This window comes from Perna viridis, chromosome 4 (genome assembly GCF_037379345.1).
Source record: "Perna viridis isolate PV_CMFRI_1.1 ecotype Kerala chromosome 4, ASM3737934v1, whole genome shotgun sequence".
NCBI lineage: Eukaryota > Metazoa > Mollusca > Bivalvia > Mytilida > Mytilidae > Perna > Perna viridis.
The window spans coordinates 9,047,363-9,167,021 of NC_142448.1; the positions used below are offsets into that span (position 1 = coordinate 9,047,363).

The 119,659-nt window shown below is 32.2% G+C and overlaps 4 protein-coding genes and 1 long non-coding RNA gene across 8 annotated transcripts; 3 read left to right on the plus strand and 2 right to left on the minus strand.

Moving 5' to 3' along the window:
* Nucleotides 1-728: 728 nt before the first annotated feature.
* On the plus strand, nucleotides 729-7,031 carry LOC148618748 (uncharacterized). 3 transcript variants are annotated; one of them, XM_088577931.1, is made up of 9 exons: nucleotides 729-874; nucleotides 2,039-2,292; nucleotides 2,528-2,734; nucleotides 2,892-2,995; nucleotides 3,209-3,344; nucleotides 3,663-3,755; nucleotides 4,059-4,205; nucleotides 4,506-4,597; nucleotides 6,314-7,031. In XM_088577931.1, the coding sequence occupies exons 2-9, from the start codon at nucleotides 2,052-2,054 to the stop codon at nucleotides 6,344-6,346; spliced, it is 1,053 nt and encodes a 350-aa protein (XP_088434057.1). In that variant the 5' UTR covers nucleotides 729-874; nucleotides 2,039-2,051; the 3' UTR covers nucleotides 6,347-7,031. The 3 variants fall into 3 exon arrangements, with proteins under 3 accessions (XP_088434057.1, XP_088434059.1, XP_088434056.1); XM_088577933.1 differs by having other exon boundaries at nucleotides 850-1,037; XM_088577930.1 differs by lacking the exon at nucleotides 729-874 and adding an exon at nucleotides 1,666-1,779.
* A 1,924-nt stretch (nucleotides 7,032-8,955) lies between these two features.
* LOC148618749 (uncharacterized) lies at nucleotides 8,956-17,250 on the plus strand. Its single transcript, XM_088577934.1, has 6 exons — nucleotides 8,956-9,447; nucleotides 11,896-12,060; nucleotides 13,706-14,022; nucleotides 15,129-15,213; nucleotides 15,885-15,971; nucleotides 16,998-17,250. Exons 1-6 carry the CDS (start codon nucleotides 9,228-9,230, stop codon nucleotides 17,063-17,065), a joined length of 942 nt encoding a protein of 313 aa, XP_088434060.1. The 5' UTR covers nucleotides 8,956-9,227; the 3' UTR covers nucleotides 17,066-17,250.
* Nucleotides 17,251-18,272: 1,022 nt separating this feature from the next.
* LOC148618750 (nucleolar RNA helicase 2-like) lies at nucleotides 18,273-64,039 on the minus strand. The gene is made up of 15 exons (XM_088577929.1): nucleotides 63,905-64,039; nucleotides 57,368-57,514; nucleotides 50,927-51,140; nucleotides 49,968-50,051; nucleotides 48,280-48,299; nucleotides 47,615-47,689; nucleotides 46,312-46,429; nucleotides 45,564-45,749; nucleotides 44,836-44,981; nucleotides 41,384-41,590; nucleotides 40,481-40,705; nucleotides 38,750-38,823; nucleotides 36,245-36,404; nucleotides 23,683-23,817; nucleotides 18,273-18,668 (listed from the first exon to the last, which is right to left on the minus strand). The coding sequence occupies exons 2-15, from the start codon at nucleotides 57,437-57,439 to the stop codon at nucleotides 18,324-18,326; spliced, it is 2,061 nt and encodes a 686-aa protein (XP_088434055.1). The 5' UTR covers nucleotides 57,440-57,514; nucleotides 63,905-64,039; the 3' UTR covers nucleotides 18,273-18,323.
* Nucleotides 54,438-57,125, minus strand: LOC148618751 (uncharacterized). 2 transcript variants are annotated; one of them, XR_015921436.1, is made up of 3 exons: nucleotides 56,362-57,125; nucleotides 55,202-55,240; nucleotides 54,438-54,990 (listed from the first exon to the last, which is right to left on the minus strand). It is a non-coding gene; the product is annotated as an uncharacterized LOC148618751 (long non-coding RNA). The 2 variants fall into 2 exon arrangements; XR_015921435.1 differs by lacking the exon at nucleotides 55,202-55,240.
* An 850-nt stretch (nucleotides 64,040-64,889) lies between the features above and the next one.
* On the plus strand, nucleotides 64,890-94,568 carry LOC148618752 (prosaposin-like). The gene is made up of 21 exons (XM_088577935.1): nucleotides 64,890-64,938; nucleotides 76,315-76,466; nucleotides 76,893-76,964; nucleotides 77,569-77,634; nucleotides 79,316-79,375; nucleotides 80,009-80,086; nucleotides 80,427-80,537; nucleotides 81,369-81,431; nucleotides 81,814-81,873; nucleotides 82,608-82,718; nucleotides 83,401-83,487; nucleotides 84,026-84,088; nucleotides 84,911-84,970; nucleotides 85,452-85,685; nucleotides 86,493-86,667; nucleotides 87,614-87,696; nucleotides 89,242-89,530; nucleotides 90,523-90,680; nucleotides 91,309-91,389; nucleotides 92,214-92,453; nucleotides 93,161-94,568. Exons 1-21 carry the CDS (start codon nucleotides 64,902-64,904, stop codon nucleotides 93,200-93,202), a joined length of 2,322 nt encoding a protein of 773 aa, XP_088434061.1. The 5' UTR covers nucleotides 64,890-64,901; the 3' UTR covers nucleotides 93,203-94,568.
* The last annotated feature ends 25,091 nt before the right edge of the window (nucleotides 94,569-119,659 follow it).

Consider the following 119,659-nt stretch of genomic DNA (forward strand, 5'->3'; position numbering starts at 1 on the left):
TCAACTTTCCTTTCAACAATCCTTCAGCACCAACGTATGGAGTTTTCATATAACACCAGAGCTTGTCGTAACTGTACGCAGACCTTTTGTACCGTGCTAGACTTCTTATATGTATACAATTAGGCGCATGGGGCAGTGTTATGTTGCTACTAGGTTGAAGTCATGACTACAGAAGTTTTATGGTCGTCATCATGAACTCGTTGATAGTAACGGTCACCGGAAGTGAAGTGTCTATAAATAGCATGGGAAATCCCAGTGTTTTCACAAGATAGAGGTATATTTAGAAATCATTATGGAGATTAGGCTTCACATCACAAGAAGCAAAATGCACTTATAAAATGTACAGAAATGTTTTTTCTTTCAGAAACTGTTTAAATTTTTTAAATGAGATGAGAACTTTTTTCACAGCACTATGAGGAACATGGGTAATTTCTGCGTAGGACTATTTTTGCCTACGTTCCAAATGCTCATTGGTTGAATTGGTGGTCTGTAACCTATAAGCAAAGAAAGTTATTAAATTAATGAAACAGTGCCACAAATCTACTTACGCATATCATTTACTGACAAAAAAAAAATACATAAACTAACGATTATGGGATTACATTGGCTAAAATGTATATGAGGAATTCTTGTCAGGAATATTAGGATTTTATTTTTCTATTTATAAACCGAGTAAATCCTAATTTAAGCATACAACGTACATTCAGAAATCCGTAATATCTATTTAAAGATAACCTAGTGGAAAAACCAAGCTATTTATATCATAGTAAATTTCTCAGAATAATATGTTGACAGATATTGGTCACATGATTTTAGTTTATAATAAGAGGAACGGCGACAATTATCGGCATTATTCAAATCTTTGGCACTGAAGGTAAGTCGAATTTATCTTGTTTACTAGAAAATTAAGATTGCATGTTTTACCAACCGACATCGAACTGTAAACATTCAGAACACGTATTAGTAGCTGTTGCATACACGTAACTCGAGAGAAATTCGGAAAACACCGTTCACTTTTGGTTTCAGTTTCAAAATTGGTAAATATGTTTATGTTGACTCCAAGTTCCACGATCTCGATGAGTATTTTAGGTGATATTTGCACATGTGTAGTCAAAATTGCATGTATTATATTTTACGATTCAGATGCCAATTACCGTACGTTATTGTAAACAATGTAACTGGTTGTTTAAATTTTCAGAAAATGGATTTGGTTCTAGTCTAATCTATACATGCACATTGAAAGTTTTACAGTACTAATTCTATAAACTAAGCACTTTTGATAATTTACTAGAGATTGAAGCGATTAATATATGTCGACAGCTTTGCGTTCATTAAAAAATGTCCTTTTTTCCGTTTCGTTGCATTCCAATCGGAACGGTTGTATATTAGTACATTTAAAATATTCGATTGAATGCACTTGATTGATGCTGCTTGCATATATGCATTCTCTTCAACACATTTAACACACTGGACAGATCCCTGGAAGAGGGCACGTACGTTTGTAGGTCTCGTGTGCAGCCAATTTCTCGCTACATAAATAGCATTACAACGAACTTTAAACCGCGTCTCCCAACGACAATGATGTTATCTATACCCGGGATATTTATTGACTAAGCATTTTCTATAGCATAACAAATGGAGTTGGCAACACGCCAGATATTTATGGATTTTGATAGTTGTATTATCAAGGACAGTTAAAGTAAACTTCCTTGTTTGTGGGTAAAGTGTATTGAACAGCCCGTAAGCCAGCTGCTAAAAAAAGACTGCTTCTATACTCATGTATGCAATTTGCAGATTATTTTCAGCGGCTAATTTAAAGCGTTCCTTTGTTGTAAGCTGACTCAAATTCACAGAAAATGTATTCGGTGCAAGAGCGGCAGATGCATGCGTGCACAACATATGGACTTTGACTGATATATTTCGCCGAAAAGATAAATATTTACATCACGTTATATGCATGCAATGTTTATTTACTAACTATTAAAATATAGTGCATTTTGTTTTACTAAAGAAAAGCAATTTTATTTTTGTTCTTCAGTTTTTATCCAACAATGAAGAAAACAAAAGGAAGTCAGCGACATTCACCTTCAGGGAGAAAGCCTATCCGTCCACTCGAGAGACAAAAGATGAGGCCCTGGCTTTACAATCTTCTTATAAATGATGGTGTTCCCAGTATGAAGTGGGAGTCGAAAAGAGATGGAACTTTTAAAATAGCCTGGAGACATGCTGCCAGGCAAGGCTGGAACCCAACAGACGATGCTGACCTGTTCGAACGATGGGCAAAACACACAGGTAAGTTGTAAAGAACAGTTTGGAATTTTTTTTCGATGAATTGTTTGCCACTGTGCCAATTTTTTCGATGAATTGTTTGCCACTGTGCCAATTTTTTCTTTACTAGTAGTGGTATGTTTAAGTGAAAAAAGTGTACACTAAGTTTTTGATTTGTCAAACTTTTCAAATTGAGTATCAATTATCTTTTCATTTATAATATCGAAATGCAATCTCAATTTTTAAAATTTTATTTTAGGAAAATTTATGGACGGAGATGACCCAGATCCCAAGAGGTGGAAGGCTAACTTCCGATGTGCATTGAACAGTCTCCCGGATGTCGAAGAACTTAAAGACAGAAGTGTCCGAAAGGGCAACAATGCCTTTAAAATTTACAGATTCCTGAGTGAGGAAGAAAAAAGAATGAAATTAAAAAATCGAAAGACTAGCCAGAATCATGCTAGAGGTATTTTTTAAGTGATTTTTTTCTATTAATTTGTTTTGTAATTATTTTGTTTATGTTGTTTTTGTTAATGATTTTATTTTTGATTTTGAATATTTAGATATAAATAAACAATAACTCATACCCCTATATTTATCATAGCTTTTTTGTTTTGTTTCAGGTGAATACACACCTAAACGAATATCCAAACGTCTACAGGACAAACCCACTCGTCGCTTTGCCGACAGTGAGTCCGATGATGATGATCATATGTCTGATGAAGAGGTATTTAACCTTACTTAGAGCCTAGTTTTGTCTTGTTGGTCCCTGGGATTAAATTCTATATTAAACAAAGGCTGTGAAGCCTAACCAACATAAACTTTTATTAAATACCATTTTATTGCAATATTTAAAATCCTGTATTTATAACATGAGATTGTAGACTTTTAATGTACAAACTAGCCATATGACCTAGTAATGAATTTTAAACACTTTCAGTGTCCTCCAGTCCGACGAGACTCAGACGAGTTATCCACGTCAGGGTCGGAAACCGAGTGGCTCTCTGAAAGGGGCAGTCGGCTTTCTACAGATAGCAGTGAGCTTCCAGTGTTTGCGAAAATCTGCCCTGAAGCCGGTATGCAATCAGATACAATATAAACGTTAAAATTGCTGCTTTGATGTTTTTTTTTTCTTCTGATTATTCCTGAGTGAAAACTCGTGAATGTTTAAACCTGTTCGTATTTATGGCTTGTTTGCTTTGTAAATCAATACAATTATGTAATGAGATCGAACTCGTCTTGCAAAGGAAATTTTCTTTTTAAATAAAACGCTATGCAGTTTAACCCAATTTCTGAAGCTTGCTTATTATTTTAAATTTTCAATTAAACTTGAAAGCTAATAGGTGTATTTAGTTTTTAATGTTTTTTTCTGACTTTTTTTTCTAATTTTTCAGATGTAAAAATTTTCAAGTATGAAAGAGATTCATTCCAGCGAAATTGTGACAGCCTGAAACAAGCTTATTCCCAAGATAACTTATTACATTCAGGTAGGCATGACTATTTGTTCTATTTTTCCTGGGGTAGTGACTTGAGGTATGCAAATGTTCTATAAATTGGATTTTCACCCTGTACAACTGTAGTTAGTCAAGGATAAGGCACCATTAATTCATATTTAGCTTGCTAGGTAAGTTAACCATTAAAATTCTTAGATGGGACACTATTTGAACACTTACTCAGCTTGTGCTACAATTTGTCAATTGTGACTTAAATATTATGAAAAAAGTTATAATTTGAATTTCAAAAATCTTTATATTGCATTTAAAATTTTTAAAATGCGTTACTGTTGATAGATGATGACCAGTGTAGTACAGAAACAGACATGACGGAAGCAGAACTAGTGGAGCTCATACTCAGCGTGGAAGCCCCTGATAATGTCCATGAGATTAAAGATGAACCTATTGATATTTGGAGCTCTGTTGCTGCGGATGTTACAATTGGTAGGTTTTATCCTAGATATATCTGTTAGTTGCGAGTTTGTAACTCATGTTTCTGTTCTTATAATCAACTGATATCTAGGGACTGTGATAGCTTTAGAGGGTTAAAAATAAAGGATATTTGGAATTTGGTTAAGTTAAAAACTCTAAAAGACTTCTTGTTCAAGCTTCTTTGACATTATTCCGTTTCCCGGTAAATATATTTGATATTTGTAGGATGTAAATGGAATTTCATAAAAGCTGTGGACGAATATTTTTGGAAATACATACAAGCCAAATCAATTTGAAATTATGTAATTTCAGGTGAAGAAATGGATAGAGATATAACACATGGTTGTGCAATACTGACAGAGACACAGAATGTCATAACCGAACAGTTATACAGTTCTGATCTGGTAAGTCATCAGGCTTTCAATGGTCATCCACATTTTTTCATAGACTCGGTGTTTAAAATGTTTGACTATCTGTGCTATGGAGTAGTTCTGAACAGCCTATCAAACACCGTAGATCCACCATTGTGCAATGGGTGGTTCATGAGAGTTGTGTTCTCTGATTTATATATATAAACATGAAACCCTGAATTATTGACAGTGTTAACAAGTACTATCTTTAAAATTAAAGATAGCCGACACAGTAAAATTTGTTCCTTTTACTGATAATTTTCTACATTTCATTCAGGAAATACACATGGCACCCAATTTTAATTTTCGATGCAGTTTTTTTTCGAATGCCACTAAGTTATCAGTATTCGGCCAATCGGGAAAGAAGAATTGGTATCAGGTGACTTTCGTTTCCATGGAAGCGCGTCTTTAAGGTTAACGTGTAAAAAGCGAAACTATACCAACTGCGTCGGAAAAATGTAAAATTAAAATCTGCAAATTTTTGTGAATATGTTATCCTTTGAATCGTTAACAAAAAAACTACTTACTCGTTAAGATGATGTGAATTGAGTTCATGTGGTTCATTTTCAATAGAATTGAGAGAAAACAGGAAATGATCATTATAATCTCTCGCCACTTGAAATGTTGATGGTTAAATGCGACAGTCGCTTAATATACACTTCCTCGGGTAGGGAGGGCTTGGGTAGAACAAAATGTTTCTCACGGAAATATATATTGAGCATGCTTCGATCATGGTCATGTCGTCAGCTACCCTACAATTAGCACTTAAGGGTGTATATATATATATATATATATATATATATATATATACATACACACATGCAATTTGAATGTGAAAACTTGCGATTAAAGTGTCCTTGATAATTTACATACACATATTATTATTATGACTTTTCCTAACGCTATGGTATATTTAATTTAGAAACACGTCTGCCCCATTGGTGGACAGCGAATACACAAAGGTGTCGAATTTCACTGTGTTGAGGTTTTTTTTTACACATATACGACTGCAATTTTCAAGACCGCAAAAAACTCAGTCGTATTTTGTTACGGCGTCGGTAGTTTTTTTTTTTTTGTTTTCGTACGACAACTTTAGTCGTGGTGAACCGAATGTCATGAAATTTTGACATATTGTTACTTGAAGCTAGAAGAAGCTTGCTGTATAAAATGGGATCACTAGCCCATATCGTTGTGCAATAAAAAAAAAATGACCATAAGGATTTAAATAAGAGATCATTTAAAATTGATGTAAAAGGTTTATTTTTCATTCAATATGGACAGTGGCAAGGAAAGAACTTCACTTGAATTGAATTGCAAAATATTGTGCAGTATTATATCCAAACCTGCTGTTGTGTCCATAATGACTGAATTTATAAAATTTTGGTTATAAGTTTTGTTGAACTACACATCAAGTACATGACAGGATATATGTGAAGTACTTATAAGTATTCACGGTGTGTTCTAAATCAGGGAATGTAGTGTAGATGAAAATAGAAAAGGAAATTTACCGGTGCTAAAAGCAATACCATTTACACAAGACTTGAAGTTCAAGTTCGGTGACACCTTTAATAGTGACATGTTTACAGGACTCGTACCACTAAACACATGCAATTCCTTTTTATTGTCTGTAACTATTGTAAATATTGAAGTACAGTCTCTCATCGAAATGTTTTTTTTTTTATGTAATGACATTTCTCTATAATATTTCAGTGCTACACAAGTTTGGACCCTTCTTTGGTGTGATTGGAAGAACATGTGTAAATATTGACAATCAAATGCTGTGATATGCACCAGTGCTGGAGAGAATTTTAGACTTCGTGCTAGATGCATTAATGTTTACAGTTAAAAGTGACATTTCGTGTTGGCATGTGACTATATAAATGACATTATCTTTTTGACTGTTGGTTGTATAAATTTAGTGTAAATGGTGATTATTAAGTTGATTAACTATATTCCATTTTGGACAATATTGTTATTCATTCACCATTGATACATACTGTGCAATGTGTTAACTCATTTATATCATCTAGTCATACTATATATATATATAGACTTTCCAAGGACCTTACCCGTACATGCAACCACCAAAATGGTCTTGCAACACGCACGTGTCTGGTCTATACTAGAATTGTATTTTAGAATACGACACGTGACAAATTAGAAGTAAGTTTTTACTTGCCTTTAATTGGTGAGTAACTAATAGCCCATGAATGCCGTTTCTGAGAGAATGCTATTGGTTCATTGTAGTAACATGTGTCATATAGACTTGTAGATTTCTCTGTCAATTAGGGACATTTCATTTAATTGAGAAATATTAAAAATACAATGCTTACTATTGTTGGTGATTCATTGAAACGAGCGCGTTGTCATTTTGTTGATCTGTAAGACGAAGTACAATATTCGATATCAGAATAAAACGTAAAAACAATATCATTGTCTTTTGTATCTTGTCAAAAGTAAATAGACTTGTAATTGTGGCTGATAAATGTCTTCCTTGTCTATAAACCTTCCTACATGAAAGTGAAAAAATACCTTTCAAAGACTGTTTTAACTTTCTATATGTTCTACACATGCAACATGTGCAATCATCTGGATATCAACTGTGAAACTACAAATGCATGTACACATGTGTGCAATTTACGACCATGATATGAAAGTTTTACCTAATATTATCGACGCGTGCCTGTTTTTGAAGTTCCTAGTTGTAATGTTAAAATACATTAAGTTTCCACGTAGTTAAATCGGCATTCACTGTACCTATATTTCCCTCCAAAACAAGTACATTATTTGAGATGAATAGCATAATCTGATTGGTTAAAATAATTTTGTTATGTCTCAAAGGATAAAAAAATATTGACACGCCCCATTTCAGTTGAATTCAGAGCTACTTTTCTCATGTTCAAAGATAAAAATATATTTTGAAATTAATTTATAAGAATTGGCTATGATGAAAATTTTGTCTATTGAAAAATAACAAATTTTCCATGTGCATATTTGGTCAATTGCACTTCGCGCAATAAACAATATGCACATGGAAAATTTGTTATTTTTCAATAGACAAATTTTTTATTATTGCCAATTCTTAATAAAAAAAAACACCTCATACATTGCTTTTCACCATGTTCCCATCATGTTTATGAGTGGATACGCATAATAGCTGGAAACATGGGAGCTAGACAAGTATAAATGGTCTCAGTATCGTATTAATTTTCCCATAGACTTCTATAGTGAAGTGCATATTTTTAGGATTTTTTAAAAAATATGTAAATTGATTCAATAAAACTTTCACTTATGTAGCATTTCTAAGGACATGTGAAAAAATAATTTCCCGCAAAGAAAATAGGGTGAGTCCACGAAGATTGGACAGAAAAGTAGTCTTGAACTATAAATAGCCATTTTCCCTACTTTCACTTTCGTTTTGCACTCACCAAACCAACCTTTTCAGTGGAACATTTTTATGATATTATGTTAGATTTTCTTTTAAAAAAGTTCTTCATCTTACAGTGTGATGTTTGCTCTATTTTTTAAGTCATTGTTCATGTCTTTTGACAAAACATTAGTTTGTAGAGAGGCAAAAAGAAAATGCACTATATTTTTATGGCATCCATGTTTTGACGTACACCCGCTCAGGGATATGCAATACGATACTGGTACCAAATGGAAGACACACGAAAGTTGCTATAGTAACGTAAAATAACATTTTGAATAGCAGTAAATAGGGATATTCGCAGGATTGCAAGCATTTATTCGCAACTGCAAAGCGTATATTTGGAAGTGCCCTCTCCCGTCGCGCTCACATGTTCCATGCATCATGTGGCGCAATGCATTTGGGCATTGTACAGATTTTAGTTGGTCTGTCCGTTTGTGTTAATCAATAGTCAGATTTGTATCACAACGTTTTGTTTATGTAAATTACTTAATGAAGAAAAGCAGTAAATAGATAATAAATATGTATTATTTATCTGTCAGAAGTAAGTAAATTTCAAGGCGAGTCAAACTATTTGAAGTGAAAAGCATTGGGGAAGAGCTAGGATTAAAATATTTTGGGGTTAAATTTGAGGAAAATGAAGAAATTTCATGCAACTGTTTACATGTTTATATATCACTCCTATCGCCTTTGTAAGACTCTCGAAAAACTTAACATTCTGAAAACACGACAGGGAACAGGACTTACTTGATAATAGAAATGTATACGTGTGCAGTTTACTGTGTAAAAACATTGATTGTAGCACATTCAACGCACACTGAGGACGCACATAACTTTCGTGACCAAATCAGTTATCGAAATATAAATCAATCGATGTACATGAAAGCTTTCAAATAAATAAATTAAAGTGTATATAATACTACATATAACAAGAATGAATAGAATGTTTGACGATGATAAGCGTAACATATATATCGATTGTTATGTAACCCACACAGTTTTCAGAAAATCGTACACCAGTTACAAGAAATGACCACTCGCTCAATTGAGGTTAGCTTCTGTTTTGAAAAAGTCCTAGAAATTTTCATAAAATGATCGTCCATACAGACAGCTTGTTGATTGAAAATCCTTCCTGCATATAATATTGTCCGCCTGATACCAATTATCATTGTAACATATTGCTGCAGAGTTGTACACATGTGTGGAGGAACTGTTAACATGAGACCAGTGAGGCCCATAGAAAGACAGAGGATGAGGCCCTGGCTGGAGAACCTGTTGAACTCCAAGTCAGTGGAAGGTCTAAGATGGACTAACAAGGAAGAAAAAATCTTTGAGATACCCTGGAGACATGGGTCGAGACACGGATACAGTCCTCAAAAGGATGCAGACTTGTTCGCCAGGTGGGCCATCCATACAGGTATGTGAACTTATATTTTTGTTTGGACTGGAGAACGACTAATTCAATATGGAATTCCGAATTGGGTGCGACCCCCCTTCTCTACATGCAAAACGTCTTCCAGTTGATCAAAGTTGAAAAAAGGCGGGACATATATTTTTTAAGACATAAAGCGGGATAAAATATTTAATCTTAGCCTCTCATAAAACCCAGTCGTTGACACCTTATGGCATTCTTCTATGTCAGCTTCTGATGGGAAGGGAAGATTCACAGTGACATAGAAGATTGTTATAAGGGATCAACCATCGGGTTTTATGAGAGGCTAAGATTAAATATTTTATACCGCTTTATATCTTAAAAAAATATACAAATACAAATATTTTTTTCGTTCAAACACATTTACAATAAATGGTTATGACACAATGCACAGATCTAAACATACAAAAAATGTATATGTCCTGCCTTTTTTCTTCAACTTTGAATATTTTTATCCTGTCTCGATCAAACAGCGTCATAGTCCCTCCCGATCCCCCTTAGCAAAGCAAATGTGGTTCCCTAAGCTACAATCAAACCTAGTAGATCAGCCTTAGGGTGTTAGAAAATGACGTATATTATTATTATTATTGTTTTGTTGAAATATGACAATAATCAAGACTTTCTGTTCTTTTTTTTCGAAATTTCTTTGCAGTGTTAAGTTTGTGTGAACAGTTATTATTACGTCTTTATTCAGAGGAGAAGGAATAAATACAACAATGTTGTTATATTACGAAAATGATTAAGATAATAATTTTTTTCCGTTTAATATATGAATTAAGTTATTATTTTAATATTCATTTAAAAATGAGTATAGATTAAATTTACTATTAATTCTCAACTAAGCCTGGTACAGTTTTCTGTAACAACACTATTGAAGGACAAGATGGTAGCATTTCTCCATTTATTGTCTTTTTCTCTCCCTTTTTATCACTTATCAACTGGTTTAATGTTTACCATTAGCACTATTTAAAACTGCATTAAATTTATCTTCAATATACCCACCCTTGTTTTAATTTTCAAAACTAGGACAACAAATGATGAATTAACTATCATCCTTACTCAAAACTGACTTCCTTTTATTCAAAAGTAAACAATAACAATAAATGCATGATGATTCAAAAACACACGAGGTTAATTGTATTGTTTTAATTTGGTTAAAACCCTGGCATAGTCGTGGATATATTTGTTTTTTTAATTGTCGAGAATTAATCGTAGATACATTTGTTTTTTTTTTATTGTTGGGAATTAATTTTTGATATTTTTAACCTTACCCCATAAAAAGGCAAGAGGGGTTTAGATGAAAGTTTCAATAATTAAAAAAAATACTGGACTTAACAACAAAGCAAAGAAATTTGTTTGATAATTTCATGAGTCTTTGTATTTGTGAAATGAATCTCATAGTTTACAAGACCAAAATGGCTGATTTAGTTAATTTCCAGGAAAAATATTTCCAAGAAAAATAATTTACAAATTGACAACAGAGATTTAAATATATAAATAGTTTTTTAGACAATGAAGTCTAAACCTAGATTTTTGACAGGTTAGATGTGTAACAAAAGTGTGATGAAAAGACACACTTACAAAGAGAGCTAAATTATTCAAAGAAAACTAATTTTGAATGAGGCAGTCCATTTTGTCGTCCAGGGTCTATTTACGGTTTCTGTGGCAATATTGAACAAATCAGCATATATAACCTTCCTCTAGGTACAGCCATTATGTTGTCTGTCAGGTCCTGACACACCTCCCACTACAGCCATTATCTTGTCCGTTTGGCTTATAACTCCCCTCTTTCCATCTCCATTATTTTGTCTGTCAGCTCATATCACCCCTTTTTCAACCTCCAAATTATGTTGTCCGTCAGCTCTTGACACCTCTCCTTCAACCTCCATTATGTTGTCTGTCAGCTTATAACACCACAATTATACCTTACTATGGTTTCCACCAGCTTATAACCTCACTGTATCCACATTATGTTGTACGTCAGCTTATGTCACCCCTCCCTCTACATCCATTATGTTGTCCGTCAGCTATTGACACCCTTCCATCAACTTCCATTATGTTGTGCTAACATGTAGATCTAATTGTGGTGTGTCTATTCACCAATGACCTCCTATCCTTTTTAGTTTTACTTTCTTTTGTATGTTTGCAGAAATTTCCAAATTGATTTATTTAACAACAGCAAAAACGAAAACAAAAATAAACGGGTGGTTTAATTTGTGCACTCCTACTTACAATGTTATTAAGTGTTAATCATCACATAGAAAATTAAAGATGAACACCACTAATTTATTGTATGTGTAAAAAGGAAAAGCGTGTTACATGTGTTTAATCATAAAACAGAAATTTGACATACATGTACAATTTCCCGAAAACGATAAGGGGGTCGTTGTTTATGTTTTCAGTAATCAGCAGGATTTTTTTTGTAACATTTAGGTCGATTTGACAAATTTAGTCCTGATCATAAGAAGTGGAAGGCCAATTTCCGTTGTGCTCTAAATAGTTTAGAAGATGTTAAGGAAATTATTCCAGAGAGGTCGCGAAGAGAGACGAAAACTGTTAGAACATATCAGTTTATTGAACCTGACAAATCTAAACGTGGTGAGTCTAACTTTACTGTACTTATACTAACTTCTGTACTATCTGCAAAGTGGGGGTATATAGTGATAGAGTGTCCGTCCTTCTATCCGTTACACTGGGGCACCGCTTATCTGTTACATGTACTCATCTTACACCATTGAGTGAATGGAATTTAATGAATCTTTCACAGAATCTTTTCTGGACATTCTCATTATGCACCTCCCATTATACATTTTTGGAGGGTTTCGGATATCAAAACATGGACTTTGTCAATATGAATATAAGTAAATGGACCAACCCATTATCCTTATCCTTAACTCATCACAGACTGCTGAATTGTATGGCAAGCCAAAGTGGACAAAAATGAGTGTTTTCTGATATTAAAAATGTTTTTTTTTTTTTTAATATTACAAATTTGATTTTTAATATAACAAAACTCTTTTTCAATATAAGAAAATCATTTGTAATATTAAAAAAATGTGACTGATTTTGTAATATATTGCAAAGTGATTTTTTTAATATTAGAAATTCATTTTCTAATATAACAAATTCATTTTCTTATATTACAAATTCAATTTGTAATAATACAAAATGAATTTATAATATTAAAAAATATTTTCTTATAATAAAAAATGATTTTGTAATATTAAAAAAGTATGTCTTCTAATAATACAAAATAAGTGTTTTATAATATTAAAAAAAACTTCTGATACTACAAATTCATTTTCTAATAATTACAAATTTGATTTCTAATATCACAAAACCCTTTTTTAATATTAAAAATGAAATTGAATTTCTAAAATTAAAAAAAAATTATTAGAAATTGATTTTCTAACATTAAAAAATGGATTTATTAATATTAGAAAAGAATTTTGTAATATTAAAAAATGTGACTGATTTTGCAAAATTGCATATTGATTTTTTAATAATATAAATTCATTTTCTTAAATTACAAATTCATTCTGTTATATTACAAATTCAATTTGTAATGTTACAAAATGTGTGATATTTTACAATGTAACTAAATCAGGAATTTGTAATATTAGAAAATGAATTTCTAATTTAAAAAAAAAATTAACACTAATAAATATTTTCTAATATAAAAAAAATTATTTTGCAATATTAAAACTGTATTTTCTAATATTACAAAATATTGATTTGTGTCCACTAAGGCTTGTCATAGAACTGAATTTAACTTAACTTTCACAGAATATTTATTATTGAATATATGGGAGCTTCATATTATAGATTTAGTGTTTTTTTAGGTCACATCAGCAAAGATAGACTTTTCCCCCTATGTGCATTACCTGTCTCTTGCTACACAAATGAGTTTAATTTAAAGAAACTTTTACAGAATCTGTTGATTACCAATGTGCACCCTCCTTTTTAGATTTTGATCGAAATCAATTGGTGCATGTTATCGAATGTGAGAGTATGGATATTGTCTTCAGCTTTCTAGTTAAATCTTGAATATCAGCAAAGATCTTTGGGTTACCATTTAAACAGAGGAGAAAGGAACACAAACGCACACGTGTATAAGAAAATGTTTATAAACTTAAGAATTCCAGTTAATGTATATGCAGTTAACATGTCATTCAAAATTTCTCTGGCGTTTTTTTTTGTATTTCTCCATGGTATTAAGAGAGTATTATTTTTTTCTACTCAGAAAATCGTCGACCGTACAGAAGAAAGCGACTACCCGACTTCGATAACGAATCACAAGAGCCCGTTGACAATACCGTTACTTCATCGTCACCGAGTTGCAGTGAAGAAAGCGATGAAATTTCAGATGATTCAAAATATAATGCATGTAAAAGGAAGAAAATAAAAAAAGAAACAGACAATGAATCAAGTTTTGAAGATTTTGGAATATACACTACTAGATCAAAAGTAAAAAGCACGAATAGTAGATTAGCGGACGACAATTCCCATTACGATAATAACTCGTCATCTCCTCTTCCAGATTCCACTTCAGAATACGAGGTAAAGAATTTCTTCAAAGGGGGCTAAAATATTTGACCTCAACAATGAAATATTGTCATTCCTATTCATAAAAGTATTTTATCAGAAACTCGAATATCAAAGCTCGATAAATTTTGCCTTCCTAGTAATAAGTTGAAATACACTGTAAGCGAAAAAGTAAACAGCCTACTGCATACTAGTTGGAATTCTTTATTGATATGTCGGGTAGGGGACAGGAAAAAAGGGGTAGCAGAGTCAGGTGAAATTTGGAGTAAGTGCATGCACACAATTCTTAGCTTGCAGTCACTTTTTTAGTGATGAATATATTCTTATGCGGCGCCGAATTAGTCAATATTACCGTTGTTTAAGGTCTTTTATTATTTATGGGTGGTTCCAGCATTTCAGCACCTCCAAAAATAATTCAAATAATTCAGGAGGTCCTTAAATGGAATTATGGAGCTCCTCAAACATTTACAGAGGTTCTGAATCGAATTGTAGAGCTCCTAAAAATTTATGGAGGTCCAGAAATATTTGAGGAGTTGCTGAAATCGAATTGTGGAGTCCATAAACAAATAAGGACCTCTTCAAATAATAATAATAATTTTGACTGATTCAGAGTCATCAACAGATCATTATTAATTTATTATACACATGATACAATTAAAAGGTCTTCTATGACCTAATATAAGAATAGACAAGTATTTTTATAGAAGATTCCTATAAAACTCCTTGCGATAGAGAATTAATTTAGAACTGGCGTTACCATGATCTTTTAATGACTTGAGAGTGAAAGAGGACCATTTGTTAGTGACTGATACTACATAATCATCTTAACATTTGGGTTTCAGGTAGTGATTTTATGTAGCTGTCTTCCACGAGATTTTGTTGCCATTCCAAACTTAATTTACATGTGAGAAACATATTCTCCTGCAGTCAGTATTTTTCCACTTTCGATTGTAAAATTTAGATAAAAAAATGTTCGAATGTTTGAAATCCACAATTAAAAATAATGTATACAAGAAGTCTGCCTACTTGCAGAAAATAGTGAGACTGTTACATTCAAAAACGTATTGAACTTGCCAAACGATTGGTTTTATATGCAACTTCATCCTAATAATTTTATTCAGCTTCAAGTCAAAAGAGAAGTGTGTGATAAAGAAGACATTGCTCAAATAGAAATTCCATTCCAACCGACCCTTGGTGAAAACTTTGGTAAGATATTTTAAAGAACTCATAGATTGATAACTTTCATTGCTAAACTCTTCAAGAATCTTATGTTAAAGAAATCTGAGGTCCTTTTATATAAGAATTCTCAATCATGTAGAGCACTGTATAGGGGCAAATGTGGTGTGGAGGGGTTCAAAGCTATTATTTGTTCATGTTTGCCCAAAGTTTTCAAACATACCAACATTTTTTTTTTACAAACGCCAAGATCCGCCATTGCTGTATGTGTCACACATGTACTTGTTTCCTTAAAATAATATCCATGCAGTAAATATAATATAACCACATCCATGTGTATCTAGTAATACTACATAGAGTAAGGTAAAGCCCTACCATACATGTGTTGATGGATACTGGTATTGACTGTCATTAATAAATTAAGTGACTCCTCAGTATTAAGGGATGGACTGGGGTACTTCATCCCTGCTTCCAAAACCTCTTTTATTAACCCCTGGTTAATGTTCCCAACCATTATCCCCGCTTCCCATATTTTTCATCCCTTAACCACATTAACTCCTGTATCTCCATCCCCTAATATATCTAGGAGTGAATTTTCTGTTTGGGATACAACCAAGTAATGAGGGAGAAACATTTAGATTTAGGAGTGAAGAAATACTTAGTCTACTATTGGCTTGCAACATCTGTTTTTCTTTCTGTAGAGATAGAAATAGACAGGGGAGTGTTACAACATCACATGTCCGGATTTATCATGATACAGACCACCACTAGATGTATACCTGAATCAGGTACTCTATAGAATACCAATCAGCCTTGGAATTAATGTAGCTGGCCATAAATTCATTGGTTATCAATTTTTGGAAAAAAAATACAAGCAAAAATAAAATTTTCATATATCCTGGATCTGTGTAATAAAAATTAACAAAATAATAAAAAAAAAAGCTCAATGATCATGATTACTCATGTAAGATCATTGTGAAACCTATTCCAATCCAACTCTCAAGTTTAGTTTGTTGTAGCAACACATGAAAGAGTGATTTAAAGTCTTTCATTTAACAAATAACTCTTCATACTAAGACCCATTTATTCAGATGTCCTAATTGCTTTCTACCTTTGTACTCATGACGGTTTTATACTGTGCATGAGGATCTGGTACAAAAAATTGCAGCTTTTGTTCCTGTATCTTTACAATAGACCTAGCAAACCTCTTGGTGATTAATCAATGCTTATCAAATGCAATTAAAAATGATACTTTTTTACATCTTTGACTGCCCTTCAGAATTTCACATTGTTTCAAAAGAACTGAAGATATATAGGTTTTTTCTTTAATGAAACAATCTTCAAAAATCCTGTAAATGACAGAAGACTAATTAGTATGTTATCCTACAACATGCGTAATTAGCCATTTCTAACAAACAGGAAAGTTATTGAAATCATACAAAATACATTGTTCATCCAGGTAAAAATCAGATAATATAAAGGCAGGTGCTTCTGGTTAATGATTTTGTGTGACATAATAGTCACATCAAAACTTGGTAAAAGTAATAATTTATTCATATGTTTCACCTATATGCAATTAGTACTAATGGTTAAATGTATCTTGGAATTGTATTAACTGCAAAACAATATGTATTGTCAATGCCATTAAATTTAATATATTTGTGTTGAATTATAATGTATATTCATTTTGTACAGTGTACTTCTCTTGGAGCTTATCAATGAGAGCTTACTATTGTTTGTTTATTACACAATGTCGTCTTTTTATATTTTCCTTATCACCTAGTTTAATGCTTCTTCTATATTGTTTGTTTTAGATATAGCACTGATCGAAGGATTAAACCTTAGTTGTTCATCTACAGTTGTTCATAATACAGTACAGTAGTTCGACTCTTGTACAGGATATGACCACATGGACCTGTTAATAGTGATGTACCTTTTTGTACCGGTGTTACTGACCAAGTTGCCATAATCATAATGTATCTCAGTTAATACTGACTTTGTTTATATTGTTATTTTTCTGCACTTAACAGAAGAGTCTATTGTTGATTCATAAAAGTATTTAAAACATTTTGACTTCTGTTTCATGAATTGGAAACATTTATATCAGATAGATAAAGAAAGTCCTTCCAGAACTCAGGACTGACTATCCCAGAAACATTTCTTATAGAACTACACATGTATAATCATCTAAAATAATTTCACAAATAATAACTACCCCCCCAAAAGAAAAAAAATTAAAATAACCAAAAAGCCCAGAACAAATAGTGTGCTGGACTCTTACATAATAGGAGTACACCCTCAACCTGAAATGTTGGAACCACCCACAGGGTCTTCAGTTCATGGGCTAGATCCAAAAAAATTGCCAAAGTGTACTAAAATGCTGTTTTAATATTTTTTTTCATTTAACTATCCATGGCCAACACTAAAAAATGCAATAAAAAAATCGTTAAGAAATGCATTTCATTACAATTTTTGGTGACTCTATTTTATGGATATAACTCATGAACTCAAGCCCCTGTGGATCCACCCTGCATTGTTAGTTTCTTTTTTCAAATGCTGCATATTCACAACATAATCAATTGTTATTTAAAGGTTGGGCTATTTAAAGTATGGTTACCAATGTATTAACTGAAATTCACAACACAAAATGAAGTGATATAAGTTTAAACAGCCATTTTCTTTTATATCATATATATATATATATATACATGTAAATAGGAATCAGATTAACTTCATGCACAACCCACCTGAAATCATTTGTGTTACTAAGGGAAAAAATGTAATATTTTTATTGACAAATGTGAAAAGGTTTAAAAATCACAACACATATCTTTAAATGTTTGTTTTTGTCGTGTTCAAAACATTATCTATGTTCCACTACTCAGTTTTTCTGAGTTATAAGTCTTCAATCTTTGTGATTGTAGTGTCAATAATTAAGGCTCACAGTATGAAACTAGTTGCTGATACCCACTCACCAGAAACCATAATGGAAACCTGTACAAATAATTTAAGACATTCAGATAGAAACACAAAATAGAAGGTGCAAAATGGCATCATGTAATAAAGAATATGTGAAAGTTTAATCAAAATCCATTGTACAATAATTTATTGCAACAGAGATGTAAACAGACAAGATAGCATTAATCAAACTTAATTTTCTTATTGCTAGTTTCTCCACCAGATATATCAAGTCGTCTTTTTTGTCCTGAGAATCCTTCACCTTGACCAAAACCTCCTCTGCCTCTATTAGAGCCATTTTGTCTGCCTCGAAATGAATTATTTCCTCTCCCTCTACTTGAAAAACCCCCTCTTCCTCTGTTTGAGTAACCTCCCCTGAATCCACCAAAATTACCTCCTCCATTTGAGTTCTCTGAATCCAAAAGTTCTGGCAGCTTAGTAGCTTTAACAAGACAGTCAAACCTTGTGTCAATCCATTTATTAGTTACATCATTATCATGTTCTGAGGGCAGGTCAAATACACTCGACTGAAATACCAATCAATAATTTTTAATATAAAATGCATAATAAAACAATTACAACTTCAGTTTTTATACATAGGACAATGCTGTTTGTGACATTTCAATTCCAGATCTCTGCAATTGTTCCACAATGTTCTACACCCTATCAAAAATTTGGAAGATAGTTTTTGGGGTTGTGTCTCTGACCACTTAAGAATTATGAGACAATATTTTCTGATTTTATTACATTAAACCAAGTATAAGTGTATGAAATTCCATACTTTGGATTGAAGGGTTAAAGTACTAACCATTTACAATAAAAAGCATGATACAACTGCAGTGGTCTAACCCTGAACAGTTCAGGCAAGTGTGGACATAGTATTAGCATTTGACACTTTAGCATAGGGACTTCGTTACGGACTCAACTACTGGTTCAGGCACAAAATTTGAAAGTCAATTAAAAATTTTCAAAATCAGACCAAAAATTAACAAGAGGCTCCCAGGAGCCTCAATCGCTCACCTTGTTAAATTTTTGCCTTTCAAAGGCACAAACTAACAAGGAGTTGTCAGACAATTTTTACTCCATTTGATTCTTTGGAGACTTTTGTAAGCCTTATAATAAGAATCATTTCAGCAAATGAAAGATATTGACTAAACCTAACAGATTTGGAGATATATGCAAAAATCTGCTGTTCTATTTTTAGGAATGGTGGCCATGTTTTTTTAACAGATCAAAAATCCAAATATTCATTTTGTTAAGGATACCCTATGAAACAAAAATACCAACTTTCATTGAATTCCGAAGAGTAGTTTCTGAGGAGAAGATTATCTAAAGTAATAACATCAAAAACAGCAAAAAATGTCCAAAAAAGGGCAATAACTCCAACATTGGTCAACAGATTTTCACCAAAATTTAACAACAGTTAATTCTCATCAAGCAGAATACTTTTATCCCATCAGAACTTGGTTAATCCCAACTGTTTTTGAGATATATGCAAAAATCTGCTGTCTGACCCTATGTTCTATTTTTAGTAACGACAACCATATTTTTTTACAGATCAAAATTCCAAATGGTCATTTTGTGCAGGATACTCTAAGGAACAACCATCTTAAGTTTCATACAAATCCATTCAGTAGTGTCAGAGAAGATATTTGAAGAAATTGTTAACGATGATGGTGATAGACGGCAAGTGATGGCAAAAGGGTCAGGTGAGCTAAAAAGTTGATTTTTTAGGGTGTGGCCCCTTTGATCCCTTACAACTTGAAAACTGTAAGAGATATCTGTAATCTGATTTGAAAGGTGCAAGCAGGGATTTTCAAAAAGAAATCCAATATATATATTTTTTTTCTAAATCTGAACTGGTCCATGCTCCCAGTTTTTAGTGCAGTCCGAGTTACTCATTTACTTTTGTTACTTTGTATGTGTGGTTTTGGTTACTTTATGTTCTTTGTTGTGTATGTCTGTTTTCCATGTCTGGTCTTTGTCCCTGGATTACATTTTTTTGATTACCTCTATAACCGTAATTCCCTTGATTACTCTCTGACAAAATATTGTCTGAACAACAGGAAAGTACATGTTTCTGGCCCTTCATTTCTGAAAAATTCACATCTTTACTCCCAAAAATCAATCCAAATCTGACCATTGTGGTATAAAATGTTTTAAAAAAATATCATAGACATTCCTATGCTTTTACTGAAGTTTTATGAAATGCCTGAATGAGACCCCTTTCTGGCCCATAATTCTTAAATGGTTTAACCGTCAAAATCAATACAAACATTCCTTCCTATGTTTAAAACCTTGTTATTAAATTTTATAAAGATCATCCAACTAACAATCATGATATCAAAGAAAACCAAGTATCTACGGACAACGACGACAACACCATACCAATATACAACCATAAATTGCAATTTTTTTGCAGTCATATAAAAATTGAGGACAAAACACAAAATCTAGAGTTAGATTCCTTCATGGTGTTCTTTGATATGCTAAATCTTACTATGTATGTATTTGTGTATTGAAATTTTCATTTTGGGTCCTGTTTTCAAATAGGTGAACACAAAAATTTATCTTTGCTAGATATCAACTAAAACAATTCAAGGTTTTTTTTTTTTTATTATTATCCATGTGCAGTGCACCGTCTTTATACTGTCTCTCCTTTATGGCAGTCACTGACTATTCATCACACTTTTTCAAGGTCCATTTTAAAAAAAATTGCTTTAGTTTCTATGGTATATATATATATTTCCTCGATCTATCTTGACAATTTGGCCTGGTCCCAAAGGTGGCAATATATCGAGGGTACACTGTATTTAGATTTGGAATATTGGACAGGAAGAAGATTTAATGGTGGTTTGTCTGTAAGTCGTAACCTCCAAGAATATCGTGTGATCTCAATACAATGACAACATTCTTTCAAACCTTAACAATCATCTGCTTGTATTATGGATATGTGTTATCTAATTGGGACATATAGTGCATATCTAAATAAAAATTAAATACTTTTTTCACCAGGCTTTAAAAGTGCATTTTTTCCTAATAATTGGACAAAATTTCCTAAAATTCTATAGCATCTAAACATGCATGCATACATATACAAACTCATATTTTTTTATCCTGCAACTTGGCTTTTAACTAATTGCAGATACAGGATGCGAAATTAATCATTGGCGCATAATATTTTCTCCTGTTTACCTTTCACCTAAAGCAGACAATTGGTAACCCAGTTCTACAGTGCTTGCCAATATGTTAATAATCAACAGATGGCATAAATCGTTACACTTTTTTCTACGAAAGCAAAAAAATTTGTGGTAGTATAATGTTATGGTGCAGCCGTCATCCTTGTCTGGGGACATTTCATTTCTGTGTTATAACTTTAGTTGCGACTTACCAATTGTTATGACATTGTAACATTCTTTTATTAACCACTAAAGGAAGGTCTCTATTTAATTTGTACTGTGTTGCCCTACATTTTAGAAAAAGGGGCCAAAAAGGGTAAAAATAAGTGTTGTATTAAAACCCATGTAGAATGATTTTCATTTTTATCAATTTTTAATTTTTTTATTGTGTTCCTTATTTAATTCTGTTGTACACATGTATCAGCAGATTCTATGCAATCTGGACTGTTTTCAAATTATAGAGGGTCAAAGTTGGGCAATGCCCCCCCACCCCATCGACATATTTTTTTAATTTTTGGTCACAATTTCAAATATATTTTTTAATTGGCCCTATCTGCATTTCTCAATCAGATGTCAGATACATCTTATGGTTTTTGAGTAATACAGAGTTAAAGGGGCAACACTAAAAAAAATCGACTTTTAATATTTTTGGTCTGATAATTATTGAATTTGAAATTTTGTGCAATATAGTATCAAAACCATTTGTTGTGTCCATAAGACATAGTTAGTTCTTATGCTTAAGTGTGTCAAAAACTAATATTGTGTCCACACTCGCCCTAGGTGAAGCTTTTTATTCATTTTTTTGGGATGTATACCTCAAACAAATCACTATATACCATACAGTTACTGGATAGAAACAACACATAAAAATTCTTTGTGAAAATATCAGTTTTGTTTGTACTCCCAGCTACTCAGAAAATCCTTACAATATGATACATTTGACCTCTTCTGGCAATGTAATTTGACCAAAATCAGTTCTGGAGAACTAAAAAATTCTAATAATGAATATGGTTACCAAAGTAACACTTTTTAACTCACTTCAGACATAGGACCATATGAATTATGTGATTAACACTAAACAAAAAGAAATTCATTTTCGATTATCAATATAATATTTGAAGACCATTACTATATTCAATATCACTATTGAACTGGAGCACCCCCCCCCCAAAAAAAAAAAATGATTGCCAAAATTCACCAAAACAGGAAATGCACAATTTTTTTTATCTGAATATCAGTACTAAGCAGATAATCCAATATAATACTAGCAGTTGTAATAGGTATTTAAACCTTTAAACATTTAATAAAATTTTAGATCTCTTTACTTGTGTGAAAAAAAAAACAACAACCTTGAAAACGCTGATATCTTTCTAAGGAAGCAAAAATCTATAAAAAAAAAAAAACATATATACCATATTTCCACTCTTTTTTACAGTTAATTTACTTTAGGTGCACTCAATTTGCAACACTGGACCCATCTATGCACAGACAGATTGATAGCATGGTTTCTGTTGAACCAAAAATTTTAAAGTCTTATTATTTCAAGAGGAAACAGGATCTTTTGGCAAAAAAAAAAAAAAAAAAATTTCCAATGCATATATTTTTTTTAATTATTTACATAATTGCCATTTAAATGCTCCCTTGAACAGCTTGCTTCATGTAGGTTACAGGTCTTGTTTTAAAATATTAACTTTTTGAAAATTAATGTTTAAAAAAGATAATAAAAAAAATATCAATGTCATGCCTGAAGACTTTTGTAGTCCTAAAAATAAGTATCATTTCAGCTATTTAAAGAATTTGGCTAAACATAACAGTTTTGGAGATATATGCGAAAAACTACTGTCTGACCCCTATGTTCTATTTTTAGTAAGAGAGGCCATGTTTTTCAACGGATACAAAACAACCACTTCAATTCTATGCAGGATACCCCAAGGAACACTTATACTGAGTTTTGTTTCAGTTGGTAAAATAGTGTCAGAGGAGAAGATTTTTGAAAGAAATAACATTAAAAATAGCAAAAAACTTTAAAAAGGGCAATAACTCCAACATGGCTTAGTAGATTAAAATGAAAATTTGACCTTCAGCCAGGTGAGCTAAAAAGGGCTGCTTGAAAACTGTTGATTCTGTATCTATAAATTACTTCCAACTTGAGGTAATATACAAATTAAGTCCAAGAATATATTTATATTTCATGATATTATTTATTCTCAATACATTGTATTATTATTCTGTTTCCATTAATTGTGAAAATGTACAATATTAAACAAATGTTAAGAGAAAATTAAAAAAAGTGAAGGCCAGTTTCAGTCAATGACCCTTAAAGAAAACTGGGTAAACTATAATAAATAAATACAAATCTTACCATTTTATCTTTACAAAATCTCATTCTCATTATTTTCTCTTTAATATCTTCGGGTAATTGTTTTTCTATTGATCTCCACACATAACCTAAAGATCTCATTTCCACATTGGTTGAAAACAAATAAGTAGTAAAACCCTGAAAACAAAAAAAAGGACAGTAAATGTGTTGTTTATGACTATAAATGTGTGTATGATCACTATACAACAACATACAAGTGATCGTTTTTATTGTGAAATGTTGCAGTACATGAAAATCTTCCAGTGGCTGACTACTAAGTAATTTTAAAGTTTTCAATTTATGGAAATTATACCAAACATGATAAAGCAAGCTATGTTGCTGTCCAATTAAGTTCTTTGGTAAATGGGAATTGTACTAAAGAAATATGTACCAACATACCAAATATCTAAAGATCCCCTCCAACAGAAGATAAAAATTGTACTACAGAAATATGTACCAACATACCAAATATCTAAAGATCCCCTCCAACAGAAGATAAAAATTGTACTACAGAAATATGTACCAACATACCAAATATCTAAAGATCCCCTCCAACAGAAGATAAAAATTGTACTACAGAAATATGTACCAACATACCAAATATCTAAAGATCCCCTCCAACAGAAGATAAAAATTGTACTACAGAAATATGTACCAACATACCAAATATCTAAAGATCCCCTCCAACAGAAGATGAGAATTGTACCACAGAAATATGTAACAGGCAGACTGACAAGTTAAATGCAATATATATTTCCCACTTTAACCCTTTATTTGCTTCATAGCTCAAGCCCCAGTATTGCTTGAAAGTAACATTTGTCTTCAACTAAAAACATTTGCATCCTTTCACTAAAGTCGAAGTCAAAATAATTTGCTGTCGGCATCCTAAATGAATAAAAAAATCTAAATCCTGCTAATCTGTGCAATATTATGTTTCAATGTAAACAAAAACTAGAACAACTATTAGCATTGCTCACTTACCTGATACCCCACTTGATAGCATGCACATCTGGACCTCCAAAAAAGAGATGGGTATTACTGTGTCCCAATAATAATAAATGACTCAGTCTATGTTTTGCTAGAGGATTAGTTAAAATCTTAAATTCTAAAATGGGAAGTCCACAATAGGAATATGCAATAAATTCACTCAATTCCATTCAGTGGTGTAGGAGAAGTAACGAAAAAGCGATGGGTATCCCTCTTTGTAAAGAAAGGAAGGAAGTACACCCCTATAATACCCCCAAACTATAATACCACTAAAAACCTGCAGTGGGACCAAAACCAACATGAGTACATAATAAATTGTTCTGAATGAAAAGCATTTAAATCAAGTACAATGCACCTGTGTGTTTTAGGTGTGAAAAGGTTAATTGGCTCAAGAGAAAACTGCTGATCCATGAGGTTAGCAGTACTCCATTATCTTTAAACACACATCACACCCTTTGTAGGTCTATTTTTATCAGTAAGAGGATTACATTTCATTTCAGGACATTCAAGATTTAGTCATTGCTAAACCTTAAAATACACTACACACAGAAAACAAAAGTATAGACTAAACAATGTGACCAGCTTGTAGACTAATTAGATTGAGAAATGATCAGACTGTGTTTTAAATTAATAACAATCAGACATTTTATCAAAAGTATAATTAAATAAGAAATTTTTATTTTGAACTTCAGCTTAACAAATGTGTGAAAATTATATACAATTGAAATGATAGATTGCAGGAACAATTATGGTTGTATGTACTGTCTGATGGGCCTGTAAAAATTCTACAATTACCTAGCTTATAAACATGTACAATAGTTATCACCATAACAGATACTGAATCATCTCCCAATTCTAAGAAAGATTGTCCTAGTCAACACAACAATGACAATACATGTTTTTCTGAAATGTTCAACAGAAAGTTTTAAGCTTGTTTACACCACATTTAAAAAATGTTTATACATTACTACTCTCCAGAAAGACTGTTGACACATGGGCCTAGGAAGTATGTGTTTTTTTTTAACTTATATATATAGTTATATAATGTAAAATAAGGTTTCTTTTAAGTTTAAAATGATAGTCTAGACTACAAAATCTGCCATTGAAAAAATTTAAACCAAGAATCAATACTACTAACAATGCAACAGCCCATTGAGCACACAGCAATGATTGTTGATTTTCTGAAAACCTTGTTTATGATCTGCATATCTTCCTGACCTAATTAGTTTAATGTATATATTTATAAATTTACCTGTAGAAAGATACCTATATCCTTAGGTTCATAAAAATAACATTTTCTGAATATAGGTCTTTACAATATGTGTACCAGTAAAGAGTTTTATTACATCATAAACTTTAAGAGGAATAAATCAAGTGCTTAAAGTACTACATGTAATACATGTATATAATTTTTATTTAGTTATATCAAAGAATTGATTTTATATATGTATTGATATTTTTTTGTTTTGTTCAGATTTTACCTTATATGTTGTTTTTATTGATTTAGGCCAATTACAACTGAATATATAGTGACCCCTAATCTGTAACCCAAATGCCCCTGAATCCTGTAATTCTGTGTCTCACAATTTGCATTCACAGTTCAGGAAATACCAGACATATTTTAATATTTGGAGGAGTCAATCCTAGGTTTGGAATTGACATATTTATACCCCGCAAACTAAGTTTGGAGGGGATACATAGGTTTCACCCTGTCTGTCAATCTGAACTATTTTCTTAACAGCTTGCAGCATTGTAGCATTGTAATAACACTTTGTGGGGTGTAATATTACCATATGGAGATGTGCATACTGTCAAGAATTTATGTTTGGACAAAAATGAGGGCTGCTGAACTTTTTAGGAGTTTTCAGCAAACTTAACTTGGTCTCATAAATGCATTGTCTGCAGCTCCTTCTCAACATCTTGCAGGATTGTAATGAAACTTGATTGGATATTACAATACCATATTGGGATGTGGATATTGTCAGGAATTTAAGTTTGGGCAAAAATTGTAGAATTGATGGCTGTTTGAGCAAAACTTGGTCTGGTGTGTTGTCCACATTTTCTCAACAACTTGTAAACTGTAAAATGAAACTCAATGGAGTGTTCTATTACCATATTTAAATGTGCATATTATCAGGAATTAATGTATAGACAAAAATTGTAGAAATGACAGCAGTTGAACTTATTTGCTTTTCAGCAAAATTAGGGTCTCATGTGTTATCCGTAACTCCTCCTCAACAACTTGCAGGATTGTTATGAAACTTAATGGGGTGTTAAATTACCTAATGGTATGTGCATACCATTAGGAATTTATGCTTTAAATAAATTGGCAGTCATATTACATCATTGGTCATTGTTTTGTAAAACAAAAGAAATATTGATTACAGTTTTGAGTTGGGTGTTTTAGAAATGGCATCAAATTGTGTGTCAAAAGTGCTTAGTTCATTCCCCATAAATATTTTGTCCAATATGAAATTCATGTCCAAATTGGTCCTCAAATGTACAAGGTTGAGGGGGGTACTTGCCCCGTAAGAGGCAATGTCTAGTTTAAAATTCTATTAATTTGTTTTTTATGAATGCAAAGGGTAAAATTCATCCTTGAAAAATGGTATCTTAAACTAACTGTCTGCTTGGGTAAGCCAGTGTATCAATTGTGGAATATCTACTCTGTAATCTGTAATGTTATCCGATGAAATTTAATAATTCAAAAAATGTTGCCTAAGGAATAATTTTTTTCAAAATTTATTGCCATGGTTTTGCCTTTAAAAAGATAAAAAAATTATGTGCACAACTTCATAATATATCCTAAAAACATACAATGTTTCATGATATTTGATACAGTAATTTCAAAGGAGTAGCATACACAAAAGTGTGATTAACAGACAAAACCAAAAAAAAAAAAAAAATGATTCCTTACCAGAGTGAGGGTAAGGCCAAATAAAATTATACCTCTGTTTCCTGTTATCTGACCGACTTAATCACCCCACAGCTTGTTAAACCATGTGCATTTGGGGTCCAATGTGGACACAAAATTCATTTTGGATACAATTTTTATTGCAGACAAACTAAGCACTTCCGAGATCAAGTTTTCAACAGCCTTCATTTCCACAAGTTTTGTCCAAACATTAACTCTTATCAGTATGAACATCTCCATGTGGTAACATCCCACTGCAAGCTGCCAAGAAAATAGTTTGGACAAACAGATGGACAGAGAGAGTGAAACCTATTTACCTTCCAAACTTTGTTTGGTGGGGTATAAATATACAACCCCATTGACAACAACTTTTAATCTGTCTAAATATATCTACCACCTGACCCTGCATATCTAAAAATGTGACATTTAAGTATACACAGAGCAGACATCAATCAGGGATGGGTAATAAGATACTTATTTTAGTTATTTACAAATAATTGTGTTTGTCTATTGACTATAAATGATTTTTCTGTATCATTAAGGCTCCTATTAATTTTAAAATTGACAAAGAATAGCCAAAAAGTATTGTTTTCCTATGAATCAACAATTTTTAAAAGATGTTTGAAGAGGTATTCACATTCTACCATGTAATTAGTTTTACCACCTTCAACTTTGCTATACATTTTTAAGCAATAACATCTTTACAGAGTGTTATAAACTAATTTTGTCTATCGTATGTCAATAAAAACAGTAATCTTCTGAACCTTTAAGTCAGCTAATTTATCTGGATTATGTCTTTTTCAAACATTAACATATCTAACATTTTTAATATTCATCTGAATTTATAACCTCTAAATATGGTGAGACCCAACTCCCCCTCCCCAGTGGGAGCTTCAAATGTATGTCACAGTATGCAAATGACCATAAAGGAAAATCCGTCCATCAATGAAAATGATACTTGCAGAATCAGTTTATTATTCAATAATTTGACAATAACGTTGAGCCTAATATAAAACTCATTAACCGAATGACACATGGTAAGTGTACACTTTCAAACAATTTTACCTATATGTCAGTACAAAGATTCAATCACACTACTGGCCAGTGTGTATATTTCAATAATTTGGCCTTGATGCCAAGACAAAGATAGATTTTACCTAGTAACCATCGAATGATTTCAAAAAATATTCCAAGAAATATAGTTCAATACAAAGATTTATTTATTTCCCCATAATACAGATGATTGTACAAAAATGTTATAAGCTTCTGTAACCATCTAGGATTATTTTGACAGCCAGTAGGTGTGTTAGAGGCTGTCTAAATACCTTGGAGCTTATACAGTGAAACTTCTCCAAATTGGCCACCACTGGGACAAGAAAAAATGGCCGGTTTATGGGAGTGGCCGGTTTTGTGAAAAATAGCAATGCATTCTAAGAGCTGTTTCCATTAATGTGTTCTATAACCCTACACCTTGTCTGTTGGTCGAGACATGTTTAATGCCAATTCAAAACCTTTGGCCTTTTATTACATTTCAAAGCTTGCATCATCTGTAAATGATTTGATTTTACAAACGGTACTGCCGACAAAATAATATTCATGGTTTTGAAAGAATTTGTATTAAAGATCAAAGGGCTATTGATGGTAATTAATTATTTGTATTGTTTTCCTAAATTACCCATCAAAAAAGTCTAATAATATCATCCCTATTTTATTTTGGCTTGGGTACAGGTCACATTAATTGACAGTTAAAAAATTGTAAAGATCATACTATTAAATGACCCCAGTTGCCTGACATGTGTACACACCAATTAACAGCCAAAATGTAATGTCTTGATTACTACCTGTTGTTTATACTACTATCCCCTTCAATTATCATCTGTCCACTGGTGAAACCAGTCAGTGAATGAATTTATGGTCAGTGAATGAATTATAAATTACGTAATATTACCTAATCATTTTAGTTTTGTTGACACATTTATTACAGGTGAACAATAACCAGGCGGCTGGAATTGAGAGGTTGTTTTTATTTAAAAGATGTAGCTAAAACTGTGAAAAAATGGCCGATGTACGGTTTTAGGGGGTGGCCGGTCTATTGAAGACAAAACACACAGGTTTTAAGGTATATCAGCGGGGACTTTTGAAAACTGCCAGTTTGAAGAGAAGACCGGTTTTCTGAGGATCCGGTTTGGAGAAATTTCACAGTGACTTATATTGTCCAGGACAATGATATCAATGCAGATGGTTACAACAGCATGATACCATTAAAAGACTATACATTTTTGTGTTCGTATAAAAATGGGATTTGGAACTGGAAATATAACCAAAAGGACAGAATGCTTTTTTTTTAATACATCAAACCACCTTTCAATATATTGGACCCAGTTGATCCTGAAAGGAAATGAATAAATTTAAACAAAAACTGGACATCTTTACAAATTTACTCAGTAAAAATTAATATCCAAGAGTTAGTTTATTTATGAAATCAAACAACATGATTTGGATAAACTTCAAAATAAATGACAATAAATTCTGAAAAGTTCTCACTTTGATTAGGTTAACTACACAGCAACAAATCATGGTGCTGGTTTGACTGATTATAATAAAATGATTATACCCATGATCTTACACTGCAGTATCAACACAAAAACACCATTCCATCTTAAAAACAATATTCTTAGATATGATCAGTATTCTATTTATGTTATTTCACAATTCTAAAAATATCACTTCCAATTTTACTGATATTGCAATGTCCATTAATAGCAGAAACACATGCCACAAAAAATGTTTATATCAGCCACTTAAAATAGCAACATAATACCCTGAACTTATTTTTAGCTGGACTATATATAACAAATACTATATTAAGAGTTGCCAATAAAATCAATATAAATGATTCAAGTGCTTTACATGTGAAACATCATTAATTTTCAGTTTTTGTGATACCATCATGTATAAAACAAAATTTTGAATAATTGAACAAATTGTCTTTTGCATTGCACATAATTTAATACCAGCATGTTGTTTAGTATAAATACACTGGCCTATTGGTAGGCTATTTATAGTCAGGTTGTAAATATTACAGGAAACTGAGTCAAGATGATTTGTATAAATCAAGGTCAGAGCCCTGGTTAAGTGAAACATCTAAACATGATGGGTTTTTGGGCTAGGAATACACACACAAGAAAATTGTTAAAAAATAACTTTCATCAGGATATAATGCTCATAGTAATTTCTTATAATAATAGACATTTACATAAACAAAATGGTTAAATGTCCTTAGTATAAAGACTTGTCTGAAAACCAATCAGTATACAGACACAGGACAACAATAATGATGGTACTAGTACACAACCACAAATTTTATTGATGTATATAACTAATAAGGTTTACAATTTACAATGAAGAAAAAAAAATCTGTTCAGCATAGTCATGATTAAGATTGTATAGTTAGGAAAACTAATTAGATTTTAATATATGCTTACTGAAGCTAAAACTTTACTACTTCAAGGGGGAATCAATTAAACCCCTTCCATCTGAAGAAAATTCTCAATGTGTCCATTAGATTTAAAAAACTATTCAAATGGGAGTTTAGTCCAAAACAAAATATTTTTAGTTAAAATAAAACCACCATAACAATGTACTGTGTTAATACTGAACAGTATATAGAGCCAGGTATAGCTTTCTGTGAGAGTGAGGTGGTAGGATAAAGGATTGATAAGAAAATTAGACTTAGCTCAATTAGGACATCATAAAAAAATCCTAGAAATTTCAAAATAAGGGGTGGGCAGGCAATTTAAGAAAAAAAATAACCAATATCAGTGAAAAATGGTTATTGATGTATAAAATTAACCAGGTTTACAACTTACATTGGAGAAAATGATTTCACTTCAGCAAAGTCTTGATTCAGAATACCTAGTTAGCAAAACTGGTTAGATTTTTAATTTTATTGGGAAAAAATAAAATAAATTTTTTGGGGTGGTGAAAAAATTGGGTTGCAAGGGGATGAGAATCTAGGATATTTTTTATTTTGGTCTTATGAGATCTGACACTGGCAATGTTATTTGATTCCCATTGCCTCTGAAATTTTGATGAAGTAAAATACTTTTAAAAGTCCCCTTTCTTCTAGCCATTGTAACTGAAAACTAGATTTTGCAGGCTTGGTTGTGCTAAGAATACCCCACTTAACCTTGAAAGGGGAGACATGATACAAGTCATCATGCAAAAAGCATTATACAAAATGTCTAAGCTAGCATAGAAATCTATTATGAAAATTCCTATTAAGCATTACATATAAGAGGAAACAGGAATTAAATGAGCAAGGATTCTGGACAGGGGAGACTGGGTACCAATCAGCATGCAAAAAACAACATACTCCTTTTCTACTACAACATGCAGATGATATCCTTTTCTGTTGCTCAGTGGTATGAAAGATATTATTTAATTCAGGAATGTGTGGGTGATAGAGTCACATTGTTAAAATAGAACTGATTTAAAATAGGAAGATAATTAGATTTGCCACAAGCTGGCTTTATACATGTAGGTATTGTGTTTCCAAGTGAAAATAAAATTGTTTCAGTTTTAACCAATAGAAAATAAACCTTTTGCTCATCATAAAATTTCCTGTTGGTAAGTAGTTAAGTTTCAATATATGATCAGATTTTAAAACATACTGTTATCAACAAAAATACTTCAGGTACGTTTTTGCCTACATCACAATAAAACACACATGACTATCAGTCCAAATGAAATTTAATCAATTATTTAAACATAGATATCAGTCTTCCCTATCTTGTGTACATTTATAAATTTGAGATACTTGTCTCATGTAATATAAGTTCACTTTGTTATTGTGGAATTATGTGAACTCTACTGTCTATGTTACAATATTTACCAAAGCAGAGAAGGGAAGTAACTGTGACTAATTAAATTAACTAGTGGCCTTCCTAGAAATACACTGTTGCACATGTTAGCAACAAGTAAACAATTATATCAGACATTATTTGGAATTATACTATAAAATAAACAGTTCATTTAGCTTCTAGTGAATTACACATGTACTTCCAACTCTGAATCTACAAGAAGAATCACATATTGTGTATATGGAGGGGATCTAAGATCAGGGGTCCTAATAAAACAGTATTGGACCTTAAAAGTTTGCAAAAAATAGGTCCAGGAGTTTTAAAAAATAGTTATTACTTATAATTGAAGACTTTTGTTTTGTCAAATGAGGACCTGTTCATAAAAACTGATAAATATCCTATGTCTTTCATTAAGACCAAATAAAAAAAATATGTGTGGTTCCAGTCGCATGAACAACCCTAGTTTTTACTGCTGACCCTCAGTGATTTTCCTACTGTTTTTGGGAAGGGACCCGAAGCCCATGCAATTGGGAAAAAAAAGCGTGTAAAATGTATAATTTGGGAAATGATAAATAAATGAGAAACACTACAGTTGTCTCAGTATTGAAGAGTGCAGATCTCCTTTGGAAGACAATTTGGATACAACAGAGACTGAAGAAAAGTTTGTACATGTACTACATCTCTCATCTAAAATTCATCTTAATAAATAAATGCATATTGTTTTCCTGTTCCATTAGTTTCAAACATTAATAAAACATTTGTCATTTGAATCATTGATAGTATATTAAAATTTAAGTTTTCTTTCATGTTGATCTTTCTAAACAAAATTTAGCACTATCAACTGAGTTCATTTTTTTTTTTTAACAGAACTTGGAATTATGAGACATTGCCGCACCAGCAATTGAATTGCCCAGTCAGAAATATTCTATTGACATATTGTATGGGTCATTTTTCGGCTTGTCTGTTTAACTGTCTTTAGTTCTCTTCAAGCACAACGATGACATAGAATCAAATAGATTGCAACGCAATCATAATGGCATTGATAGTATAAGGAAAACTAACGACACACCATGAAAGATGATCCAAAAGTAAATAAACAAAGTATGATACGGAAGAAAAAAAAAAAAAAAACACCATCGCGATCTCAAGGCGACCGAACATCCATTGACAATTGGGAATTTTACAACCAACAATTGGATTTTTAGAACCTTTTTCTCATTGGGAATGGGGCCGAAATTTGCACCTAAAATAAGGGTTGGAAAACACTGACCCTAGACTTTTTTTCTGCCAAATTGAAATAAAAAAAATAAAATAAAATAAAAAACCAACTAACTCTACCCACTTCATGTTATCCAGATTTTTTCATTACTTTATGTATTTATAATAGGTAACAACAATGGCTGCACATTTGCTGGCTGCAGCTACGATACAACTGAAATCTGTAAATTTACAGCCTATTGATGTTTTATTAATATTATCATTTCACACTTAGGCTTTCATCTCTCTCAGGATTTAGTGACAATTCTAAAGGGGTTTTTAATGAAAAAAAAAAAAAAAAAAAAATTTCTGACCTATTCAAAAAGGTGATCAGAACCACACATATTTTTTTTTATTTGGCCTAACGGAGGCTAATGTAAATCCCTGACTATAATTAGTCTATTGAAACAAAAGATTGTATTCAAAGCTCATCATTCAAACGGAAAACGTGAATACAAACAGACTACTTGACCTAGCACATAAATAGTTTGGTTAACTAGAGGTGGTAGGGCTTAAGTAAACACCTGTTTATCAGGTTCTGCTTGGTATGACTGCAGATGTCTGGTTTGATATTTTTTTAGCAACTGAGTGCAGCATATGAAACAAAACATCATATTCTGCCTACATCTTCCTATATCTGTCTGAAAATAGAATTTAGATGAAATTTCCCTATCAACTTACTACTGACATCTCCTGGCCAGGCCATTTGTGCTTTGATACCAGTTGTAAGCAGAATGATATACACAAGGGGAAGATTGTTACCATGTTAATCTCTGAATCATGTTATTACTTAATATCTAACAAAGGAGAGATTTTAATACAGAATTATTGTGTCCACATACCGTGAGAATTAGAAATTCATCATTTATCTGCTGCTTAGATTAGTCCACCACCCAAGCCCAAACGACAATTAGCAAGAGGTAGTTAAAGCATTATTGGCAGTTGCTCACTGATCTATTAAGATACAGTCAAACCTCATTAAGTCAAAGTAGAAGGGACCATGCAAAAATGTTAGGAGTTATCCGAGGTTCAAGTAATCCAAGGTCGAGGATAAACCGGAAATACAAGTAGTTTGGTCCATGATTGTTTCTGTATTTACATCATTTGGTTGTGCTTGTACATGTACATGTACTTCACTTTGCAATTACTTCGTAATGTCATGCGTTTCATATTGGAAGATATTTTTTTGTATGTTGTATATCATGTTTGAAATACTGAACGGCATGGAGTGTTTTAGTGAAATTTCCTATTTCATTTTTTCTATATCAAAAACGCCATAGTTCATAACATGCTGTTTTGTTTGATTCACAATCAGGAGTATCGTCAAACCATGTGCTCTACAATATTACGATAACATTTAAAATTCACTTACGAAATGAATGTAGACATTGAAATACCCTTACTATCATCTGTTTGATGTTTCATGAAATAGTCAGATACCATTACAATTCAGCTGTATTTTTCTTTTTTAAATTTCAAAATATCAAAATATCCGATATCACTGTAAGTGTAAATTCCGACGTGTTATTAATAAAATTTGTTTCTTTTCACAACCATGCAGTTTTAAATTAATTAAATAAATAAGCCATAAAGAGCGTCAACAAATAAATTTCAAAAGCCAAGCTAATTGTTATTAAAACACACTTCAATCATGGTTTGTAATAAAGCAATCAGTTTTCCGACTAATTAGTTGACTTCAAGACATCAGGGTTAATTAACCTCAAAGTCCTATTGAGGGGACTGATTGATTACCTCGAGTTATCCAAGGTTTCGATTCATCCGAGTTCAAGTCATCCAAGGTAAAATTGTATTGGAGTAAGGGGAGTTTTGCTATGACTTAGTAATTAGTTTGAGTTATCCGAGATTTCGACTAATCTGTGTTCAACACATGGAGGTTCGACTGTAATTGAATTCCCTTGCTTCATCATCATAACTCTGGAGACCTGAGAACTGATTGGTATTGTTCTATGCTAGTTAAGTTCTGCTGACTAGTTTGGCAAAATATTTTTGTCAAATCTTGTTTTTGTCATAAAAAATCAATCACAAAGAAACAGAAATAAATCATAACTCAAGTATGTTATCACATACCAAGTACCAATCATTCAGATATTTTGGGAAGATCTAGAACTGTTCTTTGCAAACTTGTACATTACCATCACACTGAAATTTCAACTCATATCTCAGAAATAGTCAAGAAAGGTAATATAGTTTAATAAGTTTCTGAAGTCTCAGATCCTAATTCTACTCAAAATCAGTGAAGTGGAAAGAGGAACTATAACACAACTACATAACAAAATATACTCCAATTTTGGAAAATGGAACAGAAAAAGGATGGAATGATAGACTAAGGAAAATATGAACACACCCCAGAATAATGTCTGAAGGGGAAAATATTTAATGGATGCCCTTTTAAATAAGACACCAAAAATGACCCAAAAACCGTCTATAAATAGCAACTGACGAAATTAAATACCTGGAGAAAAACCAGAAAAAAACTAGATCTTTTTAAATGACAAATGTGACCTAGAGAAATCTTTCAACTGACCTCTTTAGATGACAATAATGATCTGGAGACAATCTTGGTACTTCCAGAAATTACTGCCAAAGCAGCAGCAACTGCATCAACAGCTCCTCGTTCATTGACTAATGCCTGTGCAGATTCTCGGAAATGTTCTAACGTACCTGTACCTACAGCTTCTATAGACCTGAAAAAATACATTACAAAGTTTAAAAAACTGTTACCATAGAGACATGTCTCGCATGTCAATCATGATGACTGTTATTCACTATTTGATATTGTCCATCAAACAGATATGGAATTGAGCAATTAAATTAAAAACAATTTTTTCACTGGCTAAATTTAGTAAGTATTGAAAATTAACACTCCCCAAATCTAGGTTTCTTTGGTTATTTATAAACTGAACCTAAAATACAAGGAGAAATAATTTTCTACTAGCAAAATTGATTTTTAATATCAAAAGATGTACACATAAAAGTGAATTGTATCTTTTACGTGTGCTTAAAAGTGTGGTAGTTCAATTTACTAAATACAAACTTTGAGGTCCATCCATAGCAAATTTGACTAGACAACAATGATCAGTGTTGGCGAGAATGAGAATTGGAACATTTCAATTGGAGATAGAGAAGGGACGATATAGTGGCATCCCATCAGACAGATGATTCGGTTAACTTTGCAAAAGTTGCTTAATCGAAGATGAAAATAATTTCTTAGTTTGTTTTCCCCTATATTTGATAGAAAGGAACACTTTTTTAAACATGATACAATCAAATTAAGACAATTATTTCTCATTTCTGACCGATGAAGAAAAACTAACATTCCTGCTCAGTATGGACAGTAAACTTATTTCTAAATATACATATAATTGACATTTCAAAAATAAGGGAGACAATTATTTCTGTTAAACATGAAACATTGGATATATTTTTAATTAATGACATTGATTTGTACAACTTCAATAGATAACTGAACAGTACTTGGCAAGCCTCTGAAGGCTAGCCAATGATTTTGTATATTACTTAAATTTGTATGGTATGTTATATCGGGTCACACTGTAAAATAAATTATATATATATAAGTTAATTTTGTTTTAATTTACTTTTCAAGACTGGCACTATGCCATCACTATTTTTGAAACCAAAATAAGGAAACAGCTGTGTATATGCACGATCCACCCATAAACCCTTTTCATCATTTAAAATCTCAATCCATAAAGACAAAACTTCTATAGGTATATTGCTTTTAAATTTAATCATAGTGTTTTTTTAGTTATTATACAAAGTTGTCAACCAACCTTATTTCATATCTGAATCCTAAAAAAATACTTAATAGGGCAAACTTTAATCAAAGATCAAACCATTAACAGTTCAAGCAAGTATTGGAACACCATACAAGCTTGATACAGCTCTGATTTTAGATTGTTGTGATTATTTTTTTTTTAAACGATGAGAATTTGATCATAATGTAAGTTGTCTTTCCTACTGGCCAATTCAACAGCATGTTACAATCCCCTCGATCAATCCTGGTCTCCCCTTTGTGGTATGGCACATTGAGGAATAATATCATAGAGATCTATATACTTTTACTTGTTATTATCTAGAAACCTAACGGTGGTGATGCCAGTCATACTATTGTATTTTGTTTGCAGTCATATAAAAAGAATATGCAAACTTTATAACTTGATATAGTCTTAATATCTTTATTTCAAGTTTTTGAAATGTCCAGTTAACAGAAAATTAGTGTGAAACTAATTTGCAAGTTTCAGAAGTACATCTCTGAGATCATGTTGAAGCTGTATACAAAATTTGAAATCATTTCCAAGCACCAGTTCCCAAGTTCTGTTTGACAAAAATTTAAGGGTAAGACGTTCATACCACAGTATAACTTGATAACTGGTTACATACACTAAAAAGTCAGATCTTATTATCAAGAATGAAGAAAAAAACAGTACATCCAATGGGACATTAAATCATACCCAATCATGTTGTGTTCAATATCCATGGACACATGTTAAAATACTAATCATCACATGGGAACAAAAAAAGACTCAAATTAAAACCTTATCTTGACTCCATGATACACAAGAGAACTTTACCATTGTTTAGCATTCCAAAAAAAGATACTCAAACTACATGTAATTGTATAATTTTAAAAGGGGTAGGGTCATTATGGTCTACTTCAGGCCCAATAGTATTAAAAAAATTACAGGAATGTTAATCAAAAGTTTTTAGGAAAAGTTTATATGAATGGAACAAAGCTTTGTAGTTGGATTGTCTTAATAAGCTTCCCTACAACATAACCATTTAAGAAAAAACTGCTACCATTTATATTTCAACTAAGAGAAATAACCCAAAAATAATACCATTTTAAGTTTTCTCTATTTAGTCCAGAATCTAAACAATTTTTTTCCTGAATTTTATATGCTTGTCTTTGGTCCCTAATTCCTGAAAAGCGGGGGCAACTAACTCCAATATAGGTCAAAGTCTTCTACTTATTAGAGATGCAGTATCACTATACTTTGCTATTGTTTACCTTGCTGCATCTGTGACTGAAGCTTTTATGATATCATCTGTTGTTGGTCCTCCTATCTTCTTAAACTTTAAGTTCTGTCAATTAAACATGGCAAACAGTATTATGTAACTACCAGGAATTACATGGCAAACAGTGTTATATAACTACCAGGAATTACATGGCAAACAGTGTTATATTACTACCAGGAATTACATGGCAAACAGTGTTATATAATACCAGGAATTACATGGCAAACAGTGTTATATAACTACCAGGAATTACATGGCAAACAGTATTATATAACTACCAGGAATTACATGGCAAACAGTGTTATATAACTACCAGGAATTACATGGCAAACAGTATTATATAACTACCAGGAATTACATGGCAAACAGTGTTATATTACTACCAGGAATTACATGGCAAACAGTGTTATATAACTACCAGGAATTACATGGCAAACAGTGTTATATAATACCAGGAATTACATGGCAAACAGTGTTATATAACTACCAGGAATTACATGGCAAACAGTGTTATATAATACCAGGAATTACATGGCAAACAGTGTTATATAACTACCAGGAATTACATGGCAAACAGTATTATATAACTACCAGGAATTACATGGCAAACAGTATTATATAACTACCAGGAATTACATGGCAAACAGTGTTATATAACTACCAGAAATTACATGGCAAACAGTGTTATATAACTACCAGGAATTACATGGCAAACAGTATTATGTAACTACCAGGAATTACATGGCAAACAGTGTTATATAATACCAGGAATTACATGGCAAACAGTATTATATAACTACCAGGAATTACATGGCAAACAGTGTTATATAATACCAGGAATTACATGGCAAACAGTATTATATAACTACCAGGAATTACATGGCAAACAGTGTTATGTAACTACCAGGAATTACATGGCAAACAGTGTTATGTAACTACCAGGAATTACATGGCAAACAGTATTATATAACTACCAGGAATTACATGGCAAACAGTGTTATATAACTACCAGGAATTACATGGCAAACAGTATTATATTACTACCAGGAATTACATGGCAAACAGTGTTATATAACTACCAGGAATGACATGGCAAACAGTGTTATATAACTACCAGGAATGACATGGCAAACAGTGTTATATAATACCAGGAATGACATGGCAAACAGTATTATATAACTACCAGGAATTACATGGCAAACAGTGTTATATAACTACCAGGAATTACATGGCAAACAGTGTTATATAACTACCAGGAATTACATGGCAAACAGTATTATGTAACTACCAGGAATTACATGGCAAACAGTGTTATATAATACCAGGAATTACATGGCAAACAGTGTTATGTAACTACCAGGAATTACATGGCAAACAGTATTATGTAACTACCAGGAATTACATGGCAAGCAGTGTTATATAACTACCAGGAATTACATGGCAAACAGTGTTATATAATACCAGGAATTACATGGCAAACAGTGTTATATAACTACCAGGAATTACATGGAAAACAGTGTTATATAACTACCAGGAATTATATGGCAAACAGTATTATACATTTACCAGGAATTATTCAATGTCAAATAACTGTGTAAAAATACAATTTTTTTTTTCATTATCAAATGTGTAATAAAAATATTTAAAAAAGTTTAGATGTTTTTTGTTGTTGCTTTGACAAAAATTTTTTTTGATGTACAAAGCACAAAGGGAGACAACTTACAGCCCTTCTTTCCACTAACTGCAAATCATATTCTTCTTGAGGTTTGTAAAAACATATACATGTCCCTGATCGACCAGCACGTCCTGTACGTCCAGACCTATGGATGTAGGAATCCACATCTTTTGGTGGATTGCATTGTATCACTAAATCTATCTCTGGTATGTCTAAACCCCGAGCAGCTACATCAGTGGAAATCAGCACTTTGCATCTCCCATCTCTGAAACTCTGAAAATTGAGAGCAATCACAATCTTTAGTAAGTGTATTGAACAGCTGTGTAATTCTGATTTCCTACACAGGTAAAGTATAAGATGAAACAGAGATGGGTATAGTATAGATTGTGGTTACTGCATGGTTGGTCAATATAAAATTATACTATTACAATGTCAAGATATAACCTGCTAGTTGTGCAGACTACTAGAAACAGTGATAAGATTTTAAAAAATGAAATATTTGCTAGAAATCATTTACAGCAATTCATGCTGTCTAACTTAAAAATTTACAGATATGAAAATTTTTAAATGAAATTTCAGCTGGATATGTGAAGATGAAGCCCTGTTGTTACCATTTAACGAGGTTTTAATCAACAGAGTTTAAAATATTCTAGTTAAGACCACTGTCAATAAACGCTTGTTCTCAAAACATATCAGGAAAATATAATCTTCAAATGAACAATTTAATAGTCATTTTCAATCACTTTTTGATACTTGTTTTCAATAGTATAAGAAGTTTGTAGAAAGTGGACTTATTTATATTATATACCTGTTATTTTTGCAGTATTCACATCTCAATGTTAACCTAAATTGTTAAATGAACTACAAAATATCAAATATTTTGTGAATTTTACAAATTATCATGCATTGTCATTTTTTCTAATTTGGAACTGTCCCCCTTATATTTTTTACCTGTAATACTCTTTCCCTCTTAGCCTGAGGTATATCCCCATGTAACACCTGGGAGTCTTGTTTAATGGCAGGACTAACAGCTAACTCATCAGCATCCCTCTTGGTCTCACAGAATATCATAGCACGGCCATAGTTACCACTGTATACCTTGACAACATCCCCTAGTGTAGCTGCTCTGTCAAAGTAACTACATTTGATAGCAAGATGCTGAAATGTTCAAAGGACAGTTTTTAAAATTTCACTATGTGAATGAAGATGTGATACAAGATAAATTACCAATCCATTGGATTGTAAACAAGAAGCTTTTTAAGAGCCTGTATCGCTCACCTGGCAAACCATGCCCTATTAATTAAGTAAAGATAGCATGCTTTGTTACCATGTTTGATAAACAATTGCTTAAAAAGAGTATATATTGACAAATGCTGTAAGTTCAAAAGAGTACCTAAGGCATTGTAAAATATTGGTAATGCCTTCTAAGTGTTTTAGAACCTCTGGGAAAAAATCAAGCAAGGGTCCCCCAATGCCCATTTTTCCACCAGGACTGAGGGTACATTTGCCCAATATACATTTGCTAAAAAAAATTTTATGTAATGAATTTAATCATGGCTATACAGCATCTTCATCATCACCATTCAACTCAAGAGATCATTATATAAACCAAATATATTGTTGAAATCAAAGCTAATATGAAATTAGCAGAAATGGCCGCCCATCAAAATTCCAACTTTATTCTGTGTGTTACTTTTTTGGCATTTCAAAGTCCCTGGTACTTGCCAGTGTAACCTACGATAACTGCGGAGTGGAAGTAGAAAGATGGACAGATTCGTGTTCAATTTCCGAAACAGAGGTTGGTAGCTCCTTCATCCCTGTACTAATCTCGTGTTGTTTGACGTAGGAAATACAAGGACCTCTATTTCGGAGATTGATTCACATTGTCATTGTCTGTCCAGCTATATACCAACAAACAACAAAATCAAACTGTTGATTCAAAACAGACTTAATAGTTTTCCCACAGTTTTGTGCAGGATACTCTAAAAAAACTACTATGCAAACTTTCATTGAATTTTGTCACATGGTTTCAGAGAAGAAGATTTTCAAAGTTTTACACATGAAAAACCCCCAAAAAATATGTTTCAGAGCCATAACTGCTACATAGAGCAATGAATCATTTTGGAAATTTTGGCATCGGTTCATCTTCTAATGGTTAACAAAATAACCCTTAATCAGAATTTTGCTTACTTCAACAATTTTTTAATTATTTGCAAAAAACTTTATTTTGACCCATATGTTCTATTCTTAGTAACTATGACCATGTCTTCTCACGGATCAAAAATCAAAACACTTATTCTGTGCAGGATACCCTAACAAAAATCATACTTACTTCCATTGAATTCAGTATAGTAGTTTCTGAGGAGAAGATTACCGAAAGTAATAACATCAAAACAGCAAAAAACATCAAAAAAGGCAGTAACTCCAACATAGGTAAACAGATTTTCACCACAGTTAGACCACAGATAGATCTAATTGTGCTTAACATTTTTCTCCCATCAAAATTTAATTAACCTTAATGGTTTTAGAGATATATGCAAAAACTGCTGTCTAACCCCTACGTTCTATTTTTAGTAACAGCTGGGTCACAATTAAAAATATGTTTGTTTGCACTAATGCGACCAACCTGAAAAAAATGGGGCCGTCTCAAAAGTTTTTTTGGGTAAAAATCGAAAAGTTTTTTTTCCAGATTTTTTATGTCTCCCGTCCAACTTTATTCTGTGCGTTACTTTTTTGGCATTTCAAAGTCCTTGGTACTTGCCAGTGTAACCTACGATAACTGCGGAGTGGAAGTAGAAAGATGGACAGATTCGTGTTCAATTTCCGAAACAGAGGTTGGTAGCTCCTTCGCCCCTGTACTAATCTCGTGTTTGTTTGACGTAGGAAATACAAGGACCTCTATTTCGGAGATTGATTCACATTGTCATTGTCTGTCCAGCTATATACCAAAAAACAACAAAATCAAACCGTTGATTCAAAACAGACTTAATAGTTTTCCCACCAGTGCAACATGGAGTTATGTTTTTGATGATATAACAGTCTGACGAGATCAGACTTAAGAAAACTGACACTAGAGACCGTGTTCTCGAAACCATGTCAAGTAAGCTCAACAATATGTCTACTGTGTTTTAGGCCGACTTCGTCTTTGAGGAAGAAATCGGTGTGGTAAAAAACTTTGATAAGACTCTTAAATACGCTTTATTCACTATAATATAAGATGGAAATTTTCATAATTTTTTTCTTTGTAACAGTTTGTTTCTAGTCAAATCAAATAAAACAGTTCAAAGTTCTTGATTTTATTAACAAAATGCAAAGTCTAGTAATCATTTGCTGTAGTCAAAGAAAAGAATACTTTTTCTTTTCTAAAACATCATTTTCCATGACACTTTTTTATCTTTTTGTATCAACAAACATCTTCATTCTCAAAGAAATATTGAAAGCATCTGCTGACATCTTTTTAACTCTCCTTGTGCTTCACATACAAACAAATGTGAGGCATCATACTGTAGGATGAAAAAATTTAGGAACGGATATGGGGAAAATTTAACAAGTATGAAAGCAAATCTTACTACATGTAGATCTTCAAAATTATGAAGGAATATAAGTAAGCTCCAATTGGCTCTGATTTTATATGAGTGCCTGGTCAATTATTCAAAAAAAAAAAAAAAAAATGAAAAAAAAAGCCTATCCACCTTCCCATTGATGAAAATCAGAGTGGGGTTAGTGCAACTGAAATAATTTTAAGTGTGGCCCTACCATGTTTTTTTCTCAAATAAAAAAATCTGAGTGGTTGTTTTGTGCAGGATACCCTAAGGAACAATCATGCATAGTTTCATCCAAATCCATTCAGTAGTTTCAGGGGCGAAGATATTTGAAAAACTGTTAATGATAACAGACGTCAATGACAGATGCAAGTGATGGCAATAGCTAAAAAATCAATTCTTTAATTATCATGCGACAAATGTACTTATGCATACAGAAAGTCATTAGAACTTATCGTCCCTATCTGTTACATTAAAAACCTATATACACCCCCTCCCAAAACTTCGTTTTTTTTTGGCATTGTTACAGAAGAGCCTAATTTACCTCCCCTTCCTGAATGCATTAAATTATAACTTTTTATACTTTAACAGCACCACTACATTATTTTTAATTATATTGTGTCTTTTCCCTTATTTCTATTCACTATGCTTGATATTCTGCTAGTTGTGACCAATGAATATAATATTAAAAAAAGAAAATAAGGGAGAAAACACAAAGGGTAAGAAAGCCGACTTAACCAGAAAAAGATAAGTAGTACCTGATCTAAAGGAATAACTGACGACCAGTAAATCAGCTGGCTTTGTACAATCAGGTCAATTTAAACTTTTTATACCCATTTTAGAGTTTTTGTCAAAATCTACCTGAACAGTTTTGCTGGTCCTATTTTCCTGAGTTCCAACCAAAGATATTTTCTCTACATTATCACCAAAGTACTTCTTGCCAGTTGCATTTACCCATGGTGGTAAGGTTGCAGAGAAAAGTAATGTCTGAGGCATCTTCTTACGATCTAAAAAAATATATAGAAAAAAGTATGCAACATATATGCTTTAGTGCTCCACAAACAGAATGAACGCAGTGCAATAATTATGCTTTAGTGTGCCACAAACATAATGAATGCAGTGCAATAAGTATTTAGTGCTCCATAAACAGGATGAATGCAGTGCAATAAGTATGCTTTATAGTTACACAACAGGATGATTGCATTGCAATAAGTGTGCTTTATTGCTAAAATAACAGAATAAATGCACTGCAATGAGAAACAAACAGAATGAATGCAGAACAATGAGTATGCTTTATTGCACCATAAAATATCTAGCGAAGACGATTATTGTTCTTCTGGCATATAGTCAATTCTTAAATACCAGATTGTATTTTACAATGAAAAAAGGGATATAAATACTGTAAATTTATTACAAAAATTTATGTGGTGGATAGAAAAGCATGGAAAATATTCACTGTGATACAAATTTTTAACACTATATAAGGCTAATCATTTGAAACTGGGAAACTGAGAGCAATGAAAATTTTCATTTGACAGAATCTGTGAGAATTAGTACTTTAACAGTACCACTGTCATGACTTAACCAACCTTCTAGATAAGCATGTTGTAGAATGTTGTCAACAATTTCAGCAAAACCCATATCTAACATTTGGTCCACTTCATCCAGAACAACATGTTTTACTTTAGACAGGTCTAAATTTCCCTTCTCTATGTGGTCATAAATTCTACCTGGTGTTCCAACCAAGACGTCTAAACCAGCCCGTAAGGCTTGCTCTGTTAATAAAGAACTGTATATAACTGACATGATATCTTCAAGCAAAAAATTTAAAACAAAACCTAGCTGATAATTTTATGTTTTTATTCTTTTTTTTTTTGCTTGTTTTATTCTCCTGATTTTCTGCTTTTTTTTATTAGTAATTTTCTTCGTCACTTCAAAAACCTCTGATAAGCAACAAAAGTTATTAGTAATAGCAGTTTTACTATAATACAGGTCTTAAAATCATCTTTTGAAATTTAAAAAAAATTTCAGACTTGGTGAGATTTGGAAGAAAAAATTACTTGCATACTGAACAAATCTTTTTTTAGCATTTGGACTATGGCAAAGAATTTTATTAAAGTCCGGCCTCAGTAACCAGCAATTTACTAGAATTATAAACCTTAGAATAATAAAAATGAATCAAACCATCAATAAATTTTAGCTGTCAGCATGAAAATGATATTTAATGAATTAAACATGATACATGTATTAGATTTTTTTCTGAGCAATATACCCTGTCTCCAAAGAATGCATCTATCCATTTCTGTAATTTATATTAGGGATAATTTCTGACCTTACCTTGTGGTAGATATGAAGTCCCACCATATATACAGAAAGCTGATAGATTGGTACTTATGGCTAAAAAATCATCACAAACTTGCTTGGCCAACTCTCTGGTGGGTGCCATCACCAGTACCTACACATAAAGTAAAAATCACTAACTTGCTCAGTCTACTCTCAAGTAGGCACAATCACAATCCCTACACATAAAGCGAAAACAGGGAATGTGTTAAAGAGACAACTGACATACATAACAGTAGAAAACTTGCTTGGCCAACTCTCTAGTGGGTGCCATCACAAGTACATGTTGTACCTACGCATAAAGTAAAAGAAAAAAATGTGAAAACAGAGACAACTGCTCTACATAAGAGTGAAAAAAAGCCATTAGCACTCATCCAGCATTTTATTAATGGGGAGAAAACAGATCAACCTTATAAAGAGTAATCAGAAGGTGTTCAATATGTAGTCCTCACACTTTCTGTAACAGTAAATCATATTTAATGTTTAACAATACATCAAGTTGAAGAAACAAAAAAAGTCCTCTGTTGAGATTATATCATGTTTGATGTGAGAATAACAGTGATGTTGGGCAGAAGTGGAAAAGTAAAAATCATAAAAACCTAAAAATATCCTCTTTCAGGATGAATGGTACTGTCCGAGTAAATCAAGAACTTTATTCAATAGGTAGTAGGGATCTTATTGCATGACAGAAAATTACCAAACCCACAAAGAGATACCCATTCTAAAAAAGTTTTAATTTTCGCATTTTTTGTGGTGAACAGAAAAACGAGAAAAAATAGTACCAATGAAACAGATACATAACACTATATAATGCAGTGTTCTTGGATTCCCCTTTCCCGTCACCTGAGGCAAGTGAAATTTGGGTCAGAGAAAGTTATTTTTGAACTACTACTTTCCCTTGGAAAGTTGAAATTAAAGAATTTTTTTATATGATATTTTAAGCTTGGAAAGCAGATTTTGATAAATGAAAAGCTGATTTTCATGTCAAGCTTTCCCTTGGAAAAAAAACGATACCCTCAAATATGCCCACTTGACAGAATCCACAAAAATTAGCATCTGCGAAGATCAATATGTTTACAGTACATAAATTTGACAAAACTCTGTGCTGCAAAAACCAAATATAAACAGACCTTTTAATAACTTAAACTATACTTTTTACTAATTGTTAGCTCTACTACTTGTCAAACAAAAATTCAAACATTTTACCCTAAAGTATAAGATGGTATTAGTTTTCGCAATTATACCATACATGTGTACATTGGCATTGAACAAGTGGGTGAAAAAATTACTACAGACTCACCGTAGGAGCTCTTCCTTTCTTATGGACCTTTTCACTTTTCTGTAGTAGCTCAACAAGTGGCAATGCAAAAGACAGCTACAATGAAATGCGAAGAAATTGACTTCATTATTGAATCAATACAGATACTGAGCAAAAATAGAAATCTGTCTATATTATCAAATATTATGATTAAATAAGTTGAATCCTTTTCTTTTGGTCATTGGTTGATCTGATTACCAAAATAAAATTATTAATGTTGATTTGATCTTTCTATTTCAAGGACAACAAAACAAAATATTAACATTGAACAAAGATACAAGTATCAAAATTTATAAAAATTGTGGTAAACTGAATGTTTCCATACAGATTTACGTAAATTATAATGTGAAAAATATGGCGTCAGGCCCTACCTATAAGGGGTGGAGCTATTTGTACTAAAGCAATGACTTTGTTGATGAAGCATCACTATTTTGTTTTGGGTAATGTCTTGATGGAGATATGCAGACTTATCTAACACTCACTCTGTATCCCATTCAAAGTTCGTTAAATCACTTCCAAATTACATACACAAAGAAAAAATTAAGCTATTCATGTTTCCCACCCCCTACATACATGCAATACATGTTCATGCTTTGTTTCTATAAATTAATTTATGTTGAAACAATATCTATGAAAACATGACTTACTGTCTTTCCTGTACCAGTTCCTGAAAAATAGAAACAGGCTCAAATTATATCAATTCAAAATTACAAATCTTTATAAGCAATTCAATCTTGCAATTACCGGTTTCAAAAATAATTTCATCAGTCAGCTATTCTTCCAAAATTGATTGTCAAATGGCAGTTTATTTTAAGTCCATAAATATGTCTGTTTACGGTTATATTTCAAATAAAAAAAAAAGATCATTTTCACTTTACTTCCTTTTTATCTGCACAAATTTCACCTTTACTTCAACCAAATCATGTCCTGAAGTGAAATTTTAGTTCATTTTTTAATTGTTGGATAATTGCCAAAAATTGTTAACAGATATTGTGCAAAATTATGAAAAGAATATCAGAATGACAAAAAACAACTACATAAAATTGTAGTTATCATAAATAAAAAATAAAGGATCTGTCAGACGAAAACCCTGCCAGTCCTGGAGAAATTTCTTGTCATTGCTTTCTGTCTGTAACCATCATAATTCTTTAATACTTCTAATTTTTATCAAATGTCAATTAAAATTTCTTTACTGGACTTCAGAAGTACACTCCCTGACTTTACATCTTGAGATAGTCCCCACTTATTCCATGGGATGTATTTGGATCATTTCTGAACACGCTTGCTACTGCTATTCAAATAGTGTAAAAAAAAATTCCTTTTTTCAGTCGTGATTTATTCTTGAAATTTGCAATTCTACTGCAAGGAAAATTTAGACCATTTACAACTAAGTTTTTTAATTTCTATGATTAATGTTAAATACAGACAAACCATGATCATAACAACAAATAGGTAACAATTGTTGACAACCCTATTATTGAATTCTTTGTGTTCATTTTTCATGCAAATCGGAGTGCCCAAATTTTTTTGAATGAATCTTTAATGCATGTCCACCTCTGGGTTGTATTAAAAAAAAACAAGAGGCTCTCAGGAGCCCGAATCACTCACCTGATTGAATTTTGCCTTCCAAGGGAAATAAATTTAACAAGAAGTTGTCCAACTATTTTGACTCAAGACCTTGGTAAAACTTATCATAATAATCATTACAGCGACAAATGAAAACATTTATCCCAGAAGACTTTTGTAGTCCTAATAATAAAGATTATTTCAGATATTGAAAGAATTTGGCTAAACCTAACAGCTTTGGAGATACATGTGAAAAACTACTGTCTGACCCCAATGTTCTATTTTTAGTAACAGAGCCATATTTTTCGACAGATCAAAAATCCCCACATAAGTTCTATGCAGGATACCCCTAGGAACATTAAAATGGATTAAAACGAAAATTTAACGCCAGATAGATCTCATCATGCTGAACACTTATACTTCAAGTCAGAATTTAGCTAAACCTAACAGTTTTGGAGATATATATGTGAAAAACTACTGTGTGACTCCTATGTTCTGTTTTTAGTAACAGAGCCATGTTTTTCGACAGATCAAAAATCCCCACATAAGTTCTATGCAGGATACCCTAAGGAACATTCATGCTAAGTTTGGTTTCTATTGGTAAGTAGTATCAGAACAGAAAAGTTTTGAAAAATTGTTAATGATGATGGACACCAAGTGATCGCAATAGCTCACATGGCCTATGGCCAGGTGAGCTAAAAATGGCAAAACCGAGTTAATGTTTGCCTTATTACCACATGTCATTAACGATCCTGGTATTGAGACTTACTAGCTTGAGCAACAAGATTGGTTCCATCATATACACTATGATATGTCTTTGCCTGAATAGGAAACAGGTAGGTCACACCTTTTTCTAAAGCAATAATAAGAAAAATATCATATTCAGTTCATTTGTAAAATACTAATTAATCAACAATAAATTGCAACTTTGATCTCCTTCTCACTCTATAGTTTTTTTAACTAGTTCTGGGGGTTTTATACTTCCAATCTACCCCAGAGATCTTGAGAAAAAGGACACTACAGACACTAATAAGTCACTCCTATCTTGTCCTTCGGGACACTTTGAGATTGACGAAAAGGGAAAACTCATTACTAAATTATACCACAAATGTGATGACTTCTCATTCTGTATTGTCAATTTTCCTTTCATCTGTGGCAACTTCCCTTAAGCACATGTGTGTGTTGTTTTCATAATAGAACTCATAGATTTTGCTAGAGCTCAGAGCTTGCAAAAACTATGCATACTTTTTGTACAATGCTAAACTTCAATTTTGCTTCAAGAAATCTGAAATGAACAATAGGTATCATGATACTATCACAACCCCTCTAGATATCATGATACATATTGTACCTTAAATTTTTATCATGATATTCAGCTCTACAACTTGGCAGGTGTTTCTTAAAAGCAGAGGATGTTTACCCTACCAGTGAACCTGGTCTTTGCTTGCTCCCAGTTTTTAGTGAAGCCCAGCTTACTTATTTACTTTAGTTTCTTTGTACCTTTTATTTTGGTTATTTCATGTTCTTTGTTGTGTGTATCTATTTTTCCAGTCTAGTCTTTATCCTTCAAACATATTCTTTTGATTTATGTTCAATTTGATTACTCATAAAAGAATAATATATAATGAAAAAGGTCACTAATCATACATGTCATATATATATACAACTTAAGAGTTGCATTCAATTTCCATTAGTGTAGGCAATGTATGAGTCAGTACATCAACTTACCTGCAAGCTTTTTAACAGTCTGATCAGAAATGTTGAAATTCTTAAAGGCTCCACTTTTTTCTTCTTCTGACAGTTCATGTCCATTTTCTTGATTTTTTTCAACATTCTCTCCTGCCTCTTCTATATCTTTGCATTTTTCATTGCTATCTATATCCTCATCATTAGGCTCTTCGTTTTTCACCTTTTTCTCCTTCTGGTCTTTAGTTTTATCTTTCTGTCAAACATGAAAATTGAATCTAATCATACACTTATTAGGACTACATAGTATATATATGACTTGGTTCTCCCACAATTTAAAAATTATATGTACTGAAATTGGTATGGTAAAAGCATATAGCCAGCCTTAATCAACTGCCTTAGGAAGTCAACTCTTTACATTGCAGCTCAGTCGGACTCCCTTGACACAAAAATGACAAGTCCTATCATAAATTCAGAGGGTCCCAAGAAAAGTGAAGGGTCTTATGCTTCATATGCATATGTTTTTGTTTTGTTTGTAATGCATGTATATTAGAACTGTTTATTTGTCACATGGGTTATTGGTACATGTCTAAGTTTTCTGAAGAACAAAGAGCAGTTATAATAAATATATTAAATACTATAATTAAATAAAAAGCAAAATACAATGTACATATTTACATATTGTTTTAGCTTGTTAATTGTTTAGGTTCATGGTATTGTTAAAATATCTAAATATTCAGGGATCTGCATGAAATAAAATGAACATGTGGCTCACTCTGGTTGGACAAATTTTCATCGTGGCACGTGTCCTTTTATACAGAAAATAAATTGTCAAAGAAAGTATAAGGTTGAATGAGACATATTTAATAGCACAAGCTACAACATAGAAGTTAATAATCAACAATGGTAAGTCTTTCTGTCTGTACTGTCTAACTCAATTATACCAAAATAAAGTTTTCTCTTCCTTAAGCTTGACCACAGGTCCACAGCTCTAGAAAAATTAAAATCACTGGTAGGTGTGGTCATTTTGTTGATACCATTAAAAAGTTCTTTATAATTTAACCACAAGAACTTGGACAGTCAAACGTTTTCGTCCAAATCTGTGTCATTAAAAAATATTTTAAGGCTTTTGGGGGTCGATACATCACCCTTTCAAAAAAGTTAAGTGAAATGGATTGCTTTTCTGTGTCAGATATATGCCGAGATCGTAAAGATATTGTTGTATAAATTTAAGATCGTCTTCCCCTCTCCGATATTTCTCAAATTTAATTCAACTCTTGATACTTTATATATTTTATTTTTGATTTAATTTCTGTCCGTTACTAATTGAGCAAAGACAGCCATTCTATATTTACAGACAGTCAAAACTTACTCCCCGTAGATCTGAAACGGGAAAAGGGAACGATTTTACGCGACATTATTCGATTGTCATCCGACCTTTGAATTGACAAAATGTCCGAGAATTTTGAGAGGCATGTGTGCAGTGTTAAGTGAGATACAAAACTAATCTAGTTCTCTGGTCAATATCATAAGCGACCCTAGGATCGTTAAAAATATAGCCTATGGGCCTAATTAGTGAAACCAGAACTTGGGGGCAATTAGTTAAACGGCTCCCCAGTCACTTCCTAAGATTGAATCAAAGGAGCTTTACACTTTATCATGAAGCTCTAAAATACAGGTTCACTACCATAATTTTCTTTCATAGAGTGTAGTGACTACTAAATCAAGTAAAGTTTTCCCCAGTGTCTATTTAACTACCTTGGTTTATCATAAGGAGAGATGTCTATTTGATATTGATAGGGGTTTTGAAAGATTTCAATGAATCAAAATATTAATATTCATCATTTGAAAAGTTAAAAAATTTAATAATTCACATACATTGAATATGTATGTACAGGAAATTAGTTTGGATTACAGTAATTTGAAACATCATTTTCTCCCATCTACACAATACTAATATTTAATCAGGTCTGACTCTGAGTAAAACCATTTATTCCGAGTCTCATTCAAGCCATATATCCCACACCCAACTCATTGAGGATTAAAAATTTAAACTCAAAATCCAATGGTCGTCCGCAATATTATTAGGGAGGTCAGTCAAAATATGAAGTATATAGAAAATGTACAAGTTTATATTAGTTTGAAAGAGCCCAAGAAATGTAACTTACTGGTGCAAAAATTTTTAAAATCCGTCAAGGGGTTCAAAAGTTATTACAATTTAAAGTTCAAAATTTTGGTCATTTTTCTTGCGAAGGCAAAAATGTCACATTTTGGGCACTTCTGTGGCCCACATAAGTCAAACAGGTAAAGAAATTCATACATTGTGTCTTAATCATTTAAATAAAGCCATTTCATACTTTGATTTAAGCCATTCAGGAAACTTGTATCTTAGATACAAAGAAAATTACACTTTTTTAAAATTGGCAAAAAAACACTTTGGACTTAGTTTTTTTTTGCTATGTGTCAACAGCATCGTGAATTAAAGTGCCATTTTTGGATATTCATATTTGGAAATTGGAAGGTAGTAGAAATCTGATACTTTGCTGTTCTTTCAAGAGTAATCCATTAAACAGAAATAAACAAACAAATATTATGTCAAAACCTCCGATTTGTTTTTCATTGGAATCAGAAACACTGCGGCAGACCGCCTTTTTTTTAAATGCGTTTTTTCAACAAAAAAATACATTTTTGCTTACTAAGAATTCAAAAAAAATATTTAATTTTTTCTGTCACTTGTTTTGTGTGGCAATAAAGTTGCTTGACTTGAAAAATCATGTTTTTCAGCTCAAAAAAATTTTTTGAGGTCGAAAATTTACATTTTAGGGTAAATTTTAGAGCTATTTTCAGTGGAAAAAATGGCGAAAGGTCAGACAAAAAAAGACATTTTGAATTTAAAAGCAGTTTTTAGCACATGACAGTTATTGTTATTGTGATTAAATATGTAAAAACACATTTTTATCAAGAAATAATTGAATTATATTTAAAAACCAACAAGCAAATGTTGAAAAATGGGGGTAAATCGAACATTTTTGAAAATTTCAGATTTAAAAAAAAAACCGCATATTTATGCTTATATTGATCAAAATATCAACCTACCATATACTTATGTGGTACCATTTTAAAGCTTAGAATCTAAGCTATCACATGAAGATACTTTCATCTTATTTTGCTATAAAATGTTTAATGTGGATGAAAATTTGTTAGGCCTATACCTTAAATGAAGCCAGACGATAATCAAAATAAACATACATTTTTGCCGCAAAAAGTGGCAAAATAATATTATATCAAGGTCTGGTCAATTCTAAGATTCCTAATGTAGTCTTGTAATGTTTTCTTGTTTAAATAGGGTCTTTTAACATAATAATAATCTCATTATTATGTTAAAATTGAATAAAATTTCAAAAACAAATGCTGTTTTCCCAAGAAATTGAGAAAATTTGTATGAATACATTGACTTGAACCAATGCGCATCCTTTCACTATGGAACTTTGAAGCCCTAGCTGTTTCCTCATGTGTACTATTATGTACATTAAATGATAATAAACAAAATATCATCATTTGATTAAGTTTAATGAACTTTTCGAAGTTTCCATTTCAGGCCAGAAGGGTTTCTTCACCAGGATCTACTATGTCTGCCAAATCTACAAAAGAGATTATGTACATAAGGACATTACACCTATTAACATCATTTACCTTATCAATTTACTTACAGTTAGTTTACTTTCTATTAAATCATAATCTGGTTTGCTAACAATCTGAAAAAATGTAAAACTTTATTTGATGTTGGTTGCTCACAAAGCGGTTGACAAAAGATGTGGCGAGGAGTTAAAAACACCAAACTTCCTTTTCCAGAATAATTACCTTCATTTCAAAACAAGAAGATTGTTTTATAAGGTTATATTAATGATATGTTAAATAACTTAATATGAATAATTTCGCTGCGTGATCCGTCTGGTTCTTCTATCAAGTGTTGAACTCTCTTACCAATCAGGTTATCGGGTTCAGGTGTGTCTGGAACTACCCTACTTACTGTACCCCACATGGTCCTACCTCAGACTCGACCCATATTCGTCTCATAGCATAGCCCACTACGCTGCTCAGGCCATCTGAAATAAACAAGTAGTGGTATTCAATGAATATGTACTGTGAGGCAGTTTTAAAGCAGAGTCTAAACACAAAACTAATCGACAGTTCTTGTAAGTAATATATGATTCAAATGTAAATGCTTATTTGTTACCATAATTAAAAGACTCAAAAGTTTTATTATTAAAATAAATAAAGCTACTAAACTAAATCAAAGTATAAAAACTAACTTACCATGAATTCGAAATATCTCCAGAACTCAACAAAATGAAACTAAAATGATGAAAAACAAACAGAAAATAAAACTAAATCATAATAAAATTTACATCACAGTTTACTTTTTATATGACAAAATAAAATAAATATTTAGGCAGCCTGTTTACTAATACTTTCTTCTGAAATAAATCAATAATTAGAAGAAAAAACATAGTACAAGTATGTTTCATATACATACAACAAAAGATTGGTATTATGAGTCAATCAATGTGATCCTAAAAAGGCCAAAAAAATATTAAACCATAATTAATTAAAATTTAATGATAAATAATGTATATTACTAGGATTTTAAACCTTTTCCAAGCAATTGTACATGTATATGAATATTAAATAAGTAGAGCATCTACAATCCTCTAAAAAATGAATATGTAAGTTAGCTGTTAAAAATTGTACAATATGAATATATAAAGTAAACTTAAGAAGATGCAGGTCATATGTAAAATATGCAATTGCCACATATATAAATCTCATCAAATAAGTTCTATTTATCAAGTAAAGTACAAGCAGGACTACATGATAATTGTTCTAATAAAAGTCATAATTAATATATATGAACTGATAAAATGAAAACCAGAAAAAAAAGTTGTGTATCATTTGAAGAAGCAATTTAAGGTTGATTTTTTTTTCTACATATGATAATTTTGAATAAATAAAACAGTTAAAATAAATATAAAGAAGGTTTATGCTTAAACATGTGAGTTTCATATAAATTGGGCACTACATATAAATTAAAATTGAATTATCAAGGAAATTAAATGCAATATGTGCAGATTCTCCCAACCAATAGAAAAAAAGCAAGGTAAAATACAGAGACTTCCGATAATATAGGAAAGTCGATAAAGTCCGAAAGATTTTGAATGGATTGCAATCACACGTTGGGAGAATTTACCTCATTACATATTCATCCTTTAATAAAAATGTTATGGAAACATATTCCAACTAATGCTAAATGAGAGTGATCTTTTTTAAATCAGCTAATGCAGAATCAAACGAAAATCAGACCTTCCAAGAAGGTGAATATAGTTTTTAAGCTTGCAGATGATAAAAGGTCATTCTAGAATTTGACCTTACGGAAACAGGGCGATTAGGCTTATATTAGACATAATTTAGGTACTTACCGTAAGTGATTGGCCTCCATGGCCTAGGTCCATCGTTGTCTGCACCACCAGTCAAAAATCCGTCCAGAAAACAGTCGGTAAAAGGCATTTATCCCCGAGTGTTCGAAAATCTTAACAGAAGCTATGGCGGATCAGTAACATCCGGTTAGCAAGAACGATAACCGGTCCCGCTTTAATTTTTGTGAAAACCACGCCCTGACCACCCTAATATCCAATCGATTCCGCAAGCTATTATTGTTTTTCTTCTGAAACCAGGGTTACGGATGGACGCAGAAAGGATTAAATTTTCGGAATCCGACTGTCAGTGCATTCCGGGTACGCAAAAACTATTTTTTTTCAACATGTTTTTCCTTAAAATTACGTAAAAAATATGTTTTGTAACAAAAAAATTAGCCTGACAACCGGATTATCAAAATTGAAGATATTTCCAAAAATTTAAGCCATAAATGAAGAAAATCGGTCCAGTAATAGCTTGCGGAATGAATTTTGAAATAGGTATGATCTTTGACACATAGTTTTTCAGGCGGCCATTTTTCTCAAAGTATCGTCACTTCAAACGTTTGTACCAAATGACCATCAACTCCAATAACAATGAAAATTGTATATTTAGAAAGAGAAATGTCTCATCTTCAATTACATATATTTTTTTTTGTCATGCAATGGATTTTTAACCATTTTCTAACGTGTTAAAGTTGACTCAAAATTGAGAATTTTGCTCTCGCAAGAATATCGATAAACGCACAACCGACCTCCCTAATATTATTGGGATAGCTTTTTTTCTGTGACAGGTGCATGAGGACGTGTTTTATTACAGAATAGATTGGGAGCGTGTGTACAAATATGTTTCAAAACGGGACAACTTTAACATGGTGGTTCGACAAGAATTAAAGGGTAAAAAACAGTTAAAACAAAAATATAGTTATATATTTTAATTAAAAATTGACTGCGGTCTGCAAACAGAACTTGACTGATCGAAGAGATATAAAACATAAAAACAAATACCAACCTTGTTTTTCTTTTCTTTTTTATTTTTAACTTTCATGTCCTTAGATGTTTTTGTCTCGACAACTAACTTCATGCCTTCGGGATTTCCACCTGTCAATCAGTGAATAACGGTACACGTGCTTCTACCGGAAGTAATTAATACACATACCTAAAATGAAACTGTTCAATTTCGTATCAGTGCCATAAAGCAATAAATAAATATAAAAAAATATAAAAAAAATACAAACCTTAAAAAAAGAAAAATAAAGGACATACAATACACGTAATTTTTATTTACACTAATTAAGTATCATTTACATTGAATAATAGTAATAATAATATATTAATTCAAGTATAAAAATCCTTGCTTACATTCCACAGACATATACCTGTAATTAAATTTACTTTTCTGATCATGAATTAACATACTTATAAAGCACCGTCCCTGATGTATCCTGTAGAAGGGTGGCTGTTCTACTTCAGACACACGGATATTTTATTTATATTGTCCATTCTTTGGCGGATCCAGAGGAGGGATGGAGAGGTTTAGCACCATTCCTTTTTATTGTTATTTGTCATTTTCATCTGTGAAACTAACAAAAATGGTAAATAACGTCCTAACACCCCTTTTTTCTGAGAACCCCGCTGGTACCCCTCCTTTTGTCTGCATGTTTCCGACCTTATCATAGATCAGTCATATCAGAGACATATATATAGAGAATGGTCTGAAAAATTCCCAACGATGTTAGAACTGTCAAATTTGCGATGCAAATTTTTGGTCGTTCCCTCCGCGGGACTCGAACTCGTACTGCTGTGACATCTATGGCAACACCGCCTGCACAAGTCAAGCGCCCTATATATATATATATATATATATATATATATATATATACTAATGTGCTTATGTCATATGCCCATGCAAAAATTAATGGCATTTCGGAAAAAAAGGCATTGACATATAGACGCAGTTCGTACTACATAGGGCCACACAAAGCGGGTAATAAGGTGGTGAATATACTTCCATGTTGATTTTTTATTTGTGTTTCAATAGCTTTATCAACAGTTTTTTTTTACATAAATCATGCCTGTATATCTGTAAGCGAGACCTTTTCATCTTATCAGTAGATATATGTATATATATATTTAAATATAAATTAAATGTCTGTACCCACGCCATATCCTCTATCCATGTCAATAGGAATATCTGTAAACGCTGAACAATTTTTATGCAAAGAAAAGGGGTATAAATGCGGGACGTAAGTTCCTTTTTTTTTAAATTTGGATTCCCATACCTTATTAGACGTTGTTTTTAATATCGAGTTATTTGCCTTTAATATAAGTCGGAAAGTTTTAGTATTATACATCTATGCACTATATGCACCTTTATCAACATTTTTTCCCTATTTATGCTTTATATGCACCTTTATCATCATTTTATCTAATACATGAAAGATTAATCATGCAAGGGAACCAAGATTCTAGCGGAAATGAAAGAATGTAATCCAGGGACAAAGACCAGACATGGAAAACAGACATACACAACAAAGAACATAAAGTAACTAAAATCATACATACAAAATAACAAAAGCAAATGAGCAACTCGGACTCCATTAAAAACTGGGAGCATGGACCAGGTGCACCGGTAGGGTGAGCGTCCTCTATTTTTCTAGAAACACTCGGCAAGTTGCTCGTAAAAATTCAAGTCCGGGGTAGACGGAATAAGAAAGATAAACTATGACATGTTAGACAAATCAGTTTTCATGATGCAGATGTTCCAGAAGCCTAAATGTGAGTAGTCTGGCGCGATACAAAAAGTCTGCATAGTTTCGGCAAACTCCATATACAGGTGCTGAAGGGATGCTGCCACAGATGAAAGGAAAGTTGACAATACAGATGAAAAGTCATCGCGTTTGTCGTATAATTTGGTCAATAGTTTTCCTTTACAATCGATCCTAAGTATAGGTCATGCTATGACGCCGACTTCGAATTCACAGTGTCTGTAGTATCCTTTAACTCAAATTCTTTGGAGTAGATAACGATGTACACAATCCCCGAAGCTAGGATAATACGTAATCTATATAGCGGAAACTGAGGTAAAATGATCTAGCAATTCGATGTTCCTTCTTTCGGATCAGATCAGCCATAAATTCAGCATCATAAGAGTGAAGAAATAAGTCAGCAGTAGAGGATCATAATTTGTTCCCATTGGAATGCCGACTGTTGAAAAACGCGTCCATCACACTGGAAAAAATATATTGTCGATAAAAAAAACACAGTATTTTGAAAATATCTTCTTCGGTATATTTAGGAGATGATTTGGAATTGATTTTTTACAAAGTATGAGGAATCTCTACCAAGAACTACATATTTGTATCTAGGTGTACCGTATTTTTAGAGTAACAACGGTATATGTTTTTGAGTCGGGATTTTAACTGAGTATGGGGAAAAGAAGTATAAGGAGTTGCAAAATTATATGCTATTGTATTCTGATAATAATCTTGAATTGAGGGCTTCCAGAAGATTTTTCGAATTCTTCAGGTTCCACATTGAATTAATACCATTACGGAAACAAGTGTCGTGGTACATTGCATGAATGGTGACCCTCTTTGACAGCTGTGAGTATAGAAGTTCGATGTTTTGAAATGGTGTGGTGGTGTATTTTGCAGATCTAACTATATAGTGTTGTTTGTATGGATTCGTGTGGAGTTTATGGATCCAGTATATAGACGGTATTATCATCTTTGGTAGAGAGACGAAAAGAGACTAGCATAGAACTATGGCTTTGCACTATCTCTTCTTTGGAGAGTGTGGTACCAGAATAGGTCTTGTTGCTGCTACCATTTTCAACGTCTATCCCTGATAATTAATTAATATTGGATGTAATGGCTGCATTGCATTTGGGTGCATTTAAAAAAAACTTACTACCTTTCAAATGGGCGCAAAGGTTTTGAATCCCCGCCTTTCAATTGGGCACATTTACAGGTAACTATAATTACAGGTAAGATCAACAAATATGGTAAACCAGTTTCATTCAGCGCATCCTGCTCGGTATATTTTTGTGGATGTATTGCTGAAGCTGCAAACTATGAACTGCATCAAGATGAGAGGACTAGATGTTGCCGCGACCGTTCGTCGAGAAAAAAGCGAGAAAATTGAGTACTGTATGGAACAGTATCGACTCTACTTTGTAGGAATGACCCGTCTTGAAATCATTAAGTGTATGGACTACGGGTATTCCGCTCGAACAGATATAATTTGTCAGTTCAACCATCCTATGATGTCATGTTTTAGCAGGACTCTTTTGGAATAATTGTGTTTTAAGCAAGTCACTTTTATCTTCTCGTGCTTTTGACGTTTAGTTAACAATACCGTTTTAACGCTTAGTGTTTATGTTTTATCATGTCAATTTAAACATCTTGTGATATGCTGTTTTTATCATGTAAATAAATAGATTAATATTAAAACTATTATTCACTTACACGAGCTCTTGAAAATCCTATTTAAAAATGAGCCCATATGAAATGTACCTGTTGAAATATCATGCGCCCAGTTGAAAGATTCTATGCGCTCATTTGAAATGTCAATGCGCTCAAATGCAATACACCGGATGTAATACGTTTTGTAGACAAAAACGATGCTGTATGTAAGTACGTCTATACCAAAGCAATTCTGCAAGGGCGTATGTAAGTTAGTTGAGTTTTTAAATACAAATGATTATTCCAAGAACGGCTGACTAGTTCCGATTGATATACAAAATTGTACTTGGATTAATTGCCTTTTTTCAAGCTTACAGTAGCTGAAAAGTGTGCTAAGTTCAACATATTAAAATTCATATAAAAGAATTCGTCAAATTCATCTATATTAAGGAGGTGCACGTCTTCAATCGTGCAAACTTTGAATTCAAATTTGTACAATATCATATAATATGTTACAGATACCATAAAGTAAGTACCTTTGATAACATAAAGTGATAAGGAATGTCTTTGTTCCAATATAATAGGATCAAGACCTATGATTTTCCAACACTTTATACCATAATATCCCCCATGCTCAGTTGAAATACACTGTTGTTACTCTAAAAGATGGAACACTTAAATACAACGCGTAGCACATATTACAAACTCATACTTTGTGAGAAAAAAAAGATTCCATTTAGTGGTCAAAAGTTTTTATTGACAACATACTAGTACATTTTGTATTTGTTCAGTGTGCACATTTTTTTCAATGTACGGTAGGCATTCCCGATTGGGAATAAATTGTGTTCAGCTACCTATTCCTTCATGCTTATGTGGCTGATTATAGAGCTGACCTTATCAAATAGATTAAGGAACATCATTAAGTCAGAAATCTGCTACACAGCATTAAACACGTATATTCGTGGATATTTTATATATAGAATTTACCCACAAAGAATTTGCGATAAAGAGAACGACAGACACTATGTAGTCATGTATATAGAGATCGATGGAAAACTCTTGACTTAACTATCTATCATTTAGCTAGACCCTTTAATCTCAGTTTCCGTTATATCGATGACGTATCATCTTTAAAATATTTTGACCTACACTTAGAAATCGATGGTAAAGGAAAACTATTGACCAAACTTCACGACAAACGCGATGACTTTTCATTCAGAATTGTCAACCTTCCTTTCATCTGTGGCTACATCACTTCAGCACCTGCGTATGGAGTGTTCATATCACAACTCATACGTTATGCCAGAGCTTGCCGAAACTACGTAGACTTTTTGTATCGCGTCAGACTACTCACATTTAGGCTTCTGGCGCAGGGTTATGTTGCAACAAAACTGAAGTCATCACTACAGAAGTTTTATGATCGTCATCATGAACTCGTGGATCGTTACGGTGTATCCATCTGCATCATGAAAACTGCAACATTTTTTTACAAGGAGGGGGGCGCCTGGATCCACCACTGTATTCGTATTCCTTATACAAAAACATCGTTAAAGACAGATCACACTATTGTTTATGTGCATTGTATGGCGCAAACTATTATGTAGCATTCCAGCTAAGAATCATGCAAAATGTGATCCATGCTTGGAAAGCCTGCATATTTTTATTTTTGATATTTTGTTTAAAATGCTTTAGTAAACAGAAATTAGCACTTGATTTTTCGTATAATCCGTGCTCAGAAGATATAAAAATTGTATAGAATGCACTGTAGAATTCAAAATTAAGGGAGATAACTCTGTAAATGACACTCAAATACAATAGAATCTATTGGATTTTTAATGCTGATTATCTCTTAAGAGCAGGCAGATTTGAATGAATAATTACACATTTCATAATATAGACCCATAAAACAACTTAATTACAAAAATAAAAATATGTAGCCTTTTTTGGGGTGTATCACATTTTTCAGATTTTGCATGATTCTTACAAAGATAGCTACTTATATCGTCGTCAATTTGTGACGTCGCTTTTTGCGAGAAATTCGCGATATATCTCTCTTTGACCGTAGAATCACTATGACGTCAAGATTGAAGGGCCGCTTTGGAAAATCTTCCGTAAATGCCAGGCGTCCGTCCGTATGTCCGTCTGTCCTACACAAACTCACGACTACAATTTCACAACGGATTCCGAGGAAACTTATACCAAATGTTACTAACACTTAGACATTGAAAGAAAATGATAATCAGCATTGTCCGATAGTTTTTGAGGGAGTTATGCCAATTTGATTATCAAACATTTTAGCGAGGATCGGATGGGAGATATTGAACAATGTTCTTTTCTTGGAGAATGTGAGCTAGTTTTCCTAATCCCAACAAGATATTTAAATGATGAATATTAAAGATAGTCCTGTATTATTGCAAATAAAACATAATTTGCTAGTACATTTACTGAGGTAGAAAAAGTTTCATGCGGAGTAGCTAATCCAGGCGTGGAAAAGAGGGGCAGATCCGGCCAATGCTACTCCCTTAAAATTTGAGGATATTTTTTGTATGCAATCATGATTGACTGTCGTCCATATGCAAAAAAAATCTATGCAGTATTAGAGTAGGAACACTGGAAAAATAATACAGCCTTACAATCAGGATGTATGTTTATGACAAGGATGGCCGGCTTGATTCTAGGATCAATTTTTCTGTCCTACACTTTTTTTTAGAAAACTTTTTTTCTTCTGCATAGAGCGCCGAAATATTTTTTAATGTAAAAGAAAAATATTAGGACAATAATAGATCATGCCTTTTTATAACTTGAAAATCCTGAATTTTATTTCACAAAGTACGCCACAAGAAGACACAAACTTGTATAAGTACATATGGGAGGTGGACTCTCTTAGTTGTAAAAATACTTCACCGACGGCTGTTGTGCGATATTTTCTTCCTAATGGTTAATAAAAATATTACTGTTAACTGTTGAAATACACTCCACGTACATTTGTAAATGTTGAACTTAAGATCCCGATAAGTCATTCGCTGTTGAAGTATTATAAATAAACATTGTGGTACGTGTAACTTAAATATGAATACGAATTCTAACATGTTCACGCGAAGAGACACGGTCATGCAACCAGAACAGTTTTACGTATACAACACCTTTTGCCCAATTTTCTTTTCTCTGCAGCCGTAATTCTTTTCGTATTCCGCTTATTTCATCACAGCCAAGTTTTGTATACCGTTTTAATAGTCTACATAATGCTCAAACTCTGGAGCTGCTTTGGAGTTTGCATAATGCTATTTCTTCAAAAGACGTTCCGTCGCTGATTATGACGTAACGTCATCCAACATAACATTTGGAGTAGGAAGCGTCCAATAACCAAACAAAAATTCTGCAGAAATGGTACACAAATGTGATTAACTTTCTTATTTGATCGGTGACCCCCACTTTTTAAAGAGTTTTTAACATCAGCTAATGGGTACCTTTTCATACCGCAAGTTTGAAAAAGTCTTAACGTCAGAAATATTTCAGATTACTGTGAATATGGTTCAAAGGTTAGTTTTTTCTTTTGGCGGGAAACAATAAAAGGTTCTTTTTAAGCGGATAAAACTCAGTGTATTTTGTTTTTAATGTTTTATGAATGAAATACAGACAATTTCCTATCTACTAGTGTATGGCATGTGTCATTCGTAAAAATATTGGCAAGATCAGAGACGTCTGAATTGAATTCGGAAAATGACAAAATCTCCAGATTTTACGAATATTTTAACTGCTATATCATTGTTAAAAGCACGGTGATCTATATTTTTGAAGCTTATTTCAATGCCTTTATACTTGAGACCATTCCATTAAAATTATAGTGAGATTTGACTTTAAAATGAGGGGAACGAACGTCTGTGTGGAGCTGAACAAGAACTTGGGGCAAGAACTGAAAAGGTGGACATAAAAAAGGCAAATCTTAAAAAAAAAATGCTATTTAAGTTAAATAAAATTTACGTTCATCTTTGAATAATATAAATAAACTAACACAGTACAACTCTTGTTTATAAGGGAAGTAATTCAGACTACTTCCGGGTTAAAAATCATCTGACCAACTATCACATGATAAACAATACAAAAAGTAGAAGTTTGACAGTATTTGCTGTCAGTTCCAAGATGAGGTTTATAGCAGTAACGTTCTTTATCTCTTTAGGTAAGTGAAGAATGCCGTTACTGTTTAAAAATCTATTTTGAACTAATTCTGCGTGGATTGAGTGAAATATTCTTTTTATGATACTACATGCACGTCTATAGCTTTCAGTTTTGTTGTTTACCAATTCAAGCATATTAGTATTTGTATATGAAGGAAGGAAACATGTTTTTAGCTTTGAATTAGAAAGTATAGAAAATGTAGGAGGAAATTGTTTGTAACTGTGAACATTTATATTCATAATACAAATAGCTTTGGAATGCTTGCCTAACAACAAAATTTAAAAAAAAAATGCAGTGGCAAAATGGGCCTAATATTAAATTGAAATATCGATTAATGATGATATGCTGTTATCACAAATTATAATACATATATAGGCTACTTACTGACATTATATATAAGCTATGTTGAGTACATTTCAATTTCTTTTAATGATTTTAAAAGAAGTATAACATTTCAAGCAGAAATCAGACCATCCTATTTAAATCAAACTTGTGATGAAGATGCAGATAATCTATGTACAATGTTAACTGATAACATTTTTAACTGCATTCCTATTATTACATAAAGGTATCTTGATCGTTTTTAATCATTTTGAATTCTTTTTGTACTTTTAATTTTTACGTAAAATTTGATCCATTTTTAATTTTAACATATTTAACATTTATATTTTTATATAAAGAAATCTGTGTCAATTTTTAAATTTTAGAATATCTATTTTACTTTAATTTATGTGTAAAATTAAAAAAAAAAAATTATACAAAATTTTAACATATTTAACCATTTTTTTTTTACTGAAAATCTGCAAATTTCTAATGATTAGAACTCTTATTGTACATGTACTTTAATTTATGTTTTAATTTTTTACTTTACAATGTACTTTTCATTCAAAATTTTATGCCTTTTTGTAAAATTTCATTCTACATCATATCACCAATTTTATAATCTGTGTTATGTTTATTAAGTTTTGTATGTATACTTTTGTTAAATATTGATGGCAAAATAGCCAAATGACATTATATAAGCTATTTTGCCGGATCCAGCAAAATTGCTAAATGACATGAAATAAGCTATTTTACCGGATCCGTCAAAGCAGTCTCGGAGGCTATTTTGCCGGATCAGGCAAAATACATGTAGCCACGGCCTTAAAAAAAATCAAATTAATTTGTAAAAAGTCATCTGTATGGTTCTCTTTGGCAGCCCAGGTTATTTTGTATTACCTGGTTTGGTACTGTAACACCATTTTTTTTATGATATGTTGATTGGTCCCCGGCCTGTGATTCATAGCAAGCACTGTGAAGCAGTTGAGCTCTACGTTATTATGTATACTATCTTATTAAGACTTAATTTTCTTTAAGGTTCCCCAATATATTAACGGAAAAAGTCATGTCCCGGAAGTAACAAAAAGTGACTGTTCTTACATAGAAAATTCATGATTTCCTTAAATCAAACAATTAAAATATATATGTTAAGATTATGTTTCAGTAAAAATAACTTCATCTTTTCTGATAGTTTTTGAGTCTTTCCTCTTTTTTCACTTATTAAAATACATGAATATTGGATGTATTTTTAAAATGTTGGGGTAAATGTGTATGTATGTACATGTATCTTCACTGTTTCGCTGTTGCTGTTGTCAAGAACCTAACCCGCCTCGGAAAAAATATAACTGTTTGTTCATTTGTATTATCCAAATCAAAGCATAGCTTTTCTAAGATAGGAAAAGCAATTGTTTTCTTTTTTGGTATTTACAGCTGTCAGTTGTGTTTGAATTTTGTTTACATCACATGATATGTGTAAAATATTCCCACCATGTGTGGAGAACTCAAATATTTCGAGTATCTGTACAAATTAATCTGACCCGCTAAAACTGGAAAAGGATGCTGCTAGAGATGCACATAAGGGGAGAAAATTGTAAAATAGGGCTAAGTGCTACAAAGTCATCAACCATTTTGAAAGCGAGGGGAAAAAGGGGACTGGAATTTAAAAAAAAAAATGTTCAGATTTATGGAAAATACATTTTTTTTTACTCATTTATTAAAAAAACCCACTTCCCTCATTATTTAATAAGGCAGATTTTCAAATAAGAATATTGATTTCACTTGCTGCTGAAATATAAGATATTGCATTTGCGAAACAAAAATGCTCATCTGACCGCGGCCCCACCCTTGTGTGCCAAAGGATTTTTAATGTCCTTTTCTATTCTCATGGTCTCACAGATGGTATAAGTATGGTGAAGCTCTCATTGCTTGCTGATATAAGCAATGCCTACTCCATATTAACTAAATATACAACATGTAACATTAATTATGACTTGAAAATCTTCAATCCATTAATAATGAATCTAATTTCTATTTTTTAACAGTTTACTGTTAATTTTAAATATTTTTCCTTAATAAATGAACATGTAATCTCCAAATTATATTTTTTCACTTAATTCATGAATTATGTATTTGTTTTAAAAAAAAAAAAAAATTTTAAGAAATTTGAATAGTATCAAAACACATGTACATTTGTAAGTTAACGAAAATAGCTAATAATCTTGATAACCTCAAGTGATTGGAAAAATAGGAAGTTAGGAAATCATTTGGCATGAAACTGCACTTGAACAAAGCATATTTGCATTTAGAGGTTTCAGAACAATTATATTTTTTTACTAAACCTTCTCAAATAAGATCATCATAAGAAGTGCATGCTCAGAGTTGACATTAATGATGGTCCTAATGAAACAAATAAAACATTTGGACTACTATTCATATAACTACATGTAGTAAACTTAAATTTGCAGTTGCTCGAAGCAGGATAAACTGATATCATTCCTGCAACTCAATTTTTCTACAGTGGCATTTGACATATATGAGAACATTTCTAGGGAACTATGATTAAAACAAGTCAAAGTGCTAAAGCATTGAGTCAGAAAGAGTCTTCAGTTTCTATAAAAAAAATTGTCATTATTTTACTGTAACATTCATGTATACTACTTGTGTTTCGTTTGTAAATTTGTTTTACATATAAGTGTTATTTGTTTTTTGTCAGTTGTCTTTTTAAGCATTGAGTTTCCTCCCTTTGACACTTTGGTATTCCCACTTTTTTCTTTAACTTTAAAAACAAAATTAAGTATATTTCACAGAGGATTAAGATTATATTATTATCATGCTGCATTTATACTGATGTTTAATTGGTGTTAAAATTTTGTCAAAAACATATTGAAAACGTACATACAAATATACTTTGCAATGTAGGTTGTGTTCACATGTCAACAAATTATGGATGCGTTTTGAAAAGTTTTTGTGTGAATTGTTTTACTTTGTCCTTGGGACATGATATTACGATTTTGTAATGAATGCATTGCTTGAATAGAAAGTATTCTTATTATTTTACATGTATTAAAAAAACACTATTATCTTTAAACTCATGTGGTCATAATACCTTTTCCATATGTTTGGAAAACATTCCAGAACTCTGTCATAGTGTGAATACAGGCGTTTTCTGAAACATTTTAAACTAAAAAAAAAAAAAAAAAACTCATTACATGTGAATGCAGCATCATAGTCACTGGTAAATGTTTTATGAAGTTCAGAGCACAAACATTTGCACACTAAAAGTACATTTTTTTGTGTACTGGTTAATTAATGCTATGTACAATGATATTTTGAACCCTAATGTTGATACATTTGAATGTTAGTAAGGAAAGGTGTGCAATTCCGGTTAAGATTATAAAGAAGGGATATGATAAAGATTTTATTCCTGAGGAGATTCACAATTATTTATGTACATTATAGACCAATCAAGATTTCATGTATTTTTGCCAAATGTTTTTGGATGGCTCCAACTTCCTGGAAAAAAATCTCTTTCATAGAAAAACTGCAGAAATAATGAAGAAAACAAAAGAATACATGGAAGTAATAACACTAAATGATCATTCTGGACTCCACATATGATTGAAAAGAATGTGGAAATTGTTTGTTTTCCTTTAAAACTAAATAAAATTTTGATTTTGAAATGGAAAATATTTAATATTGCTACTGGAAGAATGCCAGAACACAGAGCTTTTGGTACAGATACTTAACCAAATGAATGTGATTACCACTACAAAAAAATGTACAGTGTACATATAAGTGTACTTAAAACTTAGCTTGAATTTAGAAGCAGTTTAGGTGTTAAGAATTGCTAGTTTTGTTGATTATGGAAAGAACAAAAAATGATACATGTACATTGACATTTTGATATTAAAGATCAAACAATTTTACATTTTCATATACCAATAGACATTTAGTGGTTGTTAATTATGAGTGCATATTTTCAGGAATAAATTAACTATAAGGAAGTTTATTTATTTTTCAAATTTTTTTCCCTTTTTCATTGAAACATGCAGTCTGCTTCATACAAGTACATTATACAATCAGAAGGAAGTAATTAATGTGATCAGTTACAAATGTACAATAATTGTTGTGACTAAATAAAGATGTACATGTATTCAGTGTTTTGACATACATGTTTTGTTATGGTTTTATATTTAAAACAGGATAAGTATAAATGTCTGATATTTAATGAAAATCCATATGACCAACCATCCCATTTTTCTTTTATGATGTAGAAATTGTGCTGACATAAAGTCATATGTACTTAGTATGGTATAATAAAAGAGATTATACTGTACTTGTACTTTGCTTTGCTATGATATTTAGCTCTGAAATACAATGTATAAAGGCACATGTTTAAAATTAGTATCATAATAAACTACAGTTACAGTATCTCATTTGAAATATTCATGATAGAACATTGACTTTGGGTAAAATAGTTCTGTATTAGGAATATTTATTGATGTAATTGAAGCCTGCCATATTGTACCTTCAAGGGGAGGGACACCAATATAGTAAAAACTGGTAAAATGCAGAGACCTTAAAAATTATTGCTTAGTTATTACAATATATGTACATTAAGGCTATGTCACTTACAAGTACGGTAAAATAATTTTTACAGTTTTAGCCTTTTTGTGCAGTATTATTTAAAATCATGGTTCAATGTACTCGTCAAACATGATTCACTGTCTAGAGTGTCACTTAAGTACAAGTCTGTCTAAAGTTCAGACTAAATAGATGCATGTCAAAAACCCACCAATTTGACAATTGTACTTAAGGAAGTCTTCTCAATTAGAAAGGACCACTATTTGATATCTGCATCACAGGAGATGGTGGGAATTTTTTCATTGAGCTACATGTATTTGCTCTTGAAATGTTCATTTGCAATGCATTTCAAGAAAACAGGAACCAATTTTACCAAAATGAAATAAAAAAAATCTTGTCATTTATTCTGATGATACAAATAGTCAAAGTGATGGGTTATTTCATAACATTTTTTAACCACTGCCTGATTCTTATAAAGACTTTAAGTGCAATGTATTATGTGGTTGCCTGAACTGATCAGTTGAAGTCACGACAGTCATTGACCAGAGTAAAAATCATCAGATCCAGTTGTATCGTCTCGATTTAGCAACTGTTTTTTGTTCTTTTTATTTTGTGTTCAGATTTACAAATATTCCACCATTAGAATTAGGAATAGATTTGTTCTTTTAACATTTGGACCAGTGTTCTTCAAATAAATGTACCATGTAGATAGCACAGAAAATGTTTGGTTTTGTTACTGTTATAGCACAGTACTCATTCTATACAAAAATAAATTTCAGATAGCACAAGGCTAAAAATTATAGTGCTGCTATGCACAGTGAAACTAACTGACATTTTTGCCCTTAAATAAAATTTTTCTAGACATATTATATTTGATCCATTTATAATGAATGTACTGGGCATCAACCATTACATTTAACACAAAGAAAGTTTTGTGTTGACATGTGCATGTGACTTTCATCATATGACTTGGTCTATTATTAAAGTCACAAGACCTGGAGAGAACTGTGATTTTTTGCTGTTTACTATTAAGTCTTTTATCATTTTCAATGTCATCCAGAAAATGCATTCATTGCATAATCTAGGAGTATATTTGATATCTTGCACATGACTTTGGAGGGTAGTGTTAACTAGTGCACTAGGACAAAGTAATTTACTTCATGCTCATCCACTGAAATAGAATATAAAGGGTAGTAGGGAGGGTTTCCTTTTCTCATCTTTTGTATTTTTTGTGTCTTACAACAACGTTGATTTCCTTTAAACAGTTTCTGTAAATCCTATAATTGTTTATCCTCTGCCCTTTGTGTTTTTGTGCTGTCTTATTTTTTCTGAGTTTCTTAGATCAATATACTTTTGTGCAGTTTTGATTGAACAACCCTTACTCATTTATTATATGTAGGACTTAATGAATATTTTATCCAAATTATGATTTGATCAGAAAACTTCTTTTATCTTTTGAAACCAGGCCTACTGCCAGAGAATTTGACAAATACTTAAGTTTTAGAAAATCCCTTTCTTTCAAGATAACTCCAATTTCTATTGTTTCATATTTCATGACATTGCAGTTAGACTTATTCCCAGACTTTGATATTTTTAAAGTTTTGTGGCACCAGGATCTGGACTTCACAAATACAAATAAAAAAATTTCTCATATTTTCTGGTGAAGATGCATACATATATTTGAATAATAACTCCAAGTGGCCTTGAACAATTTTTATATGCATGTATGTGCATGTAAGAAGTACAGGGACCTTGTGAATATCATGGGGTGATTTTTAAATGTTTTAATTGGAGTCTGTAGAACCATGGTGTCATATCAAAGAAAAAGTGATGACTAAGATATTACATTATGTTCAAGTGACTTTTCAAAGAATTGATTTCATTTTTATAATCACCAGACCTTATAAAATATTAGTTTTAGCTTTGTAATATACATTTACTAGTGATATAAGACAAAATTGCTATGAGTACATAACATTCACAAGGTCATGTAAGAAATTGCTTGCATTGCATTATCATAAAAATTTGGATTGATTTCTAAGATATGGTTATGTTTGCACAAATTGTTTACCTTAGAGTATGTAATGGTAGTTTATTTCAAGTCTTTTACCAGGGAACAAATTGACTTTAATTTTTAAAAGTTTTTTATTTGACCTTGAGTGTCCTCGTATTGCTATTAAAAAGTACCACAGGGAAACAATGAATTTCAAATACAAATATTAAATATTACAGAATTTAGATAAATTTGAATATGTACATGTATTTGAAAAAAAATCTGCCAAAATTATTTTTGTCCTGTAGTTGAATTGTGAAAAAAATCTAATTGTGTTAGTTTGCCTGTAAAATATCTTTGGAGCAGAGGCAGTGGTATAAATATTTCACAAATAAATATAAAAATTAAATATTAATTAAAGAATGTATTTAATCCATTAAGATGTAATCAACACTGAACAAGATATTGGTACATGTAGATAAATCCAGCAAGTATTAATTTGACTCCAGTGCACTGACCAGTGCATGTGTATAGTCCCAAGTCTGGATAACAGATGAGGGTCTATGTTCATATGTTTCAATATTTCTAAGTTTCAAGATATATTACATTAAATAAGTTTGATATATTTACAAAATATATTATCATAATAATAATATTAAAATAATTGCAAATTTACCTGTATTTTGGCATAAAAGGTTACTTATTTTTTTGGTGTAATTCAGCTACAAAATATTGAAAAATAAACTGGTCTAAAATGTTTACTGTTGCAAGAGTTACTTCTAAGTGCAAAAGGAGAAAGCCCTCTTAAGTATAGTTCTGACTGCATCTAACTTTTGAAAAAAAGTCTTGTGGTCCATTGAACTGTTTCAGTAAATAAAAGGTTTAGAAGATTTGGAATTCCATCATTTATTATGAATTAAAAATTGCAAAAACTACAATGTAATCATAAAAAAAACAACCTAAGCTTCATTTCATATTTAATGGGAAAAAAATTCTAAAACCTTAATAAGATAATTTTGAATTACTCAAAGATTAACATACCACTGTATGTACCCCCTTAATACCAATTATTTTACTCCAAGTGAACTATGATAGCAAGCTGTTCATGTAAAATGGCTAATCTTTGTAAAATGATTTCCCTTCAAACATAGTCTTCAACTTTGGTTTACTATGTGTTGTTCGGCATAGTAAACTTGGCTTGTGATATAGTAAAAAAGCTTAAAGCAATCTTGGATCTTACTGTGGATTATTCAAAGTAATATTGATCGCAACCTTGATGACATTGGAAGAAAATAATAAGAAAAAAGATAGAATAAGTCATGAAATATTACAAACTATCTAACGATAATGTCAGCTCACATACCATACTACTCACATTAAATAGCCATTATTTAGGAAATTGTTGCATAAACATTACAGTTCATTAAAATTGAATTGGTGAACAAACATTTTTATGATTGAGTGTTTTCTATTGTCAGATTTTGAGGTTAATATGTACAAAATGTCTTACAGTAGTATTCTTCGCATGTCAACTGAAGAATGATTTAAATGTCTAAGCAGGCTGTCAGGCCATTTTTAGCTCAACTTGCCATAGGCCATGTGAGCTATTGCCATCACTTGACATCCGTCGTTGTCTGTCGTTAACAATTTCTTCAAACATCTTTTCCTCTGAAACTACTGAATGGATTTGCATGAAACTTATAATGACTGTTCCTTAGAGAATCCTGCACAAAATGAATGTTTGGATTTTTGATTGGTTAAAAAACATGGCTACCATTACTGAAAAAGAACATAGGGGTTTTACAGCAGATTTTGCATATATCTCCAAAGCCGTTAGGTTTAGTCAAATTCTGACAAGGTAGAAGTATTCAGTATGATGAGATCTATCTGTGGTCAAATTTTGGTGAAAATCTGTTGACCCATGTTGGAGTTGTTGCCCATTTTGGATGTTTTTTTGCTGTTTTTGATGTTATTACTTTCAAAAATCTTCTTCTCAAAAACTACTGTACAAAATTCAATGAAAGTTGGTATTTTTATTTTGTAGGGTATCCTTAACATAATGACAATTGGGATTTTTGATTGGTTAAAAAACATGACCGCCGTTACTGAAAATAGAACATAGGGGTCAGACAGCAGATTTTTGCATATATTTCAAAAACGTTAGGTTTAGTCAAATTTTGACAAGGTAGAAGTATTCAGTATGATGAGATCTATCTGTGGTCAAATTGTTAAAAATTATACAAAACTCTTCTCCTCTGAATCTACTCGACTGATTAGAGCCAAACTTGGTATAAATGTTTCTTGAGATATCCTGCATAGAACTGATGTGGGGATTTTTGATTTGTTGAAAAACATGGCCGCCATTACTAGAAATAGAAAAGAGGGGTCAGGCAGTAGTTTTTCGCATATATCTCAAAACCGATAGGTTTAGCCCAACTCTTTCAATTGATCCTTATTGTAAGGCCTTTAAAAGTCTTCAGAGATCAAAGTTGTCAGGCGACTCCTTGTAAGAGTTATTGCCCTTCAAAGATGAAAAATTATTTTTACAGTTTCAGGCAATATCTTGAAACCTATAATAGATAGAAAAAAACTTTCGTTTGCTGAAATGATCCTTATGATAAGTCCTACCAAAGTCTTCTTGAGTCAAAATTGTTGGACATCTCCTTGTTAAATTTATTACCCTTGAAAGACAAATTTTAACCAGGAAAGCAATTCAGGCTCCTTGGAGCCTCTTGTTTTTTACAGTTTTCAGCCTGTATCTTGAAAACTATGATAGATAGAATGAAACTTTCAATTGCTGAAATGATTCTTATTATGAGGCCTACAAAAGTCTCCAGTGATCAAAGTTGTCACACACTCCATATAAGAGTTATTGCCCTTGAAAGGCTAAAAATTACGTTTTTTTGCAGTTTTCGGTCAATATCTTGAAAATTACATTAGATAGAATGAAACTTTTGATTGATGAAATGATCCTCATGATAAGTCCTACCAAAGTCTTCATGGAGTCAAAATTGTTGGAAAATTTTTTGCTAGAGTTATTGTCCTTGAAAAGCAAAAATTTAACCAGGTGAGCGTTTCAGGCTCCTGGGAGCCTCTTGTTTTCTTTTTTAAAATAAAAATTCAGATATTTCAACAAATTTCGTGTATCTGAATTCCAGCTGAAAATCAAATGTTGTCAAGTTATCATTCAAGTCTTATATTTTTCATCTGAATATGGTTCTGTTGCCTTACACAACTGTGGTTTATTTAACAGAATTATTGAAAACTAAATCAAGTTATGTTAAAATAAGGGATGCTTATTACTGTGACTCTATCTGTCATTTATTATTGTTGTATTTCAGACAGATATGAGTCCGATTACTTTCAATGTAATTGATATATTATAATTACTTTTTCAAATGTGTGATTAAATGAAATTAATGATTACAGCATTTCTGAAAGTAATTGATTAAATTAATGATTACATTGGCAAGTAATCATGATTACACCTGATTACATTGAATTTATAAATAACTATGCATTAATTGAAAGGTTTAGGACATTTTGTTTATGTTATTTGTATTTTTGAATTTAACAGGTAATCTAATTTTTTTAAAATATAGTAAGTATCTTAAGGTAAAATAAAATTCTCCAAAACAGCTGGATCGGACATGTTTGATATTCTTTCTACAATAACATTAAACATTCACTGTACACCAATTAAGCTTAAAATCATGAAATGAACTCACTTTGCATTTTGGCAGTCAATCAGTTTTCAGCCATGGGCACTTGCAATGAGAGGATAAAATTTAATATACCCTTGGTATTTACTTTTGTACTTTTTATCAAATTCATTAAAACAATTGTATAGAAGCTTTTGATAGCTCTTACAAATATTTTTTTTCATTAGAATAATAAGATTTTTTTTACGTGTTGGTATTGAATTCACATTTTGTAATATCTTCACAAAAAAAGAAGAACAAACAAGTAAAAAATTTACACTAAGAAGCATTGAATGATTAACAATCATTTTAGTCTTTTTTTTATGTTGGCTTAATGCATTATCCATAGATACCATTTGAGACTTTAATATCTCCAATGTAATCATAACGTAATCATAAAGTAATTTAGAATTACAGGGTGTTTTGAAAAGTAATTGATTAAATTAAATTACATGTAGTTATATACTTGAAAAAAAAATATAATCAATTACAGCTGATTAACGATTACATAAACTTCATATCTGATTTTAGAATATTCTTTCCAACTGTGTTTAAATGTCTTATAATTATGTCAGCACTTAATGTTATTTGGCATAATTTGCAATGAAGATGTGTTATCAAAAATATTTTGAAACAAAAATAAAAATAAAAGAATTTGGTAAGGTGAAGTCCTAGAAAATGACCAATCTGGCAGAACATTAATATGATTATCAAAATATCCTTTGTACCAAAATTGTTGATATAAATTTGGGTCATACTGTGATTTTTTTTTTCATTTCAGTGGTTGGAGACCCAGGGGCTCTTCTTGGTAAAGAAGAATGTACATATGGACCCTCCTACTGGTGCAGCAATGCACTGAATGCCAAAAGGTGTGGAGCAGTAAAGCATTGTGTAGATACAGTATGGACCAAGACTGTTATTACATCAAAGGATGTAAGTGATAATTTGATGATAATGTGGACAGAGAAATGTTGTATACTGTAAAGGGATATTTTAATGGAAATGACATCATAGTGAGAATGAATAAGTAAAGAAAGCATGTATTGTCTCATGCTTAGCTTTAAAATTGTTTCTCCTACCAATACCACAAATTGTTGACTTGGATGTACTACTGGAACTTAAATATACTTGAAATAATATGTAGTTATTTGAAAATCACAAAAAATGCTTCATGAAATAGTACCAAAAGATGAATTCTTTTTTCTGTTGGTTGATAGTAGGAAGACTATTTGTTTGTTGTGTGTGTACATGTACTATGTTTCGTTGAAAGTTTGACATTACTCATACATAGTAGATATCCATTTTCCAACACCAGTAGGATTCGTCCAAATTGTTTTTATCACATTTTCTATGTTCTAGACAATGGAGTGTACACTGTGTAAGACAGCCATCACTGAGGTCAAGATGATGTTAAAACAGAATGGAACCGAGGTATGGCGTTGAGAACATATTAAAATTGGTTGTTTAATTTTTCCTAAACAAAATCATCACAGTTTGCATAGATTTCTGCAACCACAAAAGAAAGGTTGAAATTGAATAGAATTGATCCCTGTTTTTGAATAGTCTGATTATTATATGGAATCGCTCCCTGTTTTTGAATAGTCTGATTATTATATGGAATCGGTCCCTGTTTTTGAGTTGTCTGATTATTATATTGAATGACCAATTTTACATCTGTAAGTTCATTCCGTGTCAGAAACGTTTGCTGTGTCAAAATGTTATATTCCAATCAGTATTCACAGACATTTCAAGCTTGAATGTACTGTACATACTTACCCAAATGTTTGAGATTCAATTTTTGCAGTCATATATTTCTTTATCCAACAGAGCATTTTAATTTTATATGAGTGGTACTATCCAAAATTTAATTAAATTTAGATAGAATGTTCTTGGAATTGCTAAAGCTGAGTGAAAACTTAGCTATAACAGGCAACCTTTTGTTTTTTTCATATTCATTAGGAGAACAACAGACAAAATATTGCCATGGGAGTCTTATAATTTGACCATTTCTAAGATTAAATAATGATTATTGCAGGAAAAGATCAAGGAGTATGTAAAGGAAATTTGTGATCTGTTGACAGATGAAGCAATGAAACAAATGGTTTGTAAATTTAAGTTAATGTACCATAAACAAATTATATGTGATATGAAATGTTCGTAACATTCTTTATACAGACTATACTCCATTATTCTGAGTTGTGACGATTATCTATTTTTCAGAGACTTGCGCTTTATGACTTGAAAATTAAACTGTCTTGTTTGTAGAAATGTTGTTTCTCGCACAATGCATATTTTTGATTTATACATTGTTATTAACATTGTTACATACAGAATAATAATTACTTTCATTTTGGTTACTGACTATACCTGAATTGAACCTTAAAGGTGAGTCAAAGATACTTACATGATACATGTATATTCAATATCCAAAATAAAAGTAACTATTATTCTCTTTATCAGCAATTCATATTTTTACATTTTAATACATAGAAGTCAATTGTAGTGCCGTTATATGCCATTCCTGCATAGTGTTGATTCCCATAGAATGATGGCTATGTGAAGTCCACAAATTACAGATGAATTGAATGTCATTTATTTCTTATTTCTTAATTCTTATTCTAAAATTTCACAATTTTGAGAAATTTTCATTGGACAATTAAAACAGTGGGATTCTTACATGCTTATATCAAATTGTTTAGCCTGATATTTTTGTGAAACATTCAGTATGAAAGATATAAAAATATCTGGTAGAAACACCAAAGAAAAAATGGTAGAATCATACATAATCTCTTGCTATATGTATCAATATAGATATGAAAGTTTATTTAAAAGTATGTACCCTATATAGCTTGAATGATGACAATGCAGAGATACTAAGTTTCTATGGGCATTAAGGAATAAACACATGCAGTCAATGTGATAAAAAAGTTGTTAGTGTAAAACTTGTCTGAATGATGACAAAATATAAACAAAAAAAGGCATGTTGACTGGGTAAAACAGAGGATCTATAATACATTTCAATTAATTTTGTATTATGGACCATCATTACTTAAGGTCAGACAGTTAAAGATAATTAATACACAATCTATTTCAGGATGATAAACAAAAATAACAATATACAAAATAACTTACTTGACTAATTTTTATCTCTCTTTGAGGAGAATCAAGCCATTAACATCACTCCATGACTGAAACTTAAGATCTTGTCTTTAGTTTTCAGTTGTTCTAAAGAATTCTGTGCTTAGGCTGGCCTCTCTTTTACCATCTGGTGTCCATGTGATGGCTTTCTTGGCATGCCTGGCTTTGTCCATCCTTAATATATAACCTAACCATTTCCACCTTCTGTGCTTGATTGTGTCGTTTTTCTTTTTTCTGCTCTTCTGCTCACCTCCTCATTTGTAACCTTTTGTGGCCTGTACATTTTTAACATTCTTCTCAAGCTCTTATGCAGGAAAGTGTCCACCAATTTTTTATCATTTTTCAAGTTTAGTTTCCATTGAGAAGAACAGATAGGGTGTTGGAATCGAATCAATGGAATTAACATGATTAAGTTCTTTTTTGAGATTTGACTATTATTCCAGATAGGATTTAATTTGTAATGGTTATTCTTGTGAGGCCAATTCTTCTTCTGATGTCTTCATTGGGACCTCCTGTGTTCTTAGTATTGCTCCAAAATATATAAATGCTAGGACATCTTACATAAACAAAATATTTATACTTAATGCAAAATACTTATACTTAATGGGCATGGTTAAATATTGAAGACGTTATTTTTTTTACAGTGCACCAAGTTTGCTACCACAGAACTTCCGTTATTACTTGATCTGATCAGAAGTGACATGGTAAGATTAATTGCTGAAATTTAATGGGCTTCATGAAGTTTGCTGGTTTGATGATAAAAACCAGTAAAATCTCATTTGGACCTGAAATTTTTACTTCCCACTGGTCTTAATGTGTAGTATTGTTTTTTGTACTTTTCGTACTTTACCAGTGCAGTAGATTTATGTCGAGACCAGTCTGACATATAGGTGATTGTTGTTAAGTTTTTAGTCTGTTTGAAGTCTGTAGTATCAACTCATTGGTGTTAATAAAAAAAGATGTTTCTTTATTGAGGTAGTTTTAAGTCTGTCTAGGCAGGTACCAGCGGTATATTTTTAAAATAGCTTTGTTTACATGTACACTTTTGTAGATGTACATGTACTGTAATTTTCCGTATTTACATGAATTTCACAGTTATACACTATCCCTGAAAATAAGTACTTGTGAAAGAGAATTTCTACCATTATTCTTTACACAAAAACTAAGATTTTCACAAAAATGAGTACATGCAAATATGTTCATAGACCAATAATCGTCAAATTAAGTACCCATGAAAATTAGAACAATTACAGTGTCTGAAATTAGTTGTGTGGTGTTAAGTATAAACTCATACAAATAGTGATGTTACATGTATACAAATCATCTTCTATTGACAGAATCCAGAGCAGATTTGTAGTACTATAAAGATGTGTACTCCAGGCTATGTAGATACAGTTCAACACAAACCAGTGCAGGTACTATATGTTATTGATTTTCTTTACATTGTTTCACATCATGATATGGTTGTCTTTCATCAAGAATATATAACAATCTACAACAATCCTACTTGTCATATTCCCATTTTTGCTGAGATATGTAAACTAATAATTGAGAACTTCTTCCAGCCATACATGTATATTCTTACTATTTTGTGATTATACTTTTTTTTAAATCCCTTTATTTCAAAATATGCATGTTTTGTTTTAATGTTTGCTTCTATGCTTCCTATTTTTGTTTAAATATTAGTGTGTACATACTGATACACAATCATTTTTTTGCAGTTAAGGTTTCATTTGTTCATATTTTAATTGCTAGGATGCTTCAGCACAAACTAAGATGCCAGCCATACAATCAAGCACAGTGTGTACTGATTGTGAGAACTTCTTCAAGGATATACAAAATATGATTGTCAGCAATGAAACACTGGTAAGTAGAGCTCATAACTATAGTCAGATATACCAACATGGTGAGTACATGTTAAAGTCTGGTAATACCAACATGGTGAGTACATATCATTGTTAAAGTAAGTATAACAAAAATGGAAATGGTGAGTATGTCAAAGAGACAACAACTCCATTGGGATAAAAAAATGTCAGCTTGTATACCAACGTTGTGAGTACATATACTTATACTGAGCATCACATGTGAGGCTTACAATATATGTTCAGACATCCGGAATAGGTAACAGATAGGTTGGCAGAAATTGGTCAGGAAAGTGAATTGAAGGTGAAAGTTTAAATTTCTTAAAAATTGAAATGTGCCATTCATGAACAAAGAAAAAAAAATTATTTACTGTATCTGGATACATCTGGTAAACTTAGTTATTTTGTTTGAATGGACAACCATTTACCTATCCTATCTCCCCTCTTTTTTCAATGACTTAACCAATTTTAGAAAAATGTACAAGTGCTACACTTAGTACAAGGCTGTGCCTCACCCATATTGGTCAGGTATACCAACATGGTTAGTATATGCAATAGTTATAGTCAGGAATACCAACATGGTGAGTACATGTCATTGTTATAGTCAGGTATACCAACATGGTGAGTACATATCATGGTCATAGTCAGGTATACCAACATGGTGAGTGCATGTCATTGTTATAGTCAGGTATACCAACATGTTGAGTACATGTTATAGCCAGGTAATACCAACATGGTGAGTACATACCATGGTTATAGTCTACATATTTGGCAGAGATGATGATGCTATCACTTAATAACTTATCTTGTTGCATATATTATGTTTGTATTTTAGGAACAACTAGAAGATATGCTGACACAAGCTGTATGTTCTCAGCTTGGACCTGCTAAGGACATGGTAAGGAACTCCATATAGATCATACAATATATTTCAACATTTGTTTGTCAATTTATGTATCAATATTAACATTTCTTTTAATGAATTTCTTCATGTTTGGTTTCAATATTTGATACTTGAAACGAATTTCTGAAGAACAATTTTTATAAATAACTATGCACCTATTATTACTAGAGTAAATTTTAATTGACACAGAAATCAGTTTATAGCAGTACTTCATTCTAGTAACATGTTGGAAAAAAATCATCATATTCACTTTGTTAGTGTGCTATTTTGTTTGTGTTTAAGAAACACATTGCAATTTTACATGGTTCAGCATCCCAATATACTCCATGTCTTGAAACTTATGTACCAAGTAACAATGTAGTTTTTATTTCTACAGTGTAATGATGTGGTAAAGCAGTTTCTTCCTATGATATTACAGTACCTTGGGCAGTTAGTGGTCAGTAACTTTATCATTGTTTTTCCATTGAGGGCTTTCACATTCACTACAGCTCAAGAAAAGTTCTTCATTTTTATTGAGGTCAGCTGGGGTCAATTGCCGTAAGATCTGTGATATTGCAATGGGAGCCAAGGAAACAGAAACTTTGTTTCTGAAAAAGTAAATTATCTCAAAGAATTTATAAATGATACATATATCATAGAAGTATTTCAGATAATTGTATGGTCAGAGATGTTATAACCATTCTTGTAACTCTCTTATCCAATATTCCTTCTTTGTCAATTATAAAATTGTAAACTGTAAATGGTGAATGTGAAAGTCATCTATTATTCTTACTGTGTAATATTTTCTGTATCAGTCTACTCCCATGATACTAAAAAAAAACATAACATCAGCAATTTCAAATGACAGTGATTTGTCAAAATGGCTGCAACATCCCCAATAAACAGAATATTGACAGTTTTTAATGTCTTGACAAAAAAGAAAACATCTTGTTCTGTTGGACACACTGTGATATTTTCTGTCCTGACTTTTGTTTGGGCAAAGTGCATCTATAAGATTGATCTAATATCAAATATATTACATAAATACTTGGTTCTTCCATGACTAAGTGAAGTTTTATTGTCTTCAAATTAAACAAAAAATAATCAAAAACAAACAAAACAATATTTGATTTATTTTCTGGAATGAAAAATTAATTTTTGATAAGTTTAATGTTTTTTAATATTATCCAGGATCCAGCCACTACTTGTAGAATTATTGGTTTCTGTGACACCAAGAGAGATCTGTATTCAGCCCTCAAAATGAGACTTGACAACAAAAATATCTTCATGAAATTTAATAAGGTACAAAATTCTGTTAATATGATTTTTATTATGTATCCCTTCTTTGTAGAGGTTTATGGTAATAATTTTGTCCATCCATCCATCTTTTGGTCCACCCACGGTTACTCACAGTTTTTTTTCTTTCATTGCTTATGATTCTTCGCTTTTCCTCGGTCAAATACAACAGGCATCAAATCTAAAACTATGCCAAAAAAAAAAAAAAAAAAAAACCAAAAAACATGTTTATAATCTTGTATTATTAAAAACTTATAGAATATACAACAATAGCAAGTTGATTATGGAAGTTTCTCACACTGAGACAAATTTCATAATTAATGAGCTAAAGTGGTAGATTCAGTTTCTTTTCATTTTTCAAAACAAAAACTCAGGCGTCATTCGTCATCTGTGTCAGGATGGAAATTCTATCTATTGTCTGTTTATGACGTCAACAGTTGTTAAAAGAGAACTACGTTAGAACACAACATAGCTGTAGACCGATGAGATAATGTGATACAATCACACAACAACTAATCGCCCCTTTCTATTTTGGCCAATCAGCAACTGAGAACTAACTTCTCTCTAGAGACATAAACTATTTTCTCACACAGGTCAGGAGATGTGAAAATGGATAAAAAATTAGATATAGGAGATTCTATAGTTACCTGGCTTATATATTAAAGTACTTAAATCACTTCTATTACAGAAATCTTTTGGTGGTCAGGAAGAGTGTGCTGTTTGTAAAAATGTTATGACAGATCTCCAGAACCTAGACAGAGATCCTACCATTCAGGTCAGTAGTATAGTACTTCAGAAAGTATTGCAGTCATTTGTTATGAATAGTGTTGGCATTTAAGACCTTGTTGTAATTACAATGTTTAAAAATCCTCTTGTTTTGAAGACCTGCATAATGTACCTTTAAACCAGTACAATTTAAATTTCAATTGGCAAAAATTTAAGAATGTCTAGATCATTTCTAAATAATCAGTGACTCATTTTAGTATGTTTAAAAATCAATCAGTATTCTATAAAAATGGGTAAGGGAATGAAGAATTCCTACATACCATTTATTGCCCCCAAACTATGATCAGGGTGTTTTTTACATTGTTTATAATCATAAAACTTAATGTGGGAGGTGTTTTTTTTGGGGGGATAAATAGTCTGTTTTTATTTTGTTTTTACTGTTAATGAGCTACAATTAAAACTCAAGTATATAAAATGTGCTTTAATTGTAGTAGTTTAGGACTTACATTGGCCTATTAAAAAAATAGTTAATCTAGATTGTAATGATATTGGTTGATAGTAAATGTGTGAATTAATGTTTATTGTAGGGCAAAATTGAAGACTTTGTAAAGACACAACTGTGTACACTTCTTGGAAGCCTGGAATCTGAGGTATGTTTTGTTTGGTTGGTAGTGTGTTTTTATTTTTTATGTGTCATAACTTTCATTGCATAGCCATACTGGTATATGGAAGTGACTGGTCCCCTGTATCTAAGATTAGGGCAGTAAAGTAACTAAAATAATACGTACAAAGTAACACAAGCAAAAGAGCAACTTGGACTCCACTAAAAAGATCGTAATAAAAATATTAGTTGCATACAAGAAGTACTCAAAACCAAAACTATTGCAAGAGGAAGTCAAATCCGTCACTGTTCTGCCTTATACAATGCAAGGAATGAAGCTTCAGTGTTTTACATAATTGTAAATTTGAAATATTGCAATATTTCATAGATAGGGTAGACAAAATATGATATAATTTGGAGTCAAAGAAATCTGACTACTGGGTTGGTGAATACCCTTGGGTCCTCAGGTCCACCAGCAGTGGTATTGACCCAGTGGTTCTTAAATACAAAAAATACTAGTTTTATATATTTTAAATTTCGATATCCTGTACATGTGTCTTAAGGAGTAACCTCTCATCAGCAGCAAACATTACCATGGGTGGTTTTAGATTGTGAAATAGCATTGTAACACAGTGTTTCAGTGAGGAGTATAGTGTATCTTCATGAATGAAATTCTGACAATTGAATTAAACATGCCATTTTGACACTTGTTTTCTTGTTATGATTATGGTAAAGTGGTTGATTTTTGGAGTAATTATGTCTTACAAATTGTCTGAATACTTCATGAAACAAATGTTTATGGATATCTTTAAGTTTCATCTTTCCAAAAGAGCTTTCATTCTCAAACATTATTTAGCATGTTTTTTTTCAGTGTGACAAATTTGTAGATGAGAATGCTCCAGTCCTTTTCCAGTTGCTAGCCAATGAATTAGTAAGTTTGAAAAATTTCTTTCTTATTTAATTATCTTTGTATGTTGCTAAACAGTTTTAATGTACATAAAGTAAACATATTTTTCATGTTCTAATTTTAACTTTTTTCACCATGAACAGATAAGAAAAATAGTACCCTTGAATTAAATTTTTAGCACTGAGAAATGTTCTTTGTTTTTTATACCAAGGGTGTTGAGACCCTTGAGCATGTTCACAGAACAGAATTAACAATAATTTGTAGTATGTAAAAATAGAATGAAAGTAACACTAAAATAAATTTTTCAACTTGATTACTGGGTATACGATGGAAATGCCAATATGTTCTCATTTGTACTACACACTTGTTAAATTGTTCAATGACTTGTCCTATAACTAAATGTACTACTTAGAAATATTGTTAGCATAAAGATCACCTTATCTGTACATATTCCTAACACTTATACAGATATATGTTATCAAGCCTGACATTACTCATCTTTTAGGACCCTGAGACTGTGTGCAGTTTTGTAGGATTCTGTAGATCAGTGTCTGTACCAAAGACCTCTGTACCAGGAATCTCAGTAGTCCATCTGACAAAGACACAACCCATCAAGGCTTTGTCACTGTTACCCTCATTGCATATCAAGAAGCCAGTGAAAACCTCTGGAGTATTGTGCTCTGTATGTAAAGTTGTCATGAATGAGCTGGACTCTATGCTGTCTAAGAATGCTACCCAGGTCTGTATATTCTATTTAAATATGATTCTAGGAAATAATTCCAACAGTTGTCCATTTGTTGAGAATAATCTCACTGTTTATTAGGTTATTTTACAAAAAAATTAATTTCACAGGTAACACAGATTCTGATTGGAAAAAATTGTGTCCATCATCTCATAGACCAATTTCTTTTTTAATGTTTACTAGTTGAATTTTGATACTTGAATTAAATTATAAGGAATATCTGATAACTTGATTAAGAAAGTTAAAAAAAACCATGTATGAATTTAGAATGTAAAGTCCGATTATACAAAAAATGGGGGAATACTCACTTGCTAGTCTATAGAGGGTCCAGAAATAGGAGAATACTCACTTACCATTTGTAGAGGGTCCAGGAATAGGGGAATACTCACTCACCAGTCTATAAAGGGTCCAGAAATGGGGAAATACTCCCTTACCAGTCTGTAGAGGGTCCAGAAATAGGGGAATACTCACTTACCAGTCTGTAGGTGAATACTCACGTACCAGTCTATTGAGTGTCCAGAAATAGGGGAATACTTACCAGTCTAGACAAGGTCCTGGATTAGGGGAATACACAAGTACCAGATAAGAGAGGGCATAGGAATGGGAAATATTCACATACCAGTCTAAAGAGGGTCCAAGAATAGTTTAAAATCATTGGCATTAGATAAGAAATAATTAAGAATTGCTGACATGTATTAAGTAACCATCTAGATTCAATGACATGAGATGAGAAATAATTCTGAATCTATGACATGAGATCAGTAACCTAATCATATACTTGAGTAAAGAACATTTTTATTACAGGATGAGATAGAAAAGGCTTTGAAGGATGTATGTAATAGACTCCCAGCTCAGCTGAAGGATCAGTGTACAGACTTTGTTAACCAGTATGCCCCTGCTGTCATAGCCTTATTAGTTCAGGAAATGAATCCAACAACAGTCTGTGACACGTTAGGACTTTGTACACCTCTTACTAAAAGTATGTATGACAAACTTTCATAAGAGGGTACAAACTAAAAATAACTGTAGAGTGATTTTAATTATAATACCCCCACTCAATGACTGGGTGGTATATTGAAAACACCTTGCATCAGTTGGATTTTCGTTGCAGTTGTCTCGTGCTGTGCAGGTTATTTTATGTGCACCACATGATTGAGTTATTTCTTCATAGACTGAAAAATTATAACAATCATTCCTTCAATATTTACATAAAAACTCGACTGGGTTACAGTTGCAATCATTTAAACAAGCATTATGAAATGTTAAACAAAAATAAAGTGTAATTTATTTTAATATCACAGTTTTAAAATGATAATGCATGGAAAGAAAAAACCAAAAACGATAATTTCAGAATTAAAAGTTACCAAGAATGCAATGTGAAATAATCAATCCTAATAATATTACAACATTCAGATCAAAAGTTATTCATGTATTATCCAGCACTTGATTTTAAAATGATATATTAACTTGTAAATTATGAACAATAATTAACACAAATCTATCCCTAATAGTAAGAATTTTTCTGCTTAATATTCCTTTGATGACCTTCAAACTGAAACTAAAGCTGTTTTATTAGGTAATGGACAAAGACCATCATGGAAATTAGCACTCATCCGTATTCTAAATATTAGTGATTATTGTTCTATATCATATTCCACAAGATGGCAGTTGAATTTACTACAGTATATATAACTAAGGATAGTTTTTACCAAAGAAATTAAATGATTTTTTTTTAATGTTTAGCAGGCATTTTCTCTTTCTTAAGTATGGACATACACAAGATACACATTTCCTTTCATCCAACAGGGGTCCAATTATTATTAATATGGTTTACTTGTATGTCAACCGTGAACTTGAACAAACATATGCTTTTTGCCAGCACAACATCATTGGTTTTACATGACCTCTGTATACCTCTGTTACAGAACTGAAGGCATCAATTGAATGTGTTGTCTGTGAGTTTGTCATGTCAGAGATTGAAAAGATATTGGCCACTAATCAAACTGAAGTGAGTATTTTAGTCATATGGTACAGTAACTTTGTTCATTGATGTGACATAAAATAAATTTTTAGCTCACCTTGCCAAAGGTCTTGTGGGCTATTGCCATTACAATGTGTCTGTCATCCATCGTCGTCATCTTCTCCTCTGAAATTAATTAATGGAATGTAACCAAACTTTGTCTGAATATTCCTTAGGGTATTTTTACCACCTTTGTGTGGGGATTGATCTGGTAAAAACATGGCTGCCATTACTAAAAATTGACCATAGGGATCTCATTGCAGAATTTTGGAAATAACTCAGTAAGAGTGGCATTTAGCTAAAACTTGGTAGATAGTAGAATTAATTGTTAAGCATGATGGGATGGACCTATGCCAAAATTTTCAGGAAGATCCGTAGACGAATGAATGAGTTATGTGTCCTGAAATGGATTTTTTTCCAGAATTTATGTATGTTCAATTCTGAAAATATTCTTCTCTGAAACAACTGGTCGGATTGAAACAAAATTTAGTAATAAACGTTTTGTAGAACATCTTTAACAGTCTATGCATGGGGATTTTTGATCGTGCGAAAAACATGGCAACTGTTTAATTGCAGAATTTTGGAAATAACTCAATCAGAGTTGTGTTTGGCTAAAATCTGGTAGAGGGTAAAATTGTTCAGCATGATGAGATGGACCTATGCTGAAATTTTTCAGAAACATCCATGGATTGATGAATGAATTATGGGTCCTGAAATGGTTTTTTTCCCTATAATTTTTTTTCCCAGTGTTGAAAATCTTCTCTTCATGAACTACTGGATGAATTGTAACCAAAGTTGGCATTAATTTACCTAATGGTACCCTTAAAAATATGTATGTTGGGATTTTTGATCTGGCAAAAACTATGGCCAATGTTATTAAAAATATACCATATGGGGTCAAATTGAAGATTTTTCAAAATGACTGGTAAACAAATGGGTTGAGGTAAATTCTACGGTAAAATTGATCAGCATGGTGAGACCAATCTATGCAGAAGTAATCACAAAGATCTGTTGACCAATGTTGGAGTTATTGCCCTTGAAAAGTAAAAAAATGACTATGAGAGATTTATTTTGTAATAATTTTTTTTATAATATGAAACCAGGTAGATAAGTAAGATGCTCTCTGTTGATTAAATGATTCTTGTGACAATAATATAGTAAGGTCAAAAGTTCAGCTTTAGAATGCTATAATGACCAACTGAATGATTCAGGCTCTCTAGAGCATCTAGTTTATAATGAACATTTGAAATTCTTGGTGGAGTGCACATTTTACAGTTTAGTGAATAATGCATTATCCAAATGAAAATATTGAATCAAGTGCAGAGTATCTTATGAGTGCAAGTTTAAAATCATTCTTATGTGAATGCTTAGCAAATTTTAATTTGTTTTTAAATACAAATACAACTTACTAGCTCTGTCATAAAGGCATATTCATCTAATGCAAATTGAATGCATATTAATGACATATGTATAGTGTAATCAATTACATTAGTAAATAGACTGTAACTGGAGATATTAAGCTTCTTTTTTTAGGCTGCTGTAAAATCAGCTTTTGACAAGGTATGCAGTCTGTTACCTGATACTATTAATACAGAGTGTACCCAGTTTGTTAACCAGTACTCCTCTCTGATCATCAACCTGTTGATAAATAAAGTGAAACCAGCTCAAGTTTGCAAGGCTCTTGGACTCTGTAAATCTACTCTTACTGCTGTACCTAAACCATTTCCTGGTCTCTTACTGAGAGGGGAACCAGTTGTCCAGAAACAGTCTCTACCTGTATCCTTATCAGAAATTTTGCTGAGAGGAGAACCAGTTCTGAATGGTATAGTTTAGTTTTGTCTGATGAAATTAGCAAAAAGAAGTAATATTGTGTTTGCAAGCAAAATACAAAAGTTGCCTAAATCAGCAAGTTGTTGAATTCAGCCTAATTATGAAGGTGCCATTGAATTTAGAATGTAATATTTACTCAAGATATTAATTTTCATCAAAATCGAACAATGTTGAAATTTTGCCAATTTTGGTGGCCATTTTGAAAAAGAAATGGTGGCTTTCTGACAAAACCTGAAACTATTTTATTAAGAAGGTCATGTTAACCCTAGATACCAATTTTCATTGAAGTCCAACAATGTTGAAATTTTGCCGATTTTGGCAGCTTTCTTAACAAATGTTTATGCCTGTGATGTCAACAAGTCAAGAACAGCTATTTGACTTATTTTCATACAACTGAATAGTTGCACTAATTTCATAGAAGTTTTTGTTCATTTTTTTCGGGTTTTGATTTAGTGGCCATTTTTAATTGGCAGGTATTTTAAAATTTCGGATGTTGTATGCAGACCCCATATCATGCTTGATTTTTAGCAAAGTTGGGTTTCGATAGCAGTCATGTAGAAGTCACCAGGACATCTTCATGTTCTGAAGAAGAAGTTTAAAAAAAAAAAAATAATAAGAAGAAATGAAGCAAAAACGCTTGGGCGACTTAATAACAATTTGTAGGTATAAAGTTAACAACTGTCCATGTTCTTTAGTATTCTTGAGTACAAATTACAAAACTTACACTTATATAGTCATTTCCAATTAAGTCAGTATTGTGGCACCATAGTCATTAATGTCAGTATTGTGGCACCATAGTAATTGAAGTCAATATTATGCCGCCATAATAATTAATGTCAGATTGTATTGACATTCTAAACCCCAAGAAAATTCAATGAATTGGACTAGGTTCTATCTGGTCAGTTAACTGGACCTCATGATGCAGATAATAGCAATGCATGTAACAGTTGTAATAAGCATAAAAATATTCTATCTTCATTGTAGCCAAACCTTTAATCAAAAAGACAGATGAAGAATGTTTGGTTTGTAAGACTATTCTTAACTACATTGATGAGGCTCTGAAGGAAAACAAGACAGTTGAAGTCATTAAACAGCTGCTGAATAAAGCATGTGAAGTTCTTCCAACATCAATGGCACAAGAGGTCAGTATATTAACAATAGATAGAGCATGTCAAGTTCTCCCAACATCAATGGCACAAGAGGTCAGTATATTAACAATAGATAGAGCATGTCAAGTTCTCCCAATATCAATGGCACAAGAGGTCAGTATATAAATGTATAGTTTTCCCAACATCAAAGTCCAAAAGGTCTGTATATTAATAATAAATAGAGCATGTCAAGTTCTCCCAACAACAATAGCACAGTTGAAGTCATTAAACAGCTGCCGAATATAGCATCTGAAGTTCTCCCAACATCAATAGCGCAAGAGGTAAGTATATTAAAATTGATAAATAGGGCATAAGAAATTCTCCTTACAAAGCAATTCCATGAATAGAAACTCAAAAACTGTTAAAGATCAATTCTTTTTCATGTAGCTATACAATATACATATGACTATCAATTACTTTTGCATCAGTAGATTTTTTATGGATACGTATACAAGGAAAACAGTAGGATATGAATCATTTTTTTAAAGATAAGTTTGGAATCTATTGATGTACTGATGTTTATTATTTTTGACATTCTTTGTCAGCATCCATGTGGATATCCAATGTTCAATGAGTTTAAATTTCACTGTTTAATTGAAAAAATATACATATTTTATGATAGTGTGAAGGAATAGTGATTGCCTTTGGAGATGCTATTATCAAAGAGATTGTACAGCAACTTGATCCTAAGCAAATCTGCACAGTATGTATATTATTAAATATAAAAAAATAGACTTACTGCAACATCACATCCCAGGCTTTTGGAGGGCTGATATATTTAAGTGGTATTTATGTGCTGCAGTTAAAGGTTCTCTTTCCATGCTCTGCATGTTAGAACAGGTTAAATTTTAACAGGGTGGCTTATATCATAAAACACAGTCTTTATATAGGAATAGGGATACAATTTCCTGGGATTATGACGATAAAGTTTCAGTTACAATTATCAAACAATGAATACATTATTTCTATGTATAATTTATTTAGATAGAAATATAACGTCTTTGTATATGCATTATAACTATTTGTTTAAACCCTATATCGTCTACACTATATCACATACCCTAGACCCATATCACATACCCTATATCACACCCCTTCACGGACCATACTTGAAGTCTGGTTAAATTATATGATATAATGAACATTACATGTTAAAATCTGTATCAGATGCCGTATCAATCCATGACCTATATCACCTGGTAGGCCAGGGGCTCTTGGGGTGATATAGGATTCTTGACTTGATACAGTATGTAATACGGATTTTGACATGTAATATTCAGTATGTCTAGTACATAGTATTAACATGTATTTATTGCTTGTCTAGAATAGAGTATGTGTTACATTTGTTTATAACAGGGTATTACTTGGTAAATTCACAGTTATACCCAAATTAATGTCAAGTAGTTCAGGCAATGCAACGAAAAAGGCTGTTTATGATAAATTTTTCACAGAAAATCACATGTGAATAAAAAACAGAATAGAATTTATGATAATGATTTTACTTAATTTTTATTCCTACATTTTAAGGATATTGGTTTATGTCAAGATAAGAAAAGCAGCAAAAAATCTCAGACAAAAAAGATTAATACCAATGAGATGATGAAGACCATTCTTGAAGACAGGAAGAAATTAGAGAATAATGTATTGTACTTCAAACCAAGGAACCCAGCACAGAATAGGAATCCAATGAAACTGGTTGGAGAGAAGAAGTGTACTTTTGGCCCGTCTTACTGGTGCAAGAGCTATGACACAGCAAAGGAATGTGGCGTAAGTCTACTCTTTATCCTTTGCAATTTAATCATTTAAAGTCATATGAAAATATTTTGTTGGTGTTTTTGAACTCTGTTCTCTACATATACATAGACATTAAACTTCTGTGTTCATTTGAAAAAGCAGAAACTACAGCACAAACACTGTATTTGGATCATATTCATATTATGAATAAGGACTTTTAAAATAACTTTAGGCAATATTACTCTTATTTTTGCCAAATGTAACAAGAATAGTCAATAATGTAACATGTCTTAACTTGGTGATTTCCCTGAAACTAATGGATTCTCCTGAGGTTCCCTGTTTTACAAATGATGATGATATACATCTATACCAGATGTCTGTCTGAATTATAGTGACCATATTATGCTAACTTTTCATAAACTTGAAATTTGAGTAAAATCATTGAATTGATTTGAAATATGACATGGGGCTATTAACAGTATGGGTTATATCTAGTGTAGAACTTTGATCTCATTCAAGCAACTTCTTCTGAGAAAAAAGGAGTAACAGAAGCTTTTTTTATCCTAAGTAGATTAAAATCTTTCAATAGTGTAAAAACAGATACAAGTATGCCTTCAGCAGAGAAGTGTTGGATGGATGTAACCAAGTATTTATTCTACACTAGAGTAATTGTCCTTTTTCAAATTTCAACATTTTCAACATTTCATAAGTAGTATTAATAGAAATTGTCTATGTTACAGATGATTGAGCATTGTAAGAGCAAGGTGTGGTCTAGGAACTAAGATCTGAACGCCATCATGACAATATCCAAGCATCACTACACCTGTTGAATCCATTTGATATTACAGATCTTACAACACTGAACTTACATGAATTTGTGATACAGAGAACCTTGTGAAGTCTAAAAATTTTTTATATACTTGTTGCTTTTTTGTTTAGTACTTGCTTTTTGAAGAAAACTCTCTGTAAGTGTAATTTGATGATAAATTGTACCTATATGACAATTTCCATGAGAGTTTTTTTATGTCCATGTAAATAGCACAGATACATATATATATATAAATGAGCAACTTTTAACACCAAAAAATACCGTTAAATGTACTAAAATATAATTGTCATGCTGATGCATTGTTGTTAAGAAATAATACAGAAAAGTGGTAATTATTATTTGATATCCATAAAAAAAATTACCAAATGACACAAATTTAAAATTAATTCTAAAGAAACATTTGTAGAGATGATTTGGTCAAGGTAAGGGGTATGTTAAGCTCTTTTTATACAACTGATATATTTGATTGTTTTTTGCTGTGGTTAGCAATTGTGAAAATTTGTAAAACAAAACACAGGTCCATGTAAAATAAACTTTAGACTCCATCCATTTTTTATACAAATTTAAAAGGGAAATATCTGTGGCTGTTAAATGTGAAGTTAAGTAGTGTTTTCTCATATGTAATGTTTAGAAGTATATTAAGCAGTATTAACTTGCTTTGATGTATAATGTACAGAAATCCTACTTTGACCAGTTAACTAATTGATAAATGAGAAAACACTTTATTTGTATATATTATGCAAAAACCCCTTGAGATTATATTTCCTTGTTGCTGGAATTGTGTAGCTGTTATTTGCTTCTGCATTTAAGTTTAAACACCCTCAAGGTGTATCATGTGCAAATATTTCATATATGTTTTAAACAAGAGCTTTAGGTGTATTTATTCCTTAGATTATTTTTTACATTTTACGAGGGTTTACATGAAGAACTTTGTGATTATCCTTAAATTATATTTCCTTTTGAGATTCCATTAATCCCACCCCCCCCAAAAAAAAATATCACCCCAATTTCTAATTCCTTTTTAATTTTTTGTATTTTCCTGTGATAATCAGCCTGTAAACCTTCCCAATGAATATAATTTTTTTCTATTTGATATATCAGGTTGGTTTAATTGATTAAATGAACTTAAAATACAGTAAAATATCTGATTTTTAGACACTTATTTGAGTTAATTGAATTATATTAGGTTTTCAAGGTTTCTTACTATGATAATTTATCATCCTGATGAAACAATAAATATTTTTCCTTCTAAAAAGATACTGAAAGTGTTAGTTTTTGTTTGTATGAGACATATTTTGATAATAAACATTCCTTTCTTATTCCTTGATTTTATTTCATGCCTTATACCATATTTGTAATTTGAATTCTACTCTATTGGTCTATTTTCTTCATTTTTAAATTGTTTGTTATGATATGTGAACAAACAATAGTAAATTTTTCTAATAAAATGGGTTTATACCATTGTAAATTTGCAACAACGATCCACATATACATACAGAAGAGAAAAGAAACTACAGTTTCCACCAAATGTATTACAATTTCAGATTAGAATTTCATTTTGGTAGGTTTTTGTCAATGCCTTTTTAAGTAAAAACTTTTCATACACCCTCACTCATGTTCAGGAGTATATAGTTGTAGGATGTAGTGAACAAACCTGGTTGCCATTTTTACCTGGAGAAAAAGTATATGAAATCAGAACATTAAAGTAATGAGGTGATAATGTATGGTATAATTGATTGCAAATCTTTCAAAATGATGCAGCTATAAATCTTGAATGATCTTTAATTTACAATCAATATACATACACTTGGATATCAAAGCAAAGTGTTGAAAGTTTGAACGGTGACAAAATGCTATTTCCACATAACCTCAGTAGAAGCAACATTTACTGAAAAGGTGATAAAAAGCAGAGTATAAATACTGAGGTCAATAAAGTGTTAATAAAATACTCAATTACTATTTAGCATAGGTGTTAGTCAGAAGATGTCTAGCTAGGTACATGTGACCAAACAATGAGAACAGGTTAATGTCCCCGCAACGCATCACAAGGGGACATGAAAATGCCAGGTGTTGTCTGTCCGTCCGTGTTTTCCACACTTATTCAGTAATGAAATCAACAAATAAGTTTGCTTTTCGTATGTGGCCTTAAAATGAAGAGTTACAGATTACTTTAGTTACGGTTGAATGATTTTAATTAAAGTTATGGCCCTTGGACAGAAAATTTCAGTGAGTTTACAGTTTTCTGCACTTTTTTTTTAGCTTACCAGGCCAAAGGCCATGTGAGCTATTGCCATCACTTGGCGTCCGTCTTCGTGGTCATCCATCGTCGTTATTAACAATTATACAAAACTCTTCTCCTTTGAAACTACTTGACTAATTAAAACCAAACTTGGTATAAATGTTCCTTAGGGTATCCTGCATAGAACTGGTTTGGGGATTTTTTTATTCGTCTGAAAACACGGCTGCCGGTACCAAAAAAATAGAACACAAGGGTTAGACAGTAGTTTTTCACATATATCTCCAAAACCGTTAGGTTTAGCTAAATTCTGACACGGATAAATGTGTTCAGCATGATGAGAACTATCTCTGGTCAAATTTTGGTCTTAATCCGTTAATCCATGTTGAAGTTACTACCCCTTTTCAACGATTTTAGCTGTTTTGAATGTTATTTCTTTCAAAAAATCTTCTCCTCTGACACTACTTGACCAATTGATACCAAACTTGGTTTGAATGTTCCTTGGAGTATCCTGCATAGAATTGATGTGGAGATTTTTAATTCGTCGAAAAACATGGCCGCCGTTACTAAAATAGAACATAGGGGTCAGACTGCAGATTTTCGCATATATCTCCAAAACCGTACGGTTCAGCTAAATTCTTACATAACGTAAAAGTGTTCAGCATGATGATATCTATCTCTGGTCAAATTTTGGTTTTATACTGTTGAGTCATGTTAACAGTAGTTTTTCGCATACAACTCCAAAACCGATAGGTTTAGCCAAATTTTTCAATACCTGAAAAGGATCCTTATCATTAGGACAGGCAAAATTCAACCAGATGAGCGATTCAGGATCCTGGTAGCCTCTTGTTTGTAATGCTTTTACCAATTGATTTTATATTTTGTATGTAGTCTTACTATGAGAAGTTTCAGATTAAGTTCGACTTTGGTAACAGTTGAATGATTTTTAAGGAAGTTATGGCTCTTGGAATTAGAAAATTTCATTGAATCTACAATTTTAACACATTTTTTGTAATGCTTTTACCAATTGATTTTGTATGTAGTCTTACTATGAGAAGTAACAGATTAAGTTCGACTATAGTTATGGTTGAATGATTTTTACAGAAGCTACGACCCTTGGACAAAGAGAATTTCTTTGAATTTAAAGTTTTCCGCAATTTTTTATTGTAACGCTTTTATTAATTGATTTTGTATGTAGTCTTACTATGAGAAGTAACAGATTAAGTTCGACTTTGGTTATGTTGAATGATTTTTACAGAAGTTACGGCCCTTGGACTTAGAAAATTTCAGTGAATTTAAAGTGTTCGCACTTTTTTCCGCTGGGGACATTGGAACGTTGTTCGTTTATATATTTTAGATACATAACTACCATGTACATTACAAATCAATGACACCTCAGTGTTTTAAGTATTATGATATTTGTAATACTGCACATTCTGATAGATATGATAAATAAAATCTGATTTTGATATAATTAGGGGTCAGAAGTCTGACTACTGGGCTGGTGAGTTCCATCGGGGACTTTTGGTCCATCCACAGTGGCATCGATCCAGTTGTTATTGAATACAAAAATACCAAACATATATAATGCAAATATAATCACTGAATATAACAGATAGGTGTCATTTCCCATTTATTGTTCTAATAACAACTAGCCTTTATTTCTTTTATGTCTATCTGAACATACACGATAACAAAAGAGCGTGAAAACATATGGAGAACTAGTTCTTATCAAATTGCATTTTCGTGTGGCGGAAAATCCTCTGAAAAGTTGCATGTTTATCCATCCGACCCAACGGTTTCCAGATGAAAACTTGATAACGAATAAATGCATTACTAAAAAAAAATTACACAGTTGTTAAGTACTATAAAATACAGATTACGTTCAATTATCAGGAAAATCCAAAATGTAGTTTTTAAGTTAAGGCCATTTTGAACATTTTGCCATCTCCCTTTTTTACCATAACGTGGTGTGGTATCATTTAATATTCCATTAATGCGCTATTTTTTGTCATGCTATCGTCGTCGTCCTCGTTTTCGTTCATAAAATAACGTGAGTATAAGTGTATAGCTCTGTATGAAAAGCAACCACAATGTGCCATATTGATATAGGAATCTTACATCATAAGCTTTTTAAACTCTCCATGTGCTGTTCTTTCCTGCTCATTCTGTTTCTAAATAGCTTCTACAGATCTCTTCCTTCCTCCTTAAGGATTCCGTAATAAGGCCTGCCGTGTTATATTTGTTGGCGACTTTTTAATGTGGGACCAATCTTGGTCTGCAGGTATAAGGCTTTTGATTTCCAATAGTTGCCAAAAGACCTGTAGGATACGTCTTTAACAGAAGTGTATGAGAGTCTGTATCTTTTCACGCTTGCAAATGTAATCCTCCACGTATCTGCCCATACAAGAAAAAAAAAACTGCCTTGACGTTGAAATTTTTTTTATCTTCATGTGCCTTTCAGATGCTTGTTATTCCAAATGTTCTAAAAATTTGGTCCTCACTTTCTCTATTTTTAATTGTGTCTATTGTTCACTTATTTATGATGCATATTTACGCTTTACTGAGCCATTTCACAACATAATTATATTTTGTTCCTAGAAAAGAACAGGACGCTTAATCTACCGTTTCACTGGGTCCATGCTCCTAGTATTGGCGGACTCCGAGTTGCTCATTTGCTTTTGTTTCTTTGTATGTGTATTTGGGTTATTTGTGCGTGTGTTTTCCCTGTCTGGTCTTTTCATTGAGTATTATATTCTTTTCATTTCTGCTCGAATATTGGTTCTCTTGATTAATTTCTCATATCCTCATCATTTTCTTCTTTCTCACCAATCACGCTTCATAAGAACAAATATGTCGATTCTCTTTATAGTTAAATTGATCGAATATTGTGGGTGTTGATCCGGAGAACTTTGGTCTTCTTCAGATTAACTTCCAAACTGAATGGGATGATGTTTCAGCTATTTTGTAGATCCAAATCTGCATTTGTTGTTGTATATGTTAAAAGAGAGCTAAACCGTATGCAAGGCTTAGATCTTTAACGTGTGTCCAGAATGTCTACTGGATACTATTTTGCGATTGGCTCGTTTTTTTTTTGTTTTCACTATCCAATCAGTTTAACTGGGGAATTTCGCTGTAGTTACTGAGATCTCCTTTTCCCACAGAGTGATCTTTGTAAATCTTTGTTGTTGACGCAATGTTCACATTAAGTTTGAGTTTGAACATGGCTGCTACAAGTTGGTAATATAGATCTGAAGTCACATCTGCTCCCGTGCTTACTCTTACATTAAGTAAGGAACTCTTTGCTGATGAAAACATGGTCAATTTGGTTTACTGTTATGTAGTCAGGTTGCCTTATAGATTCTGTTATGGGGTAATATTGTTTCTACAATAACTGTTTGTTGCATTTAGGGAAACCAGCTTTCCCCATTTTCATACATATCACTAAGACCATGCATTCCCATTATCTATTTGTAAGCTGTATAAGTGCATAAGGGTCACTCATCAAAATGTTAACATCTCTTGCTGAATTTCTTTCAATTAGGGACTGTAGTCTTTCGTGGAATGAACCGATAATTTCAGGGAATAATACTGAATGATATTTTAAAAGTTGACTCGTTTGTTCTAAATATGGCTTTGATGATTCAAGGACATTAAGCCTTCCATTCAATTGGAGTCGACTGAGTTAAATTCAATTGCATTAATGCTACTCCATGTGTGTTGAGGCTGTTATGTTGTTCATGGCCTGATAATAGCAAAAACTCTCCATTTCCTTGTCTACCCCGGACTTGACTTTTTTTTATGAGCAACTCGGCGAGTGTTTCTAGAAAAAAACAGAGGACGCTTACCCTACCGGTGCACCTGGTCCATGCTCCCAGTTTTTAGTGGAGTCCGAGTTGCTCATTTGCTTTTGTTTCTTTGTATGTATGATTTTTAGTTACTTTATGCTTTTTTTTGTTTTGTATGTCTGTTTTCTATGTCTGGTCTTTGTCCCTGGATAACATTCTTTAGGAAAACCATGACCCGTTGAATAAATCAGTTTTCATGGTGCTGATGGATACACCATAATGATCCACGAGTTCATGATGACGACCATAAAACTTCTGTAGTGATGACTTCAATCTTGTAGCAACATAACCCTGTTCCAGAAGCCTATTTGTTAGAGTTCTAGCGCGATACAAAAGGACTGAGTAGTTTCGGCAAGCTCTGGCATAACGTATGAGTTGTGATATGAACACTCTATACGCAGGAGCCGAAGGGATGTTGCCATAGGTGAAAGGAAAGTTGACAATTCTGAATGAAAAGTCATCATGTTTGTCGTAAAGTTTGGTCAATAGTTTTCCTTTACCATCGATTTCTAAGTGTAGGTCAAGATATGAGGCTGACTTCACAGTGTCTGTAATATCCTTTATCTCAAGTTCTTTTGGGTAGATGCGATGTATCAAATCCCCGAAATTAGGATTGTTTAAAGATAATACGTCATCTATATAGCGGAAACTGAGATTGAAGGATCTAGCCAAACGGTATTCTTTCTTTTTGATCAAGGAAAGGAATAGGTCAGCAAGTAAAGGAGCACAATTTGTTCCCATTGGAATGCCGACCGTTTGTTGAAAAAAGACGTCCACCATACTGGACAAATATGTTGTCGATTAAAAATTCCAGCATTTTGTAAACATCTTCCTCTGTATATTTGGAAGATGATTTGGAATTATTTCTTACAAAGTATAAGGAATCTCTATCAGGAACTATATATTTGTATCTAGGTATATTATATTTGTTTTTAGAAACAACGATGTATAATGTTTTTAAGTCGGGATTTTAAATGAGTATGGGGAATAGAAGTATACAGTGTTGAAAAATCATAGGTTTTAATGCTATTATATTCAGATGATAATCTTGAACTGATTGTCTCCAAAAGATCTTTCGAATTTTTCAGCATCCACATTGAATTAATACCACTACGGGAGTAACAAGTGTTGTGGTAGGACTGCAGACCCTCTTTGACAGTTGTGAGTATAGAAGTTAAAAGTTTTGAAAGAGGTTTGGTGGTACATTTTGCAAATCCAGCTATGGAACGTTGCTTGTATGGATTCTTGTGAAGTTAAGGAATCCAGTACATAGACGGTAAAACACAATCATCGTCCTTGGTAGAGAGACCAAAAGAGGATAGCACAGATTTATGGTTTTCCACAATCTCTTCTTCGGAGAGAGTGGTAGCAGTGTAGGTCTTATCACTGCTATTATTTCTACGTCTACCTCTGATAATAAACATTGGATATAAAACGTTTTGCAGACAAAAAAAATGTTGTTTTGGGCTTTGTCTGCTGGTACGACAACATATTTTCATGTATAGTAGACAATGTTTTTGCTATAACCTTTGTTCCCTTGATTACTCTTTGCTACATCGGGGTCTTTGAAAACTGATGTAGCCTTGGCATTCATTGACCTACGTAAAACTTTCATTCGTTTCAAAATTAAAGTCCTCACGGCCTTTAACCACTCTGACAGAGAATCAATGTCTTCTTGTTCTCGTTTTATCCATTTTCTTGCATAGTCCTCGACGGCATCCATAAGAACTTTAAAGTTATAATTCCAATTTATGGAGCGTGGTTCACGGTACTTGGGACCTGTAGAAAGGATATTACGCAGAGATTCTTTGTCGATAATGGTTAAATCTCCCGTAACGACGTGACCAGAAGGACCATATTTGAATGGAGAGGTTTTGCAAGAACAGTCAGGTGGTTTAGCGTTGAAGTCCTCAATCTCGAGGTTCTGCAATAGCCTTTTATAATTGAAAATTTTGGATGCGATGGGTGAAGTATAGGAATATGAAATAATTGGTATGGATTTGTCTTTGAAATATGGGGGAATTTTGTTGGTAACGTTTTTGTGATGGAGGATGTTAGCCAAATTAATTGCATCTATACCTTTGTTGACAAACGGTAGTGGAAGAAATGATCGTTTTTCTTCATCTTGACTTTTCACACAAACTGGTTTAAAGAGTCTGTGGAAACCAATATCCAAAATGATGGCAACAAGTCTGTATAATGATGAGGTAGGGTCAGAAACAGGAGTGTCAATACTTGTTTTGTAAAGGGAATGTAGTAGAGTGAGAAGTATAGAATAAAGTTATATAGAATATAGAATACGATCTATTATCTCTGATTGGTTTGTCTGGTAGTAGAAACTATTATCAGCGTTTAAAGCGTCGTTGTTCTACCTGATGAAAGTCCTGTTTGAGTTTGGTTTTCTGGCTCTTTTATTTCCTATTTTTGGCGTTTCTTTAATCATTAGAATTTGAACTTCATACCTACAAGCGTTAGAATAAAGTCTATGACTCTTTTCAATTGACGAATTCTCACTCCCTATGGACTTATCAACTAGTATACCGTTTAGAAATAAAGGCAACAAAGGGACACCAGAAAAACATTTTCCTAAATCCGGACAATACTGTGATTAAATAAAAAAGGCTCTTTTTGAAATTGTACCATGAGCTAATAAAAGGTCATACCTGAAAAGGATGATTTGGTTTAAGACTTTAACCGGATAGGACAAACAAGGCATTACAACGACATCCTGATGTCCTGACAGTAACTTGACCATAATTGAATTTGAATCACCAACAGAATGCTTGAAGTGTTGTTAGCTTTTGACTTGGACCATTAAAAAAAGTTTAACCATAAAACGAGGTTAGGAACAAGAATTTACGTGATGTTTAGTTAATAACTTTAGTAAATAGACCCCTTTGAAAATGTACCACAAGATGACACACCAACAACGGAATGTCTAAATTGTTATTAGTTTTTTACTTAGACCGTTTAAAAAGGACTGCATGACCAAAAAAGGGTCAGGACCAAGCATTTACGTAATGTTTGCTCAATAACTTAACTATGAGTTAATGGACTCATTTGGAAATGTACAACGAGTTGCAATACCATCATCAAAAGATTGGGATTTATTTGGGGGTTTTATGACATGGACTGTTTAAAAAGTGACCAAAATGACGTCAAAAAACAAACATTTGCATATTGTCTGAGTAACTTACTTGACTATAATTATATAGGCTAATTGTTCTTTTTTTCTGAAATTGTACCAAAAGGTTCAATACCCATATGGAAGACTTTGACAGAATTTCGGGGTTGTAACATGAACTTTTTAGAAATAAGTTGGGTACAGGGGCAGGAAACAAGTATTTTCATGATTTCCGTATGATAAGTTGATTGCAATGCATTAATCTCTTTGGTTTACATTATTTTTATTAATTGGTTCCCTTGATTACTCTTTGAAATCATTTTTGGAGGTTGTGACTTGAACTGATCAGTAATGCGAAGCCAAAGTGGGACCAGAAACGCGCATTTTTTTTTAAACCTCCGATAATAACTGGAAACTGTATATATGGGTCTCCTTGAAATGGTACCACTCAGTACCATATCCAAAAGAAATTAAGACTGAGATTAATTTTGGAGCTTATGAATTGAACCGTTAAGGAAAGGTAAGAGTAATCAAGGGAACTAAGATTCTAGAGGTAATCAAAAGAATGTAATTCAGGGACAAAGACAAGACATGGAAGACTGGCATACAAACACCACAAAAACATAAAACAAATTAAATAATACATACAAAGTAACAGAAGTAAATGAGCAACTCGGACTCCACTAAAAACTGGGAGCATGGACCAAGTGCATCGGTAGGTTAAGCGTCCTCTGCATCTAGAAACATCCACTGAAATGCTCATTAAAATTCCGGGGTAGACGAAAGAGGAAAGGAAAACTAAGACACGTTGAATAATTCAATTTTCATGATTCAAATTGATACACCGTAATGATCCACGAGTTTATAATGAAAAATCTTCTCCTCTGAAACGACTTATTGGATTACTACCAATTAGGAAATACGGACCATTTATACTATAGTGGATTATTACTTATAAGGAAATAGGGCTCAATAAGATGTCACTTTGATTCTGGTCATATGATAATTGTGTTTCCTGTTCAGAATTTTACCTATTGTGTCCTGTTAAACTGCATTTTATTTAGTGTATTTTAACATCTATTATCATAAAGAACGCACATATTATTTTCTGCTATATTCTTTATACAAAAAGTGCTGTTTCCAAAAACGGCTGTAAACGAAAAATAACTGAGTGAAAATGTTATTGGGTTATAGTTGTAATGATCACATATTTTTTTGTGATTCAGATAAACTTTACTTAGTTTACCATATCATTTATTAAATACGTGTAATAAAGGGCAATAACAAAATGACCAAACTAATAGACTAGCAAATGTCTGGGAGAGTCATGGTCGGCATCAAGTTCATTATATATATATTATAAATGCTTAAGTTACCAAAATTGCAATGACCTAAGGTTAATTAATGCGGGTATTTTTGCCCTTTTTGCTCTATGAGAGCTATTGTCATCACTTTACGCCGTTGTCCTTCGTTGTCCTTATCATTTACATCCCTTACAACTTATTACCAAATGATCATACAAAAAGGAATAACAATATTATCAAACTGTTATGCAAAATTCAGACAAAAGTCGAAAGAATATAACAAATGACAATGTAAATAGTATGTTATAGGATGGAAAAGTGGTTTAAACCTCGTTTTATCGCTCGCTAACAATGTTATTTTAGACAATACCTCCTAACCAAAATTTTACTCGTGATGACACATATTTATGGAAATAGAAACTTGTAGCATAAAAGCTATATCGAAACAACTGCATTTTGTAAACTTTCATTCTTCCAAAGGTATGAGTGGAGTGTTGGACAGTCTTCTGCCGAGAAAATTAACGAAATGTTTTCAACAAAATGGAAGGGTACCAAACCTGAAACTTTTACCTGGATACGCCAAATATATACATATAAAATGTAGGTTTTATTTTATATCTGTAGATATTGTACATTGCATAAGCCGTTAAACGTTAAAATTTCCCTTTCTTCAGAATGTAATCAATGAAAAAGGAAATTTTTCAACCACACACAAACACAGCGGTTCTTGAGGTTTTTCTTGGGGTCTGTTTAGATGGGCAATCAGTGAAGATAATTAATTCTCATGCATGAATACTTGCTACGGGTACATATATTAACTATAACTAACCAATATATGAATAGTAACCTAATGAATAATAATATTATACCAGTACAACATAGTTGAGGGCCCTCCCCATAACATTGTGTTAAAATAACTCGCTCTTAAACCCTAAAACACCTAAGATCATCTATTGACTTGCAAAGCAAACTTAATTTTACACACATATGCACATAGAAGTATAAAACGTAGTTTAACTTTAATTTTGCCTCCGATTACTGACAGTGTTTTGTTTTCTACTATGAATGATAACGTGTCTCTATAAAAAACACTGCCCTCTTCTGTATGCGTGCAATTATATTTGTGATGCAAAACTTTGGGAAACATGCCATTGACCAAATGTACAACTTTATAAATATCTTGATTTTTTTTATTGTTGATGTTGATTATTTTTAGTTTTGATTAAGGTATGTTTTTTGTGATAATAACTCTTTTATACTGAAATTTGGCTTTAAATCTTAATGAGTTCATACTTATTTTGTTTAACTTTTTGAAACATTTCGTTTACCTTTAGTGACACGTGTTGTCATGGTGTGCTGTCTTTATTTGCTTCTTATGTACATTATAGTACCTTAATTTTAATCTAAGGTTCAACAATTAATTTGAGTATTTTTTACCTCGCCACACAAAGTGGTGGGCTTTTATGTGATACCTTCCGAAAATTTGCTGCGTGTCCGTCCGTCTGTTTATCCACCCGTCCGCCAATTTTTCCGTCCATCGACGGTTTCAAGATAATAACTAGAAAATAGATTAATGATTTTTAACAGCTTTTCAAAGTAGTTAAGTACCATAAAATACAAATTCAATTCAATTTTCAGCATAATCTAAAATACAGTTTTCATGTGAGGCCATTTCGAAAATTTTGCCAGCCCCCTTTTTTCCCATTACATGGCGGGGTATCTATTAGTACCCCAATTTTTCCCTGTGATATCAAATTTTTCGTCCATTTGATGCACTTGTTGGTCAAAGAGTGATATGACGTAATGTGTCATCTGAATGGGTTTCTTCATACTTTGTGACAATGATTGATAGTTTTTGTTCTGTATTCTTTGTGGACACAGTCTGACCAAATTACACTATAAGTGTTCGTTTGTATACATATATGTTTTCTCCTGAGGAAATATAATAGGATTTGTACCTTGCTAGGTTAACTAAAATAGATGTTACAATGATATAGTTTTTTAAATAAATTTTTTATGAATTATATTTCTATTATTATGCATTTACTTAAAATGTGTTTCATACTTATTCACGTTTTTTTTTTAAAGTATATGACTGTTACTTTTACTATAATGAACATTTCAACAAACGCCTTTTGTTCTTTTGTTGTTTCCATTAAAGCTGAATATGTTGGAACTATCAATGATATATACCAGTCTTAATAGAACTAAATACTCAACATTCGTTTAGATGTAACCAAAATATGTTAAGGTCTATATTTCAACAAACAACAACATTGAAAGAAACGGTTATGTAGTGAAGTGCACCTTGTACGGTCTTCTCAATTAAGTAAAGCATATCTGTTTTAAATTTGCTGAGAAAGCTAGTATCCGCATGATGACATTCTAGATAAGTCAAAGTGCTATACAAATAGTACAAATACATTACTGCAGAACCTCGAGATTGAGGACTTCAAGGCTAAACTACCTGACTATTCTTGCAAAACCTCTCCATTCAAATATGGTCCTTCTGGTTACGTCGTTACGGGAGATTTGTCCATCATCGAAAACAAATCTGTGCGTAATATCCTTTCTACAGGTCCCAAGTGCCGTGAACCACGCTCCATAAATTGAAATTATAGCTTTTAAATTCTTATGGATGCCGTGGAGGACTACGCAAGAAAATGGATAAAACGAGAACAAGAAGACATTGATTCTCTGTCAGAGTGGTTAAAGGCCGTGAGGTCTTTAATTTTGAAACATATAAAAAGTTTTAAGTAGATCAATGAATGCCAAGGCTACATCAGTTTTCAAAGACCCTGATGTAGCAAAAACATTGTCTACTATACATGACAAATATGTTGTCGTTCCAGCAGACAAAGCCCAAAACAACATTGTTTTTGTCTGCAAAACGTTTTACCTCCAATATTTATTATCAGAAATAGACGTAGAAAATAATAGCAGTGATAAGACCTATACTGCTATCACACTTTCCAACGAAGAAGTTGTGGAAAACCATAAATCTGTGCTATCCTCTTTTGGTCTCTCTACCAAGGACGATGATTGTGATTTACCGTCTATGTACTGGATTCCTAAACTCCACAAGAATCCATACAAACAACGTTTCATAGCTGGATCTGCAAAATGTACCACCAAACCTCTTTCAAAACTTTTAACTTCTTCTATACTCACAACTGTCAAAGAGGGTCTGCAGTCCTACCATAACACTTTTTACTCCCGTAGTGGTATTAATTCAATGTGGATGCTGAAAAATTCGAAAGATCTTTTGGAGACAATCAGTTCAAGACTATTATCTGAATATAATAGCATTAAAACCTATGATTTTTCAACACTGTATACTTCTATTCCCCATACTCAGTTACAATCCAGACTTAAAAACATTAAACATCGTTGTTTTTCCAAAAATGGTACACCTAGATACAGATATATAGTTCTCGGTAGAGATTTCTCATACATTGTTAAAAATAATTCCAAATCGTCTTCCAAATATACAGAAGATGTTTACAAAATGCTGGAATTTTTAATCGACCACATATTTGTCCAGTGTTGTGGACGCGTTTTTCAACAAACGTTCGGCATTCCGATGGGAACAAATTGTGCTCCTCTACTTGCTGACCTATTCATTCACTCTTATGATAAACAATCCTAATTTCGGGGATTTGATATATTGCATCTACACAAAGAACTTGAGATAAAGGATACTACAGACACTATGAAGTCAGCCTCATATCTTGACCTACACTTAAAGATCGATGGTAAAGGAAAACTATTGACCAAACTTTACGACAAACGTGATGACTTTTCATTCAGTATTGTAAGCTTTCCTTTCATCAGAGGCAACATCTCTTCAGCACCTACGTATGGAGTGTTCATATCACAACTCATACGTTATGCCAGAGCTTGCCGAGACTACGCAGTCTTTTTGTATCGCGCTAGAATTCTAACAAATGGGCTTCTGGAACAGGGTTACGTTGCTGCAAGATTGAAGTCATCACTACAAAAAACTTTATGGCTGTCATCATGAACTCGTGGATCGTTACGGTGTATCCATTTGCGCGTGCCATAGTTTTCCTTTCCTCTTAAATCTACCCTGGACTTGACTTTTTATGAGGAACCCGGCGGGTGTTCCTAGAAAAGAAGAGGACGCTTACCCTACCGGTGCACCTGGTCCATGCTTCCAGTTTTTAATGGAGTCCGAGTTGCTTATTTACTTTTGTAAATTCGTAGGTATGATTTTAGTTACTTTGTTCTTTGTTGTGTATGTCTGTTTTCCATATCTGGTCTTTGTCCCTGGATTACATTCTTTTGATTACCCTATAACCTTGGTTCCCTTGATTACTCTTTCATGTGTGGCAACATCCCTTCAGCACAAACATATTGAATTTTCATATTTCATATCACAATTCAGTTACGAACCCAGATGAGTGAGATAAAATTTCCAATGTGTTATCGAGTCGTGGTAAAGTATGTAAATCCTTGATACTGACGTCATTTTATTTGCAGCAGTATATGCAATCTTAAGTTACCGTCCTTCTAACGAACCAGAACTACAGGACAGCTCAAATGAGTTTCGCTTGATTCGATGACCCCCCGCCCCCCACCATGGATTTCATATAATTCGTCTCATTTTAAACCTTTTCCCTTTTAGCAAAATGTATTCCTCTGGGTGGTCGTCGTGTGCCTAACAAGCAAGTGTCATTGGGATATTTTGAGAAGATATCTCCGAAATTACAAAGCAATTGTTTCCTTAGTATCTATACCCAATTCTTGACATTGAGTTTCGAATTATTTTTCCAAATAGAACAGAAGATAAGAGGATCCCAGAACATTCTTTACATAACACACGGGAACTAAATGGGTTTGTTTGATTTGTTTCTATACTTGCTACAGCTACACAGATTGTAATGGTATAACCATTTTCTAAATGAAGTGCAATTGTAGAAGCATTCAATGGTCTCCAAAGAAATGAGTTACTGTTAGTATTTGAAATGGAATAAGCCAAAATAAGACATTTATTTTCAATGAAAGTAATTGAATAATTATCGTCTTATTATGGTGTAAGTAAATTGATACTTGATAAATTTACAACTTTGGCTTACGATGGATTTATTGTGAATCAAACTACGACAACAAAAAATATCCACTGGCCAATGTTTGCAATGGTATGGTAACTGCGCCACCTATAGTCAATTCAAACTCACCGACGGAAATATTGCATCTATGTTTCGACATAAAACCAAAACCAATAATTCCTCGTTTTGAATATCGCCAAACCATACTTCGTATATAATTTGTCTATTTCCAGTTTCAAAATCAAAAGATATTTCTTGTGAAATGGGGTACTATCTTCATATAAAGAAAGAAGACAGGATGTTACAATTTCCATTAAATCTGTGAAGTAATCAGTTTCAAATTTTGATCCTAGCGTCAGTGCCCACAAGCATTGTAACTAGCATTTCGCTAACTTTTGTGTTTATAAACAGTCCTACTCGATATCGGGCCTCTCTTCGGATCTCGACCCACGCGAACTTCTAACTTTGTTGGTTTCCTTGATTTGTGGAACTTGTTTCTACAAGTAGCCTATCATTACCTTGATTACCATTAGACTTATCCAATTTCTGATAAACAAGATTGAATGCCAAAGTACTACCCGGTTAGTTTTTTTTTTATTCTTTTGCCTGTTTGTCTAATTTTTTTTCTTTTGCTTTTGAACAAGTTTTGATTTTATAAGGTAACGTCCTTGTTAATCTTGCTCATGAAATTTTCAAGTACTGGGATTAGATGGTCTTTCACATTTCAACTCGTCCTCAGTCCTTGTACTAATATTTGACTCTTTTTAAAGACAGACGATGTTATATTAAGCCTTGTCAGGTCTCTTAAATGCATCAAATCGAATAGCAAGTTATTCCGCTTCATCTCTTACAAATTCTATTCCTCATACTCAGTTACAATCCCGACTCAAAAGCATTATTCATTGTTGTTACTCCAAAAAAGACGAACACCTAGAAACAAATATGTAGTAATTGGAAAAGATTCCTCATAATTTGTAAAAAAAAAAAAAAAAAAAAAAAAAATACAAGTCATCTTCCAATTATACAGAAGAATATATTTTCAAATTGCTGAGATCTTTTATGGACAACATATTTTTTCAGTGCTATGGAGGAGTTTTTCAACAAACTATCGGCATTCCAATGTGAAAAAATGTGCTCCTCTACTTGCTGACCTTTTTCTTTCACTAATTATCAATACACATCTTGAACCAATATTTCAACATTCTACACTATCTATCATGGATGTCTACCTAATTCACTGTACATCATATAGTTGACAGAAGTTTATAGGATGTTCAAAATACGTTTCAAATAAGTTAAATTAAATTAACCTTTTCAATATCATCAGCTGTATGATAGCCCCAGACTTCACAAACATAGTTTACTGCATACATATGTGTCAAACAATGATGATATTGTTTCGCATTTAAAATTTATCATCATATACTTTACTAAGTAAACTAAAAATAGCTTTCTTTCCTTGGTTTGCCATTTTTGTGCGTGTTTGTAAACCTACCATTTTAATAAAACAGTAAACCAAGATATATAAATTCATTACACATTCCTATTTCTACACCATTCACTAACCATTTTAAATTTTCTCTCAGTATACCTGTGTTTCTAAAAACAACATTTGATTTATCTTGACCTACACTTAGAGATCGATAGTAAAGGATAATTTTTTTTACCAAGCTATACGAAAAACGCGGTGACTTTTCATTCCGTATTGTCATTTCATACGTTTTGCCAGAACTTGCCGTAATGACGCGGACTTTTTGTATTGCACAAGTCTTATGATTGGCTTCTAGAACAGTGTTATATAGCAATAAGATTGAAGTCATCACCCCAGAAGTTTTATGGTCGTCATCATGAACTCTTGGATCGATTCGATGTATCAATCTGCACCATAAAAACTTATTTATTCAACGTGTGACCGTTTCCTTTCCCCTTTCGTCTACCCTTGACTTGAATTTTAATGAGCAACTCGGCAGGTGTTTCTAGAGTTCCTAGAGTTCGCTTACCCTACCGGTGCACCTGATCCCTGCTCCTAGTTTTCAGAGTCCAGGTTTTTCATTCACTTTGTTACTGTGTTTGTATTATTTCAGGTACTTTATGTTCTTTGTTGTGTGTCTGTTTTTCATGTGTGGTCTCTGTGCCAGGAGTACATTCTTTTGATTTCCGCTAGAATCTTGGACCCCTTGATTACTCCTTAATACTACAGTATTCTGATACAAATCTTGAATCAAGGGTTTCCAGGAGGTCTTTCAAATTTTTCAGGATCCACATTGAATTGAGACCACTACGGGTGTAAAAAGTGTCCTGATAGGACTGGAGATTTTCTTTGACAGCTGTGAGTGTTAAACGTTTTGAAAGAGGTTTGATGTTACATTTTACAGATCCATCTATGTACCGTTGTTTGTTTGGAATCTTGTGGAGTTTGGGAATCCAGTACGTTGACGGTATATCACAATCATCGTCTTTGGTAGAGATACCAAAAGAGGATAGCACAACTTAATGATTTTCCACTACATTTCTTATTACAGCTATTATTTTCTGTATCTACAGCTGATAGTAAACATTAAATGTAATGCATTTTGCAGACAAAAACAATGTTGTTTTGGATTTTAATTGCTGTTACATAGTTGTCTTGTATAATAGACAATGCTTTTGCTACATCGGGGTCGTTGAAAACTGATATAGCATTGACACTTATTGACCTATTTAAAACTTGTATATGTTTCAGAATTAAAGACCTCACAGCCTTTACCCATTCTGACAGTAAATCAATGTCTTCTTGTCATCGTTTTATCCATTTTCTTGCGTATACTTCCACGGCATCGTTAAGAACTTTTAAGTTATGTTCAATTTATGGAGCATGGTTCACGTTTCTTGGGACCATAAGAAAAGACCTTACGGAGAGATTCGTTTTCTGTGATGTTTAAAGTTCATCATTACCTTTCGACAAATATGGCCCCAATTTCATCACTAATTTCATCCCTCTGTCTACAGACTAACCTTGAATCTAGATAATTTTTAAGGCATAGCATCCCCTAGATATGAAAAAAGTTTCATCAATTTATGTAACATTAAATAAAAAACTGACCTGACTTTTGAAGGGTTTATTTTTTCAATGCTGCAGAGAGTGCAAAATAAACACCTAAGATTCAATTGATATGGTCCTCTCATCTACAGTTTAAATCGCCTATTTTGTATAGGTGGTTATTGTCCTTCTATTGGCCAGCATGTCAATGTGAATAGAGCTTACCTTTAATACATAGGGAACATTTCAAAACATTATCCAGACTTTGTTCATTTTCTCCCTCTCTGTAGAATTGATCACATTAATCCTGCAAAAGACATGCCCGTTTTTTGAAATAATTTTATATAAGATGTATGCAACTTTCTTATATCAAGGGGATGCTATGACTTAAAACTCTTTTAGATACACAGTTTTGTCTGTAGTCACAAGGAAATTAGAGGGGAATTTCATCTTAACCTTTAACTTAAATCTGTGGAAACCAATATCGAAAATGATGGCCACAAGTCTGTTTAATGATGACATGTAACTAATACATGTATACGTTCAATGATGTTCAATCATAGATCCTTTAATCTCAGTTTCCGCTATATAGCGGACGTGTTATCTTTCAACATCTACCCCAAAAAAACTTAACATAAAGGATACTACAGACAATGTGAAGTCAGCTTCATATCTTGACCTACATATAGAAATTGATGGTAAAGGAAAACTATTGCCAAACTTTACGACAAGTGATAACTTTTCTATCAAAATTGTCATTTTGTCTTTCATCTGTGGCAATATCCCTTTATCACCTGCGTATGGAGTGTTCATATCACAGCTCATACGTTATGCCAGAGCTTGCCGTATCTACACAGACTTTTTGTATCGCGATAGAATTCTAACAAATATGCTTCTGGAACAGTGTTATATTGCTGCAAGATTGAAGTCATCACTACAGAAGTTTTATGGTCTTCATCATAAACTTGTGGATCGTTATGGTGTATCCATCTGCGCCATGAAAACTGATTTGTTCAATGTGTTCTAATTTTTCTTCCTCTTTCGTCTACCCCGGACTTTTTATGAGCAACTCGTCGAGTGTTTCTAGAAAAGCAGAGGACGCTTACCCTACTGGTGCATCTGGTCAATGCTCGCAGTTTTTAGTGGAGTCCGAGTTACATATTTGTCTTTGTTATTTTGTATGTATGATTTTAGTTACTATATAATTTTTGTTGTGCATGTCTGTTTTCCATGTCTGGTTTTTCCCCTGGATTACATTCTGTCGATTACCGCTATAACCTTGGTTCCCTTGATTACCCTTTCAATATCGTATGGCCATTCCTCTTTGCATTTTCTTCAATGTTTACGACATTATGATACTTTTGAAGCATGTTAAATTGAATAAGATGGTTGACATAAGTTAAAGAAGTAAATGAACTGCTACTTCGGTTCTCATATATAAATTCAGTTATCCTGACAAGCTCTTAACATGACTTGTTTTCACTAAACAAAGGCACGTTGCTTCTCCGAAAGATATATCACTGGATTTTTAAATTTGTCATTTTGACAGATCACTTTTCGTTGGTCCAAGTAAAACGGTAAAATTCTAGCTTTATCCTAATAAATGACAGACCGATTTGGGACTATGTTTTTTTCTTTACATGTAAAGTGTATTTGCTTCCTTTAACGAGATCTGATCATATCTTAGCTAGCTAGATGTAGCTCCGGTAAGATATTATGTTCTGATGGAACGGTATGCACTCAAAGAAACAGGCATCGGTATACTCTTAATTGTAACTACAATAATGTTATGCTTGTGAAAAACTATTTACTGGTGGAGCAACAAAAATGTCCCTTTATAAGCAGTCCCGCATGTGATCCCAACCGGGCGATTTGAGATGCAAAACACAACGTTTATACGCAATGAATAATTTCGAAATCATTGAGGGTATTTTGGACTATGAATAAACTTTAAATGCTTTACAGTACTACACTTTATCCCTTAATTGTTTCTAAATTGAATTTAATAATAAGAACTTTACATTCATTAAGTAACTAAATGTTTTTGAATTTTACTTTCTATGGTTGTCAAATAGTCGATAAAAATACGCTTGAGTGTTTAACAAGGACATAAAAAATGCTTAACCAAGTTATTTTGCTATTCGTATTGTTTTAATCGTTTTTCGGCATCCAATTAAAACTTGGATGCTTACACTATTATCACAATATCTGAATGTAGAATAAGCAACCCGTCGATAAAAAGTACGGCAAATATTTTCATCAATAACAGATTTTGTTAACAACATTATAATCGTGATTATTTATTCACACTATTTGCACATATCGAATTTTTATTGACGTTATCAGTTTGTGTGTTCTTTCCTGAACCATGCTTTAAAATGTTGCTTTCGATAGGTCTTATTTGTCGTATATGGGCAGCTATAATGGTATGAAAGCTCTCCTACAGGATAATTCATTTGGAAGATTGTGTTATTTTGCTCTTATGACGTGAACTTCGTAGCTTGATATATGTTCAAATTTTAAGGGAAATGTTATAGATTTAGTGTAATATAGAAAGTAAAACATTCTGAAAAATCCTATATTTCGATTATGCAAGCGTATTCAAAGGAACCAAGATTAAGGCGAGCGGAAAACAAAAGAATACATTCCAAGGATAAAGAACAGATCCTGAAAGACCAAAATAAGACGTACAAAAAGAGTCAATGACCAACCCGGACCCAACTATAAACATGAACCAGGAGCTGTCGAGAGGTCAGGATGACGACCATAAATGTTCTCGTTGAGACAAGCTATAGCTTAACGTTTGACTATCAATATGAAAATTCCATACGCAGGTAATGAAGGGGTGTTGCCATAGAAGAATTGAAAGTTGACGATACAAAATGAGAATGATCGCGTTTGTCGTACAGTTTGTCATGAATTTTTCTTTTCCGTCGATATCTATATGTTTGTCAATATAAGAGGCTGACTTCAAAGTGTCTGTAGTGGCCTTTATCTCAAATTCTTTAGGGTAGATACGATGTACAAAATCTCCAAATCTTGAAAATATGTCATGACAATTTGGAAAATTGGCGAAAAACAGTGCCAAAAATATATGACCGGGCATATAACTTATCACAAACAAAGGCACATTTATTCGGTTTTAATACTCTCCACTGTGTATTCTCAATGTGTCTTGAACACTTAAATTAATATAAATTGTAATTAAATCACATATTTTGTATGAACTATCCGCTTAAAAGTTTTTAAGTTTTAAAATATCAGAAGTTTTTTTTTTTTTTTTTTTTTTTTTTTTTTATAATTTCTAGTTTTGGTGGTTGAATTACCGTAAACAAGTCTCCACATTTAGGATTGTAAACGGAGAAAGCATCGTCAATATATCGTATGTTGAATTGAATTAAAATATCTACCTTCATTAAAAAAAATTGGAGAAACTTCAAGTCATATTCATACAGAAATAAATCGAGAAATAAATTAGGAATTGGGTATGATTAGTTTACCTTGGAAACTCCTGATAATTTATGGAAAAAGGATAAAGAATTGACGAATACGAAATGTATTACTGCAATGTAATGAAAGGTGTTGAAATCAGAAAAGTCCACAATGCACTAAATTTAATGTAACGGGTCTTTTTAAAACCAAGACAAGGACTAAACGACTTAATGGTCGAAATCTATATCAACAATCTTATACCCAACATCCTCTTGGATAACAAAAATTGTACAAATCTCTTTTCAGTGCCTGTTAGTTCTCTAAACTGTCTTCGAGATTTGCCACTTGACAAAATATGCATATTATAAGTTCTCACCAAAGTACAGATTGTTGAGGACTATCTGTAATCTGGTTTCTTTTTGATTTTTCAAACCTGTCAGATCGGAGCCTCTTCATGACAACAAAAGAATGCATCTGCACATTCCATGTGCAAATAAAGGTATCGATGCAATCAACATCAGCAACATTTTGAAAAAAGGAAGTAATGACAGAAATGCCGCCTTTTTTCGAAAATCAATCTGCCCCCCCCTTGTCTACTGCAATTAAATCAACACTTTTGCCCATAAAATTCATTATAAAAAACTATAGACAAGGATTGCAGGGCTTAAGTGAATATACTTCAGGAACCCTCTGACTTTTATTGTTTCAAATTTTCTTTCGTTTCGAAGCATTATTGTCAAGTCATCACTTGTAATAGCGACTTAGTGCTATTCTAAATGAGAATCTCCGAAAATGTGATATCTGATGGTCTGAAGTTTAGGGAACCACACACACAACAAGTAAACCGGCAACATGATTTGAAGTAGTATTTTTATTAATTTCATTCGAATTTCAGCCATTTTAGTATTTATTGGAATAGTTAGATTGTCTAATCGTTATCAAAAACTTACATTGCAAGTCACAATAAATACCTATGAATATATAGTCATGAAAAACAATACTTCTACAAATAAAAGTTTTAAAAAATTGAAAATTAAAAAAAAATCAAACAAAAGGATATGTTTTGCCCGAAATTATTATTAACTTTATTCGCTCTGTTCTATTGAAAAAATGTTGTTCCTAAAGTTGTCTTGTTTTCTTCAATTATGTCTGCGAAATAAACTTCTTTTGCTGCTTTTAAATCTTCTTTGGCCATGAATTTGTCCTTTAAATATTTTTGATCCATTTCATTAGCAAGCTTGTTATATTTGTAAAGTCTTTGCAAACAATCAAGGTACACACAGATTTATGTGTTAAAGTTTTTAGCAACGATCCAAGAACTATGTGTTTGTATTACTAATGTTGGGCTTACATTTCTATACACAATTAATTTAATTTATTATATATAAAGTATTAGTATTACATAAAACCTTGATTGATATTGTCAGAAATAAAAGTCACCTTGAAGACATTAAAACTGGAATGTGAAAAAATATATTACGTTGCTTAAGTTATAAAAATTCATGGTTATATCAAAAGAGTAGATCGTTTATATGGATATGAGGATAATTATATGAATATGAATTAGATGAAACCTTAAACGCTCTCGAAGAAACAGAAATTCATTTCACCTTTTTTGTCCGCTCTTATATATTATTGTAAGTACATTCCGTTGTCGTGAAATCGTCTTGATATACGGTTTGAATTGTCCTCATACGCTCTCTTAAATGTCATTGTCCAAAATGTCTATGGGCTAAATAGTCCGACATTCTTAAGGAAGTATGGGTTGTCATGACCTGAAATGTCATTAGTCAAAATTGTCCGGCATTCGTAATGAATTATGGGTAAGACATTTGGACGCCATCAAATTTTTGACTACTTTGACACTCCTTATCTTGGAAAATGCTATGATCTGATTTGTATGTAATCATCGAAGCAAATGTTTTTTTTTAGAATGGTTTGGTCCTTTATCGTAATTTGATTCCGAAGCGATAAAACTGAGATTGATTTTACGATTCGAAAAATTAAAACCTCATTATAAAGTTATAAATCGAAAATAGCGAAATAAGCACCGCAATCTTCTCTTCTTCGTCGTGTTGAAAGTAAAAGTTGAAATCCAAGCCAACCACAATACCTTTATGGCTTAATTGAAATTTCGGTAAAGAGAGAAGTCTGACCTAACTTGTGCTGGATTTTAAAGCTATAAAATTTATACAAATGAAAGGTAATAGAAGAATCATTTTCTTGCTCAACAAAAGGGCTGACTGTACAGCGGACCAAGATTTTTTCTGCAGTGAAGGTGGGACAACAAAAATGCTGTAAAACTGTCACTCGCGTAATAACTCTTGGATAATATTTAAACTTGCTTCATTGCGGAAGTTATTTTAATTAAAACTTTTGACTTTTCAACATTACATACTAACTTGCCCCTCAACTAATTGAAAACCCGTCATAAAGAAATTATACATTATACATCATTTAACAAGAATAGCAATTCTTACAAGTTTGTTGAATAAGTTGAAGAATCTTCAACATATTTTACCACGACATGATAAAAAGACGAAAGGTTTTATAACGAGAAACAGATGATCAGAATGTTAGAGTTCTCCTTTACAACATGTATCACTTTTGGAGCGACACTTTATAGACATTCCATCGGTCACTATTGATGGCCACTAATTGTACGACCTGTTGAATTATAGGAACATCATTTCTGAAATAGTGTGCAGTGAACTTATGATCAATTAATAATAATAAGTTTTGATATGTTTTATCGAAAGTAGGCTTCATTTATGGTGGCACAATTTAGTTAAACATCGGATGTGAGAAAAGAAACTTCAGGCACGTAAACAAATTATCTACATTAAATGAGTAAATATTGTCAAACGGGAGTCGACAAGTCTGTTACTCCTTTCCTTAATCATCTATACATTTAAGTATCTCCCCACTGATTGCTGAAAGAATTTGCTTTTGTTTTTATTTTTCTAGGTACAAAACACAGCCTTATATAATAATGATTGCACTGTCGATTATTGTTATTTTACTTGAGACTGTTCCGTCAAAGTAAGTTATTATAATTAGGTTTTGTAAAACACTTCATATTGTCACTCTCGCGGTCAGGAAACACTCTCAAGAAAACGAGTAACAGCTAAAAAAAACAAAACAAAACAAAAGGTGATATTTGTCTAAATGATTTTTAAAAATTTTATCTTCAACGTATTTATGTAATAAGGTGGATATGTTTTTAAACGAACTAAAGACATTTGAATAATGCAAAGGTGAGTCCTGTAGAGGCAGACCTCCCATCTGACACCATAAAATGACTTAAAAGTTTGACTAAGGTAATTATTATACAAATTGCATCTACGTTACGTGTAGGTTGTATCAACCATAGACAGTATTCGTCGTTGATAAAGGTATACGGTCATCACGACCTTATTTAATATGGAGACTCCAATATGACATTCGATTTCCTTCTCTCATTGATGTACTTTTGATATCAACTAACACGGCCTTTATAGAATAACACGATTGGTGTTTTATACGAAGCAGGATATGTTCATCTTTTTGGAGCAACTAAGTAAACTCCTTGTTTAAAGGTGGTTCATGAAGATCATTATTCCCTTTTCTTTGATGGTAACGAATTTTCACTACTGTTTACTATCCCACCAATTTTTGAGTTTCGGTATTTCTACTTTTCAATCTAAAGAACTAAGATCTAAAAAAAACCTTAATGATTTAAAACAAGATATATCTTCAAAATAACAAATTTTCAATTTATCTCTAGAACTATGAAAGGCGTTCCAATCTTGCTATACATATACGCTTAATTTTTTCCCATTACAATTCCATTCACATATTTCACAAAATATCCCAAGTTATCACTGATTACATCAATGATTCAAAAACAAACAAAACGTCGAAAGTTATTGCATTTGTCTCCCAAACTTCTCGTTAACTTTTTTTGCAAGAGGCGCAGTTTACCCAGCAAAAATAAAATTAAACAAAACAAAACAAAAATATAACGTTTGGAATTTATTTTAGGAAAATAGTAGCAACTATTCATGATCATTTAAGGCGTATACAGTTCAAAAAGGGTGTTGTTAAACTGAGTAAATCGTTATTGAGAAGAAGATTTTTATACTGTTTAGACATTTGTTTGGTTGATAGACATGTATAAAAAAGTAATCACCATGGTAAAAAAAAAACAATGCATTAACACTAGTCAATGAAATTAATGTAAAGAGGAAAGTCGTCCCATCTTCCTTCACGTCTTGTCTGCACTCGGGAGTTTTCATTTTTCTCAATAAATAACACAATTAAAATGAAATAAGGAAAAAATGTATTATATCGTCCTTATTGCAGTAGATGTGGTTTTTACGCACAGTCAAAACAT

What these genes read in the sequence shown, in the direction of transcription:
- LOC148618748 (XM_088577931.1), top strand. Translation starts at nt 2,052, where the DNA reads ATGAAGAAAACAAAAGGAAGTCAGCGACATTCACCTTCAGGGAGAAAG. An exon ending in GAAAATCTGCCCTGAAGCCG is followed by an intron (nt 3,345 to 3,662) that starts GTATGCAATCAG and finishes CTAATTTTTCAG; the next exon opens with ATGTAAAAATTTTCAAGTAT. An exon ending in TGCTGCGGATGTTACAATTG is followed by an intron (nt 4,206 to 4,505) that starts GTAGGTTTTATC and finishes ATGTAATTTCAG; the next exon opens with GTGAAGAAATGGATAGAGAT.
- LOC148618749 (XM_088577934.1), top strand. Translation starts at nt 9,228, where the DNA reads ATGTGTGGAGGAACTGTTAACATGAGACCAGTGAGGCCCATAGAAAGA. An exon ending in CAGGTGGGCCATCCATACAG is followed by an intron (nt 9,448 to 11,895) that starts GTATGTGAACTT and finishes TGTAACATTTAG; the next exon opens with GTCGATTTGACAAATTTAGT. An exon ending in TAGATGTATACCTGAATCAG is followed by an intron (nt 15,972 to 16,997) that starts GTACTCTATAGA and finishes TGTTTGTTTTAG; the next exon opens with ATATAGCACTGATCGAAGGA.
- LOC148618750 (XM_088577929.1), bottom strand. Translation starts at nt 57,439, where the DNA reads ATGAAGTTAGTTGTCGAGACAAAAACATCTAAGGACATGAAAGTTAAA. An exon ending in GGACCAGCAAAACTGTTCAG is followed by an intron (nt 41,591 to 44,835) that starts GTAGATTTTGAC and finishes TGAACATTTCAG; the next exon opens with CATCTTGCTATCAAATGTAG. An exon ending in AGAGGGAAAGAGTATTACAG is followed by an intron (nt 40,706 to 41,383) that starts GTAAAAAATATA and finishes CTCAATTTTCAG; the next exon opens with AGTTTCAGAGATGGGAGATG.
- LOC148618752 (XM_088577935.1), top strand. Translation starts at nt 64,902, where the DNA reads ATGAGGTTTATAGCAGTAACGTTCTTTATCTCTTTAG. An exon ending in TCTTCATGAAATTTAATAAG is followed by an intron (nt 82,719 to 83,400) that starts GTACAAAATTCT and finishes CTTCTATTACAG; the next exon opens with AAATCTTTTGGTGGTCAGGA. An exon ending in TTGTACACCTCTTACTAAAA is followed by an intron (nt 86,668 to 87,613) that starts GTATGTATGACA and finishes CCTCTGTTACAG; the next exon opens with AACTGAAGGCATCAATTGAA.